Raw genomic sequence first — 134,772 nt, forward strand, 5'->3', positions numbered from 1 at the left:
ATCCTCTTTCTCAGGCTTCTCTACCAAACACACACACACACACACACACACACACACACACACACACACACACACACACACACACACACACACACACACACACACACACACACACACACACACACACACACACACTAATGTGATGCTGCAGTTCCTCTTTGAGAAACACTGATGGAAGAGTTTGTTCTTCAGAACCATACGAGGGTAGATCAACAAGTTCTGAGACGACAGATGAGTCACTGGTACAGATTTCATCTCTTCATCATCATCAGTTCCTGAGTTCCTCGTGTTTGTGAGCAGCGTTCTGGGAGCATCTGAGAGTTTGTGAAAAGAGCGGTGAAGAACTACAGTTGTGTTGTTGTGAGTAGAAACTTGTGTGTTTTCATTACGCTGTGAGCGGCGTGTTGTCATGTTGGAGAACCCTGTTACCATGGCGACACAGTTTGGGACATTGGAAGTGAACTTTCTCCCTCTGAACCCTGAACATCTCTAAGGACACGTCTCCAGGTGTCTTCGTGGTCTCAGACCTCCTGAAGCATCGTCAGAGTCTCCGTTGATGATTTCCAGTTTGATAGTGAATCTGACGTGAAGCCTCTGGTCATGTTCACGGAGAAACCAGAACCAGAACACTGAACCAACACCAGAACTCAGGAACTGATGATGATCCAGAGAGGAAATCTGCAGTGACTCATCAGGGTTTTATCTTCCTGCTGCTCTGTAGTCTCAGAACGTATTGATCTACCCTCGTATGAAGGAAGAAGTCCTTCAGGTTTGTGGGTTGGTGATGTTTGCTGAAACAACTGTTTCCAGTCGGAACAAGAAAACTTTACCTTGAATTCTTCCTCGTAGATATTTCAGGAGTTCATTGGTTCCTTTCTGTTATAAAGACAACAGAAGAGGTGAAGAAGCAGTTAATGGACATGTTTGTTCTGGTGAGCGGCAGGTGAACATTACCATCTGATTTAAAGGGTTTTAAAGGAGAACATGCCACTGAGGTTATTACAGAACAATCTCCATTCTTCTCCCCTGAAAGAGCAGCTGTATAGAGAGGACGCCGCTGGGTTGAATCTGAAGTCTCGAGTGTGGATGACCTGTCTGGTTTGCAGCCATCACGTCTCCCTCCACTGAACGGCAGCACAGCAACCTGCCGCCTTACAGCTACTCTCATACTCAGAAATCCATGATTTCACATTTGGACAATTTGTCGAGATTTATTTTCAATTACGTTACTTTCAGTCGGACGCAGTGGTTTAAGTAGCAGTTGTACCTGCAGCTACCGAGGATTAATTAGTGCACTGAGTACCCCCACCCCCCTAGTCCCCCCAACCTGCTGGACCACCATCCCTCTGTGTTTGTGTCCTCCGTGTGTCACCTACAGTGAGGAGGTCTCTCCTGATTCCTCGCAGAGGATTTCCCTCCAACAGCAACGCCTTCAGATTGGGCAGCAGGCTGAGAGACGCTGGGAGACTGACACACACACACACACACACACACACACACACACACACACACACACACACACACACACACACACACACACACACACACACACACACACACACACACACACACACACACACACACACACACGTACGTCATGTTACAACCTACTGGTAGATATGATCTTGGCTGACATGAGTTAGTTTAAAAATCATTCAGGATTCTATCAGACAACATCAATAAAGATTATGATAAAAGGTATTATATATGTTGACTCTATATTTCAGTCATGTGTTCAGTGCTCGTGTGTTGGAACGGCACCCTGCTGTGTGTGTCGTGCCGTCGTGGTGCCGAGGACCTACGTGGTGATGTCGTTGTTGGCGAGGTCGAGGCGTGTGAGCGTGCTCAGTCCGGCGATCTGCTCCGGGAGAACTCTGATCTTGTTGTCTCGGAGCTCCAGGAGAGAAATGGCTGACAGAGAGGCCAGCTGCTCCGCCTCCAACTGCTCGATCTGGTTGTTCCCGACGTACAACTCCTGCAGACACACACGGAAAACACACAAAACCGACCATCCCTGAGACAACATACTGTACGTGTGGAATTGAAAAATATACATGATTCCCAGAGAAGAATGTGAGATGGATAAACCTGGTCAGGACTGGAGTCAGTCCCTCCAGGAGATCGCCATCTCGCGATTGCAATATTTAACACAAATTCAAACAAACTCTGCAATATTTGCAGGAGCTCCCAATTTTTTTTAAATTCTCATGATTTAGATTTTTCTAAAGCTCTTATTTTGACAACGATGTAGTCGTTTTATATTTAGTCACAGATAGTCTGTTCTGTAAAACTCTGTCATTTTTATGATTTTTTTTTGTAACTTTCATCTCCACAGTTTTCTAAGTTCAAAAAAATATTACCGTATTTTTCGGACTGTAAGGCGCACTTAAAATCCTTAAATGTTCTCAAAAATTGACAGTGCGCCTTATAATCCGGTGCGCTTTATAGTCCGAAAAATACGGTAGAAATCAAATATTTCTGTGATGTGCAGCATGATTATAATCACAGGAAGTGATTATCTATTTATTCCTTTATCTGGTAGTGAATCTCAATTTTCTTTCGAACTTGCAATTTTTTCTAATTCCCGCTAAACAACCTCACTTATAATTCTGCAATTTTTGAGAAAATCCACCGCAAAATCAAACATTTTAAATCGCAACAATCACAAAAAACCTCTTGGAAGGACTGTTTAATGCTCTCAGGATCACTACAAGGAGGAGTTTTATATCTGGGGAAACTCAGGTTGCCATGGCTACCTTGAGGCAAGGCACAGGGAGCTGTGGGAGAAGGCGGAGCTTGTTGTGTCTGAGGTAAAGCTGCTCCAGAGAGACCATCTCAGACAGGCTGGCAGGGATGTCGGTCAGCTGGTTGTTGCTGCAGTCCAACAGCTTCACATCTGCCAGAGGAGGAGAAGAAGAAGATCCTGTTCAACTCACTATCACTGCTGTGATTAACAGGTGTTGCACACAGTTGCAGTATAGTCCACCACTTTCTACCGTCGTCGTCATGGTAATTGTAAAGCCAAAATACTTCCAGTATGATGCTGATGGATGTTTCAGATGTTTTCACTCACTACCTATCAGTCCTTCCAGGAAAATTATATATTGGAATTATTAATGACAATTCAAGAAATCGCTGCAATATTTGTTTGAAATTTTGCAAAAAATAATTTTTCAAAGAAAACGATTTGTTTTTAAGAAGTCCTGGTTTACAGTCAGCAGCTCTTCGTGCTCTCCTCTGCTCATCCCAACGAACCACAGGCAAAAACATGCATGATTATATGCAGAACATGTTTTTGGGCATACAATGTGTGTTGAATTAATATTATCTAAAAGGTTTTTTTAAGCCCTTATTCAACAGCAGATGTAGCTGTTGTATTATATATATATATATCACAGATGGTCTCTTTCTTAAATGTCACTTTTAGGACTGAGGATGTTTTTTTCGTGATTTAAAGCCCCGTGAAGGTTCTTTGAGTTCAGACAATAAAAAACGCGAAGAACAAAACATGTTCCAGCTTTTTCTGTGACGTGCAGCATCGTTATTATCTCTGGAAGTGACTCTATGTGACTCCTTATTCATCAGGCAGACGTTAGAAAACCTGCTGCAAAATCAGACATCACAACAATCGCTAAAACCAGACGGGCTGCTTTTCTAAAAACGTCTGGTCTTTTTCAGCAATCGCTGTCAATAACAGTTGGATATTTCAAATTCATTTTAGTGACTGGAAGGCTTATAATGTGAAACATGGGCAGGAAGCTTGAGTTCAACTGAATGCAGTTTGACAAAAAGTCCAAATGTGGAAACACCTGAAAAACTGAAAGATCAGTGAAAAGAGTATTTGTGTTCAAGAGAAGAAGGAAGAGCAGCAGCGGTGGTGAGGACGTGGACGGCGACATCGTTCTACTCCTAAAACCAAACTGTACGTTGATAAATTAAACAGGAAAGACCTTCAAACTTTCATTGTTCTTTCTCCTCTCATGAGGTGTGAAGCGAGACATCGTAGAGGGAGCTGGTCTTACTTGTGAGCTGCGCGAGGCTGTCAGGCAGACAGGTGAGCTGGTTGTGACACAGGTTGACTTTCTGCAGAGCGCCGAGGCGGCCGAGGCCGGAGGGCAGGACGCGCAGGCGGTTGGTGGACAAATCCTTCAGTCAACCACAACAGACAGGACACCTCCGTCAGTCAGCCGCACCGTGCTGCACCTTGTCAATCAGTGCTGCGTGATAGTTTACCAGCTCCGTCAGGTTCTCCAGCTGGCCCAGCTCCTCCGGCAGCTCCTCCAGCAGGTTCTGCTGCAGCGTCAGGCTGCGCAGGTTGGTTAGAGCGCACACCTCCACTGGCAGCGACAGCAGCTGGTTGTGGCTGCACACACACAACACACACACAACAAACACACAACAAACACACACTCAGAACAGCCCAGTTTCTATTTACAATAACTGATATATGTTTCTTATTTCCCGCTGCCTCGGTCAGATTTAAGCAATATTGTGATTATACAACAAGTTACCATCTAAATAAAACACGTAATCTAAAGGTGTTCATATTGTGGAGCAATTTACTCTAAAAATATAAAACTTTTTGCGACTGTGATCTGTTTCCATAGCAACACATGGGGTATGACTAACAACTGGAAAACAATCAGTGCAGTCAGTAGACTCTAATGTAACGTACGCAATGTTTACTAGCCCAGGAAGTAGTCGGACCCACGATGATTTGTTCCAGATGTTCAGTTGACCAATCAGATCTCTGGGATGAACTACTTCTTTTATAATTTCAATTCTTCATCTATATTAGTGAATGTATAGAGCTGTGGCCGCCTGTGGAGTCAGTCAGGTCTTAGTTTAGCTTCTCACTGTTATTAATATCATTAATATCAGCGTATTGGTTTCCACTCTCAGCCCTGTTCTTTAAATATCATCATAATCCTGTCACCCTGCCTCTCAACCCTCCTCCTCTACGGAGCGCCCTCTCCTGGTCGGAGTCTCACCGTGCGCTCTGACTGATCTCTCCTCCTTGAACTCTCTGATCACACAGAGGGGCGACGATGGCTCGGCCAACCACGAGTCTTATTAGACACTACATATGAATGAGCTAAGAACACATGAGAGTCGGTTTCAGCCGATCCAGTGTGTGTGTGTGTGTGTGTGTGTGAGAGAGTGTGTGTGTGTGTGTGTGTGTGTGTGTGTGTGTGTGTGTGTGTGTGTGTGTGTGTGTGTGTGTGTGTGTGTGTGTGTACGTACCTGAGTCTCAGTTGCTGCAGCTCCTGCAGTTCTCCCACAGCACTGGTCAGACAGCTCAGCTGGTTGTCATGGAGCTGTCACGACAAAATAACATGTTTGTTGAGCAGCTCGAACCGAAGTTATCTTCATTACTTTAATAAATAAAGCTGATGTCTCGTAGTACTGTGATCGTTAATTTATTCAGTGGACGAGTGGCAGAGTTTGTAGTCAGAGAAATAATAACATCGTATGCACAGATATATGAGCCGCTGGGGTCGTACTCACATCTAGTGTATTCAGTGCAGGCAGCAGTCTGATGTCATCAGACAGCGACGTAAGCTGATTGGACGAGAGCAGCAGCTTGGTGAGGTCATTCTGTTCCCACCAGTGGTCCGATGCTCCGAAGGACACGTCCTGCTGGGCGTCCTCTGGTGGGTCGAGGTTCAGACGATACACAGTCTGAGGGACTGACACACACACACACACACACACACACACACACACACACACACACACACACACACACACACACACACACACACACACACACAAATAACAGATTTAACAGTTACCTTAAACTAAAGAAATGTGATTTTCAACCTCATCTTTATGTCACTGCTTCATCAGCACCAACACTGACGACTGAAACGATCAAAGTGTGCTGAGGGTTGAAACAGTGAGATCACTGCCAATTACTTTGTTCATTAATCTAGTGGTCTGAACAGTTTGTTCATTAATCTAGTGGTCTGAACAGTTTGTTCATTAATCTAGTGGTCTGAACAGTTTGTTCATTAATCTAGTGGTCTGAACAGTTTGTTCATTAATCTAGTGGTCTGAACAGTTTGTTCATTAATCTAGTGGTCTGAACAGTTTGTTCATTAATCTAGTGGTCTGAACAGTTTGTTCATTAATCTAGTGGTCTGAACAGTTTGTTCATTAATCTAGTGGTCTGAACAGTTTGTTCATTAATCTAGTGGTCTGAACAGTTTGTTCATTAATCTAGTGGTCTGAACAGTTTGTTCATTAATCTAGTGGTCTGAACAGTTTGTTCATTGGTCTGTTCATTAATCTAGTGGTCTGAACAGTTTGTTCATTAATCTAGTGGTCTGAACAGTTTGTTCATTAATCTAGTGGTCTGAACAGTTTGTTCATTAATCTAGTAGTCTGAACAGTTTGTTCATTAATCTAGTGGTCTGAACAGTTTGTTCATTAATCTAGTAGTCTGAACAGTTTGTTCATTAATCTAGTGGTCTGAACAGTTTGTTCATTAATCTAGTAGTCTGAACAGTTTGTTCATTAATCTAGTGGTCTGAACAGTTTGTTCATTAATCTAGTGGTCTGAACAGTTTGTTCATTAATCTAGTGGTCTCTACTACCACACCAGGAGGTAAGATGAACCAATCAGAGTCCTCTCCCTTTAAGAGCCAGGTGTGCATGCACTTTGGTCGATTGCTTTTAAAACGTTTGTGTGCAGACTGGTTATAATAAAGCTCACAATAAGAATCGTCCACATGTTTTTGTTTCTAATTCCCTGCATGTCCGTACATCATTACTGTCTTAATAATGAGTCCTTGAAAAAACAGCAGTGACTCCAGACCATCTTTTTGTTGGTCCTCCGCTTCCAACGTGAAGTGTGTTTGTGCTTCAGGACCGGCAGTGACGACCGACCTTTGGACTTTCTGAGTGGACCGTGAACGCACCTTCTTTCAGTCGGCGGCCGGACAGGTTGAGCTGTCCGCTCTTCCTCGCGGCCTTCAGCAGCCCGAACGGAACCGCCGGCTCCGTGTTCTTCTCCCTGAAGCCCGACAGAGAGTCCACCTTCCCGCCTCTACCGAACCGAGACATGGTCCGACTATGAAGTGAAATGAATCGTGGTGCCGCTGAGCTGACAGCTCCTACCACCGCACCCAAACTGTCTGTGACCCGCCAGGAACAACAACACCACCTCTTCCGTCCAGGACCCTTTCAGAATAAAAGTCTTGTCAAACTAAAATAATGAAAAAAGCACTTTATTCTTTTAGCACGGCGTATGAACCACCAACTGCATATAAAAGGGTGTTAAATCAACCAGTCCTCCGTTCATATTGACGGTCACACATGAAAGACACAACAGCCTGATTTTATTCTGAAGGTAGCTTGACCCCATTCGGACCCCACGAGCATCCGGCCAACGAAGAAGAGACGCATGGAGTAATTTAAAACCTTTCACTCTTTAATTCAGACTGTCTGTGTGGTCTGTTATAAAGGGAAAACCCGCCGGGCTGAAACAATACAGGAGCCAAAGAGGACCATCATTGGTACAATGTGTCAGAGGAACCAGCAGAGGGCACCAAAGGGCCTCAGATACCATGAAACACCATAATAAGTCACTCCAATGAACTACGAGGATATAAACAGTAATAATATTGATATTACACTGGTTCTACACACATTTAAAACGAACAGACTCTTCCTCCTTCACAGGCATCAATGTTCAGTAATTAAACCAAAGGACATGAAGACAAAATGCAGGTGAGACCTTCTTGCTTTTATCACTTTGTGGCTCTTCTGCTCTGAATAAAATAATCAGCACTGTTTTTATAGATTTTTTTTAATTTTTTTTATAGAATTTATTTATTATTCAATGGAGCCATAATAAATTAAGTTCAAAGTCTCTTATTTAAAGGCCTGTGTCGCCGTTACTTCACATCAGTCAACAAAATCAAACTCCGCAGCAATAAACACACCCTCCTCCTCACTGTCAACACTGACTGAGGTATGAGTGAGGTCAGTGATATAATACATCCTGCTCTATACTAACATTGGAAGAACTGTCAGCAAACACAAATCCACCAAACTCAACCAATGTCTCCTTCTCTTTCTCTGTCTGAAACAGACTCAGAGTCAGTCAGGAACAGCTGAAGACAGTGATATGATGATGATGTGGATCAATGAGACCGTTAAGATGTGATGGAGCTTTATAACTCAGCAGAAGGCGTTTCAGTTCTAAACTTGATTTTACAGTAGGTCAATGAAGAGAAGGTAAAATAGGACAAATATGATCGCCCTAGTTAAACCCTGTCAGTACTCTCACTGCAGCGTTTTGGATCAACTGCAGGTTTTTAAAAAAGTGAATGATATGGTATATATATATATATATAGGTAATGAAGCATCTGGATTATAAGGAATTATAATAGAGTTTGTGGGTGTCACATTTAAGGAAGATTCCTCCCACAGATGCCTCATCAATTATTGAAACAATGTTTTCTGTCCGCCGGCAATATTAATGACATTATTGGTCCTTTTCCTGAGTCAGTAATTCAATTTCTTTTCATTAATTTATTAAATTTTTCTCCTTCTTCATGACCTCTACAACTTATCTTGTTACAGGTGACACAGCTCTGACTGCTTTTATTTTTGTTGATAGTCTTTCAGAAAGTGTGTCGTTTCTGTTTTTAGGTCTTTGGTCATTCAGGTGGAAGTGGTTCCGTATGTCTGGTTGATTTGGTGTGTGTGCGCTCATGTAAATGAGACGGGTCATGCACAAGCACATCCACTGAAGAACGCTGTGATTTACCACTGCTGATGGTGCACAGTGGTGCATATGCACACATGATAAATACCTAATCATCTTCTGTGTACTGCCGGGTCTATGCACAGATTCGAAGCTCTTTCCACTTGATACAAAAAAACACGAGCTTATATGAAGATGGTTATTTAGTGGCCAAATAGGATCGTTACTTAAGCAATAGGAATGAACACCCCATTAATAAGACAAGTAATCCTTATTGATATGGTCCATCTGCTTATGAAGTATATAATGTTGTAAATCAATTAAGATGTTAATGATGGACTCGTAAAATACTCAAATCCCAAACTTCCCGTCTTTTATGACTGCACTTTACAATAAAACTGAATTTTTATTTTCCATTTCAGATGCATTTCTGCAAAAATTCAGCCCAAGTGAATTAAACAGAAATTAAGAAATAGACATTTTGGGAACTTTATTACAATTTTAAAGTAAGCGGTTTGAACAGCTGTTGTCATGGCAACATTAGCTCATACGGATCCACTGGTGTCTATAAGAAACCAGAGATCACACAGAGGAACTGAAACCATTATCGTTTATTGTTCATGTAAACCTACAGATGCTAATATAAAAACATTTGAGTAAAATTGTATTTTGGTATCAACTGAAAAGCATTCCTGTCTCTAAATTAACAAAGATCATTAGAGGAAAAAAAATTATCTAATGAACAGCTTTATAGTTTTAATGCTGAGAAGACACCAGATACCAGCGAACATGACGTTAATATGAAGTTACTGCAGCCTGAGAAGAGCTAAAGGATCCTCACAGCTGATCCACTGATGCTGATTAAAGGCTCCTCGGTTGGTCTTCTACAGATTGGTTTGTTTGGTTTCATCCATCTCTTCATCCTTTTTATATTCCCACTCCTCTTCGTGATTGCTGCAAAACAAGTCAATAATCACACGGTTGTTTTCTGCAGTTACGTAGTTTTGCAGGACGAACGTGGTGGAGAACATCCCGTTGTGAAGTGCAGTTTGTTACTGTCTAAATGTTGGAGGGAATTTTAACATGACTTCTTATTAAATAATAAAAAGGAAAGCTCTGTTTGATCCGTCAGCATGTTTTACATCTTTATTTTTAACCCCATGGTGACGTCACAGGTTGTATGAAGTTCATTGATACTGTGGTTTCTCACAGTGTGACACAGTGGTGGAGTGATGGAGTACAAATATACTGTACATCCAAGTAATAATGTTAAGTGAATATTTTATAAAACTCTTCAGCATTTCTAACTGTGGCTACTTTTCCCTCGTATTGCATTTACATCTCAAAGGGCTGTAATTAGTAAAGTATTTATTATTATAGTATATATTAGTAAAGTATTTATTATTAAAGTATATATTAGTAAAGTATTTGTTATTAAATTATATATTAGTAAAGTATATATTAGTACATTATTTATTAGTAAATTGTATTTTACTAAAGTATTTATTAAGTATATATTAGTAAGGAATTTATTAGTAAAGTATTTATTAGTAAATTATAGATTAGTAAAGTATTTATTAAGTATATATCAGTAAAGTATTTATTAAGTATATATTAGTAAAGCATTTATTAGTAAAGCATTTATTAGTAAATTATAGATTAGTAAAGTATTTATTAAGTATATATCAGTAAAGTATTTATTAAGTATATATTAGTAAAGCATTTATTAGCAAAGTATTTATTAGTAAAGTATATATTAGTAAAGTATTTATTAGTAAAGTATTTATTGGTAAAGTATATATTAATAAAGTATATAATAGTAAAGTATTTATTAGTAAAGCATTTATTAGTAATGGGCACCTGTCAATCATAACAAGTGATTACTGTAGCTGTTAAGTAACTAACCTGTAATTATATATGTTGTTAACATTATCTCTCGTGTTTGTCGAAATTCTGCTGAGCAGACAAAGTCGGGTTGTCAGCTGCTGTCTGTGTGATAACAGACTATAAAAGACATGTTGTACCACTGTAAACATGATTCATCCTTCAGTTTGAGTACACTCAGGCTGTGGAGGTCCACTACTACACACTACTCACTGTACAACCAAGTAACTGTCACTGTAGTACCTTTAGGTATGCAAGTAGAGACTTTGTAAAAGTTTTCCATCATTAGCGGAACATCAGGAGTCGCTCTGAATCTCTGAGGATAAACACTAATGAATAATTAAAATAATGAATCTCCCAAAGTGTTTCATGGCTTCACCGTCTGGAAGGAGTCCTGTTTAGTGGAAGCTGCAGTCACACAGGCAGCTGTTACTGAAACCATCAGACACGTCCAACTCTCAGCTCACATCCTTCTCATATTTATAATCTTTAAATACGTATGAAGATTAAACTATAAAAACTGTTAACCAAATGTTATTTTTTGGGGGGAACTTAATGCTTTTATTTGACAGGAAATCGGGACGGACATGCAGTGAAGTTTCAGCCGAAACTTGCCCCAAATTATGCATTTTAAAACTTTCAAAAAAAAATCTGTCCATTACAGAGAAGCAAAACACATTTTCTCCTTTCCCTACACAATTAAATTCTAGAATGGACGTGTCCAAATTCTCACCCCTTCTTCCCGGTTGAAATGCGCAGCGTGCATCCATACAGACAGATGCAGAACACATCCTATGAAACTCCAAGATTTAAGCTTTCCAACAATGCCAGTGCCTCGTCTGTGTGGCAAAGCATTGCAGAGAAGATTAACTTTGAAATTGCATCAAATTTAATAAAATGTTGTTTTAGAACAACAGTGTAGTGAACTGTAACATGTTTTTATTTTCAAATATGGTGTTGTGGGAAATGTGGAAGCTGATACTAGTGAGCTGTTAGACCACACATGGTCACATGGTAAAACACAAAGAAGGTGTAACAGGTTTTTATCATGACAGCCTGTGTGTGTGTGTGTGTGTGTGTGTGTGTGTGTGTGTGTGTGTGTGTGTGTGTGTGTGTGTGTGTGTGTGTGTGTGTGTGTGTGTGTGTGTGTGTGTGTGTGTGTGTGTGTGTGTGTGACAAACCTGTCCTTTCCAAGTTGTCTGCGAATGATCAGGATAGCGAAGACAACGAAGAGGAAAACAACAACAGCTATCAGACCCACCAACCAGGGCTGCAGAGTCACTGACTGAGATCCTGCTCGCAGGCCAGTCTGTACACCTGAACACACACACACACACACACACACACACACACACACACACACACACACACACACACACACACACACACACACACACACACACACACACACACACACACACACACAGTCGGTGTATCAATCACTTCAGAGGACATTTACTTACTTGAATACTTGAACCATGACCGCTGCTTACTGTCCAAACCTTCACGCTAATCCTAACCTTAACCTTATTGCAACCTTAAAACTTGGCTTCACCCTTAAATTTAACCATTTATTATGTTGTTATGGCAACCCGGTATCACTGCAAAACGGGAAACAGACACGCCTTAGCATGTCTAGATGAGACAGTTACACGTTTTCCTGTAGTGGATGAAAAAAATGAAACCTACTGCATGCAGAGCTGTGTGATTTACAGGAAAATTAAACTTAAAGCTAAAACAATATGGTTGGAGTTCAAAGACAAAAATGTTTTCACCTCTTGCATTTAACGTCATTGTAGCGCATGGCTGTCTGTAACTGATGCCACCAAGCCACGAAAAAGTTCTGTATTGCTGTGCATGTAAGTTTCGAGTTTTCAAAACATGTAACTGTCACGCTTAGACAAGCCAAAGCGTGTCTATTTCACGTTTTGCGTTGGTGGTCCTGCGTGTCTGTTTCACGTTTTGCGTTGGTGGTCCTGCGTGTCTGTTTCACGTTTTGCGTTGGTGGTCCTGCGTGTCTGTTTCACGTTTTTCTGGGTCTATCTAATGCTTTGCCGTGATTCTGGGTGAGATATGGGGCTGCTTTTTGTCTCCAAAAGGAAGCTGAGTGTCCACAATGTGTTAACAGGTTATCAGGGGACGGCAGCGAGGACCACACCCTTCCTCCTTTTTTAACATCACACCGTCGTCTGAGTCCCATCACATCTTCCTTGTTGTTCGTGTTAGTGTGCAGCTCCTCTACTGTGAAAGCGGTTGGAGTTTGGTGACACGCGCGATGACTGCAGCTCTTTAAAACTGATATACTTTATAATAATCCTATTAATCAGACAGCAGATAATAACTGCACTGTCGTATTTGTTGTTAATCCAATTAAATGTATTTATTTAGGTTATTTCACGGCATGTAAGATGGTAGTGTCCTTACAACAAGACTTTACAACATTATACAAAGGAGGCCAACAATTCAAGAATTCCCACATAAAGTAGGAGGAAATAAAACTTCCCTTTTAGGGAGAAAACCTCCGGCAGATGGAAGAAAAAACTACTTTTTAACAGGAAGACAACTGTGGCAGGTGGCGGCCATCGTCATCGACCGGTTGGCGTGAGGGGGGAGCAAAGAGAAAAGTACAGCGAAGAGATCAAGACATGACGTGTTGGTGGAGACTACAGATGTGCAGCTCCATATCCTGCTCTGGGTCCATCTCTGGGTATTTGGTGAGAAGACTTTAACAGTTTTCATTTCATTTTCTTCTATTTTTTGGGCAATTTGAAAAGCGAACTTTCCTGAATCTAAATTTGAGCCGTTTTTTGGTGACAGCGAAGAGAGGAGCCGAGGTTTACTCAGGATGAAATATTTAAAAGACGCATATCAAATGGAAGTCTTTGAGAGAACATGTACATGTAATTGTACATGAAATATTGTTGTTGTTGATTTTAAAAAACGACATCACAACGTTGTGAAAACATATTTTTCTCAAATATATTTTTGTTCTCAGATATATATTTTTCATTTGTGAATAGAATAACACATATAACTTCATATTTACATATTCAGAGAAGGAAGACAGTCAAAAGCAGCTGGAACAGACTGCCAGAGGATCAGAGAGCTGCCAGAAGTGTTGAACTTCTTAAACGTAAATTGAAAACCCACCTCTTCAGCGTTGCTTTTAATGGCTTTTAGACATATCTTAATTCTTATATACTTAATTTTAAAAGTTTATTTTTCTTTCATACTTTTTAATGTCGGTTGCCTGCGTTGGTCTCAAAGTGTTTTTTAAATTGTCTTGTTTCCTTTTTATTTGTTTTTAATTGTGTTTTTAATCTGTTTTCAAATTGATTTGATTTTTCTGGTCTACACCTGTCTGTGTTATCATTGACCTGTCAATCATCTGTGAAGCACCTTGAACTGCACCAAAATGTACGAAAAGTGCCATATAAATAAAGTTTGATTGATTGATTAAAGAAACTTTACCTTTGTTGGCGTAGCAGCCGGTGGCAAACAGCAACACACACGACATAAGTAGAATCGCCCTGAGTGTCACAGACTCAACACACGGAACCGAGACTGGACCGTCAGCTCACTGGGACTGCTGAGAAACACACACTCACACCTTAGTCTCACGGTGGTCAAAGTTCACAGTCCACAGGGAGATTGTCACAGCAGCCTGGGTGTGTGATTTGCAGGATGACTCATCAGCAGTTTTCAAACTGATTTATATCAATGTGGAAAACAGGAGTTCAGAAGTTCAGTTTGACATCCGAGACCGACAATGTGCCGACTCACCATCATCTGAACTCAGGAGGTCAAGAAGGTGGTGTTCATGTTTTCCAGCCCTGTCAGACCAGTTGGACACACAATAAATCCGGATTGAGCCGCTCTATCTTCACACAACCCAAACACAAGTGTTTGCCCCTTGAAAAGATGGATGCAAAGATTTCAATCTCTGTTCAATCAACCAAATTCATATGAAATATAAACCTGGATTATTTCATCATTGTTAAATCATTAGATTACAGCTGTTGAAAGTTGCTGTTCCAGTTCAACTATGAAGACAAACTGCAGGCGGTTTGTAGGGAACATATTGTGTGTGGTGGCTCAGAGGTCAGCAGCGCAGTGACAGAACCAGCACAGCAGAAGGGAGGGCTGTCCTGCTCTGTCATTCAGTAAGTGTGAGGTCTGTGTGTGTGTGTGTGTGTGTGTGTGTGTGTGTGTGTGTGTGTGTGTGTGTGTGTGTGTGTGTGTGTGTGTGTGTGTGTGTGTGTGTGTGTGTGTGTGTATCCCGACCTGTAATTTGCTCTCTTTATGTCCTGTTGTTGTTCTGGACCAACACTGCTGTGTTTAGCCCTGATTGGCTGAATGTTTACACCTCTGAGGGAGGTTAATGGGATCATTAAGTGCGGGGGTGGGAACCTGGAGATGATTGATTTGACTACTAATTACAAGATTGTGTTTTTAATTTCCATGCATTTGTGGTGGGAGGAGGGCTGTCTCTCAGGTTTCATTCCTCTCCAGCAGCGTACGATATGAAAAATCCACAGAAAAGAACAATGAATGCCACCATAAGTAATAATGCCAAGCCTAAAACAGCAGTGTGACATTTGGTGGAGGAGTCCTGACCTTCTCTGCAGCGGGCTGTGGTTGGTCTGATCTCAAGCCCTCAGCTGTAAGGCTCCAGCTCCATGGGCTGACTTAGACACTAAGTCAACCACACTGTCACCACACCCTGAAAACCAGCGGTCCTCTGTGAGGGTTCTCCGCTCAGGGTTCAGCGTCTGTAAACGGGCTGGTCTACTACCAACTGCTTAGCAAGCAACCACGTCCTCTGTATGTGTCGACACAACTACACGGCAATTATGTTTTCTTTAAATACAATCAGAAAGCTGTAAATGAACATGTTTGGAATAAAGACACTGATACTGAAGGAATCGTGATTTTTTTAGTTTTAACAATTTTGTCCGAATCAAATGTCCGATCTCACTGAACAATCATTGCCTCCAGGAAATCGATCGGAGCGCAATAATTAACGCAAATTCAAACAAATTCCGCAATATCTGCGGGAGCTTGCAATTTTTTTAAATTGCAGCGATTTTGTTTGTTTTCTTATTTTGACAGCGATGTAGTCATATTTTATTTAGTCACAGACTGTTTGTTCTGCAAAGCTATGCACTTTTTTGATTTCCTTGTCACTTTTAACCCCATGGTTCTCTAAGTTCAATAAATGAATTATGAAAAAGATTAGAACAAAAATACTTCTATTATGTGCAGTATGATTATTATCACAGGAAGTGATCACATATGTATTCCTTCCTGCTTTAAAAAAAAAATCAAATTTTTCTTTCTCAATTTGCACATTTTTTGCAAATTCCCACAATTTTACGCAAAATACTCACCTAAAACGCTGCAAATTACGTCAACGTTTTTATTTTAAGGCACTTAACACACTGAAGTTCAACAATTCCCACATAAGCTGGGAGGAAAAAACTCCTCTTTAAGGGAGAAAAACCTCCAACAGAGGGAAGAAAAACTCCCTTTAACAGGAAGAAACCTCCGACAGAACCAGGATCAGAGGTGGGCGGAGCATCTGTTAACAGAACCAGGATCAGAGGTGGAGAACATCTGTTAACAGAACCAGAGGTGGAGAACATCCGTTAACAGAACCAGAGGTGGAGAACATCTGTTAACACAACCAGGATCAGAGGTACAGAACATCTGTTAACAGAACCAGGCTCAGAGGTGGAGAACATCTGTTAACAGAACCAGAACCAGAGGTGGAGAACTTCTGTTAACAGAACCAGGATCAGAAGTGGAGAACATCTGCTAACAGAACTAGAGGTGGAGAACATCTGTTAACAGAACCAGGCTCAGAGGTGGAGAACATCTGTTAAATGTGCCCCTGCTGTTGTTAAGGTTTGATTTGATTACACACAGGTAGAAGAAGAAGAAGATAACATGTAGTGCCCTACACTGTGATTTATATTGTCCCCAGACAAGGGTGGAAATATCTCTAAATACGACACTCCTTATGAAGAAGGGAGATGTGACAGAAATGTTTAGAGAAGCTAGTGCCCTCCTGTCCACATCACCATGGAGGGAATTTAAAATGGTCCAAAGTCACAGAACCGTTCAAGGTTCCTGCACCACCGTTTTTGTTCAGAGCGTGTCGGGAGGACAGAGGGAGAGACGAACGGAGAAAGGTCAGTGGCATTACTTTAAAACTGAGTCACAGCGGACACACACACACACACACACACACACACACACACACACACACACACACACACACACACACACACACACACACACACACACACACACACACACACACACACACACACACACACACACACACACAGGCTGTCATGATAAAAACCTGTTACACCTTCTTTGTGTTTTATCCATAAATAACTATTCCAAGACAACACGTTTGGGTTGTTGTGTGTGTGTGTGTGTGTGTGTGTGTGTGTGTGTGTGTGTGTGTGTGTGTGTGTGTGTGTGTGTGTGTGTGTGTGTGTGTGTGTGTGTGTGTGTGTGTGTGTTTAGACAGCTGCATTTGATGTACATGTGTGTGTGTCCATGTGTGTGTGTCTAGTTCCTAATCCGCCTCTTCAAAGTGACAGCCCACTCGGTGGAAGACGGCAGAGACAGGGGGTGGCTGGCTTGGTGCTTTGGTTGGTGGCTGTTGCTTTTTCTTCTGCTTTAAAACATTTCAGAGAGAATTTTGATTGGACATTTGAACTCAGAGTCCCTCGAAAGACGGCGTTGTAGTCGTACAGGTGCTGAGAGGAGCTGGGGAGTCAACACTGGAATCTACTCAGGTCTTACCCAGAACGAGGTGAAGATGCGGTGCAGACTCTAGAGTCACACGGAGGGAAGACCAGAGCTTTGATTTGGTTTCGCTGCTGTATGAAGTGGATATACCTGAAGCCCGGTGAGGCGGGAGAACCACAGCTGAAAGCGGCAGGTAAGCAGCTCATATGAAGAGTTGGGTGGGATGTTGGACTCCTCCTGGTCGGGTTTTGATTGAGAGGGAGTCCAGCAGGACTGAGAGGAGAAACGGTGCAGGTTCAGACTGGATCACTTTGTGGTTCGAAGGTGTGTGGGCTGCATTCAAAACCCTACGGACTGAATAACTCACTTCATGAGGCCGGACTGATGCAAAGACCGTCCACAGTTTACACATGAAATGAAATGTGTTCATGTTTAATTCTACTGAAAGTGACACATAGGAGTTTTACAGGCTGGATTTAGTGGTAATTACGTGTTGTTTCCTCTTTGTATAAGGAGCCGTAAGGGTGCTGGGATCTACAGCAGCACTCACACAGGGCTGGAAACCGGACCGGGCCTGGAGACAAGGAGAGGCGCCTGTCGCCACTCGGATCGACAGCAAATCCTGCTCTTCCTCCAAAGAAGCCATGATTTGACTTTCCATTGTCATGGCGACGTCGGCTGCACCAGGAGGATGCGGTGAGGCGGACAGCTCGGTGAAGTGGCAACTGTGTTATGATGTCACTGCCAAGACGTGGTGGATGGTGAGTCCGACTTCTGACTTACTGAAAGGCTTCAAACAGAAATGTGGTTGACGGATCTCCTCTTGATTCCTGCAGACTGCTATGAATTGTTTCACAAAGCTTCAGGATAAGAGCTCCTTTTTCTTTCTCAACGTGGAGTATTTTCGAGTGACGTGACCTTTAATTTGTGCCGGTTTGTGTGACTTCTCATCTGTTCCTGAGACGTCTGTGTGTGAGTGGTGTGTCTGACTGTAGGCTGAAGCTCCCCGAGCCTTCACTTTGATCAGCAACAGATCGCTGACTCCTGAGAATACAGTGACACCTTGAAACCTCAGCTTTACTTTCTGATTCATCTTCGGCCAACTGTATCGACAATAGTTGTGCATTTTCTGTGCTATGAGGGGCCGTTACTTATAGTTCGGTTGACCTAAAGTTGTCAGGATAATCTGGATTATCGGACAGTTTATAATCTGTTGCCCAGTTGAAGATATTTTTAACATCCTGAGAACTCAGCAGTAGCTTTACTGAGTATGGTACCTCTCCTTTTGATATTACCAACTTGATCCAACCGGTTTAATCTAGCATAATTAACATGTACATACAATGTAACATACAGTGACATACAAAGGATGGCGTGACAGTGAGTTTAAAATTTTTCTCATTTTTATATCACATGGACTTTCAGTCTATTGTACCCTGATGGAAAAGAGGTTTGTGTTTTTAGTTGCATGCTGTTAAAGCTAAACTTTGGAGAAAATATAACAGCACATAAATACAAACCATATCCATCAGTTTGGTACTTTGATCACTGGGACCTCCTCTTCTGTCATTGAGGCATATCATGTGCACAATGTTTTACATATTGTGTTATACATTTATGGTTTTTTTGGTGCTACTTTCTTATTGGTTTGTTTGCAACAACGTCACTCGTTGGTTTGTGAACGTTATGAATCCTCCAGTTCAGATTTTGTCCGTCACCATCTTTGCCAGTTCGGAGCGGTTCGGAGCAGGAAGTGACCATATTTGGACGAGCTGGGGGAGGAGCCAGCGGTGGATCTGACCGATCTGATCGGAAACTTGACGATACTACGTCCCGCCCACTGATAGCTGCAACCTGACTGCACCACAGGCCTGTCAATCAAACAGACACGCCCCCAAAAACAGGTCTTCTTGAATCTTCTTTTCTAATGAATGAGGGATTATTTTCAGATGGACCTCCAGAAAACTAATAAGAAGGAGTGACTTTAGCTAACAACACCGAGATAACTGATGGACACATTTTATTCACTTTGGATTTGATGAGAGAAGTTGAATGGGAGTCTATGGAGCTGGAGGCTTTTTGGAGCCGACCTCTAGTGGCACTCGCTGGTATTGCAGCTTAAGACACTTCTGCATCGGCCTCATTGTTCAGACCCTGAAGCTACATTTAGTTTGATATACAATCAATGGTCTGAACAGCTTTATGAACAGGCTGTGAAATAAGTTTTATTTCAGTGTATATTGAAATAAAAACCAACACTGAATCAGGACATTATAAACAGAGTTAATGTACATGTATGTAAACCAGTTCAGAACTGCCTTGTTGCGCTGCTCTATCAGACTGTGAACTTCTTGTTACTCCAGATCCCATTGAGAGCATGTATTCATGTATGGACAGCAGTGACCGACTTTATCAGACATTTTAAAAGAGTGCAGCATCAGGATCAGCAGGACATAAAGGAGTGTGTTAGTGCTGTGAAGTTCACCTCCAAACTAATCATCCATGATGGAACCCGTCAGATCAGGTCCACACAGTTAGTTCAATTACGAAATAAACACGAGTCAGTGTTCTGCATGTCTTAACATTTTTCCATTTGAGCAAACAATGTTCACATTCGAAATGTTCGACGGGCTGCGTCGGGTGAGTAAGAGAAAGTCGGCGAACTCTGTGGTCATCAGTTTTAAATCTCACAGTATGTTCTCCACCTCTGGTTCTGTTAACAAATGTTCTCCACCTCTGAGCCTGGTTCTGTTAACAAATGTTCTCCACCTCTGGTTCTGGTTCTGTTAACAAATGTTCTCCACCTCTAAGTCTGGTTCTGTTAACAGATGTTCTCCACCTCTGAGTCTGGTTCTGTTAACAGATGTTCTCCGGTTCTGAGCCTGGTTCTATTAACAGATGTTCTCTACCTCTGAGCCTGGTTCTATTAACAGATGTTCTCCACCTCTGAGTCTGGTTCTGTTAACCGATGTTCTCCACCTCTGAGCCTGGTTCTGTTAACAGATGTTCTCCACCTCTGAGTCTGGTTCTGTTAACAGATGTTCTCCACCTCTGATCCTGGTTCTATTAACAGATGTTCTCTACCTCTGAGCCTGGTTCTATTAACAGATGTTCTCCACCTCTGAGTCTGGTTCTGTTAACCGATGTTCTCCACCTCTGAGCCTGGTTCTGTTAACAGATGTTCTCCACCTCTGAGTCTGGTTCTGTTAACAGATGTTCTCCACCTCTGATCCTGGTTCTATTAACAGATGTTCTCCACCTCTGAGCCTGGTTCTGTTAACAGATGTTCTCCACCTCTGAGTCTGGTTCTGTTAACAGATGTTCTCCACCTCTGATCCTGGTTCTATTAACAGATGTTCTCCACCTCTGAGTCTGGTTCTGTTAACAGATGTTCTCCACCTCTGATCCTGGTTCTATTAACAGATGTTCTCCACCTCTGAGTCTGGTTCTGTTAACAGATGTTCTCCACCTCTGAGCCTGGTTCTGTTGGAGGTTTCTTCCTGTTCAGAGGGAGTTCTTTCTTCCCTCTGTTGGAGGTTTTGCAGCTTAAGGCACTTCTGCATCAACCTAATTTTTCAGACCCTGATGCTACATTTGGTTTTATGTACAGACTGTGGTTATTACTCAGGTATTATAAACGACCTGCTGCTGACGCAGCATTAATCTGTGCTGTGTAGGCTACACTGCAACACTCCAACATTGTTCCTGCAGGAAGAACAGAAACACGAGAACTGATGTGAGATGACAGCAAAAGCATGATAATTGTAGTATTTACTCTTTTTCTTAAATACTGGGGTTCGCAGTAGCAAAGAAAGCAAACTGTTTGCTGGCCTGGTGCCTCCGTATACCTCCGTCCTGTTTGAGTTTAAACAACTTACTGGGTGGCAAGTGATGCGTAGGAGGGCAGCAGGCAGTAATGATCTTTATAATGAGGGAGGAAGAGGAGGGGTCTCAGAGTAAGGAGAGACAGATATGACAGATGGGATCTCTATCGAAGGGAACCAGCAGCACCGACCCAGTTACAGCAGACAGAAGTGTAAAATATTTCTCTCTGTCACCTGCTGCAACTGTAACATGAAATCTTTTCTGTTTCAATCGGTGCTGAAATAGTTCTGGCTTTAGTTTTCAAGAATTATTTTAAATACCTTTCATCACAGGTGAAATCACGAGTTCTTCTCTACAGAGTAAACTACTGTGCCACAGAGCTGGTTCTCAATGAGTGGGTGTGAGTTTATTTTATTTTGAGCGCATTATAACCGGAAAAAAGCTCAAAACTGAATTTGCTGAACTGAGGGGGAGCTACCCCCAGTTTTGGCTTCTTGGAGACTCTTTGTGCATCAGACTATCTTCTCTGGTCTGAATCTGCTGGAGCAGCCACTCCTGGACAAACTGATTGAAGTTATTGGATTTATGAAAGTGACCAAAATGTTGATCAAATATTTGTATGCTATTTGTTATCAGTGGTCTTGGAGAGTCACGAGTGTCTCCTATATTTCTTCTTCTTGCCATGTTAAACTGTGTCACTGTGATTTGAAGACTGAATAGAAGCCATTTGTGCTGATGCCCTTCGACTATCCTCTCTTAATCCTCTCAGCTGCTCCCATTCTGCAGAGAAGATTTTGTTACTTGCCAGAACAAGTTTTTTTCCGTCAGTTAAAAGAGCATCAGAAACACCAACTGTAAGTTTTAGTCAGTCCCCAAAGTTGAGGCGTTGAGGTAGTTTCCATGGCCAGATCTGGTGGAAGAAGTACATCACTCCATATAAAACTAGAAATGGCCCTCAGGTTATGGGCAGCTAATCAAGGTGCAACTAACCATTTACCGCTCTTTACTACAGGGCAGTTAAATATATAAAGATGGATCATATTTAGACCTATATAATCATATAGGTCTAAATATGATACAGCAAGTTACCAACTAAATAAAGCATGTAATCTAAATGTATTCATACTGTGGGGAAATTCACTCTAAAAATATAAAACTTTTTGTTAGTGTGATCTTCTCGCAACCACCCTAGCAACAGAGAGGATTTCTAGTCTCCAACTGAATAAATACAGAACATAGAAACACTAAACTGCTCAGCTAGCTCAGTCTGGTTGGAACAAAGATATCTGATGAACAAAGATATCTGATGAACAAAGATATCTGATGAACAAAGATATCTGATGAACAAAGATATCCATGTTCTCATGTGTTTTGAACATTTTAGCTCCGTGTCACGTGTTCAAACCAAACCGGTCCAGCTAGCCTCCTCTAGGATTGTACAGTGGGTACGGAAAGTATTCAGACCCCTTTACATTTTTCACTCTTTGTTTCATTGCAGCCATTTGCTAAAATCAAAAAAGTTCATTTTATTTCTCATTAATGTACACTCAGCACCCCATCTTGACAGAAAAAAACAGAAATGTAGAAATTTGTGCAAATTTATTAAAAAAGAAAAACTGAAATATCACATGGTCATAAGTATTCAGACCCTTTGCTGTGGCACTCATATTTAACTCACATGCTGTCCATTTCTTCTGATCCTCCTTGAGATGGTTCTACTCCTTCATTGGAGTCCAGCTGTGTTTAATTAAACTGATTGGACTTGATTAGGAAAGGCACACACCTGTCTATATAAGACCTTACAGCTCACAGTGCATGTCAGAGCAAATGAGAATCATGAGGTCGAAGGAACTGTCCAAGGAGCTCAGAGACAGAATTGTGGCAAGGCATAGATCTGGCCAAGGTTACAAAATAATTTCTGCAGCACTCGAGGTTCCTAAGAGCACAGTGGCCTCCATAATCCTTAAATGGAAGAAGTTTGGGACGACCAGAACTCTTCCTAGACCTGGCCGTCCAGCCAAACTGAGCAATCGTGGGAGAAGAGTCTTGGTGAGAGAGGTAAAGAAGAACCCAAAGATCACTGTGGCTGAGCTCCAGAGATGCAGTAGGGAGATGGGAGAAAGTTCCACAAAGTCAACTATCACTGCAGCCCTCCACCAGTCGGGGCTTTATGGCAGAGTGGCCCGACGGAAGCCTCTCCTCAGTGCAAGACATATGAAAGCCCGCATAGAGTTTGACAAAAAACACATGAAGGACTCCCAGACTATGAGAAATAAGATTCTCTGGTCTGATGAGACCAAGATTGAACTTTTTGGCGTTAATTCTAAGCGGTATGTGTGGAGAAAACCAGGCACTGCTCATCACCTGCCCAATACAATCCCAACAGTGAAACATGGTGGTGGCAGCATCATGCTATGGGGGTGTTTTTCAGCTGCAGGGACAGGACAACTGGTTGCAATTGAAGGAAAGATGAATGCGGCCGAGTACAGAGATATCCTGGAAGAAAACCTCTTCCAGAGTGCTCTGGACCTCAGACTGGGCCGAAGGTTCACCTTCCAACAAGACAATGACCCTAAGCACACAGCTAAAATAACAAAGGAGTGGCTTTGGAACAACTCTGTGACCATTCTTGACTGGCCCAGCCAGAGCCCTGACCTAAACCCAATTGAGCATCTCTGGAGAGACCTGAAAATGGCTGTCCACCAATGTTCACCATCCAACCTGACAGAACTGGAGAGGATCTGCAAGGAAGAATGTCAGAGGATCCCCAAATCCAGGTGTGAAAAGCTTGTTGCATCATTCCCAAGAAGACTCATGGCTGTACGAGCTCAAAAGGGTGCTTCTACTCAATACTGAGCAAAGGGTCTGAATACTTATGACCATGTGATATTTCAGGTTTTCTTTTTTAATAAATTTGCACAAATTTCTACATTTCTGTTTTTTTCTGTCAAGATGGGGTGCTGAGTGGACATTAATGAGAAATAAAATGACCTTTTTTGATTTTAGCAAATGGCTGCAATGAAACAAAGAGTGAAAAATTTAAAGGGGTCTGAATACTTTCCGTACCCACTGTAAGTGCGTAACTATCCGTGGTGTTACGGTACGGGTGCTCGGAGCGACCAAAAAGGACCAAAAGAGACCCGACTTCACCAAATGGATCATTTAATAGAACTATAACAAGTAGAAACTACATTATATTACATATTATAGGAAATTATATTCTAATTCTATGTTCCCATTGAGGAGGTGGAGGGATATTTATAGTGATGAGCAGGATGTGATGTTACAAATGTACAGTTGACCAATCAGATCTCTGGGTTTGATCCACTTGTTATATGATTTAAATGTGTATATTTCTTGAGTCCACCCGATGACTGACAGCTGCCGTTGCCTACAGCCCACCAGCAGGTGCAGCTGACGGATGGATTGATTTCAGTGAATGTACTGAATTACATTCCACCACTGACAGCCAGACGCACTGTGATGACGAGCCTCGTGAAGGCAGCCAGTATAACCTCCAGTTATAAGTCTGGGGTCACTCTGGGTCAGGCCAACACTCATTTCTCCAGATGTCCTGTGTCAGCAGACAGCGTCACACTACAGCAGGCTGACACTTTAGGAAACTCTAAGACTGTGGATGCTGCAAACATCCACCAAAGGAAAGCAGCAGCGTGTGTCCTTTGTGCTGGTTCTGTTCACCTCACTGGGACCTGTTGGCTGCTTGAATTATGATGCTGTTTGTCAGGAACAAAGTCAGAAGCAGCGGATTTGTTATCAGTGAGGAGGAAGAGGTGGGCTGATGTAAGCAGGTCACGTCATTTTTAATACCAATCCTCAAAGTTCCTTTTGATCCTGACTCCACCGACTCACACCTGAACATTGAGGCAGCACATCATGTGAATCTTGTTTTTCCTCTCCTGCTGCATCAACTGTTCCTTCCCGCCCCTGCATTATATTTACCCCTAGCTCACCACATTATGTTTCATAGTGTTCTGCTCACCTGTCTTTGGTCCTCACCTGGACTTTGTTTGCTCCCTCTTCCTCGGTTTACCTGCCTGCTTTTACAACTCTCTGAAAGTGCGTTTGTGAGTAAAGCCCATCTTTTGCTTTTACAACTTGCACCTTGAGTTCTGCTTTTGGGTCCTTAAACTACCAATCATTGTCATCTTGTGGAGCAAATCCAGACATGGGTCATTTTGAAAGGAAATGAAGAACAACGTATGGAGTCAGGAAGACAGATAAATGTTATTGTGGAGGAATATATCTTCTCCCCTCAGTGCAGTGATGGTGGACAGTCAGGATGTAGTCAGGGTGTGATTTCACTACTGTCCTGTTAGGTGATGCAGGAGGATTGTATGTGTATCTTTTGGGGTTTTCTCCATCAGAGATGTGTGTGTTAGGCTGATATTCCTGTTGGTGTGTGCGTGTCCATGGGTAATATACAGAGGCTCCGTTTCCCCCACAGGAATCAATACCATACTTCTTCTGTTGCTTGAACTGTCCGTCACTGGGCAGCACCGTGAAAAAGACATCCAGCTGTGTTTCTTACAGATGTAGCTGTCACAGCATGAATGAAAACACTGTGATGATGTGTGGATGCTGCAGGAAGAGGCTCTGAAAGCCCAGCTGAGCGGATCTTAGAGAAGATAATTAAAGTACCAACATCTGTCCTCTGGGTGCTTGAAGAGACGAGGACCCGATCCCGCCAGCCCTGCTCACAGAGCAGCGGTACCGTTAAGTCAGCGAGAGCTTAGGGCCGTCCCACTGTGAGACTGTTCAGACTCTCTGAGCCTTTTAAGCTCACTTTGCTTCAGTCTGCCATTTAGCAGACCAGCCTGAGGGAGGGGGGCACAGTTCAAAACCTGGGGTCACCGGCAGTTACAGAAACCAGAAACATGCATGAACAAACTATGACCACGCAGCTCTCTGGTTCATTCAGTCACATGATCGTGATTTCCAAATACGATCCCATCAGACAAACATCACCGGAGAAAACAACAAACAGTCCAACTCATGCAGCCACAGACGGACGATGTTTCTGCTGCAGTTCTTCAGGATGATTTAGCTGGGATGACACTAACACTGCTATAAACTGGAGTGTGTGTTACTCCAACACATAAAGAACTTTAGCTTTGATTCTCTCACCAGTCTGAACCTGAAAAAGATGGAATCATCTCACAACCCCTCAGATAAGAGCAGAGAATCAGTGAATCAGATTTGACCTGGTGTTACCTGGTGTTGGGCCCCTGAATCACATGTTGTGGGTTCAATTTTAGACTTTGTGAATTATGTGGCTTCAGTCTTATAGATCGTGAGTTGTGTTTTATTAAAAGATGTGCAACGTCATGTCTTTCTTCTTAAAAGTACCTGAAAGAGGATGCAGAAAGGCAGAAGATCAGGAAAACAATGAGGAAGAGAGAGGGAATAAAAGGCAATTATTATTATTATTATTTACCTTGGTTTGAATATTTGAATATAGCATTTTCTAATGCTCTGGATTTGTTCGTTTATAATATGTATGACTATAAATTACACAGACTTGTGTCCTCGGTTAAAAACATTAAACACAAGCTGCTTTTTATCCGACTCAGTGTTCTTTGAATTGAGATTTTATATAAAAAAAAAAAATTAAAAAAAACCCCAACAACAACGTCATTCCCATTAAAAACAGGAATCACAGGAGGAAGTAATGTGAATATTGAAATGATTTCAATAGGTGAAGCAGCAGACATGTTGTAGGTATAAAGCAGGGTTGTGGTCTAAATGTAAACTGGAGGGGATTTAAATCTGCGCAGCATTCATTAAAAACATTATTCTGCTGACAAATATGAACCCTTCATGAAGCCTGGAGGAGTTGATATGACACGTCACTTAATCCAGGTGTATAGTGGAGTGGGGAGAGTATGGGGGACGGGGGGGCACTTTGGACTTCACCGCCAGCCGATAATAAAGAGGCCCATAATGACTCCAAAGGTTCTCTTACTTGCTTGTATTAAAGTGCTCCTGTCCTCCGCTGTAACGGGTGTCTGACAGAGGTTGGAGTTGTAACTGGTAGCTGAAGAGAGGAGTGAGCTCCACCTCCAACGAGAAGAAAAACATGTGTGTGTGTGTGTGTGTGTGTGTGTGTGTGTGTGTGTGTGTGTGTGTGTGTGTGTGTGTGTGTGTGTGTGTGTGTGTGTGTGTGTGTGTGTGTGTGTGTGTGTGTGTGTGAGGTTTCAGGATATGAGGGCATGGGGGGTGCATCGAGATAGTTGTCCTTCCTAACACAGCCTCAGAGGAGAGAAGGACCGATATAAAGCTCCTCCACAGGAAGTGAAAGACTGCCCTCTAGCAGAAACAGAAAAACTAGTTTCCTCTGCAGCTTCAGATTGCTTCCCATTGGTTGTATTTAAAACTCCTCTCTACTTTAAGGTGTTAGTAAACTGCTTTCTGTCAACAGTGTTAACATCACATCGCCGGACTTCACAGATATTTGATTATAGATTGAAAAATATTTTTCAGAGCATGTCAGCTGACTGTCAGACAGCCTGGCTCAGGGTTTAACGGACTTACTGCCCTGTTTAGGTGTTTAATGTGACCAGGCTAGAAGCAAATGGAGATGTTAGACTTTAAGTTCCTTCCTGGGCATCACCAATCAGAGCCGTGTCAGCGTTACCGACCTGAGTCTGTTCACGCTGCAGAGGCTGAAGCTCCTTGTTCTGTCTGCTGACTCTGTGGAATTACAAACGGCTCTAAAGCAAAGATTAGCTTTCCTCCCTGTGCGGTGCTGCTATTATTCTCATTTTCAGCACTGCAACCAGCTTTTCACTTCAGTGTGAGCTCCAGGCAGTGAGTGTGTGCATCTGTGAACCAGTGAACACCCAGCGCCTCCAGGGGGAGTCACAATGCAGAGTGAAGCTCAGCTGAGTCAGCAACTGCTCCTCTTTTGTTCTAGGACAAACACACACACACACACACACACACACACACACACACACACACACACACACACACACACACACACACACACACACACACACACACACACACACACACACACACACACACACACACACACACACAAACTGATGCCTGGTTGGTCCAGTGGTCAGGCGTAAGTGAATGTCAGATTCTGAGGAGGATGCTGCCGTGTGAAGTTTCAGCTCAGAAAGCATCTTTTTGGTGAAACAGTGTGGATGTCAGTTAAATTATCCCCACCCACCATTCAGGCAGCATCTGACTACAAATGAACTCCATTAACTTAATGAGCTGCTTCGATGGATTCTTATAGAGCGTGGGATCATTTTATCCTCATTCTTTTAGCTGCTACTACCGCACCATCCAATGAATATGAGAACAAGTCTTCAGTGCTTCAATCAGTTCCTGTCAGAGGATGACATCGGTTTATCTTTAAAGAGGTTCGACGGTCTCTGAGCGCTCCACCCTGGCATGGCACATTGGTGCTGTCACTTGGATTGATTGGTTAGCAGGCAGAGCTTTTGATCTGTTATCTCAACTGTAACCCGGAGCGGATTAGGTCTGGTCACATTGACCTTGACCTTTGACCCCCCAGATCTCAACAATTCATTATTTGTACCAACTAATCTCTCTACCAAGTTTTAAAGAAATTCCCTCTCAGCGTTGTTGAAATATTGCATTGATGAGAACAGGATGTACGTACGGGCTACAGACGATGTGAAAACATAAAAACAACAACAACAACAAACAAACCTTGGAGTTGAACAGTTACTATTATTACATATTATATGAAATTCAATTCTAATTCTATGTTCCAATTGAGAAGGTAGATTGATATTTCCAGTGATGAGCAAGGTGTGATGTCATGATGATTTGTTCCAAATGTTCAGTTGACCAATCAGATCTCTGGGTTGGAACCACTTGTTGAATAATTCATAAATATAAAACCCTCTTGGACTCAGAGTGTCATGGTTGTGACAGAGAAGCAGTGCAGACAAACCAGGCAGGAAGTGAGCTCAACTGACAGGCAACGAAGGCAAGACGAGGAGAGGTAAAGCGAAGGGGGAACAGGGAGCAGGTGAGGTGGTGGTGGTGGACAGGAGACCAGGCATGGCGAGGACGTGTGGGGACATCTGGTGGATGAGGTGGAAAACTGTGATCATAAGAAGAGTTATAACTGACCTTTCAGATGTCTCTTTTTAGATGCTCATGTTTCATAACTTGTGCTTTTGGGTGTTTTTAACTTTGTAAGAACATATACAAGAACAACACCATGACACACAGGCTGCTGCTGCAGGACGAGACAGTGAGATTCACTAAAGTCTCCTGGTTTGGTCGAGTGAGGAGGAGCAGGACGTGATCTTCCTCACCGGATGATGTCGAGCTCTTCATTTTGTCTGAAGATTCTAACATTATTTCTAACAAGTGTTGCAACTTTTGAAAAATTTGCTTCACTGCTGTTATTGAATAGTTCTGATTAAAAAAAACATTCAGAGCAGCATTTTGCGTCATTCATTCGTCGCAGCAAATTTCCTGAGGCTAAATTTAAAAAACAACATACAACATACACTGTTTCACAGAGACACACACTAAATGCATGTTGTATTCACTGAGCTCACGTCACAGAGCGATGGAGGACGTGATGTGACCCGGCTGTCAGGCAGATGTTGCTCTCACCTGATCACATCACATCTTTGGCTGTTTCTGTCCTCCTGAACAGTGCAGTGTGTCTGCATATGCCAGATTCACCATCCTTCCTGCTGCCACTGTCCTCCTGTCCTCCTTCTCCCCTCCGTCTCGTCCACCAGCACCAGCGCCCCCTGCTGCTGATTGGCTGGAACAGCGTCTGACTCGGTCCGAGACACTTAGTTTCCCGAGAACCAGGACTGTTGGGATAATATTTTCAATATTGCAATAATAATAACTTTATTTTATAGTACTCTTAAAAAACAAGGTAAAAAGTGCTTTACAAAGACATAAGCAAAAGGGACGACAAATAGTTATTAACTACTTACAAATAATGTAAAAACAATATTAAATAAATAACAAAGTGAGGTTAAAACATAAAATAAGAAGACTGTTCAAAAGAAAGAGGCATACTTATAACTCCAAGGGCTCAATCTCCTTTTTACCCGAACCAAGTAATGACTAACTGACCTCTGCTGAAAGATCTCTGCATGCTAAATCATTTCTAAAATGTACAGGTAACCAGTGCAGGGATGCTGAAATTGGCATTATATATAAATGCTGGCCATTTATCAAATGATACAGTCTCCACTCACACCTTCAGGCTTCAACATGAATGTCCAGGAAAACAGAGACGGGCTCTCACTACAAGAAAACAGCAAAACCTAAACTTGATGCTGAGTTATTAGCAATTCAGTTAATAATAATTTATCTGTTCATTCATTTGTGTCTGTGTGTATTTGAGCTGTTTCCCTGTCTTACTTTTCAACCTGATGCAGTCTGACTCCATTTCTGCCGCTGTGATGTTCACTTGTCTCTGGTTTCTCATGTCTGTGTGTCAATCATTGTTTTGGATAGATGGGAAGGGTTCTGCAGTTCAGATGAGTTTATTTGCAGTATCCATGGGTAGAGAGAGCAGCTGCTCACTTTGGTAAAAAAAAGACCCTTAACCTCATCTATATACATCCACACACACACACACACACACACACACACACACACACACACACACACACACACACACACACACATATATATATATATATATGCGTGTATATGCAAGAGAAAATTTCAAGTGCTAACACTGTTAATGTGTAACTGTAAATGTTACGGTTTTATGTAAAATGTTGGACAAGAGCATGTTTACCGCTGTGTTGCGTCACCTCTTCTTTTAACAACACTCTGTAAAGCCGGGGAACTGAGGAGACCCGTTTCTGGAGTTTTGGAAGTAAAAAGTTGCCCCATTATTGCATAAGTTTTTATTTGAGCTGCTCAACAGTTCAGGGTCTCCTCTGTCATATTTTATATTTCAATAATGCGCCATTTTTTGTAAACTGGAGACGCGCGCAATCCCGCAGCAGAGATGTGTTCTTATAGTTCTCTTTGTTCCTGGGAAAGAATGAAGGACTCCAGATCCCCTTTTGTGTTTATTTATCGGTGACTCATTAGTGAATAAGAAACTTGTACCCGACACATGCAGATTTCAGAGCTGCAGGTGGACATGCACCTCACTCTCACACATTAAGGTCCCTTGTTCAACATCAAGCAAATGGACTCTGCACATTCACTTGCCTGTTAAAAACGAAGACAGCAGAGGATAAAGTTAGACCGATGAAACAAGGGGAGAGGCTACAGAAAGTGATCAAAGAGCGACGGGAGGAAAAAGTGATAGAAAGGAAGGAAAATGGTTCGAGATGTGAAGAAGAGCAGAGAGGGACGGAGCCGGAGAGGAGAGGTAGAAGGTTAAGGTAGCACGACGCTGCTCTGCCGCAGCCTACCGGGCGGGGGTGGGGGGGTTACTGCCGCGGAGCCCGGAGCCTGACGCGGGACGTTTCTGGTCTCGAGCACCGCGGATTTACTCCAGCTGGCACGCGCACAATGATGGAAATGGAATGATAACGAACGACAGCGCGAGATGGGCAGGCACTGAGATCAGCGCGAACTTCCCCCGGTGGCGGCTCAGCTTCGACATGGTAGGACAAAACCTGTTCCGGTACAATACTGTAGTAGAGAGTCTCTTCCTATTGGCGTGCTGTTCCGTGTTTTCCAAAAAGACGCAATGCGAGGAGTTGAATGAGTAACAAAGGCTACGCAGCTGGAAGTGGAGCAGAGCGCGGCGGCGGCGTCCGTTTCTCCAACTGTCAAACACAACAAATTCTCTCCGTCTTTTAGTTTGTTGCAGTGTCCGAAAATGATGGTCCGATCCGTGACGTTTTTCCTATGGAGTACATCTGTCGCAGCATCTCATTCAGAATCTGGCAAATAAAATGTCCCTTGAACGATGGCAAAGATACACACCGACACAACGCAAGTCGAAAAGAGCGTTGACTTGCCAAGACCCATTCTCACATTCGGCACACGCAAGACACACAAAACACCGCAATTTAAAATAAAATCTCAACTTTGACAGTCGTGTAGCCCGTTCATCCAGTTAGTGCTTTCCGTCCAACTCACCGGAAGCTGGCAGCGTAAAACCATGATTAAAGTTAATATTTTACTGACAGGAAGCTCTTTTTGATCATTATATCTGTGCCGAATTTGTCCAAATACCATCAAACAGGAGACGATACTTTTTCACACAGTAAACTTTTATAACATCTGTTAAAAAACGAAATCAACTTTAAACTACCATCGTTTCGAATGAAGTTTTGAGTTGCGTCGCCAGTGTTCAGGAAAACGGGACGTATTGACGTTGACGCAGGCTTTATCCCACCGGCAGATGTGTATTTCAGCCCCTGATGTCGAGCGATTAGGCAAAAAGCATGCCTCGGTGTGTTTATATCAGGTATGCGCTTCCAGGTGAAAGTTGTTGAGCTCGGGGTTTTGCAGAAGAGCGTGCGGCGGCAGGCCCGTCTGCCCCCGTTCCGTTCGTCACGCGGGACGGTGCAAGGCCAAGTTGAAGTTCAGCTCAAGCCTCCTCCTCCTCCTCCTCCTCCTCCTCCTGGTTTGTGGATGTGTGGATGTTTGTGCGTGTTTGTGTTAGTCAGCAGAAAATGGCCGCAGTTAGAGCCAGCGGGCTGAGTTAGAATGACAGGCCGACAGAGGGCCTCCTGTCCCGGCAGACAGCTGCTCGGTGAGCCGAGATCCTTCTGAAGATTCAGCTGGAATCACTCTGCAACATTCAAGTTGGGACGTGGGCCGCTCGACAACTACTCAGAATCCGGTGTAGAGAACCAAACAGTCAAGGTTGTCCCACATCTGTCCCATTAGGAGCATGACACAGATTGCTGCCTGCTGAGAATAGCCTGTATGGAAGTGTGGCATAATGCTGCACAGTCTGCAGAGCCACGGAGCTGGAATCAAACCACACAACTCTGCAAGTCTCCATGTGACGGATTTATCTCAGCTAATAGACTATCTATCTATCTATTATCTATTATCTATTTATCTATTATCTATCTATCTATCTATCTATCTATCTATCTATCTATCTATCTATTATCTATCTATCTATCTATCTATCTATCTATCTATCTATCTATCTATCTATCTATCTATTATCTATTTATCTATCTATCTATCTATCTATCTATCTATCTATCTATCTATCTATCTATCTATCTATCTATCTATCTATCTATCTATCTATCTATCTATCTATCTATCTATCTATCTATCTATCTATCTATTATCTATCTATCTATCTATCTATCTATCTATCTATCTATCTATCTATCTATCTATCTATCTATCTATCTATCTTCTATCTATCTATCTATTATCTATCTATCTATCTATCTATCTATCTATCTATCTATCTATCTATCTATCTATCTATCTATCTATCTATCTATCTATCTATCTATCTATCTATCTATCTATCTATCTATCTATCTATCTATCTATCTATCTATCTATCTATCTATCTATTATCTATTATCTATCTATCTATCTATCTATCTATCTATCTATCTATCTATCTATCTATCTATCTATCTATCTATCTATCTATCTATCTATCTATCTATCTATCTATCTATCTATCTATCTATCTATCTATCTATCTATCTATCTATCTATCTATCTATCTATCTATCTATCTATCTATCTATCTATCTATCTATCTATCTATATATCTATTATCTATATATATATCTATCTATCTATCTATCTATTATCTATCTATTATCTATCTATCTATCTATCTATCTATCTATCTATCTATCTATCTATCTATCTATCTATCTATCTATCTATCTATCTATCTATCTATCTATCTATCTATCTATCTATCTATCTATCTATCTATCTATCTATCTATCTATCTATCTATCTATCTATCTATCTATCTATCTATCTATCTATCTATCTATCTATCTATCTATCTATCTATCTATCTATCTATCTATCTATCTATCTATCTATCTATTATCTATTATCTATCTATCTATCTATCTATCTATCTATCGATCTATCGATCTATCGATCTATCTATCTATCTATCTATCTATCTATCTATCTATCTATCTATCTATCTATCTATCTATCTATCTATCTATCTATCTATCTATCTATCTATCTATCTATCTATCTATCTATCTATCTATCTATCTATCTATCTATATATATATATATATATATATATATATATATATATATATATATATATATATATATATATTCAGAGCTTCACTGAACTACCACTCTGTAAAAAATATTCCTGTTCCTTGTAAAAGTCCTGTATCTTAGACTGAATGTATGCAGGTAAAAGCACCTATTTGCCCAATAAACGTATAGAATAAACAGTAAATATTGCAGGCCTATAGGGCGCCTGATGTTGAGATATTATAGATTATGATCACTGATCAAAGAATGTATAAGTGCCATAGGGTGTTGGTCAAGGTACAACTGATTTAAAGTGTTTTACATACTTCATAATTTAATATATCAAGCAAAGATAAAGAAGCCAAATATCCTTAGCGTCACAGGTGAGAGCAGGAATCCTTCCTCTTATGGCTGATTTAAAAATGTCCAAGAGGATGGCAGGCTGGGTGAATTATGGGATTGGAAGAGAAGTTCCGGATGAGTCACATTTTCTTCTGTATTGTGGTTATAAGTGAAGAAGATCTATGATAACTGACATATATTCATTAGTTCTCACTCTGGCTGGTTTTTTTAAGCTGGTGTCTTGCGGTGCATATTTTTAATGCATAATGATCGTCAAAGTTGATGTTGGTTTTATATCTAAAAGCTGCATTTGTTCAGTAGCTGTAATGAGCAGGCCTCTGAGGTACCAGAGGAACCAGAGACGCAGCTAAACGAACCAGGAAGTACCGGCTGCTCCGGTGTTGTGATGTGTTCTGTTTTTATGAACGCGTGCAACGCGTCACATTGTGTTTTCCTTGACGTCATCGTCTCAGAGCAGCTGGTCGGAGCACGGTGCACTCTGCGTGCCCCTGTACCGGTGACAGTGGGCCGTGCCGTGCCGTGCTGACTGTGGACCTGAGGTGAACTGGAGTGGGCTGGTGGGGGGGCGGAGTGCAGCGGCTGCAGCTTTAAGCCCATACTTTGGGATGGGCTGAATTCATAACGTCATTTCACTTCTCTTTCTTTTATTCTTCGCCCCCTCATCTCCTCTCCTTCCCTCCCAAACCGACTCGGTCCCTCCGCTCCGACACCTCCGGACATATTCTCCGAACAACCATCATTTCCAACTTTCTCAGCGCTTTCCTTGCTGCGGGATATTTTCTTTCTGGGGCCTAAACTTTTCTGGTGTGTCATCGTTTTCTGGAGTTACCGCGGCGGAGTCATCCGAGGCAGTCGAAAAACCTGCACACCAGCCCGGGAAACGGCGCCGTCTAACGGAACCAGCGGGGGAAACGGCGCCGTCTAACGGAACCAGCGGGGGAAACGGCGCCGTCTAACGGAACCAGCCCGGGAAACGGCGCCGTCTAACGGAACCAGCGGGGGAAACGGCGCCGTCTAACGGAACCAGCGGGGGAAACGTGCAGGAAGAAGTGACGCCGCGGGGGGAATGAGAGTGTCCGTCCGGAGGAGCCCTCTCGGATTCAGCCCCTCATCAAAATGATGTTTTCCTCCCTGTCTCTGTCTCAGGTAAAACTCCGGTCCCATTCGGTTCGTCTGGGCCTCCTGGTCCACTGGGCTCCTGTGAAACCTCCTCACCCACCACACCTGGTTCACTTCACTCAGTGTGTGACAGACTGATTGCTTCGTTTCCACTGCTGCAGCTCACTGTGCAGAGTAGGGCAGGCTGTGATATGGACCAGCACCAGCAGGTAGACGGTCCAGACCCACTCATCGGGCCGGACCTCTTCTGAACATGGTTATTAGCTGGAACATCCAGAAATGAGTGTTTGAGAGGCTTCAGTAAATCCTCTTGTGTACAGTATGTCAGTCAGCTTGTGTGTGTGTGTGTGTGTGTGTGGGTGTGGGTGTGTGTGTGTGTTGATAAAGTTGTGCTGGTTCTGTGGATGTGGCGTCAGCGGTTCTGGAAACACATGTTGCTCCTTTTACAGAATTTTATTAATGTGATGTTTTCATGTGCCACAAACTCAACAACACAGTTCTCTGTTTATCTTTTATTAATGTACTTAATCTCTAGTTATTTTTAATTTGAGTGAAGCAACCCTTTAAATAAATATGAGGGCAAAAAGTTCACTTCCATGAAGAACTATGACCTCCTTTAGAGAACGGTGATAAAACACTGGAAATATAAAGGCCTACATTCAAGTTATTTTTAAATTTATTTTTTAAAGTTTTATTGATTGTTCTGGAAACACCAATTGACAACAGTTTAACATCCTTCTGGACAGAGTACAGTAAAGTCTGTTTTCATTATTAGGCTGACTATTCATTGCCTAATTCTTGATTTACTTTAGTGGTAGGAGCACATACACATTGCAAAAAGTGAAGCCTTTAAATCCCTGTAATAACTTATTTTAACTCCAGGAAGAAAACTAGTCCTTCCCAAAGATATTTGAAGTCTTGCTGAGAATAAAAATGAAGCCGTTCACAGTGATTAAATGATGGTTTTTAAGTCTGGTGTTAAATCATAATATCACGTCAGATTTAAATACCTGATGAAGGTCCCGCTGCTGTTCAGCGTACGTTAATCACCACGTATGGATGCTGTTGCTTTGTGATGCTCCAGCTCTTTAATAAAACCACTCCACATCTGTCGGGTCAGAACGAGGCGATCTCAAAGAGTGGTGAGATGTTGGTGGGGAACTCAACTCTGGTGAGCTGCAGGCCACCAACCTGGCAAACCTGACCTATGACCTCAGTAGAGGAGGAGGACTTCAATGCCGATATTGAAATGTGGCTGTCAAACAAAGGAGGCGAGATCATTTAGAGTTCAAGGATAAACTATATGGTCCAAAATGACATTAGTGCACTAGAACGGTAAACTTCTCTGGGAATGTGATCATTATAAATAACTATTATTAAAATTATAGAAATTATTACCATTTCAAATTTCACCCAGCATGTTCTTCAGCTTTACGTTCTGTAAAACAGCAGTTTTCATATCAGACATCATATTCACTGATATATATGACAGATCGATATCTGCTGAACTGCCCGTAGACCAGATCCAAAGTGTTCTCTGAGTCCAGTGCTGTCCCTGTTAGTTGGTTTTAGTCAATGCAGGTTTAGAGGAGCACTTGTCACTGTTTCAGTCCAGGATGAACTAAAGTGAACTCTGCATGCTAAAGTTGTGGTTCTGACTCGCCGAGGAGCCGCGTGTCCAGTTCATCACGTTGAACATTGTCCTCGGGCATTTTCAAACACATAGAAATACTCATCTTTGAATAACAATTTGAAATGTTTTTTACTTCAAAAAATGTCTAAAATGTTGAATTGCCTCGTGAAAATATATAAAATGATACGTATTGATGTAGAAAACTCCTGACTCTGTACGTCCACTGACACAAAATGTCTCTGATGTCACCAAACGTCCAAAACGTCTTCGTGTTTGTGCAACGCTCCAGTTTCCACATCGCACAGTCATGTGTCATGTTCGCAGGTTCACGTCTTAAACTAAAACTTTTATGTGATAAAACATACATTAAAAACAGGAAATTATTCATCACAACTAAAATGAAAAACAGTAGGAGTAATATCTAATTCAAACTGCAAGCAGGGATATCCCATATCCCCGCTCATTTTTTTCTCGTTCTCTTTCCTTATTTTTCATAAAAAAAAGAAAAAAGAAATGCACTTTTTGGCAGCTTTGACATACTCAAAAAAAGTTTGGAGAAGGTCAGTCCATGTACAAAGGTTTTACAGCAACTTCAATGTATTGGCGAAACGCTCAAAATGGCCGTCTCGCCACGGGCACCCAGTCCGACGAAAACAAATTCTTTTAACAACTTTTCATTTCCCAGGTGTTAAGGACAGACAAAATTGCAGGTCGGTACATCAAAGTCTGTAGGAGGAGTTCGTTAAAATACAACACGTGCGAATCGCCAAAATGGCCTCTAAATTGAAAATGGCAGACTTCATGTTAAATTGCGGCCATGATGCGAGGAGACTTTTTTGTACAACTCGGTGTGATACACATGTCCAACAAATTTCACGCATGTAGGTAAATGTAGCTACCGGGGCTGCAGTTTAGGGGGCGCTGGTGAGACATTTGGCCACGCCCACTTGCAAAACCACTAAAATAAGTAATTTTTCGCCGGGTGAGTGTACCAACTTTCATGAGTTTTTGAATATGTTAAAGCCACCAAAAAGGCAATTTATTTTGGAGAAAAATAAGAACAGAAAAGAATAATAATTCCTTGAAGAACAATAGAGCTTTTGCACCATTGGTGCTCCGGCTGTAAATATTAAAAGTGAGGCTACAGCTGTGAGGAATTGTGGTAATTATTATTGATGTGATTTTTAATCAAGAACTTTCATCTTCAGTGGATCATCTGCATGAATTATTATGAATATATGATGCTTCTTTTTAAAGTTAAGTTTCTGCAGAGAGGAAATTAGGCTGCAGATGCAAATGAAGGCCCAATAAGTTCTCTCTCACTGGAACTTGCTCAGGAGCAGACAGGCTGCAGCACAGGTTACCATGGTGATCTGTCTTAGTAAAAAGCCAGTTTCTCCTTGGTCATGCTGGATGTCAGTCAAAGCAGTCTGGGTATACATGTGGATGTGTAATGAGTGAGGTGGTGGGTCAGAGGACACGGAGGCTGGATGACCACTGAGCGGTGGTGGGAAGGGGAGGGAGGTGGGGTGCAGTGGGGGCAGCTGTGAGAGGCTGCCGTGTACCTGTGTTGTGTCTGGACTAGCACCTGTTCTGCTAGGGGTGCTGTGTTTATGTGCCACTGCAGAGAAATACACTGCTCAAAAAAATAAAGGGAACACTTAAACACACATCCTAGATCTCAATGAATGAAATGTTCCAGTTCAAATCTTGATTCATCACATAGTGGAATGTGTTGAGAACAAAATAACATCAGAATGATCAATCGAAATCAGAATCATTATCCATGGAGGTCTGGATTCAGAATCATACTCAGAATAAAAGTGTAAAAATCAGATCACAGGCTGATCCAACTTCTGTGGAGATTCCTGAAGACAAGTCCAAATGAGTCTCAGTAGTGTGTGTGTCCTCCACGTGCCTGTATCACTCCCTACAACGCCTGGGCATGCTCCTGATGAGACCACGGATGTTCTCCTGAGGGATCTCCTCCCAGACCCGGATCAAAGCATCGGTCCACTCCCGGACAGTCTGCGGTGGACGTGGCGTCGGCGGACGGAACGAGACGCGATGTCCCGGATGTGCCGGATTGGATTCGGGTCTGGGGGACGGGCGGGCCGGTCCGTAGCGTCGACGCCTTCATCGTGCAGGAACCGCTGACACACTCCAGCCACATGAGGCCGAGCATTGTCCTGCATCAGAAGAACCCAGGACCCGCTGCACCAGCAGATGGTCTTCAACGGGTCTGAGGATCTCATCCCGGGACCTAATGGCAGTCAGGGTACTTCTGGCTAGCACACGGAGGGCTGCGCTGCCCTCCGAAGAAACGCCTCCCCGGACCGTCGCTGACCCGCCGCCGAACCGGTCCCGCTGGAGGATGTTGCAGGCAGCAGAACGTTCTCCACGGCGTCTCCAGACTCCGTCACGTCTGTCACATGTGCTCAGTGTGAACCTGCTCTCATCCGTGAAGACCGCAGGACGCCGACGGAGAAGCTGCCGATCTCGGTGTTCTCCGGTAAAGTCCGGTCTCCCCGCACGGTGTCGGGCTGTGAGCACAGACCCCACTTGTGGACGTCGGGCCCTCGTACCGCCCTCATGGAGTCTGTTTCTGACAGTTTGAGCAGAAACATGCACATTAGTGGCCTGCTGGAGGTCATTTTGTAGGGCTCTGGCAGCGCTCCTCCTGCTCCTCCTTGCACAAAGGAGCAGATAGCGGTCCCGCTGCCGGGTTGTTGTCCTCCTACGGCCCCCTCCACGTCTCCTGGTGGACCGGCCCGTCTCCCGGTATGTCCTCCGTCCTCTTGACACTGTGCTGACAGACACAGTAAACCTTCTTGCCACAGTGTGCATTGATGTGCCATCCTGGATGAGCTGCACTACCTGAGCAACTTCTGTGGGCTGGAGACACCTCATGCTCCCTCTAGTGGTGAGGACACTGGCAAAAATACAAAAGGGACCAAAAACCATCCAGAAAGGACGAGGACAGAGAAACGGTCTGTGGTCACCACCTGCAGAACCGTTCCTTTATAGGGTTGTCTTGATAATTGCCTCATTTCCACCTGTTTGTTCCATTTGTACAACAGCAGGTGAAACTGATCCTCAATCAGTGTTGATCCGAACTGGACAGCTTGATTTCACACAAGTGGGATTGATTGGAGTTACATTGAGTTGTTTAAGTGGTCCCTTTATTTTTTGAAGCAGTGTATATCTTCCTAATGCCTGCTGCACTCATTGCTGCTGAAGGAACCAGAAGCCACACTATTCAGCCACAGCTGAATACTGTTACTCAGGGTTGTCACCGGTTCGTCCCAGTGGCTGCTTGCAGTATTGCAACATAAAATCCCTCTTGTGCAACAAACATTTCCCCTATGTGCTAAAAACGAACCACTAAAGAACAAGTCTGATGTAATCATTTCTTATGATAACAAGCACACTTCACATCACAGAAATATCTGAAAATATTTTTTATTTCCTGAACTTAAAGACACATTAAAGCTTCTAAGAAAAGAGTCCTAAAAGTGACGCAGCTTTAAAAGCGCCAGTCAGCAACTGTAATATGAAATATAAAGGCTACTAAATAATATTAATTCAACACATAGTGTATGCACAAATACAATTGTGCAACTTTCAACAGCTGGGAGGCCAAATACACTCATGTCATTTGACACGCTCTGTATGATTAGACTGAGGCAGGGATGTGTGATGATTAGTAGTTAATTCTGGTGATGAGACCACATTTCCCATAAACCCCAGCAGAGCCTTCTGACTGTCATCATTTATAGTTTTTGTGTTTGGGAAGGCTGACTTGGCTCTGAAGGTGAGGCATGAAAGACCTCAAGGTAAAGTCTCAGAAAACCAAACCAAAACTTCACACCACAAAAACATAACTGATGAGAAAATAATAACAACAACAAGAATAATAATAATAATAATAAACTTGATTTGTATATGTTTCACATTAGAAATGCAGCTCAAAGAGCTTTACAGCAAGAACATTACATTCACACAGATAGAGTTGAAATATAAAATAAAGCAATATGCATTTTAAAGGCGCGGTAGTTCAAGTGCAAGAGAGCTTCAAGAGTAGTTTGTTATGTATGTGAGGAGGAGGAGGAGCTTAAAGTCAATCCTGTGTCTTACAGGCAGCCAGTGCAGAGCAGGCAGAACTGGACTGATGTGTTCTCTTCTCTTGGTGATGATAAAATAATTAAAATGAGGATTGCGGCCACTATGACAAACCAGCAAAGCTGCAGCATTGTATACATACCCTGACTGTCTTATGGATGAAATAAAAAGAGCTTCTAAACAATTAAGGACTTCGGAGAGCAGGCGGCCTCCGAAGTCCGCCTCCATTTGTTAATATGCATTAACAAATGAGTTAATACCGTATGTACATCTGCTTATGCTCAACTCTGGGACTTTTTTGTACACAGGTCTGTTAAAAACAGATCCAGATCTAAAAAAAATTTTAATTTCACTTTATTAATCCCCAAGGGGAAATGTCTTCACTACAGCAGGGGGGCTCTCAGGGGGGAGATGCTGCAGCAGGCTGCCACTAGCGCGGCGCCAGATAACCTGACCTGAGGTGCATGTTTTTGGATGATGGGAGGAAGCCGGAGAACCCGGAGAGAACCCACGCAAGCACAGGGAGAACATGCAAACTCTGCACAGAAAGGCCCAGGACCGGATTCGAACCCGGAACCTTTTTTGCTGTGAGGCGACAGTGCTAACCACTGCACCACCGTGACGCCCACTCTGAACTCTGAAATCACATCGAATACTTTTATTTGTTGTTTACAAATGGAGTTAATGCATATACCGTATATACATCTGCTTATGCTTAACTGTATGGGACTTTTTTGTACACAGGTCTGTTAAAAAACCCGATCCAGATCTAAATAAGACAACCTGTTTAAATGAAGGTGCTGCGGGAGAGCCGTCCCATTTCTGATACTTTTTAAAGACTAGAGGAAGTTAAAACAGATGGTTCGAGTGTTGGGAGGAGTCAAGAAGGATCTCGTGTCCACTTTTTTGTAGTCTGATGGTGTCGGCTTTGATAAAAGACACCAGACCTGTGATTTTTGATGCAATGTGTACCATGTTGTCCGGACGCTTCCTCTCGTGCTGGGGAGAAGAGGATGCTCTGAATTCCAGCACGATAAAATTGAATCATAGCGTCCCGTGATACGAGACATATTTCAGCTGTCTTTAAAAAAAAGGTTTTGCTGAGCTGTCTTTGCTACTGTTGAAGTGTTGACTTCCCATTTTAATGCACCCATTTATGACTTAAAGTCTATGAACTGTTGCTTATGGAAGTCAGTTGATGAGGTAACAGTAGACAATGTACACTGCTAAAGTTGAAGAGCACAAACCAGGTGCTCAAAGAGTTTCATTTTAAAAGATGTGAAGCTGTCAGGTTTTTACAGAAACAGTAACATCATTCAACGTGGGCTGAGATACCATTTAGAGATCTGATTAAAAATGCCGAATATTTATCTTATAGAAGTTCTTCAGTCTTTTGACTATTTTTGTCTGTCTTTCTCTTTAATGTTTATTTTAATACCATTTTTAAAGTTATTGAGTAAATTTACCAACAATTGTTGTACCTCTATCTCCACCTACCCACAAAAAGCATCAGTGTGCACTAACTGGAGCGACGTAAATAAACAATCATTCACCTACAGAAATATAAAGATAAATACAAAATGAGACTTGTTATGAAACAGAAGGAACAAATACAAATCCAAACAAATTCTAGTTTACATATGCAAATAAAAATGAGAAACTCTATTTCCAACAAATATCACAAAATAAACATAAATACAGAAAAATATATGTATGTCATGTGAAAAGGAGGCAGGATCGAGTAGCTTGTTGCTTATTTATAAGACTGACTGCAAGGAGTGTCAGGTTCCCTCTGCTGTCACCTTTAAATACAGTGATTACATCGTCAGGTCTCAGAACATGATAACATCAGCTGCACCTCTTATGCACTCTGAACTCTGAAATCACATCAAATACTTTTATTTGTTGTTTACAAATGGAGTTAATGCATATACCGTATATACATCTGCTTATGCTTAACTGTATGGGACTTTTTTGTACACAGGTCTGTTAAAAAACCCGATCCAGATCTAAATAAGACAACCTGTTTAAATTAAGGATTAAAGGATTATCGCACGAATAGAAAAACACTTTTGACTGGTTTCTCACGAACCAGAAAACACGATTTGGTCAGAAGCTCGTATATGGCTGAACCACACTTGAAGCGCCAGAGAGCTTTTAATTTGAAAGAAGCGCTTTTAATTCGAAACTAATGCAGAAAATGTCACAAATACATATTCGTTATAATTAATTTCCATGCTTAGATTGCCTGCACATAAATGAATTAGTCAGTGCACTCTAGACTCTGCTGCTGTGACTCGTGCCTAACCCGACCAGTCACAGCAGGGGGCAGTTCAGGTGCACAGCGGGAGGTAAATTCAGGCCAGCAAGTGACAGACGCTGAAGCTGCTGCACTGAAACAAGAGAAGTTTGAAGGACAAAAGCATCGTTAAAAAAAAGGATATAAAATATAGAAATATCCCGTTAAAACATGCAGAAAGTGTGTTGAACGAGTGTCAGTGGACCCTCAACAAGCACCAGGCCAGAACCCAGCAGCAAACGACCAGGTCAGCAGTACACAGCACCATAAAACAGAACCATAAAACAAACAGATCAGCTACCAGCTACCTGACCAGAACCTTCAGGTACCAGCGACCTGACCAGAACCCTCAGGTACCAGTTACCTGACCAGAACCTTCAGGTACCAGCTACCTGACCAGAACCCTCAGGTACCAGTAACCTGACCAGAACCCTCCCAGCTGTAAGCAGAGTGTGGAGAGACAAACGCTCTTCCTCCTCTAATAGCTCTGATATGTGGTCCAGTTGCACATCTGAGCCTCAGTTTACAGACAGACTGGAACCTTCAGAGCAAACACCTTCAAACTTTTTTAAACTTTTTAAATCTTCAGTCAGTGCCAGCATACATGTATGTTGTATTTAACTGCAGCACTTCTTCTTTTTTTGTTGAGATATTTATTTTGCTCAGTTTAAAACCAGCAAAATTACAATCTGGTTTCTTCAACTTTCACTCAGTTGCAAAAAACAGCCTTTAAACTCGAAATAAATAATCATGTGACATTTATTGTGAAAATATCGATACCAGCTAATATAAACATTTTTAGCACAATAACATTTTTAACTTTATCGACCTGCCATAACTTAGGGGGCGCAATTCAATAATACCCGCCACCCCTGGCGAGTGTCGACCCCGGAGAAGTTACTTCATGCGTGTGCTTTTTTTGCATTAAAAGTCCCGGTGAGATCAGGACATGTAGATATCAGATACACAGCTGGTGGTGCTGCTCGGCTGGTCAGTTCAGAGTCGGTTTAGTCTGTGAGCTGTCTGGTTGCCTCCAGACTCAGTCCTCCGGACCACGGGGGAAACACGAGCAAGAAGACCAGACCAGCAAGAACGATCAACTCGTGGCAAATCCCTCAGCTACACGTTACAGTAAAAAATCCAATCCTGGTTGTGGTTGTCCCACTGGATTCAACAATAACACACATTTCCACCTGGTTATTTGTGAGGCATTTAAATATACATAACAGAGGAAGGTGGTGATGCAGATATGTGGTCCATGTCCTCCGTGTGGTTTCATATCAGAGCTGCAGCGTTACTGATGCATCCACCTGGTGTGTTATTCATCCACTCACTAGTAGTAGTAGTAAGTTCTCAAGTTGCTTCAAAACACAAAGACTTTACAAACTGAGAGAAGCGGCTCATTTCAGTGGGAGAGTGAATAATTACTGAAACATTTACTGAAACAGCTGCTGTTAGATGTTTTGTCCATTGGCTGATCAGTGAATCGAGCGATTGTTTCAGCTTGATGATGATGAATGACTCTGTTTTGTGTGGTTATATTTAGTTCAGTCACTGATACCGTGTGTGTGTGTGTGTGTGTGTGTGTGTGTGTGTGTGTGTGTGTGTGTGTGTGTGTGTGTGTGTGTGTGTGTGTGTGTGTGTGTGTGTGTGTGTGTGTGTTCATGTCTGTCTGTCCTGTAGGATGAGTTCCATCCGTTCATCGAGGCTCTGCTGCCCCAGGTCCGTGCCTTCGCCTACACATGGTTCAACCTCCAGGCCAGAAAAAGGAAGTACTTCAAAAAGCACGAGAAGAGGATGACCAAAGAAGAAGAGAGAGCGGTCAAAGACGAGCTGCTGGGAGAGAAGGCGGAGGTGGGCGGGGCCAGTGGAGTGGGCGTTACTCTAATTTGGTGTAAATGTTCACTTTGTCCTGACGATGAACTGATTAGATTAAAAACATTTGTGGCCATTACTCCTGAATTCTCACACTAATTATGACGACAGGATAAAATGATAACATTTTATATCCAAAAGGCCAAAGGTCAACTTCACTGTGACGTCATCACGTTTCTGTCAGTTATTCAGCACCATAACTTGATAACAGAAGAGGAGACTGTGACCATATCTCACTAATCTTTAGTGTCCATCTTAAAACGGATCGTGTTGATCTTCTGTGATGTGTGTGTGAAGCATCCAACCGTTGTAAGAATCTGTAGCTTCTTCGCAGCAACATCCATATTGGAAGCATCATCTGTTGTCATGACAACAACTGTGTCCTATCAGAATCATAGTCTTCCCTTCATTTATTACGACACAGACCTGGATGTACAGTATGTTACGACAGGACGTGGGATTTCTAGTCTTATTAAAAAAATTCAATTGAATGTTTTCAGTTTTATTAAAATGTTTCTAAATCACTGAAGACACTTTCCATTGGATGTAAATGTTTGCTAACGGATTTTATTCATTGTAAAACCGGTGTTTTAAACATTTTCACATTCCCAACTGACCCTAAGTATACTCAGGTGCTAGTAGAAATTATTATTCAATACATTGAGTGTCAGATATGTTTGTATGATATGATCGTGCTCCCAGGTGAAACAGAAGTGGGCCAGCCGACTGTTGGCCAAGCTGAGAAAGGACATTAGACCTGAATGCAGAGAAGACTTCGTCCTGTCAATCACGGGGAAGAAAGCGGCGTGTTGTGTCCTGTCCAACCCGGACCAGAAGGGCAAGATGAGGCGCATAGACTGTCTCCGGCAAGCTGACAAGGTAAAAACATTTTTTTATTTAGAATTGAAATGAAGTGGGTGAATCCTCGGATCATGTTTTCATGTGCAGAGGACACCAGTCAGCTTATATTTATTAATGTTTCACATCAATCATGCAGCTAACAAAGTAGTATAATCTGTAGAAACTCAGAACATGAGGGAGGTTTTAAATTATTATTATCCAACCAGTAGTTCAACCCAGAGATCTGATTGGTCAACAGAACATTTGGAACAAATCACCATGACAACACACCCTGCTCATCACTACAAATATCACTCCACCTCCTCAAAGAAAATATTTAATTAGAATAGAATTTCATATAATATGCAGTATAATGTAGTTTCTACTTGTTCTAGTTCTATTAAATGACCCATTTGGTGAAGTCGGGTCTCTTTTGGTCCTTTTTGGTCGCTCCGAGCACCCGTACCGTAACACCACGGATAGTCACGAACTTACAGTCCTAGAGGAGGCTAGCTGGACCGGTTTGGTTTGAACACATGACACGGAGCTAAAATGTTAAAAACACATGAGAACATGGATATCTTTGTTCATCAGATATCTTTGTTCATCAGATATCTTTGTTCATCAGATATCTTTGTTCATCAGATATCTTTGTTCATTAGATATCTTTGTTCCTCAGATATATTTGTTCATCAGATATCTTTGTTCATCAGATATATTTGTTCTTCAGATATCTTTGTTCAACAGATATCTTTGTTCATCAGATATCTTTGTTCATCAGATATCTTTGTTCATCAGATATCTTTGTTCATTAGATATCTTTGTTCCTCAGATATATTTGTTCATCAGATATCTTTGTTCATCAGATATATTTGTTCATCAGATATCTTTGTTCTTCAGATATCTTAGTTCATCAGATATCTTTGTTCATCAGATATCTTTGTTCTTCAGATATCTTTGTTCACCGGATATCTTTGTTTATCAGATATCTTAGTTCATCAGATATCTTTGTTCATCAGATATCTTTGTTCATCAGACATCTTTGTTCATCAGATATCTTTGTTCCATCCAGACTGAACTAGCTGATCAGTTTAGTGTTTCTATGTTCTGTATTTATTCAGTTGGAGACTAGAAATCCTCTCTGTTGCTAGGGTGGTTGCTAAGGGTCGGACTACTTCCTGGAGTAGTAAACATTGCATGTTATACAAGAGTCTGCTGACCCACTGATTGTTTTCCAGTTGTTAGTCATACCCCAGGTGTTGCCGTGGAAATGGAGATCACGCTAAATAAAAGTTATATATTTTGAGAGTGAGGACTACATACTTAGATTATGTTTTCATAATCTAAATAGGAAAACATTTAGATTACATGTTTTATTTAGTTGGTGACTTGTATAATCACATTATTGCTTAATTAAACATGAATTCTCATTGTTTTGTCTTTCAAACTAAATCAAGGCTACCATTAAAAACTGGATCTGACCTGAAGCTGGATCACGTATCGATGGTGATTGACATGTGTTGATCTTTAACTCATCTCCACTCAGGCTTCATGTGATTGGTTTATTCTGAATGGTTTAGGCTTCTGTTTCATCCAGTCTGATCCATATTCATCTTCATACTTTTATCCTCACACTCTGGGTTTGAGGTGTAAATAGTTTGTTGAAATTACTTGAAATATTATTATCCGTGTCACGTTCGTAAAGTTTAAAGATGCGAAGGTCAAAGGTTAAACACACTGGAGATGTGAAGGAAGCTGCAAGAGCCACATAGGAAACGGGTTTTACACCAGTGTTTGGACAACTTAACAAAGTGTGAACAACATTTGGAGCACAAGTCACCTCAGTTATCAGAAAGTAAGACGCGGTGTGACGAGATCAAGTCGGGTTTTATCTCTTACTTAATCCCCTTTTGTTCAAAGTGTTTGTTAAGATTTTCATAATGTAATATAATGCCATCTTTGCCATGCTGAAAATCATGCTCGGTGTGTAACAACATGTGTTTAACATGCACCCTGATGACAAACATCACTCCATTTTTGCAGCATGAGAAAAGTTATAAATGTACAGTCCAACATTTTGGTGACTCCACGTGATATAACGTGACAGTAACCCTGGTCAGAGGGAGGCGGAGATGTTTCCAGTCCATAACGACGGTGTTTTGTCTCGTTGGAGGTGTGGCGGCTGGACCTGGTGATGGTCATCCTGTTTAAAGGAATCCCTCTGGAGAGCACCGACGGGGAGCGGCTGGTGAAGGGAGGCCAGTGCTCCAACCCGGTCCTGTGTGTGCAGCCTCGACACATCTCCGTCTCCGTCAAAGAGCTGGACCTCTACCTCGCTTACTACGTACAGGAGAGAGGTACGCACCGACACACACTTCAACACACTGCTGGTGTCACTTTTCATTTGTGTAGTGAGACGCGCGATACTTCAGGTAAAAGACACACTCATGACTGCCACCGTGACAAAATACATCTTTCTCAGTGTTTTGTTGTTGTGAAGAGAAAATGTGTTTTTGGATATTATTGGACAGATCATCTCCCTTCTAGAGGCAATGTTTAGAGGGTTTACTAGTTTAATATATATTTTTATTACGGTGCATTCATAAGCAAAAGGGAAGTGGGAAAGTTCAGACCTCCGAGGGGGAGAAATCACCAGGAAAGTCGGTCTGACGTTACTCGACATGGAAACGTTTGTCGTCGTAAGTAAATAAGAGATATAATTAGTCACTTTATAATTCATTTAGGCCATACTAGTCGGAGCAGGGTGTTGTGCTCTTAGACAACACTAATCACTACATTGACAGACAACAAGAGGCACCAGTCTTTGTTGCCGTTAGTTTTTTGTTGTCTGTTTTAAACGTTATCTGCTGAAAAAGACACGTAGAAATGTAGTTTTAGAAATAAGAATCACTCCATTTCGTCCCTGTGATGGTCGTTTGTCACCTTTCTGTATTCAGACAGTAGATTTCCTGGTGGCTGCCATGTTGTGTCTTTGTTGTTGTCATGGGAACGCTCTCAACTGGGAAGTCGGGGGTTACTAAATCAGAAACTTTCCAAGCTCCCAGCTGCCTGAACGCACCATGTAATATAACTATAGGTGTGGAAATGGAAGAGCGTGGTCTCTGGTCCACTTGGAGGTGGAGGGTTTATTATTTTTATATTTTTAAATCTGAATCAGGACATCAGGTAGGTCTAAGCATTAATCTGGATCATCATGTTTTATGTTCATAAGTTGTCTCACAGCAATGATGGATTTATTTCTCGTTTTAACACCATATGCAACATTCCTTGTTATAACGACATAGCGACTCATTATAACAACAAGTGTCCGTCTGCCTGAGATACGTTTGGGATCTTTTCATTCAATAATCTGATTTGTTGTTCTACTTTAAGAAGGTGTTCTTGTAAAAAGGAGAAACTGACAAACATTTGTTTTGCCATGGCGGCAGCTACATAGGATGGTTGCTGACTAACAGGGACTGTCAGGGTTCATGTTAATTATTCTGTGACCATTATGAAACCAAAGGATGAATAAACACACACACGGATGCAAATACTTATTGTAAAGTGTACATGTGCTTTTCCACTCGCAGGATGAGTCTGTCCTCCCGGCACGGGGGGGGGGTTATTATATATTGTTATTGTGGTGAGCAGGAATCACTTCCTGTAGCGGTTCTTATTAGAGCGGAGCTGAAAACACTCTGCTGGCTGACCAGCAGGGATGTGAAGTGTTGTCCATTATGCCGAGCAGTTTTTGTAACATCCTCCTCTCAGCCGCCTCGAGGAGCTGCAGAGCTGCAGCAGCCAGCTCAGAGTCTTTATCAGGGTATATCAGAGAATATCAGGGAATATCAGGGAATATCAGGGAATATCAGGGAATATCAGGGAATATCAGGGAATATCAGAGAATATCAGGGAATATCAGGGAATATCAGGGAATATCAGAGAATATCAGGGAATATCAGGGAATATCAGAGAATATCAGGGAATATCAGGGAATATCAGGGAATATCAGGGAATATCAGAGAATATCAGGGAATATCAGGGAATATCAGGGAATATCAGAGAATATCAGGGAATATCAGGGAATATCAGAGAATATCAGGGAATATCAGGGAATATCAGGGAATATCAGAGAATATCAGGGAATATCAGAGAATATCAGAGAATATCAGGGAATATCAGGGAATATCAGGGAATATCAGAGAATATCAGGGAATATCAGGGAATATCAGAGAATATCAGGGAATATCAGGGAATATCAGAGAATATCAGGGAATATCAGAGAATATCAGGGAATATCAGGGAATATCAGAGATTATCAGAGAATATCAGGGAATATCAGGGAATATCCGGGAATATCAGGGAATATCGGAGAATATCAGGGAATATCCGGGAATATCAGAGATTATCAGAGAATATCAGGGAATATCAGAGAATATCAGGGAATATCGGAGAATATCAGAGAATATCAGGGAATATCAGGGAATATCGGAGAATATCAGAGAATATCAGGGAATATCAGAGAATATCAGAGAATATCAGAGAATATCAGAGAATATCAGGGAATATCAGGGAATATCGGAGAATATCAGGGAATTTTTAAACTCTTTTCCAGACAGGGAAAGTCAGGGCATTTTATCCTTTTTTGGGCCAAGTCGTGGAACATCAGGGCTTTTTATTTGCATGTTTAAATTTTAGTTGCCATTTATCAAAATAAAATATTTTCCATGGAGGTTATATCACCTTTCAGATCGTCAACAACTGCTCAAGAAGGCAAACATGCAGACAAATGTAGATTTCAAGTGCTTTGACCAAAAAATAATGAGTTCAAAGACCGGGTGATAAGAACAAAAGACAGAAAAACTGAAAGTAAAGTTTGTAAAACTTCTATAGATCTATTACATATGGGAGAGGGAGGGAGGGAGGGGGGGGGGGTGGAGGAAGCAAGGAAGGAAGCTTTAAAAGATTTCAGATAAATATCTGATGTTTGATGAAGTTTCTTTAACTCGAGCAGAGAAGGAGAAGTGGTGGTGTTTCTGAAGGGGAAGGTTTATGGTGTGACACTGTGATTGAATACACAGTCAATGGACATGAGAGGGTGTGAACAGACAGTTCTACCCAGGATGAAGCAACATGAGGCAAAGATGCTTCTAAACAAAAAAATCTCTGGACATTTTGGATCGAGGTCTGAAGCAGGTGATTAAAGAAGTGAACAGAAACAAGAATCAGTCTAGTGAGATACTTTAAACTCGACCAAAATATCCTGATGGTGGCAATGTGAAGAAAAGGTCATGGAGTTGATTTCTGGGTAAAAATATTAAAGCTGCAGATATTTTGGAGGGTGATGTGTTCACATGATGAGGTCATTTCCTGTCAGTGCAGAACAGCAGTGTGTGATTTGAAACAACACAGCTGTGTTAAAACTACACAGTAAGAGTCCTAACATGTAACAATATTATCTGTTAGTGTACTGAGGGAAGGATGTCATCTGGAACACAGCAGAGGTTTCATCAGATCAGGAACATCCTTTGAATCCCAAACATGACTGGTTTGGTCCTAACACAAGTCAGAGGGTCCCTATAATTAATAGATAAAAACTATCCATAAAACGTTAGATCTGAAAACATTGTTTGGGGACTCTGCAGCCGTGTTATTGAGGCGAGTGGGTCGACTGGTTTCTCCAGTGGTTGCGAGTGTTTTTGATTTTCACTCTCTGCCTGTGACACAGCAGCCGTCGCTTATTGGTTGGTTGAAACCGTTTGTATAAATAAGTCTAATGCAGCCACGAGCTGAGTCCAAACCCACTGCTCACATCTGGTTTTTATATTGTGACTTCAGGAGCAGTCGGAGTCCCGTTCACTGTTCGGTGAGGCAGCAGCGGCTGCAAAGATCAATCGAACGTCAGCTGATGAAAGCAGGATAAATCTGACCCACAGCCAGTCGCGGGAACAGAAGAGGGTTTTTACAGCAGGATTGAGGATTGAGGGAGCTCTGACTTAGTGTGGTTCTGATATTGTGGTTGTAGAGACAGCTGTAACTCAGAAACACACACTTAAGAGTGCTCTAAAAGGAGATGAAGTTTCAGACTGTTTCTAAAAAACAGAAAGCTGCACAACTGGAAATATGTTTCTTATGATACAAGTTTTTTTACCCAACAAACTGATTTTAAAGGGGAAAGATAAAGGATGGATGGATTTAAAAGATTGTTCATATATACAGTACATCCTAATAACGATTGCCGCTTGTCTGAATTTATTTGGAGGTTCAGAGGTGGAAGTTTTACACTCGATGAGCCTGTGAGCCTGAATAAAGAGCAGCCATTATTAATGTTATTAGTTTCAAATCGCAGGTAATGAAAAGGGTTCCTAATAGCAACAAATGTGACTCCACTTTGCCCTCTATTGGCAGCAACTGTGTTCAACAGTTGTACATCAGGACCGAACCTGGCGGTCAGAATCCTTTAGCTTTAGTATTTGTACATGAAGTATATGTTGACCAACAACATATCTAAAGACTATCAGAGATCCCAAACTGTATGCGTGTGGCTTTTTGAGATTCAGAATAAGTTTTAGGTTTAAATCTTTAAAAATAAAAAGCTTGATGACAGTGAGGTGGGTACACATGAGACAGGCTGACATAACCGTGATGGATGCTGGGAAATCCTGCAGGTTGTTTTCACCTTTTCTGTATCTAAGAGTTGAAATTGTTCTGTTGTGTCCGTCTCTCCAGAGGCAGAGCAGAACAGCAGTCCCTGTCGCACAGGAGTGGGTTCTGATCAGGAGGACAGTCGGACCGCCACACTGGGTAATGTAAAGGATCTTCCATCATGTGTTTCTGTAACCTGTCGCCATGAGAAGATGAACTTATTCTTATTCTGTAATGCCCATACAAACATCTTATGTTGAAAGACCATAGAGGCCTTCAACTTAACTTCATAGACAGAAATTATGATCTAATTATCTCTGAATTTCACACACACACACACACACACACACACACACACACACACACACACACACACACACACACACACACACACACACACACACACACACACACACACACACACACACACACACACACACACACACAAGTGTGTAAATGCTGTTGTGTTTCTGCAGATGGTCCAGAGTTCATGGAGAGTTTTGTGACATCAGGAGTTTTCAGTGTCACTGAGCTGGTCCAGGTCTCAAGAAGTAAGTCGTTTAAACTCTCCACTCTACAACGGATGGTGGAAGCTACACTTCCACCATCCGTTGTCACACCAACCTCCTGCAATGAGCTACAACGATATCCAGCAAATCGGGAGAAACATTATAACGACAGACTGATAATTAACGTCTCAGTGTTCATTTTGGATGGTAATGTTTTATTTTGACTTGTGAGGAAATGCAGTTGTATAATAATAAGGAAAATGGTGGAGCGCTGTAAGATCTAGTGGGATTGCTTGCTCAGCAAGTCAGAGTGGCTTCGTTTGAAGCTATGAAATGAATAAACGAGGCTGACTCAGATGACACTCGTACAGCAAAAGTTCTGTTTAAGTTTGAAATATTTTGAGCCTCTGAGCCCCCCAAACCAAATCCAATGTTTTTTAAACGGTTATAGAGGTCAACATTTGGAAACAGGAGCCTGAACAAATATTAAGTGCTTTTTACATTTCTTATATTAAGCGAACGTTGTGTCATTTAAAAACAAACTCATCTGTTATGTTGTGGAAGTCGTCGCCATCTGAATGTGATTATCTGTCGTCTGTTGTCTGTCTGCTAATCTCAATTGACAAAACAAAACTTTCCTCGCTGATGTACAAATGTTATAAAAATTGGATTTAGTTTAATAAAACGGGAGAAAAGAAAGTTTTGTGGCTGTGTAATGACAACCTCAGACGATGGCTCGAGTGCATTTAGGGTGTTTTATGAATCCACTTCTGCTGGTTTGACGGCAGATAATCGGAGCACAAAGTAAGCTGCTTGGTTCAAATGGGTTTTACCTTATTTCTTAATCAATAACAGGTGTATTTTGATTATAACATGAAATAATCTGATCAGTGTTCTCTCTCATTCCCCTGAGTACACAGGTGTGCCCCCACCTTATTAGATTATTATTATAACGGTACTTTTATCAAGGAGTACAACACATGGTCACACTGTAACCTTGGTTCTCTGAGTGCAGAGACTCTCTCTGACTCCGTTCATATGAAATATGCAACAGAGTGGAGCGATAGTCTCGAGACAATAGAAAACATGTGGTTACGTTGTAACCTCGGCTATCCGAGTGAAGAGACTCTCCACTCCCTTACATATTTTATACATACGGGAGTTTAAGAGATTGTTTCGCGACAATAGAGAAAGAAGTGTTCTCTAGAGAAGAAACAGATCTGCTCATGTGCAGATTAATCCAATTGATGTTCCCAAAAATAATCATTCATTGTAATCTTTTTATTTTTAATCTTGTGCACATGTTTGTGAGCTGTTGCATGTCCCTGTGTTGTGGTTCCTTCTCAGGGTATTTTTGTTTTTTTTACCTCTTATTATATTTTGGTTGTTACACGATTAAAGATGGTCATGTCCTATGTAGTTATGGCAACACATCCATATGAATATAAATTATTTCACTAAAAGCAACCTGCTATGAAACTGTGAAGTGGAAAATAACTGAGAAAATCTTTATGACTCTAATAAACGGATCAGACCTTTAGTATGAGTGAAAACCCTGTGATGGAGCTCAGGACTCACTGTAGCTGGGGATCAATAATTTACCTGCAGCTGGTAAAAGGTTGATCGTGATCAATCCTGATCGATCTTGTCTCTGCATCAGGGGTCATTTAAAAATAGGACTAATTAATGAAGCTGTGCCTTTACTGGAGCAATGCACCAACAATAAACCTAACCACAGCTCGTTTTGAGACCAGCATGGGTGCTCAGATATAACTTCAACCGTGCCAGTCAGGATGCCTGATTAACATCATGTGCTGGTCTCCATTGAGCTGGTCTCACTGGGATTTTCAGTATGTGAGAGATAATGACGTCGTTTGTGTGTTTGTCTGTGCAGCTCCAGTCGTAGCAGGAGTGGGACCTGGTTTCTCTATGGGGGAACTGCAGGGTCATCTGGCCTACGACCTCAACCAGTCTGTCCATCAGCCAGTCAGCCTCAGACGATCGCTGGCCAGCACCTCATCCAGCGGGTAATTTCACACACACACACACACACACACACACACACACACACACACACACACACACACACACACACACACACACACACACACACACACACACACACACACACACACACACACACACACACACACACACACACACTGTTCAGTTTTTAACTGACTTCACTTCCTAGTTTTCCTGCAGAACTAACCAGCACCAATAAGCTTCACCCACTCAATGAGTGCATGATATGCTGAAGTTTATTCTCACTGCACAATCTGTCAAACGTTGTTGAAGAGTCCATCACAGTCTTTTTTTAATTTGATCATGTGCCAGTCACTAAGGAGTGGACCCCATCGGAGGACGCTGCCTTCGGAGGATTTAGTCCTTTGTAGGAAACACTCTTACAGGGACAATAACCTGAGATAAGGCAACTCTTGTTGTTACCTGAGACTGGGAACATACTGTACAATACAAAGACATACAGGTATAGAAAAACTGACTTATATACCTCAATTAAAAAAATTACAAGTTGGAGTCTGTTTAGAAAAAAATGGAAGAAATGTTGAGAAAAAGCACGGAGGAAGGATTCCTCTTCCAGGATGGGCAGACATGAAATGGATGTTGTCTGTACAAAACCGACCAACGTGGTAGAAATCCAGTACGGACAAAAACATATGAAAAATGAAGAAGATGTAGGAGAAAGAAAACAACCACACAGAAGGAGAAAGAGACAACATTCAGAGGGAAAAAGACAGAACGAATCATTCAGAGGACAAACATCCAGCTGCAGTGGATGAGACAGCAGGGCTGGAAACTGAATGTCCACCTGTCCTCTACAAGACACTTCACCGTCTCACCTGTTTACTCAGCAAGCAAGTAACTCCCCCATCGGATATATAACTGTCAGCAACTAGCATTCATGAGTCATTCACTGACCTACAGAACATTAAAGTATGCTGTGTTTATGGTGGTGCACATGGTTATGAATGGACTTAATAATCCATAAATGTTAAAACACTACATGGTTAGAAAGGTGAGAAGGCACACTTCACTTTTACATCTTTTAATTGGTAGAAATTAGCCTTTATCTTTATAGGATTGAACACTCTGAGCAGGTCATCAGTCAATCACAGACAGACAGACAGCCATTCACACAACCGCACAGTTTAGAAACACCTGTTAACCTGACACGCCCATCTTTTCACTGCGGGAGGAAGCTGGAGTACCTGGAGAAACCTACACAGGCACAGGGAGAACATGCTGCACACAGAAAGGCCCAGCTGACCAGCAGGTTAAACCAGAACCTTCTTAGTGTGAAGCAACAGTGTGAACTACTGTGCCACCCCATAACTGATAGAAATAGTTAATTAGGTTGCCATGTTCAGCCTGTAAAGTACTCGGCTCCCTGAATGAATATTGTGGGACTTGTAGAGTGGTAAAGAAGAGATCCTTCCAGCCTCTCAGTTTCTACTGCTGCATCGTAGCCTATTCAATCGCTGGCTTCCACATAAACATTATCTCTTCCGGCATCACAGTGGTCTTTGTTTGTTTGTTTTGCTCCACAACTTTGAATCAACTTGTTTCGTGGCTCGTTGCTCTCTTCACTTCACACAGTTCCCCGTGGAGCTGTGATTCTGCATGTTTCAGTGTCTGTACGTTGGATGTGTCTGCAGGAGTAAGCGCCATAAGTCCGGCTCAATGGAGGAAGAGGCTGACAGTCCAGGAGGGGAGTATTACCACTCACCTTCATCTCCCGCCAGCAGCTCCAGGAACTGGACTGACGACATGGAAGGAGGTAACAGAACCAGAACCAGAAGCAGACACCATCTTAAACAGCCCTGGATGTTTGCACAGCGTCACTAGAGCTTGTATATGGTTATCTCTGAAATTAGAGGTGGAATTATACAACTCACATCCTTATACTGCACACCTTTTTTAACCTCACACCACCTCTGATAGATATCTGTTATCTCCAGAGGGAGAGGGACACGACCTGTGTGTCCAAAAAGACAACTGACAGCATGAAACCACTCCCCTTTAAGCACAGAAACATCCTCACACAATGAACTAACATCATGGCACTGTTTGCTCCAGCTCACGTTAAGACCTGCAGAAGTCTAATTCTGCTTATATTCATAATTACACTACGTGAAAATCCAAATTTAATATCTGTGTTAATAAATAATAATAAATCTGAACCCAGAGCCTGAGAAATGTTACCAGAGATATTCAAACACCTGCAAGCACACAGCTGCAATGTTTAAAAAATATTAATTGGAAAAACTAACGAAGCAGAATTGATAGTAGAATCAGTGACTGCAGGCTGCCCTGTCCCAACAACAGACCATAATACTACCACCGCTGTGCTTCACTGTTGTTCTGAGATTCTTCTCCTGAGAAGACTAAACATGTCTACTGTTACTGTGTAGTTTGTGCAAATCAGTGACACAGTTTATCTGTCATGAGGTGGGGTCGTGACGAACGATGCTGTGGTGGTAATAAAGGTAAACAAGAACCGACGGGTTTGAGCAAGTTTGGCGCTCACACCAACAAATAAATCTACCTGCATGTTTTTCTGTGTGTGATGTAGGTCTGTCTCCTCCAGTGAAGAAGGCAGAGCTGGACAGTCCGTCTCCCCAGGAAGACTCCCCGAGAATGGGCTCCTTCACTCAGCACCACCGGCCAGTCATAGCTGTTCACAGTGGTCAGTCCACACACACACACACACACACACACACACACACACACACACACACACACACACACACACACACACACACACACACACACACCAGGAAATAATGTCTAAGATCGACATGCCTTGTTTTTGTTTTTGTTGGTTTAACTTACGTGTTATACTTATTATTTTTGTTGTTGCGATTGTTACTGCACCATTTTGTTCAGCTCCAACATCTTACTTAGTGCTCTTGTAAGTAAAATGTCTTAATGTCAACTACTTTTATTACACTATAAAAAAAAATTAATGTAAAGCTCCATTAGCTGTATCCATTTTTCTACTTTTGACAGAACTGGCAAGGGGCAGACATTATTTATGGGGAAAAAAAACAACTTTTGTAATATTCCTTTACTATTCCAATACTTTTGACTTTTATGAGGCAGAAACTAGCTAAACAATAATTAAATATTTCTACAAAAACAAAAAAAGGAGAATGCAATGAAGAAAATATCATCTCATTTTCTTCTCAGGTCTGTCTCGGAGTCCTCATCCGTCCTCATCTCTTCACTTCGCATCCTCCTCCTACTTCCCCCATGGAGCCATCCGCTACCCTCCTCACCTGACCCAGGAACCCTTGAAGGATCTGGTCTCATTAGCCTGCGACCCTGCCAATCAAACCCCCAGCTCAGTGGGTACAGCTGCTCTTCCGCGGTCCAATTAATGCCCTCTTCCTTCACTAATATCCCAGCTAGCTGACAGCTGATGCTATGCTATACATAATAATTACAAAAATCTTTTTCGACAGATTTATTACACATTACTGTAATTATTTATTTTGTGCTATAAAACAGAGAAAACTAATACCAGCCAGTTGTCAACAGTCTCACACCTGCAAGAAAGATTAGTAGCAGCAGTTTGGAAGTGATGATGTCCACGTGCACAGAAACAAAGGTGCAGCTTCATTAAACTGAGATCAGTTCCACGGATCAATGCGTTGGTCAAGTCAATGTCAGTGGCGTATGCCGAGTTAAAAGATGTGGCAAATCCATTTTTCAGTCTCAGCTCGGAGGTTGTTGTCGTTGGTTCAAAGTTAATTTAATTGTCATTCCGACTGTATACATATTTATACACATACAGTGGAACGAGATTACGTTTCTCCGGACCAGGGTGAAAAGTAATAGATATAAGATATAAAATACAACAGTCAGCCGACGGCATGTTGACCCCCACAGTCGACATCCTCTGAGTTCGACTAAAACATCTAATACTTCATCAGAAGGTTTCCAGCTGCCGGAGGCTCACTTACTCATCACTGAGTGAGTTTGTGAGAAGTTAGATTCATGATGTTCTAATAAACTTTAGGTCAGACTTGAAAAGTTACTCTGCTATGATCTAGTGTATGAATAAAATATGAATACAACAAATGGAAGAATGAGAAGAGCTGAGAGAAAAGTGTGTTCAGGACTTGTTATGACTTGGAAACAGTGAAGTAACGGTCTTCATATCCAGATATTATATGATGGGACACTGCGCATGCCTTTGGATTATTCAGTGTATCCTGAGTAGTTGAAAATACTTCTCATGTAATTTAGTTCTCAGTCATTATGCTCCTTATCAATTCCCATTTCCACATAATGTCTGCCTGACATGAACTAAAAGAGAGTGACATGCAGGGATCATTCCTGAACCGTTCACTGTACTATCACTAAAGGAAATTTCATTTATAGCTCAGTTTTTTGCTGCTTTTTTTTTTCTGAATCTTGCAGCTGAATGGCAGCAACCAGGTCAAAGTGCCCAGTCACTACATCTCCTCCCAGATGTTGGCACCTGGACCAGCACCTTCCCTGGCTGCTCCCCCCTCCTCCCTCACCAGGCCGACGCTTCCCACGGAGTCAAAGGCCACGACCACCTCCTCTGAAGGGGGGGCAAACTCTCCCACGTCTCCCAGTAAGTGGTCTCAAACACACTTTAGTTCACATACTGTATATAAACATTATGTATATAAATCTTCCTGAGACTGATGCAATAGAATAAGTTTCTATTTATAATCTCATATCTGTTTATATGTAGTTACAGAGAAGGTTGAAGTGCAGGAGACAGAAAGGTTTCCTCATAAGAAGGGTCTCATCCTGTCTTTTCACCGTCAACGGAGAATGCAAAATCTGAAAATGTTGGAAAAATAATTTAAAAAGAGTTTAGTTTTTCATTCCTAAATATAAAAAATATAACTGTTTTTATGCTCAAGTCAAAAATGGGAAATTAAACCGTTGATATGATGTGATCAAGAATTCACTGCCTTCTTGTGTGTTGCACTTCCTGAGTTTGCAGCAATCAGGATCAAAGTGGTTCCTAATTAAATCTGATCACTGACAGCTTGAACATCACTGAAGTGTTGGTTTGTTCCAGCAAATTATTTTGTAAAATTTCATGTTAAAAGTTTTGCTGTGTGAACAAACATAAACTTTTACATGACTTTCACAGTTAAAGGGAACTTTTCATAGATAGTTCAAATATGATAAATATAAAACAGGGCTCTTGATGCAGTCTGTTTCCATGGCAACATTATACTTTCACCCTCTTCCAAAAGTTTATATCTGTTCACACAAATTTGACTTCAATATGATGCTTTGAAATTCTTTTATTTGCTTTTTTTTTACTTGAGCATAAAATCAAAAGTATGAAAAGCATTTTTCTTTTTTGGTTCTCATTTTCTGATTTTGGATTCACATTTGTATGAATAATACACAGATTGTGGGAGGTATTCCAGAAAGAGGTACAGCAGCATGTCCACTACCACTCAGCTCACCTGCACTGACTCAGCTGACAGAACAACCCTGTGACTGAACATATAATGTAAATATACAGACTGTTTATGTTCCTATCCTTCATGCAGTACCATCACAGAGGTGTCTGATTGGTCCAGAAGTCTCTGTGCTGCTTTTTAACAGTGACACAAAAACATGCTGCCAGAGTCATAAAGAAGACTCCTCAGTGACAGGTAGAAAAGAAGAGTCATTCAACAGATGGTCTGAACCCTCCGAATCCTGATCACAGCATCCTGGAGTCAGTCTGGGTCACATGACTGGATCCACAGGAGAAAGGTCTTATAAGGCAGAGACCAAGGCCTCGTCTAATATTGAAGAATCCTCACTTTACTTTTAGTACATAAACCTTTTGCACAGACCTGTATGTATCAGCAGATTAGTATGAACACTGAACATCCTGACTCACTCTACTCAGCTGTAAACTTTAAGCGTGAAGTGGCTTCAAGATGAAGCGCAATTTTCATCAAAGCTCCAATTTATTAATGAATTTTTATTCAGAACTAGAAAATATCTTCTTGCAGATTTACAACAACAACAAAAAAAGAAAATTCTGGTTAAACCTGCGCTATGGTCATCACTGTTGTAATTTGTGTGCATTCAGTGTGTGTGTGTTTAGTGAGGCGGAGCTCAGCAGGCACTGGTTGGATTAGAAAATAAGAAATCACTGTGATCAACATTTACTTTGAGTAAAAATAAATTTCTGCTGATTTATTGATGGCAATAATACAATTCTTCAGGTTTCAATCACATGAAATGATCTCTAACAACCTGTATGTCATTATAAAACTCCAAGAACTTATTTCAGCGAATATTGTGATGTGGAGAAGGATCAGAGTAGAGAGGCAGGTTGAGCCGCTCACAAGGGAGGAGATGGAGGAGGAGGAGCTGTAGACTGATGTTTGCACTGAGGTAAAAGGCAGAACAGAATAAAGGGATTTTATGATTCACTTACTACAATGTTAGATGATACAAACTGCAACATCCTCAGAAGCATTACAGTTATAAACCCACTGTAAATGTTTATTACTTCATATATCCAGATGTTTCTTGGGAGCTCACTTTAAATCTGGTCTTGTTCAGAAACTTCATTAAAATTCAGTGACGTACAGAATGATTTATAGATGGTGATTTCCTTGATGTTCTGTTAGTGCATGAATGTAAAAGCTTTCTTGTTCACACAGTATGTGGCCGTGCTTTGCTTTGCAGTGAAAGATTCACTGCTCCTCATCTTCCTCTTACTGAGCTCAGATAAATAGATCAATAATAGATGACAATTCATGCAGACATCATGAGGAATATATACAGTCATTGATTCTACATAGTTTCAACATCACTGGAAGCACTGAAAAGCATCATGAGTAATTATATTTAGTCAGATCAAATCTTATTTTTCTGACAAAATATTCGATTTTATAATATAAACCCATAAGAGGTTTTGTTGGAACATTTTCTTTGTCTTCTCTTTTCTGGAGCTTCTGATTGTGTCATTGTCTGATGAGTGGAGTCAGTTGTGGCTGAGACAATAATGGATCAGATGGCAATCATTAAATTCCTGATTTTCTTTCACGTGTGAAAATGAGAAACGAGTTTGTAGTTTGAAGGCTGATCCAGGTCCCTGCTGGTGTCGGCAACAGCTCTTTGGTTCGACTAAAACGTCTTCAGTGAGTCCTTTATGTCTCTGTAGGCTCGTCTTGTCTATTTTTACATCTCTCCTATGTGCTGTGTCACTGACAGCTCGTCAGCTCCCTTTAAATGGACTCAGATAGTAACGAGGGCCTGAACGCGTTGCTTTGTCCAGCAGCTGCTCTGCTTCCTTCGTTGTCCTGCTTCATGCACTGTTGTTGGTTTTATTTTTAGTCTTCCTCACTGTGATGTCATCTCATACTGTAACAGTTTGACCAATCACATGGTAGATGTGCCAGTCCCCAATCTGGAATACCTCTCAAGTCTGATGCTAACACAGGGTTCCCACGGGTCAGGGAGTATCAGGGAGTATCAGAGTATCAGGGAGTATCAGGGAGTATCAGGGACTATCAGAGAGTATCAGAGTATCAGAGAGTATCAGAGTATCAGAGTATCAGGGAGTATCAGGGAGTATCAGGGAATATCAGGGACTATCAGAGTATCAGAGTATCAGAGAGTATCAGAGTATCAGAGAGTATCAGGGAATATCAGGGAATATCTGGGAATATCTGGGAGTATCAGAGAGTATCAGGGAATATCAGGGAGTATCAGGGAATATCAGAGAGTATCAGGGAGTATCGGAGAATATTGGGGAATATCAGGGAGTAGCAGAGAGTAGCAGAGAGTATCAGGGAGTATCGGAGAATATCGGGGAGTATCAGGGAGTATTCAGGAAATATCAGGGAATGATCAGCCAATTTTAATAATCTTTTCCAGGGAATTTGATAATTTTTGGGGGGTCAGTCCTGGAATATCAGGGAATTTAGTTTGCATGTTTAAATATTAGTTTCCATTCATCAAATGTAATATCTTCCATGTCTGTAGCTGTAACGTTAGTTATCTAGTTATTGTCAGTGTGTGTGTTTGGTAGCATTAGTGCTCACTGACAGATATTAAAAATGTAGTTTATAAAGGCTGTGAGCTAATTACTGTTATTGTTAGATAACTTGTTTCCCTCTGAAACCAGTATCTAGACATGGATTAATATTAACATCATATCAATATCAAACATATGAACGCGTCAGCCTGTTTTGAACAAAAAGGTCGTTGTTTCTTATCTTCTCATCACAACGGCAGCATGTATTTTTGTTCATTATGGGTCGTTGAGTTTCAGCTCTTTAGTCAGTGACAGTCAGGGAGTTTGACATTTGACTCAGAGTGTGAACTGTGCTCACAGCTGGGTGGAGGGGCTGCAGCACTCTGCCCTGAGAAAGGTAGAAAACAGAACGAGCACAGACCGAGTGAAAGATAAAGAGGTCGGTGTGAACGTGATTCCCAGCAGTGATCAGATCAGAGTTGTCGGGGACGGGGCGGATCAGGGAGTCACTGCAGGGGATCTGATCTCTTCTCTGCTCCTCTGTGATTTGGGCACTTTTTGCTGCATCATTCAACTTTAAGTGACCTTGAATTTCTCAGAGACTGATGTTGTTAACACACACACCCTCAGCATACTCTGCCCCCGGGACCCCCCCTGCCAATCGATCCTCCTTCGTTGGAGTCACCCCTCGAGACCCAGGTGGACTCTACCAAGCCCAGGTTAGTACGGTTCATTTAACACAGTCAGGGAGGATTCAGGTGACCCTACAAAGCCCACATTGCTGGAGGGTTAGGAGCCTCCTGACAACAAATACATTATGTGTGGATATGTTGTTATATTTAAACATTTCTTCCTTTGTGCTAATTAAGATGTCCGACATCATTATTTCATGTATCCCACTCTGCTTTGAGGGAAGAAAAAAAGCCTCTTTATGTTTGTTTTGTCTTTTGACTAACAGCCTAGCACGCATACAATAACGTTCACTACAAAGTCAGCCACTGTCTGCAAGGACAAATTAATATTGTGTCTCTGAAGCCGATCCATGAGAGCCCTTTATCAGTCAGGCAGATACGAGGTGGGTAAGAGGGTCAGTTCATGTCTGGTTGCAGATGTGAGTTTATAGTTGCAGCGGATGGCTGCAGTAAGTACTGGATGCCGGGAGGTGCTCAGTAGGCGTGTGGACCAGAAGGTGGTTTTGGTTTCCACTGCAGCCTACAGACAATGTGTAGATAGAAAGTTGTGTGTTGAGGTCGGCGTGTGTTGCTGCTGCATTGCAGTGCCTCTGCTCCAGAAACCGCTCAGCTGATACTGCTGAGCCAGGAGTCCTCTGTTTCCTGAATGCATGGTGAGAAAAGCTCTCCTGGGTTTGTAATGATAATTTGGTTGTTACAGATATTTTAATGTGATTCGAGACCAGTTCGCAGTGTTAACTTTAGAGATTGTTTTGTTGGTTTTGATCAGTGAAACAAAAAAAATAGAAAGTTTGATCATGATGAAGGATTCAGTATCAATATGTGCACCAGAGCTTGAATGTCACACCCAGATGTGTGTGTCTGTGTGTATGACAAAGGTTCGCTGGATAGCAGCACATACAAGCAGAAGCACGTGTTTAACTGGTATTACCCAAATGCATCAAAGTTCAATTCACATTTATTTGTATAATGCCAAATCACAACGAAGCACTTAACACATTAAAGTCCTTACAGCAGAACTTTACAACATTATACAGAGAAACACAACAATTCAATAATCCCCACGTACACTAGGAGGAAAAAACTCCTCTTTACGGGAGAAAAACCTCCAGCAGAGGGAAGAAAGAACTCCCTCTGAACAGGAAGAAACCTCCGACAGAACCAGGCTCAGAGGTGGAGAACATCTGTTAACAGAACCAGGCTCAGAGGTGGAGAACATCTGTTAACAGAACCAGAGGTGGAGACCATCTGTTAACAGAACCAGGCTCAGAGGTGGAGAACATCTGTTAACAGAACCAGAGATGGAGAACATCTGTTAACAGAACCAGAGGTGGAGAACATCTGTTAACAGAACCAGGCTCAGAGGTGGAGAACATTTTTTAACAGAACCAGAGGTGGAGAACATACTGTGAGATTTAAAACTGATGACCACAGAGTTCGCCGACTTTCTCTTACTCACCCGACGCAGCCCGTCGAACATTTCGAATGTGAACATTGTTTGCTCAAATGGAAAAATGTTAAGACATGCAGAACACTGACTCGTGTTTATTTCGTAATTGAACTAACTGTGTGGACCTGATCTGACGGGTTCCATCATGGATGATTAGTTTGGAGGTGAACTTCACAGCACTAACACACTCCTTTATGTCCTGCTGATCCTGATGCTGCACTCTTTTAAAATGTCTGATAAAGTCGGTCACTGCTGTCCATACATGAATACATGTTCTCAATGGGATCTGGAGTAACAAGAAGTTCACAGTCTGATAGAGCAGCGCAACAAGGCAGTTCTGAACTGGTTTACATACATGTACATTAACTCTGTTTATAATGTCCTGATTCAGTGTTGGTTTTTATTTCAATATACACTGAAATAAAACTTATTTCACAGCCTGTTCATAAAGCTGTTCAGACCATTGATTGTATATCAAACTAAATGTAGCTTCAGGGTCTGAACAATGAGGCCGATGCAGAAGTGTCTTAAGCTGCAATACCAGCGAGTGCCACTAGAGGTCGGCTCCAAAAAGCCTCCAGCTCCATAGACTCTCATTCAACTTCTCTCATCAAATCCAAAGTGAATAAAATGTGTCCATCAGTTATCTCGGTGTTGTTAGCTAAAGTCACTCCTTCTTCTTAGTTTTCTGGAGGTCCATCTGAAAATAATCCCTCATTCATTAGAAAAGAAGATTCAAGAAGACCTGTTTTTGGGGGCGTGTCTGTTTGATTGACAGGCCTGTGGTGCAGTCAGGTTACAGCTATCGGTGGGCGGGAAGTAGTATCGTCAGGTTTCCAATCAGATCGGTCAGATCCACCTCTGGCTCCTCCCCCAGCTCGTCCAAATATGGTCACTTCCTGCTCCGAACCGCTCCGAACTAGCAAAGATGGTGACGGACAGAATCTGAACTGGAGGATTCATAACGTTCACAAACCAACGATGACATCACTGATGGTTGATGACATCACTGATGGTTGATGATTGGTTCAGACACATTAGTTAATCATCATCTTTGATTGATCTTTTACTTGTGTGTGGGAGATGTGTGTAACTTTGAACTGTGTGTCTCTTCCAGTCCTGGTATCTGGGCAACTGAGTGAGCTGTGGAGGAAAGCTGAGGGCCCTGACAGTGCTGTCCTGGAGGAGAGGAAACTATCTTGTCAAGACGTTGCCAGAGGAAAGATATATTCATCATTGTAGAGACATAACGTGCTGTCACACACATATATAAATATACACTTTAATATATTTATATATGTGTTTGTCGCCTGATGGAAGAAGGATGCTGCTCTACAGCCGCAAAATGAACTACGCTATATGACACTACATGGGTGTCACAAATGGCCACTGGTGAGATTTTCGGATTGGTGCAGAAGTCCGGTCGGTCCAGATGAACTATGGACCAGAAGCAGGTATTCGACACACCCGACTCTGAGAAGCCTGTAACCCATCTGTGTCCCCAGGAGGAGGCCTGTTTCCCTGGGATGGATGTCAGCCTTTACCCCTCGATCCCGGGTCACGACACTAAACCCTGTACTAGGCCTACGTCCACCTCGCCCCGCCCCCAACACCCAGAATGCCCCTCTCCGCTGCAGGTGCTGCTTATAATATATGCAAATAAGCCTCCCTTATTTTCCAAACCGACTAGAAAGAGAGATCCTGTTGTTGATATGTAATGTTTCTTTGCACTTTTTAACTATGTTATTGATATGTCTGAAGCTGAAGCACAGCACCTTCTTTTTTTTCTTCTCTCTTCCCACCAAAAGACCGAGGCTTTGTCTTTTTTATTGACAATCATCAGCCTGAAATCATTCAGTTGCTTTGCGAGGCTCATGTTTTAAAAGACTGTTTGATTGTTCTTTTTAACAGAAGACAATATGAGTAATAGTGGAATATAAGAGCTATATTCATGCCTCCTCCAACACGACACAGCGCTACAGCTGCACACCATGACGGTGCGCGGCCCCGTTGGACAGGAGTTTACCAAAGGTACAGCGGTGTTTGTTGACATGCACCTGCCTGCCACATGGAGGTGAAGGCACAGACAGACTGCAGCAGGACGTGGCAGCGCAGCCAGCAGTGCTGTGTGTGTGTGTGTGTGTGTGTGTGTGTGTGTGTGTGTGTGTGTGTGTGTGTGTGTGTGTGTGTGTGTGTGTGTGTGTGTGTGTGTGTTAGATGTGAATATGGTTCCTGCATCTTCACACCCATCCCTGCTCTGTTTGGAGGAGATATGGAGTAGATGTTGTCAGGGGTTGTGCTTGTAGGTGGATTAGAGAGAGATTTAGCAGGAAGTGCAGTACAATGAAGTTAAAGTCCTTTTTTTTTTAAAGAAGGTTTGATGATGTTGGCAAGCTGCTGGTGCTGTCGATGCTAATGAGCAACTTGATCTGAGCACAAAAAACAGGCGTCTGGTCCAGCTCGTTAACGAAAGATGGTCCCAGACAGGTTCTGCATACCCCAACCCAGTCTGAGTGACGTGTGGAGCAGCAGCAGCAGCAGCAGCAGAGTTTGGGTTGGGTTCATGCTGTGTGAGAAGGAGGAGCAGGTCAGCTGGGCTGGTTTCAGGTCAAAACTTGATGTTGCCAACAAGCAGCAAACGGAGCATTTAAGAACCAGATTTGGCGTGTTGATGTTCTCCGTCCAGCCTGGGCACGTTTGCATTTTCACTCTGCTGCTGTGAGGCAAAGCCATATTCTGTTCCCGCTGGTTTTTCACAGCTTCAGTTCTTCAATCATCTTTTTAAGGCATTATCTTCAAATCCTACGTGCTGCTTTTTAACGTCGGCTAAAATCATCTGAAACTAAATAAGTAATTAAAGTAATTGTAACTGTTGTAATGGGAACATCTTAAAGCCACACAAGTAACACGTCACATTGTTAAATATGTCACGAGTGAAATTCAATGCAAGTAGTCAAACATGTGCATCCTGACCTTTTGATAAGTCCTCCTCCATCTCACCATCTCATCTCTAGAGAAGAAAACACTGAAGGTTAATGAGATTTTTAAACACCAGTATTTTGTATTTGATGTCATATTTGATCTTGAAGACTTTAAAGCTATAAAGCAGTAGACTGAGGTTGTAATCAGCTAACAGTGTTTCTGTGCAGTCAGATGGGAATTTTTTAATAACTGTTAATCACAGGAAAATGTCTGCAGGTGGTTCTCCATAATGTTTTCATCACGTGTTTTCCGGATGGAAGCAGAAAAAGTCTAAACATTGTTCTTTACCGTCCCCAGCTGAAGGATATTTTCATGAGCTCCGTGTCCTCCGTCTGCCTGCAGAGATCAAATATTCATCAAAGGAGGAAGTGAAGGTTAAAACACCAGCGCTGCGGTCCGAGCTGGTACCTGATATATCGTCCACTTCTTCAGGCTCTGAGCCTTCACGATGACATTCACAAAAAAGAGATACTACTTCAAAGTGCCAAATCATCTCAACTTTAATTATAATATTAGATTCTCTCCATGAGGAAGGAGAACATGGTTCCTTCTGTCTGTCAGTGAACTCAACACAAGATGCAAACCTCCGAAATAGAAAAGGGCAGGAAGCAGTTCACAGGAACTTGACAAAGAAACCTGCAGACTTCCAACCAAGGTTCTTCAGATCAATGAAACGAAGCTCAGAGAAGATGAGACGACCCCCGGCACACCGTCTGTCCAACATGGTGCTGCTTCTGTGAGCCTCCAGCAGGTCATGTGGCACATTTTAGCATTAATGGAGGATTTTCCTTTAAAGTCACTGAGTACAAAAGATTATACTGAAAGTATGAAACATGGTAACTGTGTTTAGTTTCATGTGTATCTGTCCAATGACTTCTGAACCCTTAGACTGGTGTCCCTCCTCGTCTTTTTCCATTGATGTAAACCTGCTCATGTAATAAGATGAGACTTGGCACTTTCATGTTGTATCCAGTATAGATTTTCAGTCAGATTGAGCTGCAGCTCCGAGCCTGAAGAATAAGACATGTGTACGTGAATATAAGGAAAATATCCTTGTGGGCAGAAAAACAACATCAGTGGGATCATGAAAATACATCAGAAGATGCAACAAGCAGCAGTGAAAGATAGCATTTAGCTACTTGCAGTGTTTTTGTGTGTGTGGAAAGCAGGTCAGACGTGAAACAGGATCTACTATCTGATATTTTCCTCCAGTTTTCTTCTCCACTTTGCATTTCTAAGTTTTAATTTCGGTCAGCGTTGGAGTGAGTATGATTTCTTTTTCTGTCTCCCTATGTTTTTGCACCGTCCTGAATTTGCATTGTTTTGGCCCACTTGCATCTTTGAATTGTTCTGTACATTTGTGGTCGGGCTGCACCTGAAGTCTGCTCCTTGTTGTGAGTGAAGGCAGGTGTCCGTGTGTGTCCTCTGTCCTGTCCCGGGGTTTGGGGTCAAAGTTACGTCTGTGCCTACAGGGGTTCGGTTTCTGAGTGGCGGTGCTGATACGAGCTGGGTTTGGGTTTAAGGTTTGGTTAAAGTTGGCTTCAAGCTGATGTATACTGCATGGTGCTGCCATGGTCGCTGTGCTGACCTGAAGAATGCATGGCTCAACCTGATGATACCTCTCTATCTCTATCCTGCTCTTCCTCCTCCTCCTCTTCCTCCCTCTGTACTCTGCACTACATCAGAAGGCAGTGGATGGAGGGCCTGTCTGTTTCTTTGAATTTTAATAATAGCCCTGTTGTTAAACTTCGATTTTGCACGATATTTCATAAAACACATTATGTGCCTTGCCTTAAGTTAAAGAACAATAATACATGATAGAAAAGTGGTCTGACTTTTCATGGTACAGCTGGTAGCACCTCAGAAAACAAACAAAAAAAGCTGCATGTGTGATTGCTTGACATTAAGCGGTGTAGCAGGGACACACGAGTTGGAGTGGACGCTCAGTGGACGGCTGGGACGGTGTTCATCCTCTCCTCCGCTCAGCTGGACACAAAGCATCTGTTCACGGTGGGAAAGGAGGTTCTGTCACGGGGAAGAGCTTTCCTCCCACTGCAGGAGCCCACAGACACTCAGCCGACGGCACTCACACACACACACACACACACACACACACACACACACACACACACACACACACACACACACACACACACACACACACACACACACACACACACACACACACGTTTAGCCTAAAACACATCCCAACCTTTACCGCAAGGATATTAACTCAACGTCCACTTACTCTGTCCTGTTTCTCTCAGCTGACAGGTGTCATCAGGTGATTAACCTCCTGTAAGTGTGAACTTCTAAAGGTCACATATAAAGAGGGAGATCTGCACCCGTCTGCTGGGTTATGATCTACTGTCCACAAACAAACACCCGTTATCAGCCGACTGCACTTTTATACTTCATGTGATGTAAACAGACTCCGTGTGTGAAAGCTGACATGTTGCTGAGGTGTGTGTGGGCTGATGTAAGTGAACGCAAACAGTGTTGCTGTGTGTAAAACATCTTTCACACACAGTCGAGTGTTAACCCGGTGTGTGTGTGTGTGTGTGTGTGTGTGTGTGTGTGTGTGTGTGTGTGTGTGTGTGTGTGTGTGTGTGTGTGTGTGTGTGTGTGTGTGTGTGTGTGTGTGTGTGTCATACCAAAACGTGGACAGCAGTGTGTCGTTTCAGGATGTGGTCTCATTAAGGCTGCTCCGGATTTAAAAAGGTCTGCTGGGACGTCCACAACACAAACTGAAGCCATGTTCAGAGACGCTGCTCAGCTTTGTCCTCATCATAGTTTGATATTCAGTATTAATTACAAACACATTTGATTGCAGGGAAAAGTCTTTCACTACGTTGTGAATATCGAGCCACTCATCCATGCAACGGCAGCATGTGAAACATGTTGAGGTTTAGGCTCCAAGGCTCAGCAGCTCTGTGATTGGCCACGACAACAGCGTCCCTTTGCCTGTGTGATGACTTTGACCACGTGATCATGTGATGAGATCCTGCAGAAGGCCATAGGTGAATTTGAGTTTTATACGACTGCATGCACTAAACACTATTCTTACTCAACTCTGCTTTTAGGTTTAGATATTCTTTGAGTTGTTATTATTATGTTGCTTGTAGAAATATAGCTTTCAGCATAGTATCGTGTCCATGGACACAACATGCACTTAATAGTTATAAAGAGATGTATAGAATGTTTAAGTCCGTTGTGTTTTTATGCATTTTAATTTGGCTCTCGTCGCAGAGTAAGTAAAGATGAAATGGGACAAATGAGAATGAATGATGACAGATAAACTACGGTGGGAGAGAAAGTCTCAGACGTCAGTGAAGTGGTGAAGTTAGATGCACAAAGAGTGCTCCCCTCTGCCAAGGCTGCACATCCTCTAAATGTGCTCTTTTAACAACAACGTGTTATCAGAGCACCGGGATGGGAAGTGACACATTCTGATGTTATGCTGATCAGCTGTTAGGCTGCAACTTAAATCACGTCCTTAAATATTGGAGCTTTTTATTGGATGAATTGTGCACAGTTACACTTGGAGTTATTTATTTTGCTGTAGAAACACCGTGATGGAAGATGCCCTTACATTTTGCAGAATTGCTACAGATCTTGAGTGGAAAGATTTTTTTATTTTTTTTTTATTCAAAGGTTTATGTCAAAAAGGTCCTAAAATTGTGTGTTCCTGAAATAATAGGACAAATATATAATGGACTGAAACAGGTGTCAGTGGTGAGAAGAAGCATGTGATTGGACAGCTCTAGAAATCTTCACCATCCAACATGGACCTGGTCTGAATGGACCCAGAGATAAACAGATGAGAGAACAGGGAGCGCGCGGCAGCGAAGACATCATCATTATTCGCCACCAATTAAATAAACGGTAATATCCGTGGTCTTGTCTGCACCTCACAGTGCACTCGGACATCCACGTTCCTCCTGTGAGGACAGGAAGGTGCGCAGATCCCTCAGGTATCACATACTTGACACACAGACCTGAGACCTGTAGCAGTCCAGCAGGAGCCCACCAGACCGGCCTGACCCGGGTCCTGGATCGGGCCTGGGGTGTATGAAGACCTCCAGACAAGAATTCTGTCAAAGATTAAGAGCTAAAGTGAGAAGTAGTTAAGAAATGGCCGCGTAATGTCACTACTGCTTCGGCCATAAAAAGCTGAAACTGATACGTGTCTTCTGCTTGGTTGGGGGTCACAGCACCTCGGGGTGAAGTTGGCTTTACATCTGTCTGGGACTAATTGGATGGATTAACAGAAACCAGGCTTCAGCCCTCTTTTATATATATATTTGTGCTGAAGTAACAGTTACAATAAGTGACATGGTGACACAGACTGAGGGACTCGTATCAATGCCTCTTAAAGCTACAAGCAGAAAGATCAAAACTGCTTCGAAACGAAAATGTTCAAAAGATGAAGAGAGTTTTAACCCCCGATGGGACTGACTGGTTGAGCTGTGACATGGCTGTGAGCCTGTGCTGGTTGACTTTTAGTAAATGCGCTACAGAAATGAAAGGCAGAGCACACATGTATTTAAAATACTCGCCTTCTAATACAACAAAACATCATGTATGGTTGATGTAGTGGATTACAGGAAACTATCGAAGCTTCCTGAAGTTTCCTTCATTTGCACATGATACGTTATCAACCTCTCACCTGTAGAGAGGATGGAGGCACCTTTGAAGGCAGGTGGATTTAAAGCTGTGTAGTGTGGACTCCTGGCTGTCAGGACACAGTCTGAAGCAGGTCAATGAGAGGAAATCCCTTTTTTTTCTGTTACTCTCCACGTTTCTTTACTGACAAACAACCGGACGACAGAAAACTCGCAAAGAAAACCAAATAGCAGCAGTTAAATCCATCCTGCTGATCACAGGACTAAACCTCCGAGCTGTCACCTCTGTTAGTGCACAGTGAAGTGACACCTGGCTCAGTTTAGAGCGACTGTCCTCCACATACATGTAAACTCACCACTTTCACTGCTCTGTTCAAACAAACCAGCAGGTCAACAGCAGCTGAAAACAACAACCAAAAACAAGCTCAACAAGCAGTGCCTACCATTTTACTGCTGTTTCATTTGAGGTATTTTGTAAGCCGGGCTTTGCAGTACATGTTGTATTCAAACGTGTTGTGTGGAGCAGAGTATTGCCATCCCAGTGCAGGTCCTGAGGTGACAAGCCATAAAACCATCCAAAGAAAGGAAGAACATCTGGAGGAAACGATGGCAGACTCTCTGTGTTCATGGTTCTTTATTATCGAATGGATTATGTTCAGGAACCAGAGCTGTGACCTGTTTTCACTTTCCTTCAAGGTTGCACTTGAAAAAGATCCAAAGTGGCGACACCCCTTTACAAAAAGCTCCAGAACATTGAAGACAGAGAGCGAAAGAAATCAGCAACTCATGCTTGCTAACTGATGCATAGTTAAGTACAATAATTATTGATGCGGTGTCTCAGATGATAAGTCCCTTTATCTGACCCATCTTGAACTCATGTTTAAAACACACAGAACTCAGATCAAGATTAAAAGTCATGCATCATTTTGTGGAAATATGCACAATAGGAATCTGTCCACGTGTCACTTGTTCTTCTTTTTCCTCCTCTGGATCTTTCTGTACTCTTTCCCTTGTGATTTACTACATCATTGCTGCTCTGTGATTGTGACTGTTGTGATGTGTAACTAAACTGTGCTGCTGGTGGTGATGCCTGTTCATCAGCCTGGCAGCTGCAGTTAATGTTTAACGAACGCTGTGTGAGGAGTAAAGGACTGTCGGGCATCCACACACTGAAGCGCTGAGAGGTTTTTGAGGGAATGTTTTCATAGAGGGCTCTTTTCTATAAACTCCTAATGGGATTCAACATTCTACCCTCCTGCTGCTGATGTCTGAAAACTCCACTTATTTTGTAACTCCAATACTTTCTGCTTCTTTTTTTAGCTCTTGCTTACTTGAATTGCAGGTTTGCTTTTTTATTTTTAATGGCCCTTTAAAGCCCGACTGTAATCCAGACACTTGCTGAGCATCAGATTGTACAGCTGTAAGGGATGCCATGTGGATTCATTTTTGGATCTGCAGGTACAGTTTAGTCCCTGTGCTGAGGACAGTTTCTAAGAACAAACATGGACTGCACCTTTATAGCACATTTTACTTTAGCAGTGTATTGACCCATTCACACACACACACACACACACACACACACACACACACACACACACACACACACACACACACACACACACACACACACACACACACACACACGGTGACAGAGCTGCCAGGCGAGGTGCTGGCCTGCCATCAGGAGTGACTGGAGGAGGTGGGGATCAAATCGCCAGCCTTACAATTAGTAGGCAACCCGCTCAACCATCTGAGCCACAGCTGCATATTTCAAGATTTTTTCCACCATAACTTTTCAGATATTGTAGTGAAGAACTGCTTTGCTTGCTTCCAGATATCCAGTATATCCCTCACATCAGAGACAGCATGAACAGGTTTAATTTGTTACTGCATGACTACAGTCCACACAGACCACAGGCCTTTTAACTGCACTTGTACATCATGTGTTTCAGTCAGCTACGGAATAACAATAAATCTCAATCTGGTGCTCGATGATCTGTGAGGATGATGAAGTTTGGAAAAGAACCGACGAGGTTGTGATGAAGCAGAGTGATATCCTCTCACATGATACACATCTGAGTTCATTATCACCTTGGTCACTTCCCAATCAGCACATTCAAGAAAAACAGCAGTACCATTGCTATGGTTACTCATAGTTTAATAATGGTATGTACCAAACTTTTTTGTCTAATGTCTACTGTAAAGTTTTAACAGCTGACAGCCAATCAGAAACAAAGCCGTTTTAACAGATTAGATGGAGGGAGATGTATTATGACACTGATGTGAACTCTGACCTGGATGTTCAGTGTGAAAAGGGCTGCTGATCTGGACTGGATGTAGTTTCTAGCACCTTTAACAAGACCTCTAAGTATGGTTTTTTTTGTTTTTTGTTTTTTCCCAGCGGAATCAGATGTCAATCATCAGTCTTTTTTTGCATGATGTAAACTAAAGTTCTGGACTTTCTGTTCCTGTTTGAATGTATCAGAGTTGGAGTGACAGCAGTGTTACTGACCGAATGCTGTTCATCTGCTGTGGGGGATATCAACATCTTTCGAACCATATCTAGTCATCGCTATCAGCAAATTCTAATGGATTCATTACTGGAAATGAATATGTTTCCCTATGCAAAAATATACCATTAATAAACAAGCTATACCACAACTCGGCAACAGACCTCGTGATTGTTCATTTCATTGATATCTGCTGATGAGCACCTGCACTCTTAGTTGGGGCTTTGATAGAAATCACAATAGATGTATGATACTTTGATGTCTTTAAGACATTGTCTAAAACTTATTAGAATCACTTCCTTAGATTTGGCCACAGCATTATCAGACAGACATCAACAATTTTGGATTTTCCCAAATTCTGCATTATTGTAAATTCAAATGTTATTAAAAAATGTCACTAAAGAAGGTTTACAGGAAATACTGTCATTTCTGTCAGAACAAGCTGGAGGGTGTGATTATAACAATGACTGGGTTGATTGACATTTTGAGAAAAGCCAGTTGAATCTAACGAACTGAAGGCAGGAATGAAGTCTTTATTGTCCACATCAACATGAATGTTCACCCACTATATTGATTTTATCTACAGACCACTGAGCACTAAATCAGATAAAGAGTCAGAGATTTTGGTTAGAAACTCTGATTAATGGGAAGGTGAACGATAAACGACAACAAATACAAGTGGGGTTTTGTGTTTTCCAGTTTGGGTGTTGTCGACAAAGAGTAATAAAATAAATAAATACAACATAATAATAATGTAGTTTATTTTAATCGTATAATTATTTAGTTTCTGTCCCTCTTTCTTCCTTTAGCTAATGCTGTTAACCTTGCTGTGTTTTGCTTTTAAAAAAAAGTACAGAAGCCACTTAAATATTAAACCATTAATAATACTTCTGAATATGCAGCATTAACACTGCAAGCTGTTTGAACGTTTCCTCTGCTGTGATGACGTCGCTGTTGTTTTTATTTTGAAAGGGACGGGTTTTGTGAGTTCCGCTCCCAGTCAGCAGGGGGCGCTAAATGTCTGATGTTTGCCAAACGCCCTTAAAGATTTTAGAAGAAGAATCACTCGTGTTCCGTTTCCAGGACGATTCGGTTCGCGGCTGAAAGGCGCCAAATCCAAACCACCGAGGGAGTACAGCTAAAGGAGTCCCGGTGGTACCGTTCACGGTACCCGGTGTTCTCCGGTGTCGGATCCGTCCACCATGGAGGAAATGTTCAGCAAAGTGCTCCAGGTTCATGTGAGGTGCCGGGACTGCGAGGACAGGTAGGACCGCGGCTCCGGGCGGGCAGGTGGTTCCGGAGATGTCCGGTGGGCTGCAGCAGTTGGCCGTGTTAGCTTTTAGCTCATGTCGCGAGAAGACATCCACACGACACGCGACATGAAGACGAGCTGCTCGGCTGTCAGGGAGCTGATCACTGGTTGTTATCGATCACTGATTGTTATCGATCAGGTCACTGGTTGTTATCGATCAGGTCACTGGTTGTTATCGATCAGGTCACTGGTTGTTATCGATCACTGATTGTTATCGATCACTGGTTGTTATCGATCAGGTCACTGGTTGTTATCGATCACTGATTGTTATCGATCACTGGTTGTTATCGATCACTGATTGTTATCGATCAGGTCACTGGTTGTTATCGATCACTGGTTGTTATCGATCAGGTCACTGGTTGTTATCGATCACTGGTTGTTATCGATCACTGATTGTTATCGATCACTGGTTGTTATCGATCACTGATTGTTATCGGTCACTGATTGTTATCGATCACTAATTGTTATCGATCACGGATTGTTATCGGTCACTCGTTGTTATCGGTCACTGGTTGTTATCGGTCACTGATTGTTATCGATCACTGGTTGTTATCGATCACTGGTTGTTATCGATCAGGTCACTGGTTGTTATCGATCACTGATTGTTATCGATCACTGGTTGTTATCGATCACTGATTGTTATCGATCAGGTCACTGGTTGTTATCGATCAGGTCACTGGTTGTTATCGATCACTGGTTGTTATCGATCACTGATTGTTATCGATCACTGATTGTTATCGATCACGGATTATTATCGGTCACTCGTTGTTATCGGTCACTGGTTGTTATCGATCACTGATTGTTATCGGTCACTGATTGTTATCGATCACTGGTTGTTATCGATCACTGGTTGTTATCGATCACTGGTTGTTATCGATCTCTGGTTGTTATCGATCACTGGTTGTTATCGGTCACTGATTGTTATCATCACTGATTGTTATCGGTCACTGATTGTTATCATCACTGATTGTTATCGGTCACTGCTGCCCAGGTCGTTGTCCTTCTCTCCCAGAAGCAGAGGTTAGAAGACTGCCTGCAGAAAGTCCGTCCACATGTAAACAACACGGAAGACATCGTGACTTTGATGCTGCACACTGGTTGAACACTGTTGGTGTGGACATGTGAAGATGAACCGTGTGTGCTTGTGTTTGAAGTGAAATCCTGGTTTCATGGTTTTATTTTGCAGGAAAGCAAATGTCCGTGTCACCATCACGCTTCAGTTCACAACGAGTCCAGTACACAAAAGGGTGAGTCGTTTTCAGTGCTCCCTCTGGATCCTCTGACCTTTAACCTCTTGGTCAATACCTGTTTTTAAACAGTCTTTTTCTCAGGTGACTGAGCGTGGTTTTGTTTTTCTTTATTATCAGGATCTTCTATTAAGACTCACAGATGATGTAGATCCATATTTCCTCTTCAGCCTGTCCATATCGGAGGAAGACTTCCAGAGGTTGGTTTTGGTGATGCGTTACAGCGCTGAGTGTTTGATGAGGTGTGTGATCAAGTCTCTGTGGTTTGTCGGCAGTTTAAAAGTCCAGCAGGGGCTGCTCATCGACTTCACATCGTTTCCTCAGAAGTTCATCGACCTGCTGAACATGTGCTATTCTGAGCAAGAGTCCGACAGTCCCAGGTACCACCCTATGACATCACACCGCTCCCCATGACATCACACCGCTCCCCATGACATCACACCGCTCCCCGCTGATCCATACTGTGTCAGTCCGCATCATACATGAAGTTACACGTACAGTTCTGTGTAAACATTTCAGGTGTTTGTGAAAGTGGAGGCGTTTCATAAATACTTGACATAAATAATGCCACAGATTGTTTTGTTTTTTATTAACCAAAACTTCATAGAAAGTGCTTCAAAGAGGAAAAGCTTCAATCCCATCAGGCTTTATCTTCTGCCTCCTCTTGTAGTGGCAGACTGACTCTGATGCAAACAAACCCACCTCTGTCAAAGACATGTGTTCACAAGGTTCATGGTAGATTTATTGGTCATTACGATCAATATTATTTTAATACACATACAGTGGAACGAGATCACGTTTCTCAGGACCAGGGTGAAAACATCGTTATCTAAAACTTCCTGTTGCCGTTGTTCTGCCCCTCAGGTCCTGTGTTTCTGTTTGTGGGAGAGTTTCCTGGCCTGTTGGTTTTGCTTCTCTCCTGTGATGGTGGAAGATGTCGGACCTGTTATGGATGAGCCTTTAGGATATGTTGCTGTTCATTAGCACCTGTCTGGTGTCGAGGGTTTAACTTGCCCTGGACAATGTGCCTACAAGTTTTTATCAGGCATGTGTTCTTTTAAGGCCAATTCATGGCTTGATGAATTTTCGGGCCCCGCCCCTCGTTTAGGAGCGGGGCGGGGCTTAAAAAAAAAACAACATTTTAAAATAAGGAAATGGGACACCGCTTGTTGCGTTAACAGTAGCTGCAAGTTTCAAGGAATTTGATTGTTAGAAATGGAAATATACAGTATGATGATCAACTAGCGTCTCTGAGAGAATCAGCCGTTAATGCTCACAAAGTGAGAGACTTCATTCAAACTGTTTGCACCAGAAATAACTTTATCATCCTACAGCTGCACTTTCAGAGTACAAAAATATTCTTGGAAAACATCTATTTGTTTTGTGTATCGACTATTTTTCATGTTGTGTTGCTTCAGTTTGTTAACAATTCCTCCACCAGTGTGTTTGGGGTCTGCAGCTGGAAGCAGTCCTGTTGGAGGACTCGGTTTCTGAGCAGCAGGTTCACCTGCTCCTCTTAACTTTTGCATGTTGTTCAGTAAACAAAGGAGCTGTTGTTCCTGCTGTCAGAAGGTCAGCGTCATGTTTTCTACTGCTAATGTAGAACTGTCTGCATACAAATATTACACTTACATTTCACAATGTCCAAAAAGGAATGTCTACAGATTAAAAATTATATTTCCCACTGACACAGAAATACAGGACGTATTTTACTTATGTAAAATAAGATATGAAACATCTGAAGTGCATAAAATCTTTGCACAGTACTGTGTTGTGACATTTAAATATTGCAAGTAATGAGATCAGCTGATCTGGAGACAGCTCTTGTGATTGGTTGCATATTGGGGTGTGTGTGTGTGGAGGGGGGAGCGGACACACAACTTTCCTGTTTTGGGTTTTATCATCTATTTGATCAAATATTGGAGACTAAGTTCATTCTAACATCCGGTAGTGAATCATCACCACACTACATCATGCTTTTTCTTCTCTTCCACAGGTTTCTGCTGCACCTGTCGTGTCAGTCTGCAGCGCTCGAAGGCCCCGCCAGCTTCAGCGTTGTGGAGACGAACGCATTCAAGCACCTGAACCACTTGTGTTTACGGCTCACTCAGGGCTCGGACAAGGAGGTCAAAGACTATCTGGCAGTGTGTCTGTCCTCTCTGAAGGTCGGCTCGCTCAGCAGCGTCACACTATCTACCACCTGTCCAACAGAGCTTTGAAATTAACATTCAACTAAAAGTTCTCTTACAAAAGAACCATGTTATCTGCTGTGTGTTGAATAATCCAAACATCTCCGAGCTTTTACTTTGTTGAACTGTTTGACTCCTCACATGCGTACAGCTGCAACAGTGGTTTAGTTCTCCAGTGTTTTATCTGATGAGAGTAATGGTGTCAGTGGAAGTCACTGTGTTTTCTACATCCCTTCACAGATCCTGTCTGTTTGTCCTGTTGTGTCCCTGAAGACGTGTCGTGTCACTGTTTCAGGCGGAGAAGCAGGCCCTTGACGTGAAGCTGAAGAAGACCGAGGAGGATCTGTCCAGGCAGCTGAGCTACGCTCAACAGGTGAGCTTCGTCTACACAGTCTGTGTTTCGAGTCCTGTTTTATTCTCACAGGTGCGACGACCAGAACCTTCATTCAGTCCAATCATGTCGTCCCACCACGTGTCACAGATGGTGCTCTTTGGGTCATGAACTTCAGAGCCAACCAGAGGCAGATACACGGGTGGTTAGAACAACAACAGTGGGCGGAGTCTGTCACCACTGTATCCCTTAATATAATTGGCTGCCATCTTGGACAGCCAAGGTAGAGCAGCACCAGTTAGACGAACCACAGATGACATCCTTCCTTCAGTACACCAACAGATACTCACTGTGTAGTACAGGAGTTTAGACACAGTAGTGTTGTTTCAAATCACACTGCTGTTCTGCACTGACAGGAAATGACCTCATCAAGTGAACACATCACCCTCCAAGATATCTGCAGCTTTAATTATTTTACCCAGAAATCAGCGTGTTTTTGTGTCCTCTTTTTAACACTCATTAAACACCGATTCTTCTGTCCAGCAGCAGCAGTGGAAAAGAAACACGTTGTGTTCAGGAAACGCTGCAACTTCCTCACGCCTTATTTTGAAATTCCTTTACATCTGTGGCCCCGCCCCCTTCCTCTACAGAGGCAACCGTTTAGGGTGGAAAGTGTCCAGAGTTTCACACTTCTGTTTTGGAGCGTTCTGAGTGCTTCATCCTGGTACTTGTAGTGTTCTGATGTTTCTGTGTTGACAGTGAGAACACACTGATGAGTGTCAGTACACAAGTACAACATCTGGAACACCTTGATCCAGCTTCATGTTGTTTATTTGGCTCGAATGTGTTAAGATAAATATAAATCTATGCAGTCAGGTCCATTCAATTTATATTACAAAGCACACAGAAGGTGTTTCGGGGTGGTTTTCACACACAACTGTGGTTTGTCCAAATTATTTCCTTTAACTCTCAACCTTACGAGGCCTCTGATTGGCTCTGATATTCTGACCTCAACGAGCTCAGTCATTCCTAAACCGAACCAGTGATGTGTTCGAGGGCACGCTGTTCTTCAACAGATTCATGGAAACAGACTCAATGCGAAGCTGAGACTTTTATTTTCCATCCATTGGTTGATTTCAGATTTATTCTAAACATGTGCAGTGAAATGTATTCTGCATCTCTTTAAGATGTCACAACCAAAATAAGTTAAACATTTTCGAGAAGATTAAAACACACACTGATGTATTGTACAGTGAAGCTTGTGTACTACATCCAATCACTTAGCAGAAAGGTGCTGACAGAGTTGTTTAAGCAGATCATCACCTAAAACAAATCATTACAGAACAGAGACGATGATGGTGACATGTTTTAGGTTTGTGCCACACATACTGATATAAACCTGTCTAATGTGTGTTTTTGTATTATAGACTCTGTCTGAGAAGACTAAAGAGTTGGACAAGCTGCGTTCAGAGTGGACCAATCAGAGCAGCTCTCTGTCCAGCCGCCATTCTCAGGAGCTCCAGTTAGAGAGAGAGAAGGCTGTCGAGGTCAGACTCATCATTTCTATTGTCATTATTAATTTGAACTATGTAGAAAATTAAAGTGGTGTAACAGCTGATGTAAAACACATGAGCACATGAATGTCTCACCAGACGTGCTCTCATGCTGACAGCTGCCGGCAGTGTTGACATTTTTAAACGGAAATGGAAAACCTCCTTCTTCAGGCTTCATTTTATTTAAAATGGTTTAAAGACATATTTTCATTTTTAGTAAATTTCCTTTTAAAATGTATTTTCCTTTTCTTTCTTTCTTTCTTTCTTTCTTTCTTTCTTTCTTTCTTTCTTTCTTTCTTTCTTTCTTTCTTTCTTTCTTTCTTTCTTTTTTTTCTTTCTTTCTTTCTTTCTTCTATAAACACTTTCATAGCTTCCATTGTCCTTCGTTACTTTTGCATAGTTTTATTGCTCTTATCTATCTGATCATTTATCTTAGCTCCTATTGAGCTCTAACTTGATTGTGTTATTTACTTTTCACATTTACAGCTTTTATCTTTTTAAGGCATTTCATTGTCCTCATTTTTATTGTTTTTTTTGTTTCTAGTTCTTATTTCGCTCTATTTCACTATTGCTATTTTATTCAAAATTGTCTTTTAAATTATCTTTCATTGTTCTTAGATTTATTTTATTTTATTGTTCTGCAACTGTGTATCTCATTATTGGCCTGTCAATCATCTGTCAAGCACTTTGAACTGCACCCAAAATGTTCCAAAAGTGCTACATGAATAAAGTCTGATTGATTGACACCAAAAATTATGTAAACTGAAATACACAGATTCATCTGACAGTAATCGGCTTAATCAGCAATTAATTAGTCAGCTCGTTTGGATGGAAATGAACCCATGGTCAGATATAAACGTAGATTTAAAGTGCAGCAAACGGCAGGACATTTCTCCACTGACTGGTATCATCCACGCTGAGGATGCTGACTGTCATCCATAATAAAGGAAACATGAAATAATAGAATAACAGAATCTCACTCATGAAAGGTGTGCTCACTTTTGCAGTGCAGTTGTACTTTAGAGTTTTATTTTCAGTGTAGAGCATTTAACAGTCCCCGGGAGGGTCCCTGAATGATGCTGTTGTTTTTCATGACATCATGTCTCCCTTAGAAAATGTAAGTGGGCAGTAAATGTGTCTGTAATATTGGCCAGTGGAGCTGAACTGACTACAGTTTGTTCTGTTATCACAACTCTAAAGACGACTTTGAACTAATTCTTTATGATTCATGACTAACTTTAGTGATTCAGTGGGGAAGCGGTTATTAGTTTGGAACATTAGTGGTCGATAACAAAACGGTGGGTGATTGATTGGAACGTGTCTGTGATGTCCTTCAGGTCCAGAGCAGGTTCCAGCAGCAGAGCGAGCAGCTCCGTCAGGAGCTGGAGAAGACTCACCAGAAGGGCAGCCAGCAGCTGCACGGCCGACTGACGGAGCTGGAGGCCTCCTGCAGGGAGCTGACGGAGAAGAAGTACAAGAACGAGGCGGCCAACCGAGACCTGAAGATCAAGCTCGTGGGTGCAGAGGAGGTCTGTGAAGAACGACAAATCACTTTCTACTTCATATTCTTACACTTTTTGTTTCTTGGTGGCAGCGGGTACAAATTATGAACTCGAGGCTGACAGACAGAATCATCCCATTTTATGTTGATGCTGAATATTTGTTAGCAAACAGTTGCTAATGAACCCAGTTAACAGTTAAGGAGCCCCATTGACTTACAGCTGCTTCCTGGTGAAGAGAACATGAATACTGAATGTCTTTTCAGCTCATAAAGGAAAATATTCGTCTCTTTAGCTGCTAAATCCTCCACTAGTCTGGAGTCTTCTGTCTGTGGTGCTGATCCAGTAGATTTACATGAGGTTAACAGCTTTTCACAGCCGCCTGCTGCTCCACTACGACACGATGGAAGAAAACAGCTGAGTAGGTGACGAGTCAGCTAATGCTCCTCTACTGATCCATTCATGTGTTCACTTTATTTGATGCGCTGTTATTAGAAATGACAGTTTACTATAAAACCTTTAAAATGGTGGCACTGAATGTCAGTTCCCACACACATTTAAACCACCAGAGCAGAGAGTCTGCTGCATCGGGCACGGCCTGGTAAACTGGAACTTCTTCACATATGTTGTAACTTTTATCTGGTGGGTGGAAATGTTTGTCTCAAATTCAGACAAAATGAAACCAAAGGAGAAAAACACTTGTGGAGTTTAATGCAAAAACATCTTTACTGCATATGAAAAGAGAGTGTTCGGTGTGTGTGTGTGTGTGTGTGTGTGTGTGTGTGTGTGTGTGTGTGTGTGTGTGTGTGTGTGTGTGTGTGTGTGTGTGTGTGTGTGTGTGTGTGTGTGTGTGTGTGTGTGTGTGTGTGTGTGTGTGTGTGTGTGTGTGTGCAGGAGTGCCAGCGTCTGAAGCAGCAGGTCCTGTCTCTGAGGCGAGAGAACAGCTCTCTGGACACGGAGGTGCATGAGAAGGAGCGCTCCCTGAGCCAGCTGCAGATGAGAGTCGCTGTTCTGGAGCAGGAAGTCAAAGATAAAGATCAGCTGATGCGTCGTACGAAAGAGGTGTTGGAGGCTACTCAGCAGCAGAAGGTACGAGCTGCCTTTTACATTATTTAATCACCTGGAGCAGATCCTGATCTCATAATCGACACAATATGACATCCATCTTTGGAAAGGATGGTTTTTGTTTTGAGATGGAACCTGTCGAATACCATCAGGTGTTTGCTTTTGTCTGTTCTTCAATTCTGTTTTCACCGTTCTGCTTTTTTCCCCAGGAATCAGTGGAAGAAAATGCAGAAAGCAAAGAAGTTCAGGTTAAGAAACTTGAAGCAACGGTGAAATCCCTGTCTGAGGAGCTGATAAAGGTTTGTAGAGCTGAAGGCAGCTCGCCCATCGACTGCACTGCATCACCAGCTCAGTAGGTGTATTGACTGAGGCCGATGCAGAAGTGTCTTAAGCTGCAATACCATCGAGTGCCACTAGAGGTCGAGTCCGAAAAGCCTGAGTTGTTGTGTTTCATAACTTTCACAAACCAACAGGTGACGTCACTGCTGGTTGGTGCTTATACACATAACTAAAACTAATGTAGTCTAATACAACAGCCCCATAATAGATGGTATCTTCATATCGCAGTTCCACTATATGTGAAGAACTCTATGATCATTTTGGAGGCTGTGGTACTATTCAACTGTTAACCTGCACCTTGTATTTGAATGTTGTCCACTTTCTTACCCTCTTCTTTATTTAGGCTAACGGCATCATCAAGAAGCTGCAGGGGGAGGTTCGAGGCCTCGTTGGAAAAATAAAGGTCAAAAACACAGTGACTGTGTCACAGGAGAAGATTCTCCAAGACACATCAGAAAAACTTCAGAGTGTTGAGAAGGACCTTGAGAGCACTCAGCAGCAGCTCGGTACCAAGGAGGAGCAGGTAGGTCTGCAGGTGGTTGTAACATGGGGAAACAGTTTACAGAGAAGACGTTATACTTCTTATACAGTCATGAATGAATTTGTTGCAACCTTTAACAAAGATGAAGTTCTCCAAGAAAAGAACACCAGACCCGCTGTGAAACATGGAAGAGGTTCGCTTCTGTTTTAGGGCGACTTTACTTGAATCTGTGCAGCTCAATGAAACCTGAAGACTATGAAGGAACTCTGCAGCCAAATTTAAAATATCCTGTTGAATTGAAAATTTAAAAGAAAGTCAGATGACTCCCAGAGGGAGAAATGAGTTGACGTGTTTTGGTTTCGTGATGGCGCCTCCTCTCTGCTTTAATTCAAATGACTGCTGTCCAAAGATGGAGAGTTTCCATACAGCCAATCAAAAAGCCGTCACTGATTCCAACGAGACGTTTATCACAATCAAGTTTATTTTCTTCTCATCATCCTTTCCAACAGGAACACAAGGTATTTCTGTTCCACCCACACTTGGTGATCGTTGTATTTTTCTCTTGTGCATTCATTAGCTTTCTGTCTTATTTGTGGAAGTAACGCACCACAACACCAGGACGAGGTGATTGTGTGTGAAAGCTTCTGTGGCTGTGAATCAGATTCTGGTTGTGACATCGTGTGCTGCAGGTCAGCTTGTTTAATGAGCCACCAAACACGTTGACGGGAAGCTGCGCTGCTCGTGTCCGTTGGATACAGAGATCAGGAGGATAAATAATGCAAACGAATGATTTGACGTGTGTTAAAGTTGACGCCGGTATTCTTTCATCTTCCAGGTTTGCAGACTGAAGGAGCAGCTGGAGGCGACGGTGCAGAAGCTCAACGAGAGCAGAGAGGTGTTGAAAACAAACGAGAATGGTGAGCAAGCTGCTCTTCATCATTTCATACAAACTGCCTGCATTTTTATTCTGATCACAATCTGTTTAAATAGAAGAGCTTTGAGTGAGATGAACAGGGTTAGGGTTCAAAGATGGCAGCGCCCACTTCCTGCAACAGTTTGACTTCCTGTGTGAACAGTGGGAGAACGTGGTGACGTGCCATCTGTCCCTTCATGGAAGGACAAGGCGGTTTCTAGAGAGCTGGACCACGGACAGACGTGTTCCCGTCAGTGAGCTGCAGGTTGGACACTGCTCTCATCTTGTATCGTGTCTTTCTTTGACTGCAGTTATAAACTGGCTCAACAAGCAGCTGAATGAGAAGCAGCTGAACAGAAAGGTCCAGACTCCTGAATCTGCGGAGAATCCTTCAGTTTTACCATCGACGACAGGACTGAGGGTAGGAGAGACCCGCTCACCGCCGTTCCCTGCTCCGTGTCCTTGACCTGTTCACAACTTCATTTTACACGTCTGCGTGTTTCAGGCCCAGTTTTATCCTCAGACCAGCAGACCGGCTGATGTCAATCCAGCTGGCCAGCGAGCAGGGCAGCCCGCCAGCAGACACATGTGAGTTTACAGTGGACTCGGACACTCTTCACACCGCTTCACTTTCTGCACCGGACAGTTCAGGCTGCTGACCGGAGAGTCAGGACTCCATGATCCACCGTGTCTGGGAAATCTCCTTCAGTCAGGGCTTTGTTGAAGCTCCTTTGTGCAGCAGCTTCAGCCTCTCAGTTCCTAAGAGTGATGAAACTCTAAGAAAAGACTTAGAGTTGTGACGTTTTCTAAAATTTCTCCTTAAAGTTCAGAGTAGATCTTTGTAAAGATAAAAGACATTTTAACCCTTAAGAGAGCTCCTAAAGTGAAAAACTCAGGAGCAACAAGAAGGAGTTTTAAGAGGATGAAGAGTTTCTTAAAAAGTGGAGAAAATTGTGGAAGTACTGCGAGGTCAGAGAAATATTCTTCAACTGCTGATGGCACATTGATCAAATATTCCAGATTCTTTGTGCAGGATGACGTTTGTGGAGGATCTCATCAGAGACGCTCACTTCTACTCAACACAAGAACACAGACATGAAGGTGATGGAAGATGTTTGATAACTGGAGTCTGTTTGACCTTCATCAGCAGTGATCAAACAAACACAAACACTTTCACAGCCTCTATCGACACAATTCATTTCATTTCCTCTAGATGTCACTTTCCATTCTGTCCCTTTATCACCAAGAGGGCATTAATATTTGGATCAACCAATCACATCTTTTAAAAGGACGTGTCATCGAGCAACGAGGTCGACCTCACTTCCTCATTGAGATCAGGGTTTCTGTTGTTTCCTTGGTCAGTTTCTCTGAGAAGTTTCCTAAAACGAGACTCCTTGATAACAGTTTGAGGGTAAGTCAGGAGCTCTCAGAGGATTCTGAGAATGTTTGTGAATACGAGTCTGATTCAGAGGACCAGCTGATGGCCCGGTGATTCCCTCAGTGTCCCGTTCAGTCCCAGACTGGTGGACCTTTGCTGCATGTCATTTCCCACATTTCCAATCTACAGTATATCTACTCTGAGCAAAAGCAAGATGTCAAAAAATACTTTTAAAAAAGAAATGGTTTTACAGCCTTGTCTGATGTAGGCCACAATTACATGTGCTGTTTTTTGTCCTGACATGCAGTTGTATTTGTGGGATGTGGTAAACACACACAGGTGTGGTGTGGTGTGGTGTGGTGTGGTGTGGTGTGGTGTGGTGTGGTGTGGTGTGGTGTGTGTGTGTGTGTGTGTGTGTGTGTGTGTGTGTGTGTGTGTGTGTGTGTGTGTGTGTGTGTGTGTGTGTGTGTGTGTGTGTGTGTGTGTGTGTGTGTGTGTGTGTGTGTGTGTGTGTGTAAACCACACATTATAGGGGTTATTAAATCAAACGAGATGCATCTGACAGCAGACCGTCAGATTTGTCACCACATTTCTAAAAAGAACATGTTTACATGCTTTTAGTCTTTTAGTGAAGTCTGAGGAGTGAAATGTTAATGACCTCAATTTAAAGTGAAATCCATAATACGGTAAAGAGCAACAAGTGAAGGAGTCTGAAGACTAAATCCAAACCGTCCTATCTGTTCTCAGCATATAGCGATGTGCAGAACAGTCAACATGATCTTCTCTCTGTGAGAGTTTGGTTGAGCTTTCAAACTCTCTTGTGAAGCCAGAGGGGTGAAACGTGCGTGTTCGATTTCTTCATGCTGGTGTGTTTTCTCCTCGTCCTCAGCGGAGACTCTGCAGGTCTGGATTCAAAGTACTTTGAGAGGAGAGATGATAGCATCCCCATCTACGGGCTGCCGTCCAGTCTGCTTCACCGAGGTAAGACAGCTGTGTGTTCTGCATCAACAGGAACTACTGGCTTGAATTTCACTGATGAAATGTGACGTCTCACAGCGTTACTGCTGCGAGGCTTCTGACCGTAATGATTCTGGAGCAGCCGAGTACATAAAGAGGATTCAAAAGCTGTTTCCATGCAGAGTGTGTGCTGCTCAAAGACCTCAGACAGGATCGAAGAGCAGAGTGTCTGGATGAAAGGAGACATTACTATATACTGAAAAATAAGGCAGCCAAATGGTTCCGATGCAGAAGTACCTTAAGCTGCAATACCAGCGAGTGCCACTAGAGGTCGGCTCCAAAAAGCCTCCGGCTCCATAGACTCCCATTCAACTTCTCTCATCAAATCCAAAGTGAATAAAATGTGTCCATCAGTTATCTCGGTGTTGTTAGCTAAAGTCACTCCTTCTTCTTAGTTTTCTGGAGGTCCATCTGAAAATAATCCCTCATTCATTAGAAAAGAAGATTCAAGAAGACCTGGTTTTGGGGGCGTGTCTGTTTGATTGACAGGCCTGTGGTGCAGTCAGGTTACAGCTATCGGTGGGCGGGACGTAGTATCGTCAGGTTTCCAATCAGATCGGTCAGATCCACCTCTGGCTCCTCCCCCAGCTCGTCCAAATATGGTCACTTCCTGCTCCAAACCACTCCGAACTAACAAGATGGTGACGGACAGAATCTGAACTGGAGGATTCAGATGGCTTTATATGGTCAGACTGAGGCCTTCAGTCCAAACAGTCTCTCATTTCAACTTTTATTTGTAAGGTTCAGACACGTCCACAAAGCTTTCACAATTTGCTGTGGAGCTCGTCCTCTTACCAGAAAAGCTTTAAACAAATGTCAATCAGATATTGAGCATCATGATGATGTCCAGGCAGCACATCCAGTGACATGAGTGTCTCGCTGATTTAATCTTCATATTGAGATAAACTGAAGTATTTTTGATCGATATCTAATGAATGGTGACATTACGGTTGCCATGACGACAAGGGGTTGGCTGAGTCACTTTAAGGAAGGCCATTCAAATGATCACTTTAACCCAAACTACAGTTTCTGTGCCTGAACGTCACCACGAGCGCCAAGATAGGCTACACCGCTAAGGGTAACCACGGACCCGTCGGCTCGTCCGGGTCGGAGGACATGTGGTTTTGATTGACACGTTGGATGAGAGCGAGTTTCAGGGTAAAAGCAGTTTCAATACATTTTCTTTCATGTCCGTGTCTTCCAGAGCTCCCTCAGCGTTCAAAGACTCCCGTAGCTTCCGCTTACTTCTCTGCATGACAGATGAGCTGCTGCAGCGTGGTTTTCTTCCTCACCTCACCGCCTGCATCATCCTCAGCTCATCAGTCTCTGTACACAACTGTCTCTGATGGGTGGGAACTCATTTGTTTGCCTTTAATGTGCAGTTCAAGCACATCTGTGATTGGTGGAGTCCACTGATCATGGAGAAGACATTATGTTTGTACATTGTTTTGAACCCTTAAGTGTGTATATTGTGTGTCATGCTGTATTTTACTTAAACTTTAATAAACAACTTTTTTTTATTGTTTTTGGGGTTCACAGTAATTTCAGGCTTTTTACTTCTTTTTTTTACTTTGGGGCTTGTGGGTCAAAGTCAGTAGTTATTTCAAGATTTGTTTTCATTTATATAATGTGATCACTTGAAAGAAGCTTTTTTAGATGTAGTGGTTCATTGATTGATTCCTCTCCATTTGAAAAGTCTGTAATTACATCCGTGCTACATTTCAGACTGCATCCAATATGATGCTTTGTGAATATTCAGGAAGCCGTATCAGGTTCCTGCACATGGAAGCTCAAATAAAGGAAAAGATCAACACTTTGCCAGTTTATTTTAGGGTTTTATATTGTGCAGACATCAGAATCTCTTGCATGACTAAGTTTTGTGAACAGTTACAATCGAGGCTCCACCACTTGGCATCGTGGAGAGATCTCAGGCCTGGTGGGGTCTTGGTAAGGGGAGGAGTAAAGGAGCAGGCCAGGGACAAATGGGGTGGAGAGCTGGGTCAGTATTGGGCAAGCCCAGGCACATAGGGACCGGTGGGAGGCCGTCAGTGGTGGGCGGTCCTCCGGGGGCAGCTTTGGAAGGCCTGTCGTCACACACAGGCTCCTGCTGACCAGGGCTGAGGGCCTCCGTGTTCTGTTGAGGACACACAGTCAGATGAAGAGTATTCCTGCATAATTCATCTGCAGATGTCCAGACTTTAGGTCAACATGAAGTAGAAATATCAACTTCCTGAAAAAAGTTAAACTGATAATTCGCTGTTTGAGCTCAGCAAAAGAGCGGAGCTGCCGTGTTGGATGAACGGAGACTCACCGCCGGGGGGGCAAATTCACACTCGAGGGACATGACTCCATGTTTATCGGTGTAAGACGAGTGGCAGAAAGAATGACGCTTTGGAGAGAGAAGAGGGACACAATGAGAGCGAGGACGACCACATTATTCAACATGAAACTCTCCTCCTGGATCTCTGACTCTCAGATGTGAGGTGTTGAGCAAGAGCTCCACCTCAGCTGTGTTTCTGTCCTCTGGTCTCTGTGTCTCACTGTGGGCGGCGCTCCACCTCAGCTGTGTTTCTGTCCTCTGGTCTCTGTGTCTCACTGTGGGCGGAGCTCCACCTCAGCTGTGTTTCTGTCCTCTGGTCTCTGTGTGTCTCACTGGGCGGCGCTCCACCTCAGCTGTGTTTCTGTCCTCTGGTCTCTGTGTCTCACTGTGGGCGGAGCTCCACCTCAGCTGTGTTTCTGTCCTCTGGTCTCTGTGTCTCACTGTGGGCGGAGCTCCACCTCAGCTGTGTTTCTGTCCTCTGGTCTCTGTGTCTCACTGTGGGCGGAGCTCCACCTCAGCTGTGTTTCTGTCCTCTGGTCTCTGTGTGTCTCACTGTGGGCGGCGCTCCACCTCAGCTGTGTTTCTGTCCTCTGGTCTCTGTGTCTCACTGTGGGCGGAGCTCCACCTCAGCTGTGTTTCTGTCCTCTGGTCTCTGTCTCACTGTGGGCGGAGCTCCACCTCAGCTGTGTTTCTGTCCTCTGGTCTCTGTGTGTCTCACTGTGGGCGGAGCTCCACCTCTGCTGCACTGATGCAGTGCGGAGTAGACAGGTGGAGGGAGCGACCTGTTATTTTATAGTGTCGTTCTCTCAGACAGGTTAAAAAATAAATAGATTAAAAAAAATGCTGAACTGGATCACCAAATACACCTGGGCAGCACGCCGAAGTAAAGCTATGTGCAGGAAACACTGCGTATTGTTTGAAGCTTCCTCGATCAGTCAGCCCTGGTCCAGAGGACAGATCCGTGCGTCAGACAGAGCAGGGAATAAAAACACTGAATAATGACACATTCACCCTACAAGCTTATTGTTTTTGTGCACAGGTCGATCGGTCGCTGCAGGCTTGGAGCTCACGTCTCCTCGTGTCTGTTTAATGTTTCATGTGAAACTCTTTCATTTGACTTTATAAGCTGTTTGAAATGCTGTGCACATCTGTCTGAAGAAGGTGTGTGTTGCTCAGTACTCACAGCTCTGTCAGGGCACAGAGGTGTACACGCCGAAGGCATGATTCTGGATCCCATCGGGCAATGAGTCTCCACGAGGACGAACTCGGTGTAGTAGCTGGTCCCCGCCATCATCAGGTACTGGGAGGAGAGCAAGGTCAAAGAGGACGGGGTGGAAATGTGCTGCTGCATACCATTTGAAATGAATTCCCATCAGTATATTCTTTGTACCCCAGATTTAATCCGTCCCACTTCCTGCAGGACGTAGTAACGCTCGTTGTCCTTCTGGTTGAACTGCTGCACAGCTTGATGAATAGACTTCAGTCCTTCAGGGCTGTTGAGTGGGATGAACGAGGAACAGTCAGGGCAAACCCTCACCATCTGCTCGTTTGTCATTTCTACACACACACACGCACACACACACACACACACAGACACACGCACACACACGCACACACACACACACACACACACAGACACACACACAGACACACACACAGACACACACACGCACACACACACACAGACACACACACACACAGACAGGTTTTGCAGGTGAAATAACCTGATTTACGTGAGCTGTTAAATGTGTGAATTCCTGCCATATTAATGCATATTCCTTGTTCAGCTGATCTACACGAGTTTCACGTCATGATTTGTTTGTGCGTTTATGTTGAGGTTTGTTCTTTCAGTATTGTACTCTGTTACAACAGTGATTAAATATTCTGAAGTTACATCTTTTTAAGAGCTTGTAAGGCCAGTTCAGTCTGTAAAGTCTGGAGGCTTCATAACGTTCACAAACCAACGATGACATCACTGCTGGTTTTAACCCAAACTACGAACTTTTCCTGACACTAAAGCAACAGTTTTCACGCAGGTGAGGCAGAACATGACACCGGCAGGGAATCTTTGGTGTGATACCTGGTTGGTTTGTCATTGGCTGCTCACAGCTACCAAGGAATTTAAAACATGCAGGTAGCTTCATTTACCAAATGTAATATCTTATCTAACTGAAATTCACCTTACAGTACTACTGTATGTACCAGAACTGTTTACCGGAGCTGAACACTGGGTGTAAAAGGACGCCCAGGATGAACAGGGTTAGAGAGAGAGAGAGAGAGAGAGAGAGAGAGAGAGGCCCACCTTTTCGCACGTCACACTCATATTTGGTGACTTTGGCGTCGCCAGCTTTTACAGTCATCATCAGAGTGCAGTTGGCCAACACAGCCTGCAGAGACAGAGATTACATGTCACTGGATCCCTCACATCATCATTACGGAGCCTTTAAAAGCACCATGTGACGTGTTACAGCAGTACGCCCTCTTTCAGGCGGTGTAGGATTGCTAAAGAGGAGCTGGAATCGTTTAGCATTTACCTGGTCGGTCTGGCTTCGGGTTTCACAGTCCTCAAAGTGTTTTGGGTCCAAAACGCTGCACTTTGTCTCCAGAAGGTCCAGCTGCAAGTCAACGTTACAGCCATCATCCACCTGGACACAAAAGACAGGAAGAGTGGGAATCCCAATCACGAGGTCTGAAGTCTGAGACCGGCTGTTGCTCAACAGAGACAGACTCAAACTGTACACTTACACAAGACTCAAGAGTTCGCTGTCACACGTAAAGTAAATAAGTTGCACCGTGCCATGAAATGCTGACTAGACACTCCTTCTGCTCTCCTGCAGAGTTCCCTGGAAATATGATGTGCACAGAGTCCGTACGTGGAAAAAAGAACAGGTCAAAATGTTGAGTAACATTTCACTCGTGTCTTTATGGTGATTTTTAGCTTTAAGATGAGTTTAAGAGAGAAAGATAAAGGCAAGATGAAAAGGAAGGAAGGAAATAAGGAGTGGCAGTAATTTTAAGGTAATAAAAAAATTATAAAAAACTTTGATTGCTATTTAACAGTAATTGTGTCACTGATCTGAAACAAACTGCTGTAAACCAGAGAGAGCGACTAAATGTACTCAAGTACATTAAAGAAAATGTTTCATCTGTGCTGTAGTGAAAGAAAATCTATAAAGAATCTCAAAATGGAAATAATAAAAGTTCTAAGTCCGAAGGGAACAGGGCTGTGAAGCCACCACAGCCAGTCTGACTAATCCATTACATATTTAGCGTCACCTAAATACTAATACACACATATACTATGTAAAAAGACATTGAGTGAGTGAACTATTATTGACAAAGACGTCCTGGTATTTTTCCACTATTATCTGTCTTCAGATCGTCAGAGATGACAGTGTGTGTGTGTGTGTGTGTGTGTGTGTGTGTGTGTGTGTGTGTGTGTGTGTGTGTGTGTGTGTGTGTGTGTGTGTGTGTGTGTGTGTGTGTGTGTGTGTGTGTGTGTGTGTGTTCAGAGGAAATCTAACCGATCGTTGTTTTTCCAATCCAGCTGCACATGACGGTTTATACTGATCATATCCATATCTGTCATTGATAAGTCATCCTGGCTGTGGTGGCGAGGCCAACAACTCTGTTAACTAAAACAGCTGTCAGGTGAAGCAGACGCAGTGACTTCATGCTGAGAGGAGAAAGACTGCTGCACTGTGATGTCTCTCTATATAAATGATATCTTGTGCGTACGAATTCATGATTTATTTTTTGTCCGCACATCTCTCACCTGTTCCACTGTTCTTCCCCGGGTTTCGCCGAGTCGGAACTTGTAGCCGTGCTTGTGGTTCTCGTTGATGTGATGCACCGCCACACGGGCCGCCGCAGCGCCGTCAGTGTCGCTGCATGTTACCGGCTCCAAGGCCGGAGCAGCACCGCCGAGCAGCACCGCAGAGGCGAGCAGCACCAGGACGGGGAACATCGTCACGGGGCGGAGAAGGACTGAGCGGACCGCCGCAGCCCGGCGGACTTATATAGACACGGACCGGCGGCCGGAGGGGGAGGGGGCACGGTGACAGGACAAACGGGAACTTTAACCAGAGCTGTTTATTTAGAAATATCTGCTGACACAGTTTCATCATAGTTTTTACCACCAACGTTTTTTTTGGCCCGATAAACACATTTCTACTGAAGCAAATCTAATCAGAGGAACTTTAGTTGCATTTGAACTTAATATTTCATGTTGAACAAACCTGATGTAAAGAGCTCCGTTAAAATGAATGAGAATCACTTTTTTTACATGATGTGACAGGATTGAAAAATATTTTGGGAAACACTTTGCTGAACTTTTTTTCAGTTCAACTCAATTGTATTGATAAAGACCCAAATTACATTAGATTAACAGAAGTCATCTCAGGGAACTTTACTCAGCAAGTTCAACAATTACCACTTCCTTTTTATAATTTTTTTTATTCTGCCTTTTATACCTAATTTGTATCAAAACAGAAATACATTAACTGAGGTCTTATAATATCTAAAATGTGATTTACAAAAAAGAAAAAAGGTAGTAATGAGCAGGAGAAGCAGTCACACTGTTCCCTCACTATTCCCTGACCTCAGACTACAGCTGTTGGATGACCTGGAGGGAACGCTGCAGCACACAAAATTCCACTTTATAGTTTAAAATGTTCGGTGGGCAGAACATCATTTGTACACATGTTTAGTCTTGTTAAATACATGCCAGACTGAATTTAAACTGTATATGAAAGAAAGAAAGTTTGGTGTATTTGCCTGTAAAACCAAGACTATATCAAGTTGGCGGCTGGTCCCTGTATGAAATGATAGAGGGCTTTTAATTTGAGATAAGGGCTTTTAATTTGAACCAAATACAAGAAGTCCCGACATATGGCTGACCAATGGTGTAACTGTATCGTTTAGTCAGTCTGTAACAGACACTCACATGGCCATACCTGTAAATGTCTGTCTGTCACAGACCTCCAGCCTGAAGCAGGAAAACAGGAAAGATTCTTTATTATTATCTCAGCCGCTTTGGAAAATTATTTCAGTAAAAAAACAGCTACAATTAAATTTAAGATCAGCTCTGAAACCATGAAGACTTCAGGCTCATGTCTGACGTCAACAAGTCACATCAGGTCAACTATGACAGAATCGATCCACATGTTCTGTTGACAAGCTGAAATAAAAGCTGGAAACTAATTTCAACAGAGATCAGCAGCAATCAGACTTTGTCCACACACAGAGGACACTGAACCTCAAACTGTTCAAGGTTTCACCAGAAGAGTGAAAGATAAATAGAGTCGTGACTCTGTTATAGGAGGATATGTGAATCAGGCTGACACATTTAATCATTAACAAGAAGTGATAGATCAAATTTAGACTTGTTGGCGACAGGTTGATCAGAAGAATGACAAAAACTCTTTAATCATCTTTAAGTATCACCCTTGTGAAGATCAGCCCATTTCTAACCTTTAAGGTGTGGAGAGATAGGAGTGCCAGAATAAATAATCAATCAGTAAAAGAAGAAGGAAATGAATGTGGAAATATAAGGGGAATAAATAAATATAAAAATGTCGACATATTAAAGTTGAAAAGAGTATCGCCTTTTGCTTTTCACGTATTGTCTTTCTTTTTCCATATTGCTTTTGCTTTTCTAGTATTGTCTTTGCTTTTCCCGTATTGACTTTGCTCTTCTGGTATTGTCTTTGCTTTTCACGTATTGTCTTTGCTTTTTCCATGTTGCTTTTGCTTTTCTAGTATTGTCTTTGCTTTTTCCGTATTGACTTTGCTTTTCCTGTATTATCTTTGCTTTTCTAGTATTGTCTTTGCTTTTCCCATATTGTCTTTGCTTTTCCCGTATTGTCCTTGCTTTTCCAGTATTGACTTTGCTTTTCCCGTATTGTCTTTGCGTTTGCCATATTGCTTTTTCTTTTTCCATATTGCTTTTTCTTTTCCCGTATTGTCTTTGCTTTTTCCGTATTGTCCTTGCTTTTCCCATATTGTCTTTGCTTTTCCCGTATTGTCCTTGCTTTTCCAGTATTGACTTTGCTTTTCCCGTATTGTCTTTGCGTTTGCCATATTGCTTTTTCTTTTTCCATATTGCTTTTTCTTTTCCCGTATTGTCTTTGCTTTTTCCGTATTGTCCTTGCTTTTCCAGTATTGACTTTGCTTTTCTAGTATTGTCTTTGCTTTTCTAGTATAGTCTTTGCTTTTCTAGTATAGTCTTTGCTTTTCCCATATATTGCTTTTCTAGTATTGTCTTTGCTTTCCCATATATTGCTTTTCTAGTATTGACTTTGCTTTTCTAGTATTGTCTTTGCTTTTCCCGTATTGTCTTTGCTTTTCCCATATTGCTTTTGCTTTTCTAGTATTGACTTTGCGTTTCTAATATTGTCTTTGCTTTTCCCATATTGTCCTTGCTTTTCCTGCATTGTCTTTGCTTTTCCCATATTGTCCTTGCTTTTCCCTAATTTTTTTTCTTTTACTTGAAGGCTTGGAGGCATCTGTAACAGACTGCCATGCGGGAAGATTAGGTTTGAATCCAGGAGGTGACAATGCTTTTGTTGCGTTGTTTTTTGTGTCCTAACTCCACCATGCTTTTTTCCCCCCTAATCCCAACCATGTGTTTTCGATAAGTTTAATTTTCCTGTAAATCACATGCCTCTATGAAGGCTGTAGGTTTAATTTCCGTCCACTATACAGGAAAATGTGTAACTGTCACGCCGAGACGGGCTGAAGCGTGTCTACTTCACGTTGTGCTGTAGTGGACCGGCGTGTCTATTTCACGTTTTGCTGTGATACCGGGTTGCATATCCTGTTCGAGTGAGGCTGCCTCTCAGTGTGAGGTTTTTCCTGATGATGTCTGAACACACAAACATCCTCTTTATAAAGTGAGTTCAACTGATGGCGATTTATATAAATGAGTAAAGATGAGACAGTGAAGCTCCTTCGATCTGCTAAAATCATCTCTTTTTCTGCTCGTTATTCAAAGTGACTGAGAAGAAGAAGGAAAAAAACAGTCGAAGGACGAAGCAACGAAAACTGATGTTTATTCTGAACCTGGCTTTCTTTGTAGTCATTTCTCGACATGCACCATCACTTCTCAATTTTTTACATAGTTGACCTCTGCAGTGCTGGCACTGAAGTCCATCGGAACAGCTGAGTAAGGCAGAACCATCAGTTAACACAGACACTTCAACGATCCCTGGCTGAGTATGTATGTTGGTGTGATGACACGCTGTATTACAGGCGTTAATACTGCAGCCCTCCCAGAAGACAGAGCTGCGATCAAATACATCCACAAAATCCTCAAAAGTCAGTTTATGATCAGCAAACAACAAAATATGTCAACGAACCCCAGAAGTTTTAACAGTGTTTTAGCTTAAGTTGAAGGAAATAAAAAGAAAAAATGCCTCAACCAAAAATGTTTGAACATGATTATTTTTGGCCGCTTGTGGGAAACCAGCAGTAAAATGTCTCTATACTATGATGTTAAACCGTTATTAGAGTTGTGTGCTTCTCCCAGCAGACACCGGGCATCTTTACCGTCCCACTGGCGTCCGTCTGATGAATCTCCGTTATTCTGTTTCATGTTGAATCACTGCACTGACACGCAGCTCTGTTGTTGATGTTGTAACAATTCACCTGAATTAATTAGTTAATTGAAATATGTTATAAACATGGACTCAGTAATACAATGCTCTCAGTCTGACAGGACATGCTGTGCACCACAGTCCTATCATCCAGGCAGAGGAGGCTGTGATGAAAGAACACACTGTTTCCATAGAGATCTTTGACCTTTGACCTTTTTTAAGGATCATCAGCTCCATATCTCAGTTTTTATTCAAACCTTACCTGCCAACCTGCACTCACTGCAAGCAGTAACATCCTTCTATTATAAACAACACCACACCATGAATAAGGATAGAAACCGCTCATCCCCTCCACCTCTTCTCTTCTGACTGAGTACGAATAGTCATGTCACTTCCTCTGTCACAGTTCAGCTGAAATGACCTTCATCGTGAGTGAAGAAATAGGGCAAATTCATTCGCTACATGAAAGTGTTGACAGGTATGAGCTTGGTATGTATGTATTTGTATTTCATGATGGAAATTAGTAAAGACGGAAAGACACTTGAACATTTAGGGCCCTATTTTCTTTAAAGCAAACTTTAGGCAGGAGGAAACTGACATACTTTTCCCGAAAGGTTCAGGCTTGTAATCACCTGATTTATGGTGCTACGAGTTGGCCTCCTCAGGATGATCACGTTAAATTGGCTTGGGATGAGGTAACTCATTAGACTGTACAATAACTCACCTCTGGCAAAATCCATCACATAACAACAACACTGTTGACTGTGTTTCTTGGTTGTTTGTATATAATATATATAGATATATATACTGTACTGTATATACTGTGCATTTTATATTTTTTATTTTTTACTGCTATTTTACTGCTATTTTATTGCTTTTCTATTATTATCTTATTGCTTCCTGTATGCTGCTGTAGCAAAAAAAATTCCCCTCAGGGATTAATAAAGTAACTACCTAACCTAACCTAACTCAAATTATAAATGCTTCTTCCCCTGAACTACTGCCCACTGTAGGAAGCAATTCAATGATATAAGACAAAAACCTGCGTTTTATAAACACTGGCATTAAATAAATGTTAAAGGGAACTCAGAATATTCATAAATCAGGTGCTGAAACGATGTTGAGGAGTGAGCAGAAGTAAATTATTCAGACTTAAAGCGCCCGATACGACTCATTTATGAACAACACTGATGAAGAGTGATGTGCTCCGAACGTCACTGATGTTGTGGTGTTAATAAATAAACTGTTGTTCTGTTAATAAATAAACTGATGATGTGTTACTCAATAAACTGATGATGTTAATAAATAAACTGCATTGGGAGCGTTGAGTGTGAATAATTTACTTTAAAATAATTAAATGGCCGTAACCTTCTGTGTGTAAATGATGCAGTGTCTCGCTCCATGGTCTTCCACGACTGACTACATTATTGGATGAGTAGGTGAAAAGGCTTTTGAATTGTTACCCCTTCATGTTTAATTAATATCAGTTCATTTGTAGTTAACCTGAGTGCTTTTTACATTTTATGGCTGAGTTTGGCTGCTGCGTCATGATGCGTGCCAACTGCCTGATTCACATCCAATTCAACAGACAAGAGTCAGTTACATTTTATAACTGATTCAGAAGATTGCATTGTTTTAATTATTCATGTAAGTAGACATTAAATACGTAGAACATCCCTTAAACCTGTCTGTGGGGTTTCGGTTAGGTCGGTTCATGTGAGCCCTGGTTTGAGCTGGCGGAGGAACAACAATGACATGAAAATTTCAATGCATGGGCACATGTGGGAAAATAGAAGCCTTTAATATATTTAAACACAGCTTCTATTTTCTCTGACATTAAGTCAAAAGTGTGAAAGGTACAGGTTGAACCAGTAAAAACCTTTCCTTCCAGTGATAGTGGACATAAAGTGTGTGAAGCGGACCCTGAACACCTTTATAATTAATCCTTTACTGTCTGATTGGTTCCTCATCATGTTTGCTCATTATGACACCCATCCCGTGTATTTCGTACAGCAGCGACCTCCATCACAGCTCAGGATGAGTATGTTTCCATTAGTGTGTGTCCCTTATCCTCACCCCACTTTTCAGACATAATGAAGCTGGCTCACTTTAATTGGAGGAGATCACCATGGTAACGGGGCAATTTCCTGCTTCTGCTGCATCAGTACAGGTTAACTTCAGGGCAACATACACCAAAATATATGCTGCTGAATCTGATTCGTTTCCAGGAGGTGGAGAAATTAACGATTAGAACGAATGACAGGCAGCAAACACAGAACTCGAAGTATAAATATGACATCAGCCTCCATGATGTGACTGTGTTGTAGCGGTTTGGCTCACAGTATTTGAACCGTGCAGGAGTTCAGTCAGGTGGATGTTGTTGGGCTCTTTTCTTTTCTTCTCTTCTTTATTCACCACCTGAAACAGTCGAACTGCTCTGAAGTGAGCTTCTCCTTCGTCATAGCTTGTTCATCCTGAATCAGTAGAAAACAGATCGTGTATCTGACTCTGTTCACATAACAAGGAACTCTGCTTTTGTCATGGGAACCTGCTCTCGTCTGGACCAGACAGCTCAGCAGTAACTGAGATACCACCTGTGTTCGACTGCCGGTGTCTGGAACTGGAAACAGAAATAAAGACTCACACTGAAACTAACCAGAATTTGCCTTCAACATCTTTTCTCTGTGATGATTATGTTCCTTCCCTCCATAGCCTGAGATTAAAATAAAGCATGTTCAGACATTAACAACATGTATACAACACACAAGGTTTCCCACATGCTCCTGCACCCTTCCGCAGAGCTCCGTCTCAGGAACCTCCGGTCTGCAGGGACAGACGTCACCCGTGGAGGGTTTCTGCTCAGTGTACATCTGAGTCCACTTCACATCGCCTCTGAGTCTTCCTATTCACCGCTCGTTTTTGGCTTCAGGGTATGTCCATTAACAGTGTTTTAAACCAGAGTGAGAGCTCCGTCTGATATGTACACCTTTCTCCAGTAAGATCCATCACCGGGGATGAGTCTTGTAGAAAGTAGATGCTTCCACAGAGATCAGTGCTTGTGTCACTTGTTGGTCGATTTCAGCCCCTGACTTTCTTCAGACGAGGCTGCACTGTAAACCTCTGAGTCTCACACACACACACATCCTCCATGTTGCTGTGGATTCTCGTCCTCCTTCAGCAGTGGATCTCGTAGGCGATCTGAGAGTCCATGAACAGGCCTGTGTGGTTCAGAAACATCCCTTCAGCCTCTGATGTGATCACAGGTTCCGCCTCCCCTCCTTCTCCCGCCATTCTCCTCATGGTCCGTATGTCACCGTCCGGCTGCTGCTGCTGCTGCTGCTGCTGCTTGTTGGGGGCCAGAGTGGGACTCATGGTCTGGCCCGGCCCCGAAGAGAGGGTGTGGCTGGAGGTGTCAGATGGCGCGGGGCAACCTAGGTTAGTGGTGGAGACGGCAGTCGGTGGAGCGGGAGGAAGCACCGGCTTGGCCCGGTTCAGGACGTACATTTCGTGGCCTCGCTCATCCCGGTACTCCTCCAGCTGGGCGAAGGTGGTGGGGCCGTCGGAGTAGTCGTTCACATACAGGATGCTCTCCTCCTGCAGGGAAGTATTCATCACTTGTTCAACATCATAGAAAATTAGACAGTCTCATACTTTACAGCTGCTATGTGGGTACATTTTTAATTTGAGCAATAACTTTACAAAATATGTAGATCAGTATTTTTACAGTGTGAGCAGGCTGAAGTCCTGCAATAATAAAAAAAACACTGAGGAGGGATGTGTTATTGGCAGTAAAACAGAAGGTGTGTGTGTGTGTGTGTGTGTGTGTGTGTGTGTGTGTGTGTGTGTGTGTGTGTGTGTGTGTGTGTGTGTGTGTGTGTGTGTGTGTGTGTGTGTGTGTGTGTGTGTGTGTGTGTGTGTGTGTTACATCGACTGGTGTGTCTGTGTACCTGCCTGCTCTGATGTTCTCTTTGTCCCTTTTAGGAAGTCAACAAAACTGCTCTGAAGGGTCCAAGGTTGTAACATATATGCATATATGGGGGCTTGTCCGGGATACAAGTTTGGCATCCAGCTACTTATTTTTGGCTGTTCTCCAATATTTTGGTACTTTAATTTGGAGCAAGTTATTGTCGACTTTAGAGGTAAGTTAGGCGCAGAGTGAACCAGCTGAACTGATTTCTCAGTTTTCTCAGATGCTACTTTATTATTTTGCCTTTTTTTTGTTTTGACGTAATCCTGGTTGTCTTTTATGTTGTGTGCATCTTATGGGGGGGTTACGTCCACTACCGGCTCTGATTGTTCTTTTTCAGGAAGTCAGACCAAAAATCAACTGCTCTTGACCAATTGGTGGTAGCAGGATGCTCTGCCTGATATTTGGTTGATCTAATTTAGCCAGTTCCTATATTTTGCTGCCCTTGAGCCAGGGTTGTAACAGACGGACTCGCCTGCAGTCCTGCTGATTGGAATCACTGTTGAGTGAGGATGATATTTTATCTTTATCTTTTAACTTTATCTTATCTTTTCTCTCTCAGACCTTGTTTATTGATATAACTGTTGGTTTGCAGTCTCCTTGGTACTGTAGTGATGTTGATAGTGTTGCTGCTTGGCAGATTACTCTGTGGATTACTGCGTTGCATGGCCTACTTTCACAGAATAAAGTCGTGAGGGACGGGAACATGTGGGTGTTTTTTGAATTCTCTGCTCTCTCAGCTTTGGCAGCTGCAGCACCTCCGACTCTCATCGCGTCAGCTGGAAACACTCTGGACACCGTGCACATTATACTGTTGTCAAATGAAAAGAGGCACTACCAGACAATGTATGATTTTACATTAGGTCATAAGATACTGTATGAATATTTTAATGTAGTATTAGAAACGACTGAAAGGTGTCACATACGTGGTGAGATGGAGAACATGTGGTGCTTGTCGATGAAGCTTTGAAGTAATTGGGTTTGCTACAAACATTCAAACACTGGCTCCGCCCCATGAGGAACACACACTCACAGGCCATTCATGGACTAACACCGAAACCAGACACACAAATAACACCAGTCATGACGCGTGAGAACACACTCCCGCACATCCACATTTGTTTTAACAGCATGCACTGATTCTGTGTTGATGAAAGGAAGTTTTATAATTAAACAAGGTGAAAGAAAATGTCTCGTCTTATCGTGATGAGAAGGTTTGCAGTTTTAACATTAGACATGCAATGTCAAACCCTGTGCAATAACACTGGACCTTTTGCATTACACTCAATTGCACCATCAACATTCGTACTAGGTGCAAGTGCACCATTGTTTAGCTGTGTATATGTCTATTTATGTCTGTTTTTGCTTTTGTATGTAGAAAGCTCAAATTACAACTGGATTCAAATTCTTTGTATGTGTAAACATACCTGGCCAATAAAGCTGATTCTGATTTTAATTCCTTTACAGAAAAAAAAAACACGTGAATTTCACGTGTAAAAACTCGTGATCACATGTAAAACACATATTTTGCCGATGGGAAACGTGGTTTCAGAAAATGTTCATGGTGTGATATGTGAATATGTGGATCCTCTTGTGAAAACGTTTCCACATATTTGTTATCATACACTCAAAAGCCACTTTATTAGGTACACCTTGCTAATACCGGATTGGACCCCTTTTGCCTTCAGTACTGCCTTAATTCTTGGTGTCGTAGATTCAACAAGCTGCTGGAAACATTCCTCAGAGGTTTTGCTCCATATTCACATGATAGCATCACAGTTGCTGCAGATTTGTCAGCTGCACATCCGTGATGTGAATCTCCCGTTGCACCACATCCCAAAGCTTCTATTGGACGTAGATGTGGTGACCGTGGAGACCGTTGGAGTCCAGTGAACTCATCGTCATGTTCCAGAAACCAGTTTGAGATGATTTGATCTTTGTGACGTGGTGCGTTATTCTGCTGGAATCAGCCATCAGAAGACGGTCCACTGAGGACATAAAGGGACGGACACGGTCAGCAGCAATACTCAGGTAGGCTGTAGTGTTTACATGATGCTCAGCTGGTACGAAGGACCCAAAGTGGGACAAGAAAATATAGTAGTAGTAGTAGTAGTAGTAGTAGTAGTAGTAGATCATCAGTTAGTGAAGTTAGTTAGTTAGTTACTCAGACCAGCCCGTCTGGCTCCAACAACCTGCCACGTTCAAAGGCACTGAAATTCCCTTTCTTCCCCGTTCTGATGCTCGGTTTGAACTTCAGTAGGTCATCTTGACCATGTCTTCATGCCTCAATGCATTGAGTTGCTCCCATGTGATTGGCTGATTAGATATTTGCGTTAACAAGCAGTTGAACAGGTGTACCTAATAAAGTGGCTGGTGAGTGTATGTTGCAACATATGGTAAACATGTGTTAAACATGTGTTGACGTGTATCTGAGTGGCTGCTGTCACTCATCAGGCTGGACATGCTTTAAAATGTTCCATCTACTTCTGATGTGTCAAACACACACAAACCTTCTCAGCGCCATCGGCCTCCTTCTCTCGCTGGTGATGGCGGCTGTAGATCATGGCGACGAGCAGCAGAGCGGTCAGCGCCAGCAACGAGATGCCCACGGCGATGGCGGTCTGCGTGGCAGCTCCCAGAGCGCTGAAGGCCATGCTGCCCAGAGCGTACAGCGGCTCCCGGCTCACATCGGAGCCCAACACGGGGCCGTGGTTTCTCAGGCGGGGCCAGGCTGGGGCGTACGGCGAGGACACCTGGGACCACGAGGCCCAGATGGAGGAGGAAGAGGAGGAGGAGGATGTGGAAGAGTTGATGGCAAGCTGAAAGGTCACCCTGGCCACACCTCCTGCGTTCCAGGCTTCACACTCGTAGAAACCTGCGTGAGCCACAGTCACATTACTGAGGAACAGCATGCCGCTGCCGGTGTCGGGGTCGAAGCGCTGGGCCTCAGTCTTCTGCAGACTGACTCGGCCTTCCTCTGACGGCTCCTCTGCTCCTCCACCTCCTCCAGCTCCCAGCTCCTGGACCAAGCCTCGGGGAGACAGCACCACTTTACCCTGTGAGGCCTTCCTCCAGGTCACCTGCAGAGGGGACAGAAGGTCATCATCATCATCATCATCATCATCATCATCATCATCATCATCATCATCATCATCGCTTACCAACGTGATTTAAATGAAGGAAACCAAAACACTTCTGAAAGAACAGTCAGTTCAAATCTGATCATTAAAATGAACTGAGCAGCTGTATGCAAACACATCATGAGCTAATTAAAAAAACACTCCAAGGGAAACAGGTGACTGAGGAGGAAGAGAAGCAAATTACTTTGTGATGGGATGAAGATGTGTTGTCTTACATACAAAATGTTAAAATTTTTAAAAATGACAAGCTGTCCAACTGCACTTATGTACAGAAACAGGAGGGGAAATCACAGGAAGCACTTGAGCTCCTGGTATGTTTAGAAAGGCCTGAAGATGTTTCAAATAACTGGGAGAAAAGTTCTTAAACGTTACTAACACAGTCGTAACATATGAAGGGAGGAGAGGATGTCACATCTGTTAAGAATGAGTGGTAGTTTGAATAAACATGTGAAAGTTCAGCAGGATTTCTGGTTACAGTGTTCAACTGGAAAAAACAAGATTAAAAACCCGGTCACTTAATTTTCTAATAAAACGTTGGAAAAAATAAAACTGGTTTGAATCAATCAATCAATCAATCAATCAATCAATCAATCAATCAATCAATCAATCAATCAATCAATCAATCAATCAATCAATCAATCAACCAATAAATCAATCAATCAAGGTGACCAGTTTGAAAGGTGGGGATCTAAAAATAATAATATGAAAGAATTAAAAATATCCCTCATCCTTGATCACATTACTATTATTAACAATAGAGTCTGATTCATGCTATTGTTGCACTATTGTTGTGGTTATATCCAGATGTTCTCCACCTTTGGTTCTGGTTCTGTTAACAGATGTTCTCCACCTCTGATCCTGGTTCTGTTAACAGATGTTCTCCACCTCTGGTTCTGGTTCTGTCGGAGGTTTCTTCCTGTTAAAGGGAGTTTTTCTTCCCTCTGTTGGAGGTTTTCCTCCCTTAAAGAGGAGGGTTTTGTCCTAGCTGACGTGGGAATTGTTGAATTGTTGAATTGTTGAATTGTCGGGTTTCTCTGTATAATATTGTAAATTACTATTGTAAGGGCTTTACTGTGTTATAAAACTGTGTTGTGATTTGGTGCTATATAAATAAATTTGAATTGAACTGGATTGACTGTGTGTCTGATGAGCTGCAGTTAAGTGACAAATACCTTCAATACCTTCAAGTAGATATTCTGAAAACATCTGAAATAAATGTAGTTTTAAAAACACAAGGTTCAGAAGAAGCTGTGGCTGTCAGTCACCTGATCTCGAACCATCTACAGCACCTATGGAGGATGTTGTTGGTCTGTAACCTCTTTGCTGACAGTCACAGACTCACACGGTTTAAAAACTTCTCTGAGTCATTCAACTTCATACTGAATGATTGAGATGTTTTGTCGAGCCCTCACATCCTCACACTAGACGACTGAATGCTGATGTAAGCCGTTGCTGTGGAAACCCACCTGTGGCCGGGGGTAACCGGAGGCGTGGCAGGACACCCTGAGGCTCTCTCCCAGGCGCACCGCCAGCCTCCTGGGCTCCAGCTGCACCAGCGGAGGGATGCACACCAGACTGTTGAGAGGGACCTCCACCAGGCTGAGGTGGGAGAGGCGCGGCGGCTCGGTGCAGACCAGCCGGCGCTCTGCAGAGCTGAGCAGCCGCTGACCCTCCTCATCGATCCAGCTCCTCAGCCAGTGGAGAGCGCAGTCGCAGCGCCACGGGTTGTCTGCAGCAGAGCACGGGAGGGAAAGCTGTGACGGCGAAGCACTCGAGGTTCTCGTCAGCTCTGTTCTTAGACGTGATTGGTCAAAACCCGCCCGGCTCGGTCTACATGAACCACACGACTTCAATTTAACCCTGAAGCTGGTGAGACGTGAGACGGTTGCCGTGGTAACGGGCTCTTTTACAAGTAGCTGCGTTCTGACTCCGAGTAAGTCATGATAAAAAAACAGCAGTTTATATTTTGAAACGTGAGCGTCGGTGTGTGTCGGCAGGGATCCGTCTCACCTGTGATGCGCAGCACCTGCAGGCTGACCAGAGGTCGCAGCGACGCCGGCCCGATGGTGTGGAGGTTGTTCCTGCTCAGGTCCAGCAGAGCCAGAGACGTCAAACCCACCAGAGCCTGGTCTGCTAACATCTCTATACTGTTGTGCTGCAGATGGAGCTCCTGCAGACGCTGAGATGGGGACAGATTGGAGCGGGTCGTCAGACAGGAAAGGAGACAACTCAACAGGAACCTGAGGAAGAATCTTTCCTGGTTCTGTTTCTGCAGTTTCATCACAGAATAAATGTGGTTATTGTGTCTCTTCACAGTGTCTCGGTGGAAGTCGCCCTGGATGTGACTATGTCCCGATGAATTTACTTTCATTCAGACTCACAAACAAGCATCTGAAAAGAATTCCTGTAAAACTCCTGTTCATATGGAAAGCTGTGGGAGGCTCACTGCTGGACCTGATGTAACGCATCTGTGAAGGCAAAGTTAACACGACCACAATATCTTTACCTGTAGGCCCCGGAAGGTGTAGTCCGTCAGCCGTGTGATGTCATTTCCTGCCAGGTACAGAATGCGGAGATGTTCGAGTCCCTGAAACATGTCAGCTGTCACCAGGTGGATGCGGTTCCCGTTCAGAGCGAGCTCCAACAGCTGGCCCTGGTTCTGGAAGGAGCCTGGCTCCACGGCTGAGATGGTGTTGTTCTGGAGGAGGAGGAAAAGGAGGAGGAGCAGGAGGAGCAAGAGGAAGACGAGGAGGAGGAGGAAGAAGAGGAGCAGGAGGAGGAGGAGGAGGAGGAACAGAAGCAGGAGTAGGAGGAGGAGGAGGAAGATGAGAACGAGGAGGAGGACGAGGAGGAGGAGGGACACGAGAGGGGAACCAAACCCAAAAAAGGTGAGTCAGCATAAGTGGGAGCTGAAGACTACAGGTGTGAACTGGTAGAAGAGAAGTGAACTCCTCTGACCTCTGCAGCTGCTCCTCATCTCTTCTGGAGGAAACCAGCTGCTGCGAGCAGAATCTCTGACTGAAACGTGTGCATTTCTGTTGCATTGTGGGTAATAGATGCAAGGTTTATACAACAACGAAGACTGCAGGGAATGAAAATACAATATCTTTGACTCTGCTGCATAAATTTGGATCTTTTTTAAGTTACAAACTCCTGCAACGTTGTTGGAAATGTTAAATTAGTGCAGTTGTGTTTCTACTACCATCACTACCATCGTACCTCATGATATACTCTCACCGTCAGTGGGAGACGAGAGGTAGCGTCTGTCCTTCATCAGACAACCACCGCTGCTGCATTTAAACTACTGAACTATATTTAGAGAATCCAATTTAATCTGGTGTTCCTGTGACTTATGATTGTTTACAGCACAGCAGCCGTCTGTTGAAGGTGTGGTTTACATCTATGGCTCTCAAAATTAAATGAAACACATTTAGAAGGGTTTATTAAACATTATGAATATCAGCAGCGCAGCAGGTGAGGAAGTCCTCTCAGACCGGGCTGGTGATGAAGGAGCATCATGTCGGTCCATTGTTGTGTCAGTAATCAACTTGTTCAAACTTCAGTCAGAAAATGTTTTTATTTCTTTGATTCTAATAATCTTAATGGTTGTTCTTCAGACTTTATTAACAAAACATAGTTTTAAAATAACAAAATTATTATATCTTCAATTGTGTGATGTTCTGAGTAAGAAGCCAAATATTCCCAAACATCTTTATTTCTAGCTAATTTCGGCTTCATAAACACTTCTTCATCTTATGATTAAAATATACTTTGACAAAACACATTATTATTATATTATTATTATTATGTCCTATTCTGCAGCATTCGTAAACCTGCTGCATGAATATGTTGTCCAGTCAGACAAACTTTCTCTCTTCCATTAAAATATTTTTGGGTGAGTAATTACATTTCACTGCGTTATATAGTTGTATTATATTCCCACTGTCTGACATGTAGGTGTGTGAGTGTGTGTGTGTGTGTGTGTGTGTGTGTGTGTGTGTGTGTGTGTGTGTGTGTGTGTGTGTGTGTGTGTGTGTGTGTGTGTGTGTGTGTGTGTGTGTGTGTGTGTGTGTGTGTGTGTTGGTTACCTGCAGGTAAAGGTAGTGCAGGTGTTTCAGCAGACTGAGGTCCTGCCGACGGATCTGACCAATCACATTATCCTGGAGGAAGATGGTCTGTGTGGACAGAAGACATGATGAAGAGGGACAAAGGAAGAGTCACGACGTGGTGAAGGATGTGGTGAAGGATGTGAATGATGTGGTGAATGATGTGAATGATGTGGTGAATGATGTGAATGATGTGAATGATGTGGTGAATGATGTGAATGATGTGGTGAAAGATTTGGTGAATGATGAGAAGGATGTGGTGAATGATGTGGTGAACGATGTGAAGGATGTGGTGAATGATGTGAAGGATGTGGTGAAGGATGTGGTGAAGGATGTGGTGAACGATGTGAAGGATGTGGTGAATGATGAGAAGGATGTGGTGAAGGATGTGGTGAAGGATGTGGTGAACGATGTGAAGGATGTGGTGAATGATGTGAAGGATGTGGTGAATGATGTGGTGAAAGATTTGGTGAATGATGTGAAGGATGTGGTGAATGATGTGGTGAATGATGTGAAGGATGTGGTGAAGGATGTGGTGAATGATGTGAATGATGTGGTGAAGGATTTGGTGAATGATGAGAAGGATGTGGTGAATGATGTGGTGAACGATGTGAAGGATGTGGTGAATGATGTGGTGAAAGATTTGGTGAATGATGTGAAGGATGTGGTGAATGATGTGGTGAATGATGTGAATGATGTGGTGAAAGATTTGGTGAACGATGTGAATGATGTGGTGAAGGATGTGGTGAAGGATGTGGTGAAGGATGTGGTGAATGATGTGAAGGATGTGGTGAATGATGTGAAGGATGTGGCGAATGATGTGGTGAAAGATTTGGTGAATGATGTGAAGGATGTGGTGAATGATGTGAATGATGTGGTGAAAGATTTGGTGAATGATGTGAAGGATGTGGTGAAGGATGTGGTGAAGGATGTGGTGAATGATGTGGTGAAGGATGTGATGAAGGATGTGGTGAAGGATGTGGTGAATGATGTGAATGATATGGTGAAGGATGTGATGAAGGATGTGGTGAATGATGTGAAGGACGTGGTGAATGATGTGAACAATGTGGTGAAGCATGTGATGAAGGATGTGGTGAATGATGTGAAGGATGTGGTGAAGGATGTGAAGGATGTGGTGAAGGATGTGGTGAAGGATGTGAAGGATGTGATGAAGGATGTGGTGAAGGATGTGGTGAAGGATGTGATGAAGGATGTGGTGAAGGATGTGAATGATGTGAAGGATGTGGTGAAGGATGTGATGAAGGATGTGGTGAAGGATGTGAATGATGTGGTGAATGATGTGAAGGATGTGGTGAATGATGTGAAGGATGTGGTGAAGGATGTGGTGAAGGATGTGATGAAGGATGTGGTGAAGGATGTGAATGATGTGGTGAATGATGTGAAGGATGTGGTGAAGGATGTGGTGAATGATGTGAATGATGTGGTGAAGGATGTGATGAAGGATGTGGTGAATGATGTGAAGGATGTGGTGAAGGATGTGGTGAATGATGTGAAGGATGTGGTGAAGGATGTGGTGAAGGATGTGAAGGATGTGGTGAATGATGTGAAGGATGTGGTGAATGATGTGAAGGATGTGGTGAAGGATGTGGTGAATGATGTGAAGGATGTGGTGAATGATGTGAAGGATGTGGTGAAGGATGTGAAGGATGTGGTGAATGATGTGAAGGATGTGGTGAATGATGTGAAGGATGTGGTGAAGGATGTGGTGAAGGATGTGGTGAAGGATGTGGTGAATGATGTAAAGGATGTGGTGAAGGATGTGAAGGATGTAGTGAAGGATGTGAAGGATGTGAAGGATATGGTGAAGGATGTGATGAAGGATGTGGTGAAGGATGTGAATGATGTGGTGAATGATGTGAAGGATGTGGTGAATGATGTGAAGGATGTGGTGAAGGATGTGGTGAAGGATGTGATGAAGGATGTGGTGAAGGATGTGGTGAAGGATGTGATGAAGGATGTGGTGAATGTGGATGTGGTGAATGATGTGAAGGATGTGGTGAAGGATGTGGTGAATGATGTGAATGATGTGGTGAAGGATGTGATGAAGGATGTGGTGAATGATGTGAAGGATGTGGTGAATGATGTGAAGGATGTGGTGAAGGATGTGGTGAATGATGTGAAGGATGTGGTGAATGATGTGAAGGATGTGGTGAAGGATGTGGTGAAGGATGTGGTGAATGATGTGAAGGATGTGGTGAATGATGTGAAGGATGTGGTGAATGATGTGAAGGATGTGGTGAATGATGTGAAGGATGTGGTGAAGGATGTGAAGGATGTGGTGAAGGATGTGGTGAAGGATGTGGTGAATGATGTAAAGGATGTGGTGAAGGATGTGGTGAAGGATGTGAAGGATGTAGTGAAGGATGTGAAGGATGTGAAGGATATGGTGAAGGATGTGGTGAAGGAGGATCCTACCTGAGTGGACAGAGGGATGTGTTTGGGGATGTCCCTCAGGCTTGTGGAGCCACACTCCACAGTGAGGCTGTAGCAGCGACAGCCCACCGGGCAGGAAGGAGACGCTCCAGCAGGAGTGTGCAGGAACAGGAGCAGCACGGAGAGAAGAAGCACCAACAACACAGCCATCACTTCAGGGGACAGGCCTGAGGACGAGAGGACAGTGGACACATCCAAGTCAGTGCGGAGAAACACAAGGACAGCATGTAAGAGTACAAAACCAGAGCCTGAACACACGCTGGGCGAGTCGTTCTCAGTGTGTTCATGCTTGTACAATATTTACAGAATAATAACACAAATCCCAGAATGAGTGAGTCAGAGATGTTTGAGGCCGCAGGCACAAGCTGGGAAACACCAACTCTTTCTCCCATCTAACAACTCAGAGCAGTAAATATGAGCAGAAAACTACAGGTGATGAATTACTTCAAAAATGTTTCAACCAGAAACAAAAAAATGGAACAGGCTCTGAAGGATCTCTTCAAACCAGCTCATCATCGGTAGAAATGTAAACAGAATGACTTTTGGACTTCATCAAATTATCAACAATAATTACCAAATTTCCCTACTGTGGGATTAATAAAGTCTAAATCTAATCTAATCTAATGATAAATAATGAAAAAGTCTTAGTCTTGATATTAGGAAAATATAATTCACAATCACTTTAACCATTAACAAAAATAATAATATTGGTATTTCTATTGCATTGGTATTATGATGTCAAACAAACCTGAACTTTGACCTCTTTACATAAATGGCATCAAGTCTCGGGGTTAATCGTGTCATGTTTGACATTTGTTTAGTTTTCTCTTTTGTCAATAAACCCAGTTCAGCAATATTATTCATAATAATCTTAACTATCTGTGTAAACCTGAATCTATTTTATTTCTCTCGGTTGATACCAAAGATGCTCAGTGTATATACTGAATGTATTGATTGTTATAGTTATCAAAAAGGTTTAAGAACATCAGATATTATGTATAAAATTTTTAAAAAGGTTTCAAAATAATTATCATAATTGATATTGGCCTGAAGGCTTTTTTGCTTAAATTTGTGAGCTCCACAATCTACATTCCAGCCTCCTCTGCTGTTAAAGTCAGACTCAGACGTCTTTAAACATGACAAATGCAACCAGAAGTATGTGGACAGACACCTCGTTGTTTAAAATCTGTAGTTCTTTTATTTGGGCTCTGATTTTGCAGATTTGTGCAGATTGGATCTTCAGCAACTGTTTTCTGCCATAAAAACTTTGTTGGACTTATAAAAAATATTGTTTGTGTTTGCGTTCAGTAGCCGCTCTCCTTTTCCGCAGTCTCTTTTCAGAAGGTGCGTGAGGATAAACATGATTTATCTTTACAGCATGCCAAAGACTAAAGAGGCAGTTTGACTCGTCTTATGTTTCTCAGCTCAGGTGTGTTCCTCCAGTTTCAGATTCACAGTCACAGAACAAGCTGTTTCAGTCACATGAGGATCAACTGTTTTACTGCAGAAATACAGACGAACAGCATCTCCTCCTGCAGACACGCTGTTACAGCCTGCGGGTGATTAAGTCTGAAGTACAATTACACAGGTGAGAACTAGGTAAACGGAAGTAAATCTGTAATGTTTACAACTGAATCACTTTACTGCTCGCCTTCACTTTCTATTCCTAATGAGCTGGAGGAGAGCAGGCTTGTTTCCATCCTCCCAGGTCTCTGCCTTTAACAGCACAGGCTTGTTGTTACTGAGAGATTTGTTAACTGCAGGACAACAAACCCTCCTGGTGTATTATAAATGAACTTAACCCAAACTAATACATACGCCTACTCACGCAGCTACACCCTGTCAGGACGTGGGATTTCATCAGAAAGAAGGATGAGACCTATTAAGCCAGGAGTGAGTGTGCTGGAACAGCAGGACAGTCGGGGATTATGTCGCTGTAGAGGAACTCACTGTAACAGTCCAGCCTCTCATAACGCCACTATGAATCAAAGCTCTCTTCCATATTCATCTCTGCCTGTGAATCTCTGTCACCATAGAAACAATTCATGCCAGGAGGCATTGACTTGCATAAGAGGATCTATTATTGAGGCCTTTTCTTTGTTTCTGTTGGAAGTGGACAGCTGCCCAGCATCACTGCTGCTGCTGCTTGAGCCCACATCGTCACCAGGCTGCTGGGTGGATCTCCCTACAGGTACAACATGAAAACACACATGTGATTCCTACAGAAGGAACAATAAGTCATAATGCTTCAGAGATGCTAAGGCTGAAATCCCGGAAGCTGCTGGTTGACCTGCAGGCCACCTTTACACCTGATGTGATCCCAGCTCCGGGCTGCCATGACCTCCGTGCAGCAAACAGCACAACATGAAGCTCACACGACCCGGGGACATGAACACAGAGGTTGTTACCTCGCTGAGGAAGGAGACTCCGCCTTCTTCTTCCCTCCGAATGAAACGATCCTGATAAATCGGATTGATTTTCTCTGATGAAGATGAAGCTCCGCGCATCTGAAAGCAGAGCAGCTGCCGATGGATGCATCCACAGTGCGCAGAGGAGCGCGGGCCGCCGCAGAGAGCCGACGGAGACCGAAGATCAGACGACGAGCAGCGGTGTGAGGTGCGGGCAGAGTGCGTGGAAACCGCCGAGAAACGGGTCACACGTCTCTGTTAAATCCCATCATCCAGCTGTTCACTCACTCCCACCTCCTAGTACACCCCCTCATCCAATTAGTCCACGCTGCTGCGCCTGAGGACCATAGTCAAGTCAGCTGTGTTCATCGGCGGCAACAAGGGAAGCACTTCCGCTCTCAGCCATTCACAATAAAAGCTGCATCACATAAACTGCCCGCTTCTTCTTCAACATGTAAAGGTATCAAACCAAACACAGAATGTTTATGATCATTTTCATCATCTGAATAAATAAAATAAAAAAAGATCAATCACGTTGAACAAGTCAGTTCAGCCCTTTATGTATCACAGCTTCAGGTTTCAGCTCCTCAGGGACAGGTGGACCTGTCTGACAACAACTGACTGTATATCAAATATAAACTTTATATTATATATAATGTGTGACAACCAATTTCCCAAAAAGTTGGGACAATGTGTAAAATGTAAATAAAAACAGAAGATGATGATTTACAAATCATGTAAACCTAAATGAAAAAAGACCGCCAATTTATTAAATGTTAAAACGGAGAAATGTTATTGTCTATGAAAAATATATGCTCATTTTGAATTTGATGCCAGCACCACATTAAAAAAAAAAAAAAAATCGGAGAATAATGTTCCTCAACGTAAAACTACAAAGAATTAGTGGATTTCATCGTCTACGGTTCATAATATAATTAAAAGATTCAGAGAGTCTGGAGAAATCTCTGAACACAAGGGACAAGGCTGGAAACCAATATTGGATGGTGGTGATCTTCGGGCCCTCAGGCAGCACTGCATTAAAAACACACTATTCTGGAGTGGAAATCACTGCATGGGCTCAGGAACACTTGTGAAAACCATCGTCTGTGAACACAGTTCATCGCTGCGTCCACAAATGATGTTAAAACTCTCCAAAGAAGAAACCAGATAGAAACATGATCCAGAAACACCGCCGCCTTCTCTGGACCGAGATCATTGAAGATGGACTGAGGTGAAGTGGACAACTGTCCTGAGGTCTGATGGATCACAATCTGAGATTCTGTTTGGAAATCATGGACGCTGCATCCGCCAGGTTAAAGAGGAGAGGGACCATCCAGCTTGTTATCAGCACTCAGTTCTAAAGCCAGCATCTGTGATGGTACAGGGATGCATTAGTGCACATGGCATGGGTAGCTTGAACATCTGGAAGGAAGCATTAATGCTGAATGAGATATTCAGGTTTTGGAGCAACATATGCTGCCATCCAGACAACGTCTCTTTCAGGGAAGGTCTTGTTTATTTCAGCAGAACAACATCCAACCACATTCTGCACGTATTCCAACAGCATGGTTCTCTAGTAGAAGAGTCCGCTGATAAACTGGCCTCCTGCAGTCCAGACCTGTCAATCATTGAAAACATCTGGAGCAATGTACGAAAAACACAACAAAAGAGACCCTGAACTGTTGAGCAGCTGAAATCCTCTATCAGGCAAGAATGGGACCACATTTCACTTTCAAAACTCCAGAAAAAGGTTGTTGTCAGTTTGCAAACATTTACAGTGTTGTTAAAAGAAGAGGTGAGGCAGCATGCTGGTAAACATGACCCTGTCCCCCAATTTTTTTTTAACGTTTTGCTGTCAGCAAATTCAAAATGAGCACATATTTTACATAAAACAATAAAATGTATTGGTTTTAACATTTAATATGTTGTCTTTTTATATGTCAATTAAATGTGAGTTAAAATAATTTGCATATCACCACAATCTGTTTTTATTTACATTTTACACAGCGGCCTAACTTTTTTGGAAACAGGGTTGTGTTTAAACCTGCAGGACGGTCTTTGTGGTTGGAGATGATGGCTTGCTGGGGGTTCAGGTTTATGTGGCGATGAGTTCTTGTGTTATGTAGAATCAGAGAGGTACAAGTTGGTGTCAGATGACCTCTGAGGTGAGGTGATGCTTGTAGGAGATGTGTTTGAGGTGTGACCTGCTCATCTTTGGTTTCCTCTAAACTTTAAAGGCTCAAATGCTCAGAAGCAGGTCATTGTTGTGTCTTCTACGGCTTTGTGTGTCAGTACAGCGGTATGGAGGTCTGGCTGTGTGCGGGCTGCAGGTCGCAGCGTGGAGAAGATCCTGGACGTCTGACCCTTATAGATATTTCAGAGAAATAACAGGAGTTTAATCAGGTTTAATTTCATGATTTCATTGTTGATTTATTCTCATGGAGTTTGGGTCCAAACAAAGTTCAGATCATTTCGTCACACATTCAATTCTTTTGGATGGTCCATACTGTGGACCGACACAGATCTACACACCCAGAATTTCTGTGACACACGAGATTCGACAAGATGCATCTTTGTTTTTATCCATGAAAAGAACGTGAACCTGAAAAAGTCGTTGGCTGGTTGATTAGAACAGACGAGAGCAGCCAGCTGAGTTTGTTTACTGTTGAGTTTATTTTAAAATCTTCATCTTCACATCTGATATAAAATAAAATAATATAAGAAAATCTATGAAAAAGTCCATCCACAGATACAATAAGAGCTGTGGGTAAAGCAGCGGCCTGGCAGCAAAGTCCCCTCCCACCTGCCTGCTAATCGGTGACATCATATCCTGTTTTGACAGGCCGGGGGCATCTCTGTACTCCTCTGGCACAGTTGGCTCACGGTTTCACTTCAGTGATGTTGTCTCCATCACATGAAAATCCTCCTACATTCTTGGTTCCTGGTAGCTGAAACTGAATCATATGTGAGGGCTCAACGAACCAGCTGGTCCTCTGCATGGTTCTGGGACGGGTCGTGTAGAGCCGTTCTCCACAGAAGGACCTCAGAGTCCAAAAGAAAGAACTGGATTTACTATGTACAACCAGGATGGCGTGTTGTGTTGGAACCAGCAGGTTCTGAGGTGCCATCCATCCCTGCAGCTGGAAGCAGCTTAACACTGGTCCTGTGGGAACACTATAGGGTAGATTTGGCTGTAGTGATCCACAAAGTGGACCTCCAGGCCCTCAGTTATGTACTCTGGCAGGTCGGAGAAGTCCTTCCTGTTCTCAGCCGGCAGGATGATGCAGGTCACACTGGCACGACGGGCCTGACAGACACAAAATATTCACTTCAGATTTAGATGAAATAATATCAACTGTTTTTCACTAAATTTGTGTCCTAATCCAACTGTCAACAGGTACCTGCAAATCTGCTGTACACATGCAGACAGAGATACAGATATAGACAGGCAGGCAGACAGACAGACAGACATAGACTTAAGTGCAGGCAGACATACAGAGAGACAAACAGACAGACAGACAGACAGACATAGACAGGCAGGCATGCATATATGCAGACAGAGACACACAGACATAAGTGCATGCACAGACAGACAGTTTCCTGATTGATGATCCTTTGTATTAATTGTGACCCCTGACAGCAGTACAATCTTGTAAAAAATATCTTTAAACCAACATAACAATAAACATTTATAGTCCACAAATGATTATTCAATTCAATTTAACAACCCCGCTAATATGAAAAAGATCTGTTTATTGGCAGCAACACGTCTCAAAAAAGTTGGGACAGGGTCAATAAAAGACTGGAAAAGTTGTGTAAAGCGGATATAAAACACCTGGTGGAACATCGCACTACTAATTAGGCTAATTGGCAACAAGTCAGTAACACGATTGAGTATGAAAAGTGCATTTAAGAGAGGCGGAGTCTCTCAGCAGTGAAGGTGATTAGAGGTTCATTACTCTTCAGCAAAAACGATGGCAAAATGCTTTCGGCACGTATTTCAACTTTATGGTTCTCTAGTAGAAGAGTCCGCTGATAAACTGACCTCCTGCAGTCCAGACCTGTCAATCATTGAAAACATCTGGAGCATCAGGACATGAACAATACAACAAAGGAGACCCTGAACTGTTGAGCAGCTTAAATTCTATATCAGGCAAAAAAATGGGACCACATTTCACTTTCCAAACTCCAGAAACTGGTCTCCTCAGTTCCCCAACATTTACAGAGTGTTGTAAAAAGAAGAAGTGATGCAGCTCAGTGAACACCTGTCACAACTTTTTTTAAACGTGTTCCTGCCATCAAATTCAAAATGAGCAGATATTTTTTATAGAACAAAAACATTTCTCTGTTTCAACATTAATATGTTTTCTTTGGTCTATTTGCATTTCAATATGGGTTTATAGGATTTGTAAATCATTGCATTCTGTTTTTATTTACATTTTACAAAGCGTCCCAACTTGGGAAATGGGGTTGTACTTCATACGTGCTTCACCTTCTAATGAGCTTTGCTCATTGGTAGTACCAGGAGTACCAGGACCGGGCCAGAACTCTATAAGTGAGTTCTGGCCCGGTGAACGACTATTTCTAGTTTGTATGAGGCAAAGACCGTTAGGGATGTGCTCTAAGATTGGTCTGACCGGGACCCACCTGATCCAGCCCAGCTGAACTGATGTATTTGGATTTAGATTGTGTCTTTTTATGTTTATAATTTTTGTACTTTTTAGATGCTCTGCATTTGTTTGTGAGCAGGAGGATTTAGAAAAATGTTTGGCAGGAAATTAGCTCCATATGCTCCGATTTCTGCTTGTGATTGTTAATTCAAAGCCTCAATCCAAAAACCTACTTTGCATTTCTACAGATTCCAATTAAAATCTGAAACTTGGAGTCAGACTCTAATCTACTGAAGAGAAGTTTCACTGGAACCAGAAAATCTGAGTCTGTGTTCGCTTGTCTGTCATGTACTCACAGCGATCGTTTTCTCTTTGATTCCTCCGACCGGCAGTATTTTGCCGGTGAGTGACACCTCTCCTGTCATGGCTACGTTCTGACGCGCTGACCGGTTGGTTGCCAGGGACAACAGCGCTGTGACAATGGTGCAGCCAGCGCTTGGTCCATCCTTGGGAGTTGCCCCCTAGAAACAGGTGATGGTTATAAATAAAAGGAAGCATTCCTGTGAACCAGAGAGAGTCTGAGACACAAAACAGCTTCATTTAATGCAGTATCTCTGGTTAAAAGACATAAACAGAACTATATCGCCATGGTTACCTCAGGGACGTGTAGGTGCAGGTGGGAGTTGACTAGGAATTGATTTTCTGATTCCTGGGTCATGAGGAAGGCTGTGGCAAAGGTTGAGGCGATCTTTGCACTTTCCTTCATAACGTCACCGAGCTGACCTGCAGAGAGAAGACACGCCTCAGTACCCCTCAGCATGGAGGCTGCACCCCTCGGCATGGAGGCTGCACCCCTCGGCATGGAGGCTACACCCCTCTGCATGGAGGCTGCACCCCTCTGCATGGAGGCTGCACCTCTGCATGGAGGCTGCAACCCTCTGCATGGAGGCTGCACCCCTCTGCATGGAGGCTGCACCCCTCTGCATGGAGGCTCTTTTTACCCCCCAAGAGTCATGAATAGCAGCAGAAGTTCCTAACTAACAGTTTCCATTCAACAAAGCTGCTGAGGTGAATAACATCACCTCATGCTCCCATAGATGGCTGAGATATTCCCAGTTCATCAGCGGTGCTACCTGCAGTTTTTAAAAATGTTGCCACGGTGACTGCATCACTCAGCAGCTCCACCCCCATCACAATACCTTCCAAATAAAGGTCATATCTGAGTAACAGTTTGATATCGTTGTCGTGTCTAAAATCCTGATAGAGCAGAAGGTGTTGGCTGTCAGAGCTGATAGTGTGAAGTATCTCTGCAGCGCTCAGGATGACCTCTCACCACTCTCACATTTTGGGAGTCAATCAAAACAAAAACTTGCCACGCCCCCAAATTTTCTACCGAGGTGCGGTGGGAGTTCAAGCTCCGGAGGAGATGTCAGACTGTGAGCTCACCGACTCACCCGTGACCTCCAGTGACCCCTCTCCTTTAGAGTTCACTCCTTCAGAAGGGCGGCGGAGTGACGTCTCGATGAACAGCGTCGTTCCTCCTGCACAGACGACAAACACACACAGACCTTCAGTATAATCCACTTTCTATTGGGCTTGGTGTCTCTGTGTGTGTGTGCGTGTGTGTGCGTGTGCGTCTGTGTGTGTGTGTGTGTGTGTGTGTGTGTGTGTGTGTGTGTGTGTGTGTGTGCGTGTGTGTGTGTGTGTGTGTGTGTGTGTGTGTGTGTGTGTGTGTGTGTGTGTGTGTGTGTGTGTGTGTGTGTGTCTCACCCAGAGCAGTCCAGGCCAGACCCATAACCACTCCTGGGGGGGTGACATCATACATCCGATCCACTGTGAAAATAGGTTTCCCCACATACTCCTGCAGGTTGTCAGGCGTGACGGACACGGAGGTCTGCTCCCCGCTCACGATACTGAAGGCCACCTTACGGAACACCTGACAGACAGACGAGAGACCAGATTACAACCGGAGACCACCGAGGGACGAGCTGCTGGGAGACAGGACGCTCAGCCTGCGCTTTTAATCTGAGACAGACGCTGTGTTCCAAATTGCACGCTATTTATTTTTACTTTTAGTACGGACTGCAGCTACCCTTAAAAAATAAGTCCTGTTGCATGTAGTATGAAAAATTGGGACACACGACTTCATCAAAAAAATGCACCTCGAACTTTGAGCCTCTTGGTCATCTCTGTCTAGATCCGTAGCACGACATGTGAAGTAAAACGAAAAAGGATGCGATAAGGGACGATTAGGCTTCCCTTAAAAGCCTCTTCTTCTTCTTTGTTGTTTTGTGGGCGGAGCATCAGCAGCACCAACTGTCTCAGCTGCTAAGTCGATGTGACGTATCTTATGCTGCAGAGGATTATGGGTAAGAACAGCGAGAGTAGCATGCTGGCCTTCATATTGCAAAATACGACCAGATGGGACATCCTGGTACTTCTGGCATACTACGTTTAACATACGACGTATTGGCACATACTAAATCTTTTCATGGCGTCCTAAATAGTCTGTTAGCGTGGATACTGGAACGCAACGACAATGTTGCTTTTGTCAAACTGAACCACCGTCCATGAGGAGTTGTTGGATCCTAAATAAATACCAGTGACTTTAACAGGTGGCTCTCTGCTGCTCTCTGACGCGGTCCAGTTTGTTCCATCTTCCCACCCACAGCTAAGGTCTTTTATTGTGAGCTCCGGTTTTGTTCTGCACCATTTTACCTTTTCAACCTGTTTCTGCAGGTTCCTGACTCCAGACTCCCGGCAGTACTGCCTGATGAGCAGGCTGAGGGCGTCAGACGAGATGGAGGCCTTCGTCTCCGTCAGCCCACAGAGGGAGCACAGTTGAGGGACCAAGTAGCGCTGGACAGACACACGGAACAGACATTTAAAGCAGGGTGGACTACGAGGTTTGGTAAAACAATCACAGGCCTGTCCGACTGTCAGGGTGGACAGCTGATGTCATGTGACCTATGTTCAAAGACTTCATTCAAGTTTATCTGATGAAACCGAGACATCAAGAATAAAAATGACAAACGGACTCTGAATTAAAATCTAATTGTAGATCAGTACAGTTTAAATGTATGATTTTCGTGAATATTTAATCGTTGCAGTGAAACTTGATTTATGTCTTCATAATATATCCACGAAGTTTTGTCATCGTTACAAAATGAAATAAACTATTCGTCATTAAAAAGACGACAAAGTGTTACAATCTATTCACAGAATTAATCATCACATAAAAAAAGAAGATATCAAAACTCACTTAATGAAATAATTAAGTGAGTTTATAATAAAAAGAACAAACGTACACATGTAGAATCATATATTTTTTACAGGTGGACGTTGGCGTTACCTCGGCGATGGCCAGTTTCTCCTGGGCCACGTATCCGGACACATTGATCATCTCCATCCTGTCTCTGAGAGGCTCCGGGATGGTGTCGATCACGTTGGCCGTGCAGATGAACAGAACCTGGACAGAGACGGGCAGAAACACTGCAGTGATGCGTTTCACTGAGACTGTGGATCAGGACGCAGACTGCTCACACCGCTACCTTCGACAGATCCACAGGAACATCCAGGTAGTGGTCCAAGAAGTAGGAGTTCTGTTCAGGGTCCAGGAGCTCCAGCAGTGCAGATGAAGGGTCGCCCTGGTAACCACGACCCATCTTATCCACCTGGTGATGACAAAGACACATGATCTTTAACATCATCACACCAATTTATCTGCTGGGAAAAAAACCTCCCTCCCTCACACAGTCACTCAGTAAAACACACACACACACACACACACACACACACACACACACACACACACACACACACACACACACACACACACACACACACACACACACACACACACACACACACACACACACACACACACACACACACACACTAATCTCTTAACACTCAGACAGCTGCAGCAACACACTGACAACAGAACACACACGGTTGTAGCGAGAACACGCTAACAAGCATCATCCCAACCAAACACAGACGGCCGACATCCTGCAGGCAGCGGAGTGTTAAATTATTCACAGTCCATCGGAAGAAATCGTGATCTCCCCGGTAATCTGACCAGATTTCAGGAGAGATTTTATCCGACTTCACCGGACTTTCCAGGACAACTTTTTTCTTGACATTTTCACCAGTTTTTCTCAGTTTCCAGGACTGGGAAAGGATCTGAAAAGACTGAAGGGAACCCTACGAGACGGTTTATTCGAGCAACGTTGGTCACCCTCTTACTTCTAGCGACACCATGTGTTCAGAGTTTTCAGTCCTCCTTTATTAGAGTGGATATGGATTCTTTCTGACATCAACCTACCTCATCTATCAGCACCAGAGGGTTCTCTGTCTTGGTTTTCTTCAGGCATTGGATGATTTTCCCAGGCATTGCACCGACATACGTTCTCCTGGACACGGACACACACGGACACACACGGACACACACACACACACACACACACACACACACACACACACACACACACACACACACACACACACACACACACACACACACACACACACACACACACACACACACACACACACACACATTTCAGAGCATTATTACCAAAGAATGAATCAGGACACGTCAGTAATACAAAATAAATAAAACATCATTATTCTTGTTGTGATGAATCAGCTGTGAACACTTCCTGTTAAGGTTGAACAAACTCAGCCATGAATGTTTAAATGTGACCTGTCATGGACTCTCTCTATAAACGCTTCCTGCTCACCAACCAGACTCTGCTCTGCAGAACAGGACGATTATGAGTCAATGATGCTTGTAAAAATAAAGCAGCCTTCTACACAGTGGATCCTTCAGGCCACCATTAATCACAGTGTGAAGTTATTCTGATGGTTTCTGGAATGTAAACATGATTCATCTGCATTCACATACTGTAAGACTTCGCAAAAGTTGGAAAGAGTTCATTTTTTCTTTACCGAGAGGATGATGAGAAGAATAAACTGAGTGTTCCTGTTTCTCATACCTACCTTAATATTAGCAGTTATCGTATCGGCTACAACTGATAAAGATCAGTTCCTGCATTCGACCCTGAAACTCCATCTGATATTAAGTTGTGTGACAGAAATTATTACAGCAGTCCATGAATGGTTGCCATGCCAATCTACTCTCCTCCAGCCTCCAGGAGGAGCCGCATGTCACCTTTAGTGACATGCGAGTACATAACAGTGTGAGCTTCGACAGATATTTAAATCCCGAGGAGATGAACCAGAAACCTGAAGCAAACCTCATCCTCCAATCCACACCTGGCCACACCCACAACGATGGACAAACCGACAGCCAGTCAACTTCTGAGTCAAGTTGGAAACGCCCACTTCTGTCCCGAACCATCCTGCAGTGATGCTGTTATAGACCGAGGCAACTGGAGGACCTCGTTATACACTGAGCTTCTTTCCTCTCACTCTTTCACTCTCTATAACTCATATCTCACCGTTACACCTCATTAACTTCACTCTTTCACTCTCTATAACTCATATCTCACCGTTACACCTCATTAACTTCACTCTTTCACTCTATAACTCATATCTCACCATTACACCTCATTAACTTCACTCTTTCACTCTCTATAACTCATATCTCACTATTACACCTCATTAACTTCACTCTTTCACTCTCTATAACTCATATCTCACTATTACACATCATTAACTTCACTCTTTCACTCTATAACTCATATCTCACTATTACACATCATTAACTTCACTCTTTCACTCTCTATAACTCATATCTCACCATTACACCTCATTAACTTCACTCTTTCACCCTCTATAACTCATATCTCACCATTACACCTCATTAACTTCACTCTTTCACTCTCTATAACTCATATCTCACCATTACACCTCATTAACTTCACTCTTTCACTCTATAACTCATATCTCACCGTTACACCTCATTAACTTCACTCTTTCACCCTCTATAACTCATATCTCACCATTACACCTCATTAACTTCACTCTTTCACTCTCTATAACTCATATCTCACCATTACACCTCATTAACTTCACTCTTTCACTCTATAACTCATATCTCACCGTTACATCTCATTAACTTCACTCTTTCACTCTATAACTCATATCTCACAGTTACATCTCATTAACTTCACTCTTTCACTCTCTATAACTCATATCTCACAGTTACATCTCATTAACTTCACTCTTTCACTCTCTATAACTCATATCTCACCGTTACACCTCATTAACTTCACTCTTTCACCCTCTATAACTCATATCTCACCATTACACCTCATTAACTTCACTCTTTCACTCTCTATAACTCATATCTCACCGTTACACCTCATTAACTTCACTCTTTCACTCTCTATAACTCATATCTCACCATTACACCTCATTAACTTCACTCTTTCATTCTCTATAACTCATATCTCACTATTACACCTCATTAACTTCACTCTTTCACTCTCTATAACTCATATCTCACCATTACACCTCATTAACTTCACTCTTTCACTCTATAACTCATATCTCACCGTTACATCTCATTAACTTCACTCTTTCACTCTCTATAACTCATATCTCACCATTACACCTCATTAACTTCACTCTTTCACTCTCTATAACTCATATCTCACTATTACACCTCATTAACTTCACTCTTTCACTCTCTATAACTCATATCTCACCGTTACACCTCATTAACTTCACTCTTTCACTCTCTATAACTCATATCTCACCATTACACCTCATTAACTTCACTCTTTCACCCTTTATAACTCATATCTCACCGTTACATCTCATTAACTTCACTCTTTCACGCTCTATAACTCATATCTCACCATTACACCTCATTAACTTCACTCTTTCACCCTCTATAACTCATATCTCACTATTACACCTCATTAACTTCACTCTTTCACTCTCTATAACTCATATCTCACTATTACACCTCATTAACTTCACTCTTTCACTCTCTATAACTCATATCTCACCATTACACCTCATTAACTTCACTCTTTCACTCTCTATAACTCATATCTCACCGTTACACCTCATTAACTTCACTCTTTCACTCTCTATAACTCATATCTCACCATTACACCTCATTAACTTCACTCTTTCACCCTCTATAACTCATATCTCACCGTTACACCTCATTAACTTCACTCTTTCACTCTATAATTCATATCTCACCATCACATCTCATTAACTTCACTCTTTCACCCTCTATAACTCATATCTCACCGTTACACCTCATTAACTTCACTCTTTCATTCTCTATAACTCATATCTCACCGTTACACCTCATTAACTTCACTCTTTCACTCTATAATTCATATCTCACCATCACATCTCATTAACTTCACTCTTTCACCCTCTATAACTCATATCTCACCATTACACCTCATTAACTTCACTCTTTCATTCTCTATAACTCATATCTCACCATTACACCTCATTAACTTCACTCTTTCACTCTCTAACTCATATCTCACCATTACACCTCATTAACTTCACTCTTTCACTCTATAACTCATATCTCACCGTTACATCTCATTAACTTCACTCTTTCACTCTCTATAACTCATATCTCACCATTACACCTCATTAACTTCACTCTTTCACCCTCTATAACTCATATCTCACTATTACACCTCATTAACTTCACTCTTTCACTCTCTATAACTCATATCTCACCGTTACACCTCATTAACTTCACTCTTTCACTCTCTATAACTCATATCTCACCATTACACCTCATTAACTTCACTCTTTCACCCTCTATAACTCATATCTCACCGTTACATCTCATTAACTTCACTCTTTCACTCTCTATAACTCATATCTCACCATTACACCTCATTAACTTCACTCTTTCACCCTCTATAACTCATATCTCACTATTACACCTCATTAACTTCACTCTTTCACTCTCTATAACTCATATCTCACCGTTACACCTCATTAACTTCACTCTTTCACTCTCTATAACTCATATCTCACCATTACACCTCATTAACTTCACTCTTTCACTCTCTATAACTCATATCTCACCGTTACACCTCATTAACTTCACTCTTTCACTCTCTATAACTCATATCTCACTATTACACCTCATTAACTTCACTCTTTCACTCTCTATAGCTCATATCTCACCATTACACCTCATTAACTTCACTCTTTCACTCTCTATAACTCATATCTCACCATTATACCTCATTAGCTTCACTCTTTCACTCTCTATAACTCATATCTCACTATTACACCTCATTAACTTCACTCTTTCACTCTATAACTCATATCTCACCATCACATCTCATTAACTTCACTCTTTTTCTCTCCCATAGTTTCTTCTTATTATCTGTTGTCTCCATTCAGTTCCTTCGCTAACATAGTTTCTCTTCTTTCTTTTCCAGATGTCCCGTCATGGAGCTGCATGTCTCTGCTCTGTGATTGTCGTCTCCACCAACAGTTCATGTCTTCTATCTCTATGCTGTCCTTTTCTCTCTCTGCTCTCCTCTCACCCCAACCAGTCGAGGCAGATGTTCTCCACCTCTGGTTCTGTTAACAGATGTTCTCCACCTCTGATCCTGGTTCTGTTAACAGATGTTCTCCACCTCTGATCCTGGTTCTGTTAACAGATGTTCTCCACCTCTGAGCCTGGTTCTGTTAACAGATGTTCTCCATCTCTAAGTCTGGTTCTGCCAGAGGTTTCTTCTCTCTGTTGGAGGTTTTTCCCTCTTAGCTTACGTGGGAATTGTTGAATCGTTTAGATTCTCTGTATGAGGCTGTAAAGTTCTGCTGTGAACACTTGCACACCTGTGGCCTTTGATCTCAGCCACATCGGTCATGCCTCCCACGCTGAACCTGAAGTACTGCCTGTTGAGGGCTCTGGCGATGGAGCGGGCGATGGAGGTCTTTCCTACGCCTGGAGGCCCGTAGAAACACAGGATCTTCCCCTGGGTGGAGCCACGCAGCTGGCTCACCGCAATGAACTCCTGCACAAACACAAGGTCAGTTTTATAAATGTGGATCCAAATATCTGAACAGAGAAGTTCTCTCTTCAGAGTGTGCGTGTGTGTGCTAACCAATATGCGTTTCTTGACGTCATCCATTCCATAGTGGTCTTCCTCCAGAACCTCTTTGGCTCGGTCCAGTGCCAGGTTCTCCTCACTGTTCGTGCCCCAGGGCATGCTGGTCAGCCAGTCCAGGTAGTTACGGGTCACACTGCAACAAACACATTTCTTATGTTAGTGGGTCAAATGTCAAATGCCCTGATTTCCACTAAGAGCTAAAACCTAATGAGCAGAAAATATCCATTTACAAGCTCACAGGAGTTTTCAGGACGAAACTTTTCACTGGTTAAACCTACTGAACAATTATGATCAAACACAAGTAAGGCCTGTGCACCCTCAAAAATGTTTTCCAATGTGAATAGTAAGAAGCCAGCATGCTTCGAAGGGCTCTTTCCCGTATTTGATAGTTCTATAGTAGTTTTACAAGCTTTACATTTCGATTTTCTGTCGTCTATTTTTATCACCCGGTCTTTGAACTCATCATTTTTTAGCCAAAGTTCTTCAAATCTACATTTTCCTGCATGTTTGCCTTCCTGAGAAGACACATCTTTACTGAACGAACAGAAAGACGATAAAACCTCTCAGGAAATACATGTGAAAAAAAGACTAAACTAAACATTTTGATATACCCTGATATTCCTCGATATACCACGATATTCCCTGATATTCCTCGATATACCCTGATATTCCTCGATATACCACGATATTCCCTGATATTCCTCGATATACCCTGATATTCCTCGATATACCTCGATATACCACGATATTCCTCGATATACCACGGTATTCCTCGATATACCACGATATTCCTCGATGTACCACGGTATTCCCTGATATTCCTCGATATTCCCTGATATTCCTCGATATACCCTGATATTCCTCGGTATACCACGATATATCCTGATATTCCTCGATATACCCTGATATGCCTCGATATATCCTGATATATCCTGATATTTCGGCGGCACGGTGGTGCAGTGGTTAGCGCTGTCACCTCACAGCAAAAAAGGTTCCGGGTTCGAATCGGTCCTGGGCCTTTCTGTGCGGAGTTTGCATGTTCTCCCTGTGCTTGCGTGGGTTCTCTCCGGGTTCTCCGGCTTCCTCCCATCATCCAAAAACATGCACCTCAGGTCAGGTTACCTGGCGCCGCGCTAGTGGCAGCCTGCTGCAGCAGCTCCCCCTGAGAGCCCCCCTGCTGTAGTGAAGACATTTCCCCTCGGGGATTAATAAAGTGTATAAAATCAAAATCAAATCAAATCAAATATATCCTGATATTCCTTGATATACCACAATATACCCTGATATTCCTCGATATACCACGATATTCCTCGGTATACCACGATATACCCTGATATACCACAATATATCCTGATATTCCTCGATATACCCTGATATTCCTTGATATACCTCGATATACCCTGATATTCCTTGATATACCACGATATACCCTGATATTCCTCGATATACCCTGATATTCCTCGATATACCCTGATATTCCTTGATATACCTCGATATACCCTGATATTCCTCGATATACCCTGATATTCCTTGATATACCTCGATATACCCTGATATTCCTCGGTATACCTCGATATATCCTGATATATCCTGATATTTCGGTGGTGCAGTGGTTAGCACTGTCACCTCACAGCAAAAAAGGTTCCGGGTTCGAATCCGGTCCTGGGCCTTTCTGTGCGGAGTTTGCATGTTCTCCCTGTGCTTGCGTGGGTTCTCTCCGGGTTCTCTGGCTTCCTCCCATCATCCAAAAACATGCACCTCAGGTCAGGTTACCTGGCGCCGTGCTAGTGGCAGCCTGCTGCAGCATCTCCCCCCTGAGAGCCCCCCTGCTGTAGTGAAGACATTTCCCCTCGGGGATTAATAAAGTGTATCAAATCAAAAATCAAATCAGAACTCGGGAGTCACAAACTGTTACAGGAATAGATGCACCACCTGACAGCCATCAAAGCTTCCCTGTGACTTGTAGCTGCTCCGTGTTTCAAACACACGGTTTGGTGGTTGTAAATAAAACATCCGTCAGTCTTCTGCAACGACTCGCCCGTAAAAACATTTATGCTTGTGCTCAAAAATATTCTTCGTATACTTTTAGCTTCACACCTGCAGGCGTCACAAGTGAAGTTCACAACACATGCCAGAGAGGTTAGGAGCTGCTTCAGCTGACTGCAGTCTGTCTTCAGTGAGACACCACAGGACACATTAAGATTTCAGTATCTGTGCAGAACTCCCTGTCTCACAACATCTTGACTGGTTTTCTTTCGCTTCATTTAAAATATGAGAGTTGGGGCACAAAAATACAAACTTGAACTCGGACGAGTGGTTGTCCAGCAGGCCCAGTTTGTTGAGCTCTTCGTTGATGACGTCCATGATGTGCTGTGGGACAATCCTGTCTTTGAGTCTCTCTCTAAACTTCTCTTCAATGGCTTCTTTGTCCTCCTTCTCCAGACCCAGCTCCTGGAAACAGACACACACCTTTATTCTAGCAGAGCTGCTGATCCGTTCTGGGTCATTCTACACCTGCACAGCTGATGCTGGTAGATTCTGCTACCACGATGGTCATGTGACTGTCGGACAGAAACACAAGAAGCTGACACACCACACATTCCTGGAAACTACAGGTGGCGTTCAGGTGACGGATGAGTAGGACCGTTTGTAACACGGAAGAAGAAGAAGAAGATGTACGTCAAACATGCGGATAGGGGTTTGTCCCCAGAGTGAAAGACAGACAGACACAGAGTCACAGACAGACAGTGACTGACAGACTCAGACAGTCAGACAGACAGACACAGTGACAGACAGCCACAGTGTCACAGACAGACAGACAGAGTCACAGACAGTCAGACAGACAGTTAGATGGACAGACAAGGTGACAGACAGACAGACAGACAGACGCCCTGCTGACCTTCTTGATGATCTTGAGCTGCTCCTGCAGCAGGTACTTCCTGTGGGTCTGCTTGATCTTCTCCTCCACCTGAGAGCAGAGCAGAGAGAGCGATGAATGACTGAGGCCGACGCCGGTTAAAGCGCCGACACGCCGGGCGATGACCTCTGACCTCTCGGCCCAGGCGCTGCTGCAGTTTACTCAGCTCGTACTCCTTCTTCAGCAGAGACAGGGCCTTGTAGAGACGCTTTGGGATCTGCAGGGACACAGAACGGGTATTAAAGGACTGGAAGACGATCATACGTAACACACCTCAACGACTCTTTTACAAACAGATTCATCAGCAGTTTTTGTTCCTAATAATGACAGCAGCTTTAATATATTTTACAAAGCTACAAACAGAATATGAACAACCTGAAGGAAGCAGCTGTGCTCTGCTCTTTACTACAGAATTTACCACAGAAACCAGTTGCAGTACTTGCAGTAACTGAGTTGCGGAGCTACACTACCTGTCAGAGGCTTGAGGCATTCAAATGAAGTGAATTCAGAAATAAACCATGTTTCAGTGGAAGAGACCAGACTTGGTGAGTTAACCAGTGACTAACTGGTTGGTAGTTGCACCATTAACCCAGTGAGGTTTCAGTGTAATCTACGACCTTCACTTTTAGGCCTGTATTTTAGTCATTGTTGTGGCTAACCATTCATGCTATATCTTTTATTTTTTTTGTCTTGGTTATCCAAATCTTCTGTCATTTGATTTGATACTACTTTGAATTTTTTTTATATGAGTCTTAAGATCAATTTTGAAATTGTTGTGTTTTTACCTGTATCTCACCATTAAATATAGTCAGTACAGATATCTTTGTATGATTGTTTAGAGGAGATTGTCGAGAATCTGCCAAAATCTGAACCATGTTTGTGGGACAATGTATGACTCAGCAAATTGAAAACAATATGAGCGGAGTGACTGATGGAAGATAAACGTCATGAATGACTCCGGGTGTCTCAAACTCAGTGAGATATGAGCTGATAACTCAGATATATGTGTTGATAACTCAGAGATATGTACTGATAACTCAGAGATATGTGTTGATAACTCAGAGATATGTATTGATAACTCAGAGATATGTACTGATAACTCAGAGATATGTGTTGATAACTCAGAGATATGTGTTGATAACTCAGAGATATGTGTTGATAACTCAGAGATATGTATTGATAACTCAGAGATATGTACTGATAACTCAGATATGAGCTGATAACTCAGAGATATGAGCTGATAACTCAGAGATATGTATTGATAACTCAGAGATATGAGCTGATAACTCAGAGATATGAGCTGATAACTCAGAGATATGTGTTGATAACTCAGAGATATGTATTGATAACTCAGAGATATGTATTGATAACTCAGAGATATGTGCTGATAACTCAGAGATATGTATTGATAACTCAGAGATATGTGATAACTGATAACTCAGAGATATGAGCTGATAACTCAGAGATATGTGTTGATAACTCAGAGATATGTATTGATAACTCAGAGATATGTGTTGATAACTCAGAGATATGTATTGATAACTCAGAGATATGTGTGATAACTCAGAGATATGTATTGATAACTCAGAGATATGTATTGATAACTCAGAGATATGTGTTGATAACTCAGAGATATGTGTTGATAACTCAGAGATATGAGCTGATAACTCAGAGATATGTGCTGATAACTCAGAGATGTGTTGATAACTCAGATATGTATTGATAACTCAGAGATATGTATTGATAACTCAGATATGTATTGATAACTCAGAGATATGTATTGATAACTCAGAGATATGTGTTGATAACTCAGATATGTATTGATAACTCAGAGATATGTATTGATAACTCAGAGATATGTATTGATAACTCAGAGATATGTGTTGATATGTGTTGATAACTCAGAGATATGAGCTGATAACTCAGAGATATGTATTGATAACTCAGATATATGTGTTGATAACTCAGAGATATGTATTGATAACTCAGAGATATGTGTTGATAACTCAGAGATATGTATTGATAACTCAGAGATATGTGTTGATAACTCAGAGATATGTATTGATAACTCAGAGATATGTGTTGATAACTCAGAGATATGTATTGATAACTCAGAGATATGTATTGATAACTCAGAGATATGTATTGATAACTCAGAGATATGTGTTGATAACTCAGAGATATGTATTGATAACTCAGAGATATGTGTTGATAACTCAGAGATATGTATTGATAACTCAGATATATGTGTTAATAACTCAGAGATATGTATTGATAACTCAGAGATATGTATTGATAACTCAGAGATATGTGTTGATAACTCAGAGATATGTATTGATAACTCAGAGATATGTGTTGATAACTCAGAGATATGTATTGATAACTCAGAGATATGTGTTGATAACTCAGAGATATGTATTGATAACTCAGAGATATGTATTGATAACTCAGAGATATGTATTGATAACTCAGAGATATGTGTTGATAACTCAGAGATATGTATTGATAACTCAGAGATATGTGTTGATAACTCAGAGATATGTATTGATAACTCAGATATATGTGTTAATAACTCAGAGATATGTATTGATAACTCAGAGATATGTATTGATAACTCAGAGATATGTGTTGATAACTCAGAGATATGTGTGATAACTCAGAGATATGTATTGATAACTCAGAGATATGTATTGATAACTCAGAGATATGTGTTGATAACTCAGAGATATGTATTGATAACTCAGATATATGTGTTAATAACTCAGAGATATGTATTGATAACTCAGAGAT

The 134,772-nt window shown here is 42.5% G+C and overlaps 6 protein-coding genes across 12 annotated transcripts in view; 2 read left to right on the forward strand and 4 right to left on the reverse strand.

Annotated features, from left to right (window-relative positions):
• Nucleotides 1-7,138, reverse strand: part of lrrc40 (leucine rich repeat containing 40) — a 17,186-nt gene extending 10,048 nt beyond the window's left edge. The window contains exons 1-10 of the mRNA XM_069718505.1: nt 6,924-7,138; nt 5,509-5,690; nt 5,245-5,318; nt 4,234-4,363; nt 4,023-4,146; nt 2,757-2,896; nt 1,803-1,975; nt 1,377-1,467; nt 831-876; nt 1-20 (exon numbers count right to left, since the gene is read on the reverse strand). The exon at nt 1-20 is cut by the window's left edge and continues 83 nt beyond it. Of these exons, the coding sequence (XP_069574606.1) occupies nt 1-20; nt 831-876; nt 1,377-1,467; nt 1,803-1,975; nt 2,757-2,896; nt 4,023-4,146; nt 4,234-4,363; nt 5,245-5,318; nt 5,509-5,690; nt 6,924-7,068 (1,125 nt within the window). The 5' untranslated portion in view covers nt 7,069-7,138. The remainder of the gene's footprint in view (nt 21-830; nt 877-1,376; nt 1,468-1,802; nt 1,976-2,756; nt 2,897-4,022; nt 4,147-4,233; nt 4,364-5,244; nt 5,319-5,508; nt 5,691-6,923) is intronic.
• Nucleotides 7,139-31,377: 24,239 nt separating this feature from the next.
• On the forward strand, nt 31,378-76,214 carry nfic (nuclear factor I/C). 5 transcript variants are annotated; one of them, XM_069718486.1, is made up of 13 exons: nt 31,380-31,810; nt 45,602-45,772; nt 46,496-46,672; nt 48,807-48,990; nt 53,366-53,440; nt 53,758-53,832; nt 55,685-55,817; nt 57,468-57,589; nt 58,385-58,498; nt 59,002-59,159; nt 60,238-60,418; nt 64,427-64,515; nt 67,056-67,171. In XM_069718486.1, exons 1-13 carry the CDS (start codon nt 31,730-31,732, stop codon nt 67,074-67,076), a joined length of 1,581 nt encoding a protein of 526 aa, XP_069574587.1. In that variant the 5' UTR covers nt 31,380-31,729; the 3' UTR covers nt 67,077-67,171. The 5 variants fall into 5 exon arrangements, with proteins under 5 accessions (XP_069574589.1, XP_069574586.1, XP_069574587.1 ...); XM_069718489.1 differs by lacking the exon at nt 31,380-31,810 and adding an exon at nt 35,242-35,891; XM_069718485.1 differs by lacking the exon at nt 64,427-64,515 and having other exon boundaries at nt 31,379-31,810; nt 67,056-76,214.
• A 1,005-nt stretch (nt 76,215-77,219) lies between these two features.
• On the forward strand, nt 77,220-90,899 carry sass6 (SAS-6 centriolar assembly protein). Its single transcript, XM_069718465.1, has 16 exons — nt 77,220-77,319; nt 78,554-78,614; nt 78,735-78,814; nt 78,890-78,994; nt 80,611-80,779; nt 81,099-81,176; nt 82,562-82,681; nt 84,025-84,216; nt 85,081-85,275; nt 85,461-85,550; nt 85,934-86,113; nt 86,907-86,988; nt 87,296-87,405; nt 87,490-87,572; nt 89,252-89,343; nt 90,584-90,899. The coding sequence occupies exons 1-16, from the start codon at nt 77,258-77,260 to the stop codon at nt 90,634-90,636; spliced, it is 1,752 nt and encodes a 583-aa protein (XP_069574566.1). The 5' UTR covers nt 77,220-77,257; the 3' UTR covers nt 90,637-90,899.
• A 289-nt stretch (nt 90,900-91,188) lies between these two features.
• ahsg1 (alpha-2-HS-glycoprotein 1) lies at nt 91,189-95,700 on the reverse strand. Its single transcript, XM_069718466.1, has 7 exons — nt 95,475-95,700; nt 94,234-94,344; nt 94,002-94,086; nt 93,090-93,256; nt 92,883-92,999; nt 91,691-91,768; nt 91,189-91,513 (listed from the first exon to the last, which is right to left on the reverse strand). Exons 1-7 carry the CDS (start codon nt 95,664-95,666, stop codon nt 91,307-91,309), a joined length of 957 nt encoding a protein of 318 aa, XP_069574567.1. The 5' UTR covers nt 95,667-95,700; the 3' UTR covers nt 91,189-91,306.
• A 5,688-nt stretch (nt 95,701-101,388) lies between these two features.
• Nucleotides 101,389-115,721, reverse strand: LOC138632706 (leucine-rich repeat-containing protein 24-like). Of its 2 annotated transcripts, none has more exons than XM_069718461.1 (8): nt 115,370-115,721; nt 112,944-113,128; nt 110,490-110,576; nt 108,908-109,099; nt 108,412-108,580; nt 107,868-108,130; nt 105,772-106,341; nt 101,389-102,888 (listed from the first exon to the last, which is right to left on the reverse strand). In XM_069718461.1, the coding sequence occupies exons 1-8, from the start codon at nt 115,497-115,499 to the stop codon at nt 102,469-102,471; spliced, it is 2,016 nt and encodes a 671-aa protein (XP_069574562.1). In that variant the 5' UTR covers nt 115,500-115,721; the 3' UTR covers nt 101,389-102,468. The 2 variants fall into 2 exon arrangements, with proteins under 2 accessions (XP_069574562.1, XP_069574563.1); XM_069718462.1 differs by lacking the exon at nt 101,389-102,888 and adding an exon at nt 103,244-105,249.
• A 2,078-nt stretch (nt 115,722-117,799) lies between these two features.
• On the reverse strand, nt 117,800-132,419 carry lonp1 (lon peptidase 1, mitochondrial). Of its 2 annotated transcripts, XM_069718463.1 has the most exons (14): nt 132,116-132,406; nt 131,965-132,033; nt 131,365-131,516; nt 129,060-129,198; nt 128,791-128,969; nt 124,307-124,394; nt 123,531-123,653; nt 123,332-123,448; nt 122,698-122,838; nt 121,750-121,915; nt 121,434-121,520; nt 120,635-120,762; nt 120,336-120,500; nt 117,800-118,676 (listed from the first exon to the last, which is right to left on the reverse strand). In XM_069718463.1, the coding sequence occupies exons 1-14, from the start codon at nt 132,242-132,244 to the stop codon at nt 118,521-118,523; spliced, it is 1,839 nt and encodes a 612-aa protein (XP_069574564.1). In that variant the 5' UTR covers nt 132,245-132,406; the 3' UTR covers nt 117,800-118,520. The 2 variants fall into 2 exon arrangements, with proteins under 2 accessions (XP_069574564.1, XP_069574565.1); XM_069718464.1 differs by lacking the exons at nt 117,800-118,676; nt 120,336-120,500 and having other exon boundaries at nt 120,651-120,762; nt 121,426-121,520; nt 132,116-132,419.
• Nucleotides 132,420-134,772: the final 2,353 nt, after the last annotated feature.

This window comes from Brachyistius frenatus, unplaced genomic scaffold (assembly GCF_029030835.1).
Source record: "Brachyistius frenatus isolate BFR_SWC_R1_liver_20210118 unplaced genomic scaffold, ASM2903083v1 Contig_192, whole genome shotgun sequence".
Taxonomy (NCBI): Eukaryota; Metazoa; Chordata; class Actinopteri; family Embiotocidae; genus Brachyistius; species Brachyistius frenatus.

Coding starts and splice junctions, on each gene's coding strand:
- lonp1 (XM_069718463.1), bottom strand. CDS start 132,244: ATGATCGTCTTCCAGTCCTTTAATACCCGTTCTGTGTCCCTGCAGATC. Junction 121,916..122,697: donor TGCAGAAACAGGTTGAAAAG/GTAAAATGGTGC, acceptor TCTGTCTGTCAG/GTGTTCCGTAAGGTGGCCTT. Junction 120,501..120,634: donor TGCACCTACACGTCCCTGAG/GTAACCATGGCG, acceptor ACCTGTTTCTAG/GGGGCAACTCCCAAGGATGG.
- ahsg1 (XM_069718466.1), bottom strand. CDS start 95,666: ATGTTCCCCGTCCTGGTGCTGCTCGCCTCTGCGGTGCTGCTCGGCGGT. Junction 94,345..95,474: donor GGGGAAGAACAGTGGAACAG/GTGAGAGATGTG, acceptor TTTTGTGTCCAG/GTGGATGATGGCTGTAACGT. Junction 91,514..91,690: donor GTGAATTTGCCCCCCCGGCG/GTGAGTCTCCGT, acceptor TGTCCTCAACAG/AACACGGAGGCCCTCAGCCC.
- LOC138632706 (XM_069718461.1), bottom strand. CDS start 115,499: ATGCATCCATCGGCAGCTGCTCTGCTTTCAGATGCGCGGAGCTTCATC. Junction 106,342..107,867: donor CCGGTTACCCCCGGCCACAG/GTGGGTTTCCAC, acceptor TCCCCTCTGCAG/GTGACCTGGAGGAAGGCCTC. Junction 102,889..105,771: donor AGGCCGATGGCGCTGAGAAG/GTTTGTGTGTGT, acceptor ACTTCCCTGCAG/GAGGAGAGCATCCTGTATGT.
- sass6 (XM_069718465.1), top strand. CDS start 77,258: ATGGAGGAAATGTTCAGCAAAGTGCTCCAGGTTCATGTGAGGTGCCGG. Junction 82,682..84,024: donor AGAGAGAGAAGGCTGTCGAG/GTCAGACTCATC, acceptor GATGTCCTTCAG/GTCCAGAGCAGGTTCCAGCA. Junction 85,276..85,460: donor AGGCTACTCAGCAGCAGAAG/GTACGAGCTGCC, acceptor TTTTTTCCCCAG/GAATCAGTGGAAGAAAATGC.
- nfic (XM_069718485.1), top strand. CDS start 31,730: ATGATAACGAACGACAGCGCGAGATGGGCAGGCACTGAGATCAGCGCG. Junction 57,590..58,384: donor GACTGACGACATGGAAGGAG/GTAACAGAACCA, acceptor TGTGTGATGTAG/GTCTGTCTCCTCCAGTGAAG. Junction 59,160..60,237: donor CCAATCAAACCCCCAGCTCA/GTGGGTACAGCT, acceptor TGAATCTTGCAG/CTGAATGGCAGCAACCAGGT.